The sequence below is a fragment of the Simochromis diagramma genome, unplaced genomic scaffold (genome assembly GCF_900408965.1).
Source record: "Simochromis diagramma unplaced genomic scaffold, fSimDia1.1 OVJJ01000343.1, whole genome shotgun sequence".
Taxonomy (NCBI): domain Eukaryota; kingdom Metazoa; phylum Chordata; class Actinopteri; order Cichliformes; family Cichlidae; genus Simochromis; species Simochromis diagramma.
The window spans coordinates 9,684,546-9,814,352 of record NW_024386831.1 but is presented as its reverse complement, the minus strand read 5'-3'; the positions used below and the strand labels follow the sequence as shown (position 1 = coordinate 9,814,352).

General features: G+C 40.3%; 3 protein-coding genes and 1 pseudogene across 5 annotated transcripts; 2 read left to right on the top strand and 2 right to left on the bottom strand.

Annotated features, from left to right (window-relative positions):
- Positions 1-40,772: 40,772 nt before the first annotated feature.
- On the bottom strand, positions 40,773-74,519 carry LOC120731279 (alsin-like). Of its 3 annotated transcripts, none has more exons than XM_040028241.1 (41): positions 74,314-74,519; positions 72,304-72,480; positions 69,916-70,076; positions 69,608-69,832; positions 68,966-69,156; positions 68,622-68,654; positions 68,337-68,537; positions 67,129-67,229; positions 66,844-67,037; positions 66,585-66,672; positions 66,263-66,444; positions 63,080-63,248; positions 62,740-62,836; positions 62,289-62,366; positions 61,899-62,120; positions 61,551-61,722; positions 61,267-61,462; positions 58,863-58,928; positions 58,518-58,677; positions 58,162-58,293; positions 57,285-57,413; positions 56,997-57,020; positions 54,094-54,164; positions 53,358-53,424; positions 53,076-53,245; positions 51,898-51,963; positions 51,590-51,688; positions 51,143-51,307; positions 50,808-50,919; positions 48,860-48,937; positions 48,561-48,697; positions 48,241-48,393; positions 47,393-47,507; positions 46,637-46,794; positions 46,076-46,174; positions 45,779-45,961; positions 45,628-45,673; positions 45,453-45,514; positions 44,418-44,567; positions 43,673-43,769; positions 40,773-43,274 (listed from the first exon to the last, which is right to left on the bottom strand). In XM_040028241.1, the coding sequence occupies exons 2-41, from the start codon at positions 72,321-72,323 to the stop codon at positions 43,236-43,238; spliced, it is 4,908 nt and encodes a 1,635-aa protein (XP_039884175.1). In that variant the 5' UTR covers positions 72,324-72,480; positions 74,314-74,519; the 3' UTR covers positions 40,773-43,235. The 3 variants fall into 3 exon arrangements, with proteins under 3 accessions (XP_039884175.1, XP_039884174.1, XP_039884176.1); XM_040028240.1 differs by having other exon boundaries at positions 48,241-48,396; positions 74,314-74,518; XM_040028242.1 differs by lacking the exon at positions 56,997-57,020 and having other exon boundaries at positions 48,241-48,396; positions 74,314-74,518.
- Positions 74,520-93,311: 18,792 nt separating this feature from the next.
- Positions 93,312-97,813, top strand: LOC120731282 (frizzled-7-A-like). The gene has a single exon (XM_040028248.1). It carries the CDS (start codon positions 93,808-93,810, stop codon positions 95,515-95,517), a length of 1,710 nt encoding a protein of 569 aa, XP_039884182.1. The 5' UTR covers positions 93,312-93,807; the 3' UTR covers positions 95,518-97,813.
- Positions 97,814-105,599: 7,786 nt separating this feature from the next.
- On the bottom strand, positions 105,600-106,536 carry LOC120731393 (olfactory receptor 10A6-like). The gene has a single exon (XM_040028402.1). It carries the CDS (start codon positions 106,521-106,523, stop codon positions 105,600-105,602), a length of 924 nt encoding a protein of 307 aa, XP_039884336.1. The 5' UTR covers positions 106,524-106,536.
- Positions 106,537-126,516: 19,980 nt separating this feature from the next.
- On the top strand, positions 126,517-127,309 carry LOC120731392 (annotated as a pseudogene).
- The last annotated feature ends 2,498 nt before the right edge of the window (positions 127,310-129,807 follow it).

Sequence of the window (129,807 nt, the reverse complement as noted above, 5' to 3'; positions counted from 1 at the left end):
CGGCGCCTATCCTGCCGTGAACTCTCCTCCTCCTCTGCTGAAGAAGACGACGCCGCGGCACTGTGTCCCACGCCAACTCCTTGCCTGCCTTCTTCTCCACCGGAAGCTCATGCTGCTGGGACCGCGCAGCCCTGTGCCGCCTAGCTGGGAGGCGCGTTTCCTCTTCCGACTCAGCCACCCACTTGTGGCCACCCTATGTCGCGCGGGGGTCCTCTTTAACCCTCTCCCGGACAACAAACTCAGGCGTAGTCGGTAAGGTCTTTTAGGGTGGATAATTTATTTAGCCGGCCCCTCCCCAGTGCACAGAAAATATTATGACAGCAAATAGAATTGACTTCGGTCAGTGTCAACCAAAACGTCTCGTTACCCGAACCAGCCTACAACGTTACCTCCTTGTAACAGCTCCACTGGGCTCTCTCCCCCACCCCGTAGACCTGTCTCTTATATCCCATAGCCCCTCCCTAGGCGATACAACTCTCCCATTCATTTCTTTATTATTACTTTAATCCCCACTGTACCCCCTCAGCTTCTTTCCCGCTGTAGTCTCACAACACACATATTATTTACAGACTCTTAGCCACTTCCATCAGCCTACAATGTTTCACAAAAACATTAAAACAATCCAAAACAAAGGATGCAGTTCACGTGACCGTCCCCCCACGTGAACCCATCATTTAAACCCCGGACACCCATACCATCGGCTTGCATCATCCCGCAATCATTGGAGATCACAGCGCGTCTCCTCGACGACTTATTAACAAACGGTAAGGGGAAATAAGTTGGCCACCCCTTATGCTGCTCCAAATCCCCCCTCACCCCCTTTTTATTTATTGGTGTCTGTTAGAACTAATGGTGGCGGTGCGTATATGCGCCCCGATCAGCTATCTGCGGCTGGGGCGATGTAACTCCGTCACACTACCACGCGAGAGGCAGCCCTGGGGTTCAGTTGTTATGTGTCTAACGTGTCCAGTGAACCTTTTAGGAAGAGATGACAGCGAAGCGGATAACAGTCTTGAGCACCTGCTGGTCTTTGAAGCTCTGGATTCTGGGACTGTTGGAAAAAGCACCCCCTTCCCCCTGGAGGACCTCCACCCCTGATTACCAACTTTTCAACAGTTTTGAACTGATCTTGTGCAGAATTATCAGAGCGAGCAGTCAGCATCCAGAGTTTCCTAGTGCTAGAAGAAAGAAGTTCCTGCAGCTAACGAGGCTAGCAGCCAGGCCACGCCCGACTCCACACCCGCTAACGAGGCTAGCAGCCAGGCCACGCCGACTCCACCACCAGCTAACGAGCTAGCAGCCCGGCCACGCCGGGCTCCACCACCAGCTAACGAGGCGAGCTGCCAGACCACGCCTAGCCACGCAGGGTACCAACACTAGCCAGCAAGGCTATCTGCCAGGCCACCGCTCCGGTATCAACAAAACAGCCAGCGAGGTTAATTGCCAGGAGGCGGCCGGGCTTCGGCCACTGTCTCAGGGTGCTTCGCAACCAGCGGGCCTTAACGCGTTAGATGCCGCCTTAGAAGAGCAACGTTAATGAGGAGAACTGAGGCATAAAGATCCCTAAACTTTATGTCTGAAGAAATAACAATTTCAAAACAACAAAACTGTACTCAATTTATGGATGATATTAAAGAACTAAGAAGGCAGAGCGAGGAAAAGACAAGAAGATTGCTATGCTTGAGGCGGGGTGTCAGATCTGGAACAATATTTAGAGTAAATGATGTGTGACAGGACTGGAAACCAAGCATCAGACCTAGCATCAGACGTAGTAGCATCAGAGAGGGGGAGCCCCCCGAGCACAGAGCTACGCTCTTTGGAAGAGCAGGTAATGGCCCTTCTTTAAAAGCAAAGGTATCGAATGGACAGTAAAATATTGAGGGTGCCATCCTCTTCCGGAAAAAACAAAATCAAATACCTGGTCTTGTTATCAGTGGAAATAAACCGATGCTGTACATGGAATCAAAATAATTCTTCTGTTATCTTTATTGATTTGGTTCAATAAGTCAATATTAAAGTCCCCACAAATAAACATTCTTTTCTGATTTATATTGTAAATAAGTCCTCATATTATCAAAATATCCTCCATATTATCAGAAAACAGAAGAAATACAGTCAAACTTTGACGTCAGACTGTAAAATATTCATTAAGTTAAATGGAACACCACGAGAGGCTAAGGTTCTTGTCATCAAAGGATGATGGAACTAGAAAAATATAACTGATAATGCAAAGCAGTGCTAAATTGATGGGACCGTCCAAGTGCCAACCAATGCCGATGTCTGACAATTTTCACTAACAAATCATAAAGATATTGAAAAACACATTGACAGCAACATAGATCTGATTGTAATTTCTTTAACATAAGACAAATGATTGCAATTATTATACAAATGAGCAACTTAAAAAGGAATTCAAGGTAGAACGGGTATAACAATGGTTCACTTTAATAGTCGAAGCTTATATGCAAACTTTCAACCATCAAAGACTACATAACACAGTTTGAACAGCCATTCAATGTGATAGCCTCTCGGAGACCTGGATAACTCCTGGAAAAGAGAAGACTTTAAAATAAATGGATTTGAATTCCTTATGTAGCAGGTCAACAAGAAAGGGGTGTGGGTGGCACTTTACATTGAAAAAACCTAAAGTACAAAAGAATGGGAAGAATGACACCTGTTATTGATGGAGTGATGGAATGTTATCAGTGGAAATAAGTATGGGAAAAAAGGAAAAACCTAATTGTCAGTTTGTTTATCTTATTTTCAATATATTTATTGAGTTGTATTGAAAATTGTCAGACATCTGCATTGGTTGTGCACTTGGACGGTCCCATCATATTTAGCACTGCTTTGCATTTATCAGTTATATTTTTCTAGTTCCATCATCTCTTTGATGACTAGAACCTTAGCCTGCTCTGGTGTTCCATTTAACTTAATGAATATTTTACAGTCTGACGTCAAAGTTGACTGTATTTTCTTCTGTTTTCTGATAATATGGAGGATTATTTTTGATAATATGGAGGACTTATTTACAAATATAAATCAGAAAAGAATGTTTATTTGTGGGGACTTTAATATTGACTTATTGAATCCAAATCATAATAAGAGTACAGAAGAATTTATTGATTCCATGTACAGCATCGGTTTATTTCCACTGATAACAAGACCAGGTATTTGATTTTTGTTTTTTCTCGGAAGAGGATGGCATCCCTCAATATTTTTACTGTCCATTTCGATACCTTTGCTTTTAAAGAAGGCCATTACCTGCTCTTCCAAAGAGCGTAGCTCTTGCTCGGGTGGCTCCCCTCTCTCTGATGCTACTACGTCTGATGCTAGGTCTGATGCTTGGTTTCCAGTCCTGTCACTATCACATCATTTACTCTTAAATATTGTTCCAGATCTGACACCCGTCCTTCCAGCATAGCAATCTTCTTGTCTTTTTCCTCGCTCTGCCTTCTTTAGTTCTTTAATATCATCCATTAAATTGAGTATCAGTTTTTGTTGTTTTGAAATTGTTATTTCTTCAGACATAAAGTTTAGGGATTTCTTTATGTCCTCCAGTTCCTCCTCATTAACGTTGCTCTTCTTAGGCGGCATCTTAACAGCGTTAAGGCCCCGCTGGTTGCGAAGCACCCTTGAGAGTTGCCGAAGCCCGGCCTCTCCTGGCAATTAACCTCGCTGGCTGTTTGTTGATACCAGGCGTGGCCTGGCAGATAGCCTTGCTGGCTAGTGTTGGTACCCTGCGTGGCCTAGCGTGGTCTGGCAGCTCGCCTCGTTAGCTGGTGGTGGAGCCCGGCGTGGCCTGGCTGCTAGCCTCGTTAGCTGGTGGTGGAGCCCGGCGTGGCCTGGCTGCTAGCCTCGTTAGCTGGTGGTGGAGTCTGGCGTGGCCTGGCTGCTAGCCTCGTTAGCTGCAGGAACTTCTTTCTTCTAGCACTATGAAACTCTGGATGCTGAGCTGCTCTCTGATAACTTCTGCACCAGATCAGTTCAAAACTGTTGAAAAGTTGGTAATCAGGGGGTGGAGGTCCTCCATGGGGAAGGGGGTCTTTTCCAACAGTCCCAGAATCCAGAGCTTCAAAGACCAGCAGGTGCTCAAGACTGTTATCCGCTTCGCTGTCATCTCTTCCTAAAAGGTTCACTGGACACGTTAGACACATAACAACTGAACCCCAGGGCTGCCTCTCGCGTGGTAGGATCTCTAATCCACACTGGTTTAGAGATTCTATGTTGATTTAGTTGACCACTTGCAGACTTTACATAAATTGTGCCACTTGAAGGGTCAACTCCTGACACATGATCTTTCAAGACTGTTTTATCTGCCCCTGAATCACACACAAATTGAATGGTTTTGCCTTGCACACTTAACGTGCGAACTGGTTTCACTTCTTTCCCTGATAAGTTTAACAATACTTCAGTTAAATGTATGGTCTGGAGCACAGGCTGTTGTTGATTCTGGCAACCTAAACAGTCATCTGTACATGTGTGGGTGTTGGCAGTGGTGACAGGTGCTAGTCAGTTATTGATGGGTTTTTGGGTTTGGGACGTCTATACTCTTCAGGCTGGGGCTCGGGGCAATTCTTAATATAGCGGCCCTTTCCTCCACACCCATAACACCTATCGAATTTCTTGTCCCGTTCCCCTTTTTAGAACCCAAATTTCCTCTGCCTCTCTTGCCTCCGCCTCTATTTTTTCCCCTTTCTAACCTGTCCCTAGAAAAAGATTTTATCTGCCAAGAAGGCGGCGGCAAAGCTTTGACTTGTATTTTTGATTACTTCCTGTGCAGGGCGGGCCCAGTTCATGCATTCAATGGACCTGTCAGTGTTATGATTAACAATTGATTTCCTAATGAAATCAGCAATGGGTGGATGAAAGCTGTTCATCAGAGCATGTTTTTAACTGCTACTGATATAGGCTATATTCTCTGTACTCTCTTCAAGGCCGCTGTATTCTTTGAAAACTTCCTCTAATCTTGCCCTGAACTCATGGACATCCTCCCTCTCTTTCTGCACACATTGTTGACTACAACAAAATCGCCCAGAGGCTTTAAAAGTGTTTCTAAGGCGTTCATAGACCCCGTCAACTTGACCTATTAAGTTTTCATACCCATTGGGCAGGATGGTGTTGCCATCCCTCCCCGTGTAGGTGCCTCTCACCCGAGGTGTCCGACACCTCCTAAAGGTGGCTTCTGTTTCCTGACCGTTTAAGTGATACGAGGAGCAGAGCTGTTGTGTCGAGTGATAAATGCATCAACATTGGTCAATGGGTCCCCTAAGCCTTTACATGCCTCTGCACATCCAGACTCAGTCCATGACTTGTAAACACAAATAACACGGCTTTGGTCCCCGCTGTCCTCCAGTTTTGGAGATGATTAAGCAGATATTGTTAATTTTATGACGATTGGTAGGTATAATGGAAGCTTGAAAAGATAAACGTTTGTTAAATTCTAAGCTACCATTTACTGTCTTTCCGCCAAGTCTCCGGCCTGAATACCTTGCCAGAAAGAGTCCTTTGTGTTGTGGAATTGGTTCTGTATCTTCTGTGCATGTGCACGCTTGCTTTTCGGATGGCGCGAGAGAGGTGGTTTCTGGCTGTTCTGAGAGCTGTTTTATGTAGGCCCCGCACATGTTGTGTAAACTTTGTCCAGGCAGTTCTCTCCTCTGGTTGGGAAGGTCCACGTGTTGATGGAATTTGGGGAGAACTGTCTTGAGGTTTGCGTGGTTGAAGTTGCCGGCTACGACAAAAAAGCCTTCCTTGTGCACAGTCTTGAGCTCGTTGATAGCATGAGACAGTTCTGCTAGTGCCAAGTTAGTATTATAATTTGGTGTGAGACACTGCTATAACAAGTATCAAGGAAAACTCTCTTGGTAGGTAGAACTGGCGAAACTTAACAATTTAAGTGAGCAGTGGCGGCTCACTTCAGCCGAATTGTTCACCCACAGTTTGTTGATGTAGATGCACAAACCACCGAACCGGCTCTAACCAGACAAGGAGGCTTTTCTGTCGGCTCGATAGCATGCTAGCCCAGTTAACTGGTTGCTGGAGCCACAGATAATCCATTGTACTGTCCAGGGAGTGAACATTGGAGAGCACGATGGATAGAAGTTCTGGTCGGAACGGCTTAGCCTTTAGGCTAGCACTAGCACTGGCAGGCTTTCCTCGCTTTTGTTTACATGCGCAGCGCTTTAGTTTTGGCCGGCTGCGCCTCGGTGGGGGGGGTTCTGTCGGCAGATTAGTCGTGGAAAAATTGTTTTTTTTTTTTTTTTTCCCTTTCCTGATTCTGAGCAGGAATTGTCTGTTGTAGGTAGGCGGTACCCATCGTACCTTGGTCGCCAAACAAAACGATGCACCGTAGAAAAAAATGAATTTTGCCAGAGCGCTATCAGCCGCTGCCTGCTCATGGTGCCGCCAGAAGTACCGTCATCTGTGGGTCATGGAGACGTAGAAGGGATTTGGGGAGGACACAAGGCTGGACAGGGTCTGGATATAAGTGGCAGAATTCCTCCATAACAGAGCAGTCCTGACCGGTGTGCATGCAAAAGATCTGTGAGAGGTTTTTAACTCAATCAGTGTGCTTTGTTTTAGCGAACTGCCACCAGTATGTGTCCAGATTTTGGGTACAGAACACTTGCTTTGTCCTTCACTGATGGACTGGTCAAGTGCCCTTTTCCTTGCTGCACTGGTGGTGCAGTCGATTGCGTGGCCCAGGACTCCTTGCACTTTCTGCACATTTGAGAGCATTATCCAGTAAGAATTGAACATCTATAGGTGATGTTCCCTTGTAGACACACTGCAGTGTCAATTTTGTACAGGAGAGCTGCCACATGTACACATTTCTCTGCCACACCAGCCATGCATGTGCAATGGGCACTCAACAATCCCATTAGATTTAAGGATAACCCAGGGCTGAAGAGGCTTTTGGCTGAGGCGCATGGAGTGATTTACCTGAAACTGTCAATACAGAAAAACATGTTTTAGAGGATACACTGTACAGTAGATCTGCAGTGATTTATAAATAGTGAATTGTCTTGACAATAATAATAAAAGTAAAACGCAATACTCTATGGTACATGGGGGAAAAAAATAAATACTTTTATTCTCAGAATTTATTTCAGATTTTTGTTTCATTGTAGTCCAGTACGATTAAAACGTACACTATTATTGTTACTGCTACGTTTTCTTTATTCGTACAAGAAATGTACTAATTAATTTCCATTGACCTTAGTACTTATTATTCCATGGTTTTCTAATGGGTATTTATGAAGACAATGTGTGAGACCGGTAAACTTGCCTTTGAGATGTTCTACTCGGAACATCTCAAAGGTAAGTTTATCAAAAGACCGTCGTCTGTACAAGGTCCTGTACCCATCCGCCAGTAAACTGGACCTGGGCTTGTTGCAGGGATCTGAAGTTACTAAACACTTCATGAGTGTATGAACTCACATTTAGGACCATATAATTATAAATATGAGCATTTTGTTTTTTTGCCTTTTCGTCAAGTCTGTCTTTGTACCGACCTGCTGTGTTCTCCTTCGTTTTATACATAACTTTTTTGGGCGGCAAATAAAATTCAAGTAGGGATTAAAACCGCAGAATGGATGGTTACCAGTGCTGGAAATGCTAAGACATCTAAATTAAAGTCTAATACACTGTGCTCAAAAACATTGATAAAATCACAAGCACACACACCCTGAGGTGCAGATGACCAGTTGCTAAAAAGGGGGTCTGGCTTTCCACTATCACACACAGCCTGTATTGTAGTTGCTTGTTTTTTGTCTTCTTCCTGTTCTATACGGCGTAAACATTCCAGAAATGTGATGGGCTCATCATCGTTTTCATCATGCAGAGGGGTCCTGTGCTGGCTGTGCAGATAAACATGTGTTAAAACATTATATATACAGTTTGCAATATGTCATTTGAAAACAGCATATACACGTGTTTGGTTTTTTGTTTTTTTTCCTTTGAGAAACGGTAAGTATAGTCAGTGTTATTCAGGTCATGTCGGTTCTCCACACGCCTTGGAGGTTTTTGTGGTCAGTTTATTAACCCTGTGCGCAAGTTGGAGAAAAGCACAGTTAATACATCATTAAAATAAATAAATAAAAAATAATAAACATGTATTTTAAACACTCTAATTCTGTACACACCTTGTGCTTGTTAGAGTTTCTCTAACAGGCCTTCTTTGACCTACGAAAGTGGGTGTTTCTGAGAAACAGAGACACGCGCTATGTTAATATATGAAATAAAATACGGCGAATGATTTCTCTAACATTAGGAAACAGCCATCCTCTGACACAAAATAGTATCTTTGTACTATCAGTATAGTTTAAAAGATGTCAAAAAAAAGGCCACCAACTTTCCACCTGTAAAACGTCTCCTGCGCCGTTCTCACACCTTCCTAAAAGTCAAGCTTTGTGTATTCATTTTCTTTTCTAAAACAATTTATCCATTCATGAAGTCCATGTTAAAAAAGACGATGTTAGCCTTGCTGATCAGTAGAATGCACTGATCCGCTGCAGGTACTGAGAAAAAGATATAGGAGAGGTAAACCATTATAACTCGAGGGTAGGTATTTCTATAAAAAAAAAAGCCTTCACTGTGTCTAGGTTGAGTGATGCCAGGGAAGTGCTAGAGTTGTCTGTCCACATAGAGCCGGTCCATAGCGATGACGGCGTGGGAGCCCTTTTAAATGAAGCTGCGTCGGACTGGGAACAGGACCCTGCATGGTTTCAGGATCTCTTTGAGGAACTGGTCATTTACACTGAAGTCTGACTTTTCACCTGCCTCCTTCTGTTTGAAATAGCCAGATTTGGCCACAATAGGACCTGATCTCCCACTCCCGATTTCTTATCACTTTCAATAGAGTCCATCGTATCAGGGCTGTTTTTCACTGTGTTGCTCCTCCTCCAGCTTCAAGTGGGTTTTAATGAAGCTTTTTCACCATTTGCGTCACATCCTCTCCAGCAGATTCTTGCGATATGAGAAAACACAAGGTTATCTCTCATGCTACGGCTTGCAGATCAATAGCAGTCCTTTTGTTTGTTTTGTTAAACTGTCAAGTCTCTTACCAAGAATGTGAGCCAGAGTCCCATAGCAGGCATTTTCAGCAGCGAGCGTTTCCAACTGCTGCTGGCTAAACTCCAGGGATTTTCTCAGGGATTTAAATTCCTGGTTTAAAATCTCCACCAGGGAAAACCTTGCATCAAAGCTGGACAATCGCTTATGGATTGACTCTAGGATGTCAGTAAAGTCTGTGCCGGGGAGTCTGCTGGGCGACTTCTTTTCGATGTGCACCTCCCCTTGTCTGCTGTTAATGTGGTGATGTTATGGGCTTTGCTCAGGGATGTGCCGGCCTTCTGTTTTTGTGTTGTGAGATTAGACAGAACTTTTCCACTGGAGAAGGAAGGTGACTGAAATCTTCAACCTGATTTGCTCTGCTTCTGTTTTTGTTAATTTGTTAATCCTTATAACAGTTCCTGTGGCTGTAGTGAGGTCCACTATAGGCAGCTGTTGTAGAGAAATTACAAAATTGAGTCGTTTGGCTAGCACTTTCTTTTCAGGTTCAGTGAGATTCTTGTCTGAAAAGTTCTCACAACCAAGGACAGTCAGGAAAAAAATTTATTTTAAAAAAAAAAAAAAAAAAAAACTGGAAAAGTACGGGTTTAGGGGAGTGGTTTTGGAATGGTTAAAAAGCTATGTAGGGAATAGGCAACAATATGTACAAATAAATGAATATAAATCTAATTTGATGGATATAGCTTGTGGAGTATCTCAAGGTTCAGTACTGGGTCCAAAAATGTTTATTATGTACTTAAATGATATCTGCAGAGTATCGGAGATTTTAAAGTTTGTAATATTTGCAGATGACACAAATATACTGTGTTCAGGTGTGGAATTGCCACAGGTTTTGGGGATGATCACACAGGAATTAACGATATTAAAGAAGTGGTTTGATATAAATTTATCACTGAATCTAGATAAAACCAAATTTATGTTGTTTGGAAACCAAAAGAAAAACATCGAAGTAGAAATATGTGTTGACAATGTACATTTAGAAAGAGTAAATGAAATAAAATTTCTTGGTGATCATTGACCACAAGCTCTGTTGGAAGCCACGCATTGCCGTCCTGGGGAAAGCAAAGCATATGTTGGATCAGAAAGCACTGCACGTTTTATACTGTGCTTTACTACTGCCATATATGAGCTACTGTGTAGAGGTCTGGGGAAACACATACAAAAGTAAACACACAACAATAACTATAATACAGAAAAGGGCCATTAGATTAATAAATAATGTGGGGTACAGGGACCATACAAATGAACTCTTTGTCAAAATGCAAGCTATTAAATTCCAAGACTTGGTGAAGCTTAAAACAGCGCAAATAATGTATAAAGTAAGAAATAAATTGCTTCCCAAAGAAATCTGTAAATTGTTCATAGAAAGGGAAGGTGGGTATAACTTAAGAGGGAAATCGAATTTAAAAATACAAAGTGCTAGAACAACTTTAAGAACAGTCTAACAGAAGAAATAAAAGACAGTAAAAACAAAACAGTTTAAAAATATAAAAACCTAATTTTAAATAAGTATAAGAATGAAGAAAACGGGGTTAACCCAGGACGGTAATGTTGCTGGTAATTGTGTTGGTGGTGACGATCAAAGCAGCCAAACGTGAGTACATGGACAGGGTGGAGCAACAGTTTGACAACCCTCGGAGTATGTGGCAGGGACTAAACACGATCGCAGACTTTAGAGGGAAAACCAGCACACCGCAGACCACGGCCTCTCTGTGTGAGGATCTAAACGTATTCTACGCTAGATTCGACACAGTGAACACCATGAGACCGGACAGTGTGCGCACCGCGGATGATGTCAGTGCGCACACTGTGTCTGAGGAGGATGTGCGGAAGTGCTTCAGGAAGGTGAATGCGCGCAAAGCTACTGGTCCGGACGGGATTCCCGGCCGCGTCCTCAAGTCATGCGCGGCTCAGCTGGCTGGAGTGTTCACACACATCTTCAACCTTTCCCTCTCTCTGTCTGTAGTCCCAGCCTGCTTCAAAATGGCCACCGTCGTCCCTGTACCCAAATCCTCCACCATCTCCTCATTGAACGACTGGCGACCTGTAGCCCTGACCCCAATCGTAAGCAAATGCTTCGAGAAGCTGGTCAGGGACTTCATCTGCTCTGCACTACCCGACTCACTGGACCCTCTACAGTTCGCATACCGCCACAACAGGTCCACTGATGATGCCATAGCCCTGACACTACACACTGCCCTGTCACACCTGGAGAAGAGAGACACGTATGTGAGAATGCGGTTTGTAGATTACAGCTCAGCATTCAATACCATCGTTCCCTCGAAGCTGGACAGGAAACTGCAGGATCTAGGACTGAGCAGCTCCCTCTGCAGCTGGATCCTTAGCTTCCTGTCTGACAGACGCCAAGTGGTCAGACTGGGCAGCATCACCTCATCCCCCATCACACTGAACACTGGTGCTCCACAGGGGTGTGTACTGAGCCCTCTCCTGTACTCACTCTACACCTACGACTGCACGGCCACTAACAACTCCAACATCATTGTGAAGTTTGTGGACGACACTACAGTGGTGGGTCTTATCACCAATGGTGATGAGACTGCTTACAGGGAGGAGGTCAGCGCCCTGACCCACTGGTGTCAAGACAACCATCTCACACTCAACGTCGCAAAGACAAAGGAGTTGATAGTGGACTTCCGGAGGTGCAGAGAAGTACACACCCCCATCACCATCAACGGCACTGCTGTGGAGAGAGTGAGCAGCTTCCGGTTCCTTGGGGTACATCTGGCTGAGGATCTTACGTGGTCAGTACACATAAACAAAACAGTGAAGAAGGCGCAACAGCGCCTCTTCTTTCTCAGGAGACTGAAAAGATTCGGCATGAGCCCCCGCATCCTCAGGACCTATCACTGTGCCATTGAGAGCATCCTCACTGGATGCATCACCACCTGGTATGGCAACAGCACCGCCTACAACCGCAAAGCTCTCTAGCGAGTAGTGCGGTGCTCTGAACGGATAATTGGAGGTGAGCTTCCCTCCCTCCAAGACATCTACAGGAAGCGGTGCCTGAGGAAAGCGGGGAGGATCATCAAGGACTCCAGTCACCCCAGCCATAAACTGTTCAGACTACTTCCCTCAGGAAGGAGGTTCTGCAGCATCCGGTCCCGAACCAGCAGACTGAGAGACAGCTTTTTCCATCAGGCCATCAGACTGCTGAACACTTCATAGACACCTCACCTTCACTACTGGAACTTAACATTATGCACTCCATACTGTACAGTAATGCCACTGTTTTGCACATGTCTCAACTCTGTATATTTTTATATATTTTATTGTTTACTCTATTTAATTTGTAAAATATGTGCACGCACACACACACACAAAACATTTAGTATACACATCCAGAAATGCATATACTATGATATATTTATTAGTTTCAGATTTAGCCATTCTTGTATTTTGCTTGTGAAGCTCACACACAAGAATTTCACTCACATGTACTGTACCAATGTACCTGCACATGTGATGTGACAATAAAAGTGATTTGAATTTGTTGCGGTTCTTTTTTGGTTTGTTTGTTTTTCCATAACTTGTGTATCTGCAAATATACACATTCTGTATTTTTCATATGAAAGAAACTATACTGTGGTGGGGCTTGCTAATTTCTTGTTTTTGATTTATGTATGTTTTGTTTTGCTTTACTTCATATGTTTCATATGTTGTTTGTTTAATTTAAGACAAAAAAAAAAATTAAATGAATGAGAGGTAAAACTTGAGGGGGTAGGGACAAATAAGTAAATACTTCAGCCTACTCCTTTTCAAACAAATAATGGAATGATATTTTGTAATGATTGTGAAAGCACATGTTTGAAATAAAAATGAACTGAAATATGATAAAAACTTGGAATTTCAATAATTCCAACATCCACTGGGATGACAGCTGCAGGAAAAGGAGAAAACTGCTGAAACAATGGTTCATCAGGACAGTGGGGATTTGCATTATTACTGAACACTTGACCTGTCATCCTCCAGACCAGAGCAAATAAACTGCAAGCTGCAGCTGAGGAAATGTTTACAACCAGCCATGATACACAGACACCAGAAGATTTGTTTACACTGATATTTTTAAGACTACGCCTGGGCCTGATGAGGCCTACATAGACAGAGTGATGAAATTAGGGCCACAGAATCACCATAAAAGCAATATACACTGATGGTGAAACAATGGCTGGATGCAGTGTGATCCTTTCTGAAACAGCACAACTCTTTAAAGGAAAAATGCCACGTTTCACTGACAAAGTAAAGCACGGCTGAGTGGACAGATTTAGAGTCTTTAGTGATGCAAGGTGACCACAGAGCGTGGCAGCAAGCTGGAGAGGGGTGGGAGACAGACATGCAACGCAGCAGCTTTCGTAAAAAGCTGGGATGGGTGACACAACACCACAAACACATTTAGAGGGGGGTGAGAATGACACATAAGAATGATATCTTGTAGATGTCACAGAACACCCGGAGCTTAAACAGGTCCCAGAGAAGCTCTGGTCTACGGGGAAGACTGATGTAGTGTTAATGACAACAGCAAGTCCGATGGTAATAAAGCCCAAAACCTCATATAGGCCAAGAGTGAAGCAATATCTGTTAAAGCCTGACGCAGAGGAAGGCATTAAACCAGTAATAGAGGACATGATAAGCAGGGATATTAGTTGAAGCGCCACATGCAGTATCTAACACCTATTTTCCCAGTCAGAAAGGCTGATTCACAGTCGTGGCGCATGATTTAAGACTTAAGAGCTGTAAATCAGGCAGTGGAGAGCATCGCTCCATGCATCAACACCCCAGAGTGAGTGCCTGACTCGTGATTTTAGTGATGTTTTTGAGTACAGCATATCGGATTTCAATTTAGTTCACATACCCACCACACCAGAGTGTATCAGAAATACCCATGAGTCACACAGATTTTGAAGAAAGCTGCATAACAGACTCAAATGTTGCAGGCTCGCCGCCTGCTGAACAGAGTCACTGCTTCAGTAGTTGATAAATTATGTTTGATTGAAGCTAAACTCAATTATCATCAACAAGCAGCACAGGGACACTTGCAAGAAATAGCTGGTGCTCTAACTAGGATCACCGAGGTAATAAACAAAATCTGCAGCGTATTAGATGTCATCTGCACCAGAATTTTAAATCCCTGACTTAAAATCCACATCATGGACCCTCCTAATAAATTATTTAAACACAATACGGTACCTCAACCTCACTCTGCTAGATTGTTTGACTTAGAGGCTTTTAACCAGTGGTCTGACCAAATAAACAAATGTGATATTCTGCATACAAGACCTCATAGGGCTTGTGCGACAACATATGATGCACATCCTTGTCTGTCTGTTCCTACTGCTGCTGGGGCTGTTGTTAATGATGGTGATTGTATAGCTGCTGCTGATCTTGCGTCCGATGCACATCCTTGTCTGTCGGCACTAGTGATGTGCGGATCGATCCTGAAATATCGATTCCTCCGATACCAATCATTTATGTTCTTGTTACGGCTGTGACCATGAGAAGACTGTGTGGGCTGTTTTCTGTCTGTTTCTGTACTGTGCTTAAGACTCTTTCCAGGTCCCTCCCCTAATGAAGAGTAGTGAGCGGCTGATTGGACCATGGAGCAGGTGACTACCTTCAAAAAGCCGCTCTGACAGATCGAGAGAGAGAGAGAGAGGAGCGAGTGAGTAGCTTGACAGCCGGCGCGGCCCTGACCCTGGTTTTCCCAGCCTGTATTTTTTATTGTGTATCTGTGTGAGCGTGAATTGTGAAAGCCGCTCCTAGTGCATTAGCTGAGAGCGTAGGCACTATTGGGCTGAAGCGGAAGGGGTGAGCCGCCTTTTCTTTTGGAACAGTTTTCTCCTGTTTTCCGGGTAGGGAGCGAGGGATAGCTCTGTCATTTGTTTGTTCTGTTTCTTTCCTAGGGTTTAGTTAGTTCTTCTCTGGTGGGACTTAGTTGGTTTTGTTTATTATTTTGGCCTGGGCTCACCCTGGAGCTATGCTTCTTTTCCTTAAATAAAATCACCTTTTTACTCACAATTGGTTTGGATGTTTGGCTTGGGAACCAGGGTGGGGATTTGTCTCTCTCTCCTCCAACCTTATGTGCATCCCTACCCGCCTAGACTAGGGGCGTAACAGTTCTAGAATCGATTCTCACATTAAAATATCGATATTTTAGTACTTTAAGGTAAATTTGTAGTTTGTCATTAACAGGAACACAGTGGAAAGAAACTACATCATTCGGATTGTCTACATTCAAAGGAACTACTTCCTCTTCCGCCTTCATACTTATGTGCGAAATACGCTGTATTAATGTCTGGCAGCCGCTGGCGCGCGAACTCACAACAATGGCTGAGCGTAATTGTGCGGACTTATTTTACCTCCACAAACAGCTGAGACGTGGTTTGCTATACATGTGGCAAAAAAGTGAGGTGTTGTGGCTATACTTGCCAACCTTGAGACCTCAGAATTAGGGAGATATTCAAAAGGGCTGTTGGGGTTGGGGGGGTGATAAATACATTTTACAGTGTTTATTTATCGGATAAAATACATTAAAGGTCACCGTTATTATTGGCCGGTGTTCTGGAAATCCATCCTACCTGGAAAAACATCCTACCCAATGTACCCGGCCTGAAAACAGCAAGGGTGTCCAAATTCAGAGGCTGCTTCCACCGGAGGACCCGGCCTTTCTAAAGAAAGCCGGGTAGTACGTCACGAGCTCCCTCGGTGGAGTGAAATGTTGCCGTCTTCTCTTTGCTATCTAAAATATAACCGGGCGCTGACTTAAACTCTCGACCGTCTCACACTTCTGTTTAATCAGTTTTCTGTTTGATGTTTATTCAGCTGTGTGAAAACCCCGGAGGAACCCACCCGATGGATTAATAAAATTAAATTTAATCTAATCACTTTAATCTCAGCCAAACCGATTTACTCATGAATAAATAAAACACTGAAAAAGCCAAACAATAACATTTTTAAGTTATCAAAGTGACTTAAATATCATGTTTAACCCGAGTAGCGAAAGACCGCGGGGGTTTGAAGACGATGTGTCGGTCGGCTCAGATATTTGAAGTTTACACAGCTACATTCTCACCTGAATGTATGTTAAAAGTTTTTTTGCGACCCAGAAAGAGAAATAAGAGTAACATTAAAACTAAGTAGCTGCCATCATTGTTGGAAACTGGAATTCGCTGGGGCGCACTATGAATTCTGCAATATGGTTTTTCAATTTTGTTGTCCTGGTGGAAAATCGGGAGAAATTCGAGAGAATGGTGGCTCCGGGAGATTTTCTGGAGGGGCACTGAAATTCGGGATTCTCCCGGAAAAATCGGGAGGGTTGACATGTATGGTTGTGGCAACATCACCAACCTTGTCACCTCAGAGTAAATCATATCACAGAATATGACAAGCGTATGTTGACATGAACTGAAGAGGAGGAGAGGGACAGGCATAGCTGGACTGGCCATCGGGCATACCGGGCATTTGCCCGGTGGGCCGCTGGCGATTTTTTTATTTTTTTTTAATTAATTTTTTTTTTTTTTTTTTTTTTTTTTAGGAAGGGTATAAATAATGAAAGGTGTTGGATTGGCCAATTGGTCATGATCGACTCTGGGCTGGACCAATTACAGCCGAGGAGGCCGGATGCACCCTCCCCCTTGTTTAGCAATCATGTGATTTTCGCGCATTGCATGCCGGGAACTCGTGGCAAAACAATCCAAGTACCGCATCAAATGCAAGCATTTGCAGCACCGCAAAACGTTCATTCTCCGATTCCAATACCTTCTTGTTTTTTCTTTGCCGCACAAAAAAGGAATGTACAAAACAAAAGGAGAACAATGCCGGTCCGTACAAAGACAGACTTGACGAAAAGACAAAGAAAAGATACGAGGAAAAAAAAAAAAATCAAAGGAGTGAAAGGGTCAGACCCTTACGTGCACACAGAGTGGACAAAAGACGTTAGCGTGCTCCCCAACTTTCACCACGCTCATATTTATAATTATACGGTTCTTGGAGTGAGTGCATACACTCATGAAGTTTAGTAACTTCAGGTCACTGCAACAAGCCCAGGTACAGTTTACGATGGGTGCAGGACCTTGAAATGCACCGTGTAGAACGAAAGACCATTGTATGAACAAAGGTAAGTTTACCAGTCTCACATATCGTCGTCATAAATACACATTCGTTAACCGTTTATTAATATAACCTTTGAGCTCAATGGTAATTAATTAGTAGTGGAAATAATTTCTGGTAGCATTACAGAAATGTAGCAGTGACAATAATATTGTATGTTGTAATCGCACTGGGCAATTAGTGATACAAAACAACTGTTTTATCCTGTGAATAAAAGTTTATGTTTTTGTCAATGTACCATGGTAATAACAAGCGAAACGCAATATTGTGTCAGGACAATTCACTATTTATGCACAATAAACAAAGGAGCATAGCGCGACAATTTCTGTTCAGCGCCAGACGTGCTTGTAACCTATATCACCAATTATGTTATGAAAATGACATGTTAACTACAACAGAAGACTGACCTTTGTGGGAATGCTTGGAGCAGACTAACCTGTGAGCTGGAATGTTCTGGGACGTTATATTTGGTATATCCAGACCATCCGTCGGCTCTTACTTCGGAAACATGGCTTAAAAAAAATTTCTCTTCAACGACGTAATCCGATAAAAAAAAAAAAAAAAAAGATCTCTTTACCCGTCGGCTTCCCGTGGCTGTCATGCGACCGGTGTTGTGCCAAAAAGTGATTGCCTGGCAAAAAGTGATTTCCAATGTTTCCGTGTATTTTTTATGTGTAATATCTTTATGTATGTTGGTAAATAGACTTCGGTGAACAGCGTTTACAAAGGGGTTATATATAGAATTAAAAGATTATCTGTTTTTTCAAGTATCTTTATAACTCTGTGTTATTGTACTCACATTATAACCAATCCGGTCCTTTTTCCCCACTTACAATATTTTTACAGAACTATTGTAATATTTGCTGCCATTTCTGCTGTCTTACTCTTACAAAAGACATTTTTAATGTTAATGAGATTTTTTTTTAACTGCATAAATAAAGGTTCTATAAAAGTCGCTGCCAAAAACTGATTGCGGCTTCTACCTTGTTATACGAATGTTGTTTGGGGCTCAATATGACTTTGTGTCATCCATGAGGGATGCATTTGACATATGTTTCACATATTATAGGCCAACAAGTTACTTATACCAGTTTAAATACAAGCAATCAGTTTTTGGCAAATACCGGAAATCAGTTTTTGGCAGACAATCGCTTTTTGGCACAACACCGGCTATTGCAGTTAATAATACAACAGCTTCTTGCCATTTTTTGTGTTTCTTTTTATCGCTGTGTAACTGAGTTCAATTGAAAGCCTGCGTGCGCTAGTACCTCTTGCCACAAGTTCCCAGAATCCTTTGCGGTTTTACCCCTGAATGACGTCACATTTTCAATCTTTATCCTGGTGGGCCGGTCTCTAGTCAAAATGCCCGGGCCGATTTTTTGTCCCAGTCCAGCCTTGGGGACAGGTGCTGCTAGGGCGAGACAGACGTCTCTCACAGAGTCCTTTAGTGCTGCAGGCAGGCAAGGTGGTCAAATAGCACAACTTCAGTTTTTTTTTTTATTTTTATTTTTATTTTTTTTTTTATTTCTATATGATGAACTCTGCATTGTTAAGTGATAAGAACAAGTAATCTGATGTCCTGTAATCATTATGATGCTATAATTTGAGATACAATAAATAAAATACGTTTTTGTACAAAGTATCGGTATCGGATCAGTATCGTCGATACCACCCTGAATATTACTTGGTATCGGATCGGAAAGGAAATCAGTGGTATCGCACATCACTAGTCGGCACGGCTGCTGGGGCTGTTTTTACTAATGCTTCTGTCACACCTGCTCAGGGGTGTGCACCTGGCACACAAAGGTGTCTGGGTGCTGCTGCTGCTACTGATGCACCACCACAAATGATCAGTATTTCTCCTCCACACAACACCTCAAGAAATTTGCAGTCCTTCACAATGTTTGTGTTAAACAGGTGCTGCAGTAGTTGAGCCCGTTGTTCAGTCTGGGTCTGGTAGACACAGTCAACCCTAGCATTAGAGAGATACCCAATTTTAATGCCCAAGAATTGTGTGAGCACCTTGATTTTAGGGACATAAGTCTTGATGATCCAGAACAAGTGCCGGCAAGGGTGAGAGACTGCTTAGCCAGCGTGATAGATAGGGCAGTGGTTGGATCTCAGCAGAGTTGTGTTCTAAATGTAGTTCTGCGAGGACCGTCGCTGGCTTCTGATGTTCAAGCCGTTTTAAATGCTGATGATTAGTACGATCCAGATCTGTTTCTCGATCAAATAGCTCAAGTTATGCAGAGTAATGATGAATCTATCAGTGACGATGAATTAGTTTGTCACGGTTGAGCAGAACAGTAGCAGTGGTGCTCGCCTAAGACTGGTTCACATCCCTTATGATGAGATTCTCTCAAAGAAAGGTAAACATCTGCACACACCAAACACACAACAATTTGTGCTTCTTCCTTTGCATAGCGCATTGATTAAACTCATTATCCCCTGATAATGATAAAATTGCTATGGCTAAACAGATGCATGCTGAAGTAGGCCTATGTGACACACAGCAAGTATCATTCTCTGATGTCAGCAAATTTGAGAACACTTAAAACATCAAGATTGTAATCTATTATCATGCTGCAGGGTGTAAACATCTGCTTAGTTTTTTCACACATGAGCCAAACCCAAACACTGTCATGATGTACCTGCACAATTAACACTATCACCTGATTGAAAAGCCAAAAACATAACAAAAACATAACTCAAACTGACCTGCCCAAATGAGAAACCGCTCCAGTTATATAGCAAATGAATAAACCATTATATACACCAAAGGTAAAACTAAAGAGATAACAGCTAACCATCATTCAAGAAGAACCCCATTCCCCCTGCATGATCACAATAGATGGTCCAGTCCACTTTATTGGCTTCTGCATTTAAACCAGCTCCAACCTCAGCCAAACCAGGAAGGACTGGAGCGGAGGGCAGGTAACTCAGAAAGAGCAGAAATATAATCAATATAACATACCTATATAAAATAACAAACAATGCAAAGCAAAGTCTATGCCCCCATTTGGGCTATAGCTTAGTGCTGTCATGCATTACAGGTAAACTCAAAATATCAAATTAGTTAACTTATGATCACAGAAGCTTTAGAGCATAACGTAAACATAAGACAAAAGACCAAATGAATATTACCCAAGTATCTCAGTTGTGTGGTTGCATGCATCCATCACACCGCCTCACAAAACCCCTTTGATTTTCAGGCTGAACTCAGGCGCTACTGTGTTAACGATGTTGATGTCTTGCGTAAAGCATGCAGTATATATCGTGACACTCTACTGGGTTGTACACACATTGATCCATTCATGTATACTACCTTAGCTGCATTCAGCATGTGTGTGTATAAAACACTGTTTCTGCCTAGAGACACGCTTGCTCTCACGTATGATGGTGCATACGTCGAGCAGAATAAGACGTTTTCTAACATCTCTATTGAATGGCTTCAATACGTGGCCCACACTACCAACACAGTGGTAAAACATGCTCTCAGAGGCGGCGAACAGCGGGTTGGTCCATATTTTGAGCCCACAAGTAATACGGCTTATGAATTTACTGGATGTTTTCACCACAGTTGTGTTAAATGCTACCGCGGGAGTGAAGTTAACCCTGTCAGCAGAGCATCCATTGGACTGCTGCATTGCATATTTTGTGATAAAGTGGATGCATTGAGATAACATAGTATGAGCATGGTTGTGATGTGGGAGTGCGAATGGGCTGCCTTGAAGCAGACAGACCCCACAGTTGTGGCTTTCATGCACACATACAGAAAGCCAGAACGCCTGAATCCACGAGATGCCCTCTTCGGTGGGCGCACAAATGCTCTAAAGCTGTACCACCAGACTACATGTGATGGAAAAAATATTACTACGACTTCACCAGTCTCTATCCCACAGTGCAGTCTTTTTAAAAAAAAATAAAAACACCTTTAGGACACCTGCAAATCATTTAAAACAACCTTGACAGGTTAGAAAATTATTTCGGCTTTGTACATAGCACTGATATACAGTATACTTGCCAACCTTGAGACCTCAGAATTAGGGAGATATTCAAAAGGGCTGTTGGGGTTGGGGGGGTGATAAATACATTTTACAGTGTTTATTTATCGGATAAAATACATTAAAGGTCACCGTTATTATTGGCCGGTGTTCTGGGAATCCATACCTGGAAAAACATCCTTATATTACTATTACTGCTGCTATAGTCTTATGCTGCATTAAAACAAAAACCCCTACCAACCACAACCTGGGACTACCTCAAGTAGACTAGTATACTATTTTCCAGGGAACACTGTTGGAACACTTTATTTTATTTATTTTTAGGTCTTGTCTATCCCTGTTACCTATTTAATATTACCTTATTGTTAGGGCTGTTTTTGTTGTGCATCTGCACTTTATTGTTGTCAGTGTCTACGCATGGGACAGTGTGAAACGTAATTTCAATTCCTTTTTATGGCAAGTACATTTGAAGAAATTGACAAATAAAGTTTTCTAATAGATTGGATCTATATAGCGCTTTTCAAGGCACCCAGATCCAAAGCGCTTTACAATGCCACTATTCATTCACTCTCACATTCACACACTGGTGGAGGTAAGCTACAGTTGTAGCCACAGCTGCCCTGGGGCAGACTGACAGAAGCGAGGCTGCCATATCGCACCATCAGCCCCTCTGGCCAACACCAGTAGGGTAAAATTATTATATTACATTATATCATCTTTCACATTAGAGCCACAACAGGACCCACTAGAACATGGGAACAAGTGAAATATAAGAATATTCTACAGAATGGTAATATTTATCACTTATATTGCTTTTAGTCCCTTCCCCCCATATTTTCCATTGAGAGACAAGTGCACAGTAGTATACAATGACAATACAATCTGTTCCCCTCACATTTTTTAGTTTCTTACATGAAGACACACACACACACACACACACACACACACACACACACACACTTGAAAAAAAACCAAACACAACCTAATAAGAAACCCAAACCACACAAAAAAAAAAAAAAAAAAAAAAAAAAAGGGGGGGGGAGATATGATATTAATCAGCTGGTAGAACGTTTAATGACTTGCAATAGTCTATGAAGGGGCCCCAGATACGATAAAATTCTCTGCATTTGCCCTTCACCACAAGGTCTACCTTTTGCAATTTAAGAAATGACATCACATCCCTAAACCAAAAAGAAACTGAAGGTGGCTTTTAAGATTTCCAAAGGAGTAAGATGCAACGTCTAGCCAAAAGTGATGCAAAGGCTAATATTTTGAAGTGTGTAGGGTCGGTTAGACCAGTGTTGACTGGAAGCCCAAAAACAGCTAGAAAAGGGTCCATGCAGATCTGGGTCCCAAGAGCCTTGGAAAGAACTGAATACTGACTCCAGAAGCCATGGAGTCTTGGGCACAGAAAGAACATATGGCCTAGGTCACATGGGGTGGCATGACATCTCTCACACTGATCCATCACTTGTGGGTAAATCTCAGACAGACGAGACTTTGAATAGTAAACCCTGTACAACACCTTGAACTGGATAAGTTGTAACCTGGCACAGGACGTACTATAAAACTGACATTGGATACTGCTTTCTCCCATTGCTGATCCGAAAAAAATTACTCCTAACTCCCGCTCCCAAGCCCCCCTAATTTTAGCAACTGAATGGACATTTAAATCCATAAGTTGTTTATATATTAAAGATATAATTAACTTCTTATTGGGTTTAAGGGATAAGAATTCCTCCCACGGTTGGACATTTGGAAGAAGAGGGTAGGAGGGGAAGAGAGCAGAAGTGAAATGCCGTGCCTGAAAATAACGGAATAGATTGGTAGCCAGAAGATTTGTTTCTGAACACAGGTCTGAAAAAGTGCCATCTTTATAGAGATCCTTAAACGTATTAATACCATGACGCTTCCACTGTACATAGGTACCATCAATGAGGCCAGGAGTAAACAGATTGTTCTGCGTGATGGGCATGTGTACTGACGCAGAGACGTACTTAAAATGGCTCCTGAATTGTGACCAGATCCTTAGACTAGACTGTACCACGGGATTTTTGGTGAAATGAGAAGGCTTAAGTGGTAGTGGAGAGAACAATAAAGCTTCTAAGGATGAGGAAGTGCACGACAGGCGCTCCAGTTTGCACCACAGCAGTTCTTGAGATTCAAGCCAATGGGTCAATTTGTGAACATGAGGACCAATAGTAAAATAAAAAAAGTTAGGCAAGACCACCATCAAATGTCAGTCTCTGTAATAATGATTTCCTCACCCTGGGGTGTTTCCCTCCCCACAAAAACGATGTAACTAGCTGGTCTAACTTTTTGAAAAAAAGCTTTAGGTAAAAATATAGGAATACTCTGAAACAGAAATAACCACCGAGGCAAAATGTTCATCTTTACAGCATTGATCCGACCAATTAGGGACGAAGGTAGCGATTTCCATCTCTGAAAATCAGATTGAATTTGAGTCATTAAAAGGGGAGAAATTTGAAGAGTATAGAGAAGACAAAGTACGAGTCACGTTAACTCCCAAATATTTAAAGCCAGCAGGGCTAAGTCTAAAAGGAATGTCAGATTGTTTAAGTGTTGCTTTTAGTCTCTTGAAAAGAGACCCTGAAATAATCTGTTTGTTTATAACAGCAACCAAGAAAAGGGCAGAGCAAAAAAAGACAGGTGGTGGTCCTGCACCCCCTCGTCAACAAGTTGGTTAAGTAAATAATACCCTCACGGGAAAATCGATATCTCTCTATGAGCACACTGTCACGCTGAGCTAAAGGATCCTGTCTATCCCGCAATATACGCTGAATTCTGAAAACTCTCCTTATCAATCTTGCACCTTCCGCAATGGGCTGCTCGCGTAAACGGACAGGACATGGCTGCGACAGACTTCCCAAATCCACCTTCACTTTTATAGCCGTGGTCTCTCATCTTGATTACACGAAGTAATTTACTATTACTACTCTAAAATATGAATTACATCTGAAATAATCAAATACATGAAATAGAATGATTAATAGTACATTTCCCTTTTTTAGGGAAATGACCTGTATGTATCTGTATGAAATCAATAAAAGAATCAAGTACTGCATTATCTTTAGTTACATTGATAATATTTATTTATGGAAAAACAGTGGAAAAATATCGCTGTTGCTTTTGTATAAATGAAGCGGACATACCCGAGTGGCCGCGATCTAATCCTGTTTACATAAAGTAAGCCTGCTCCCAAGCAGGTTTACGCTTACGGATCTGTTGCTATGACAGCAAGTCCCGGATGAGCTTCGGAGAACTGAACGATCTGAGATCACGGGAAATAGTCAACAATCAAATCCAGCTAACTTACTTAGCGAGGTATGAAGAACGGACCCCTGAAAGTTTAGAGCCAAGCCCCAAATATTTGTCCAACTGGCATTTTGATTAAAACAGAAGAGCTGAACTTCCTTACAGAAGCATGTCTCAGTCTGACTTACTTTTCGTCTTGAGAAACCAAGTAGTTTATGTTTTGGATAAACATGCTGGAAAATGTCCTCTTCCTGTAGACTTGTGCCTGTGAGTGCCACAGCAACTCAAACCGTTTCAATGCAGAGCCTCACATTCAGAGAGCCAAGGTCAACAAACACTGCTCCCAGTAGGTTTCTATGGTACCTCACTCATCCATGTATGGATTCAAACGCAGTCACATTTCTTCTTTGTTTGCAGGTGGGTGAATGACTCCTTGTGCAACCGGCTGGTGCTTGGCGGTGATGCCAACGCACAGTAGGGGAAACTGGGTCAGCACTTGGCAGGCCAAGGACATGAACCCACACATGCAGATCTAGACCTTTGAGAGTGCTTACTTCATTTACCCGAATGTTAACCTAAAATGCCGCACCCTCAAAGCCTTTTAGACAACAGAGGGGAGAGAGAGAGAAAGTCCAAAACGCCATTCTTATGAGTTTAGAGCTTATGTGCTTCATTCAGGAATATATGAGTGTACTAGTTTCAACACCAAGTACTACAATTATGAAGTTTACTGTAGTGCTAGTCTTCCTGCTGTCAAATAGCATAGCCCTTGATTGTACAATGAAATTGTGGATAAGTGAAACACCACGTGTCAGCACTAGCAACAGCATTGCTGTAGAAAATAGAACAGGGAGTGATGAGGCTGCTATTCCATTTTCCCCCTCCCCCCTAGATGGTGACATGTCAGAAACCTCAGACATGGGTGTGTTGATGTTGGTTAGTCAGTGAGAAGCCAGATGAAACAGTGCATCTTGATAGCGTCAGTGCCTGAAAGACTTCTCCTGCTGTTTCCCATGCCATGGAGGAACACAGCAAAGTTGATCCAGCGTCCAAGCTCTAAAGTCCAGCAGTTCTTATGACTTATTTGGCTTCAAGTGATTCAAGACTTGTTCATTAATATGAAACAAAACCCCAAACACACGCCCAACAAGGTAAATGTGTTTACCTTGTTCAAGACACTTTTGGCTTTTATGGAAAGTTTCCCCTCCTTTTATAGAGAAAGAGAAATCAAGTCTGGCATTTTTAAAAAGCCCATATTTTCATGACATAGCCAGATTTAAGCTGGGCTGGGTCTGTGCTTTAGTTTTGCTGGGAGGAAGTCTAGCATAGTCAGTTTAGCACCAGTCAGCTATGTGTTGCGCCCACACCAGCCACCTTCACCTTGTCTAAGTGGCAGTTTCTGGCTCAAAAACCCCAAACAGTGGTAATTTGAGTAGAGCAAGGATCAGGCTTCCAAAAAAAACAAAAACAAAAAAAAAACAAGGGCAACACTAAGGCTGCCAGGTTCACTTCTCATACATTTGTGAGTTCTGGGGAAAGGTAGGGCCTAGGGAATTTCTGCTAGGCAAGTGGGAGCTAGTTGGCTTAATACCTGGGAGTAACATGTTGATTAAGGGGGAGTTGAGCTGCTACATATTACAGAAAAACAGGATAGGGTTTCCTGGTTTTGGCGGAGGGGGGGGGTTATTAAAAACATTTCACATAAACCACCAGCTGCTCACCCAACCTTACACAACTGAGCAGCAGGGTGGAAGTGAAAGGTCTGCTGTATATAAAGAGGTCTTGATTATGGAACTGGCTGCAGCTGGTTGACTAACACACCTGTGGCCACTCCTGCAGATGAGCAGACAACCGCTGCAGAGAGGAAAGAGAAAAAAAAATCTCTCATAAAGTGGCAACAGGTCAACTTGACCCAGAATTGGTCGCTAAGTGAGTCACGACACTTGATAGAAATCACAAAGTCTGCTCCTTTTATGTAACCAGACCCAGACTTTTCATTAATTCTGCACTGTGATGCCTCAGCATGACAAGGGAGCTCGCAAATGTAATGAAATTAACTGTTGATATGAGTGCTTGTCATCTCACAGACTGAAATAAAAGTGAGACGCAGGGGATATAAATTTAGTAAAAACTTCTTCTGCTTCAGGCAAACTTTATGCCCGAGTGTACTGCTTCTGAGAAAATTGATGTTTTAAGTAAATGAAAAATTTATAAGCCATGCTGTGAGAGGAGATTTCTTGCTTCTTTGAAATCCTTTAATTAAGCTGCAAATTGCATCAAATCATAACTTTCAGTTAAGTTGTTCAAGAGTGCTTTATCTATGAATAATATTCTAATGGTTCTAAAATAATTAAATATGGTTTTGAATAATTTTTAAGCAAAAAGGAGTTAAAATACAAATCATACAAACAAAATTACTTTTATTTTGAATTTTTTCTTTTACTTCTACAAAACAAATCAGTTCAGTAGCACTATGAACAGAAAGTCCATATTGTTCAAATAAATGTGACAAATCTTTCTTTTTTTAAAAAAAAAAAAATGGAAATGGGAAGAGTAAAAAAAAAGAAAAGTAGTTTGACTTCATTTGGTCTCTTGAAGGTTAAATAAATTCAAATGTGACATATCACAGTCACAAACAGAAGGGAAGGGCAAAAAGGTTGATCAGCTTAAAATAACCAAAACAACAACAAAGGAATATTTATTTTGCAGACTGTTCTTCCTGACATTATTTATATTTCAGTGACGTGTTGCATCGCTTGCATGCCTCATAGGTAAAATAACACATGTGCGTCTGCAGTTACAGTACTGAAATGGAATCACATGGTGGAAATCTCTCCTTCATGTGATCCCAAACTGACTCACCGGCCTGTTCTCTTTTCTCTGTCAAATGTACCCTGCGTGGCAGCGTACCTCACTTTAAATTAATTAATATAACTGACATTTCCTTTGAAGAGCAGCCTCACTTTGTGCTTAAAACAGTACTTGTAATACTCAACAGTATATCCATGCAGTATGTACCTACATAATCAGATGCAGTGTGAAATGAAATGCGATGAAAACTACTTTTCTGTCCCGGTTCTTTGTTAGCTAAGGTTTAATTATCACTTCTCAAGAGTGATGGTGTAATGAGTAATCCAGCTGGCCGGCGCTCCTTTACCGTCAGCCTCATTCGTAACAGCAGCACCTCTGACGTAATATTTGGCTTTTCTATCTGTGTGTGTGTGTCATTGTATCTACAATGGGTAAGTGAAGAATTCCTCATAGGGATGTGTCGGACCTCCACCAGTGATGCAACTGTATGCTGTCTTGTGTGTTGGTTGAGGTGATGACTCTGCACAGGAATGTAAACTTCTCCTGTTGCCTCTTGCCTGGCTCAGGCCTCAGCTCGACACGGCGACTCATGTTTTTAATTAATTCACGAGTGCTTTCCGGATGTGTTACGCTTTCCTGGAAATACTCAGCTGTCTGTTTTCACTGAAATCAACTCAGTATTCCTAAGCAGAAATTTATCGACTGAACCTGCGATTGTGTATATAATCTCGGGTCCAGTCGATTTTTTAAAAAACGTTTTCCCCCAGGGTCAATATTTCATCTCTACAATATTCTTTAACCCTCCTACTTGAGTTTAAAGATGAGAGCTTCTTGTTTATCTCCATCGGCAGTCAATGCTTTTTCCTGTTTCCAAAGTTTTGATTTGGTTTTGGCAATAAAACTGGGTGGAGATGAGAAGGTTATCACAGGCATTTGTTGCCTGTTTCGTTTAAGGTTTGTAGTTAAGTGGCTTCAAACTTACCTTTTTTTTTTTTTAAAGCAAGTTAGGACTCTGTATAAAATGTAATAAACTTTATGTATTGTATTTCATTTAAAATAGCAGAAAGTTGACATAGAACAATTTTTTAAATTGTTTTTTAATTTTAATGTAATTGCTTATAACGTGTCCGCCATGCGGACATCTTTTTCAGGAAACATCTAATCTCAGCAAGAAAGAAAAATATGTGCACCTTCTGCACTTTTAACCCACTGAAATATAAAGTCGAGCAAAGTTGTTAAAGTGGCCTGTCACCCAGTGAAAACAGCTCTAGGATTATAAAACAACAACAACAACAAAAATACTCTTAAGAAAGCCTCAAACTGTTGAGTAGCTAAAATCATATGAGAAGGGATGGTATAATTATTTTCCCCAAAAAACTATAGCAATATATCCTGAGGGTAATACAATACCCCAGTAAACTTCCTATGTCTTGACATCTTTTAAATGTGTTCAAAATGTGCACTGCAGATGTCCCAGATTCCATGTAATGTTTTATTTATATTAGATTCAGCTAAATTTAGAGTTTAAATGATTTGCAAATCAAACTCTGTCCTTTTTTTTTTTACACAACATGCCAGCTTCTGTGGAAACTGGGCTGGAAGTTCGGAAAACACTACATTTAATTATTTCTAAGAACAGTGCCCAGGGACTGGAGCCTCCATTTCTCAGAAGAGGGTGACTCATCAGGCAGTTAGCTCTCAGTGGGAACACTGTGGCACACATCATCTCTGCACTCATTGCACAAACGTGGACAAAACAACTGTCTACCTAGTAGACTCACTCTTGCATTTCAGCTGACAATCTTTCGTTGAAATGTTACATCCCCAAAATTTTAGTTTATGATCATATTTTTGCAGCTAGCTGTTTTAAAGTCTTGGTCTTACATGTAATGTAAAGAGTGTGGCCTAGGTTAACGCTGCTGTTGGCCAATAGGGTGCCAATGAAAGCTATGGTACTGTTGGCTAAGAACAAAGGAAGATAAGAGGAGGGAAACGTGAGAGCACAAGATAATTTATCTGAATTTCAGTCTGCAGGACCACACCTCAAACACACCCCATCGATCCATTTCCTACACTGACACTATACTGTTTACACTAGACAGTGTAAAGTTGGAATTCAATTAATAAATCCAAGCACCCTCAGCTTAAATGCAAATTCACATCTGCTACCTCGATGTAACCTAAATCTGACCATCAGCAGCACCGCAGTCACTGTGTATGAGTCTAACTTTGCTGTGAATTCACCACAGTACTGCAAACTAACCTGTTTATTCTGGAAAACCCAAACCATACTTTCATGCAACATTTGAATAACAAAGCTAGAATAGCTTAGTTTGTTTTGCAAGACGTTTCACAAAATGAAAATACCTAATTTATTAAAACCCAACATATACAAATCCAATATGTGATTAAAATTATTACATGTAAGCTTTAAATTTGCAGTTCATCAGGCGTCACTGAGCAGTCCTTACCTTTAAATATAACTTCTCTTCTTCCTCTAGTGTCCTGTCTTTCGTGTCTTTCTCCATCTCTGAGTGAAGTTAGCTCTACCAAAAGCTAAACCAAAAGTAACAAGTTCGTTTTGAAAATGTACGAGGTAGAAAATAATAAAAGTAGTAAAAGTAAAAAGTTGTCAGAAAAAAGTACTCAAGTAAAGTACAGCTATCTGAAAATTCTACATACGTACAGTAACGAAGTATCTGTACTTCTTACTTTCAACCTCCGCTAACGAATGACGAGTGTGCTGAGAAGGCGGAAAGAATATTTTGAGGAATGGTGTTATGAAGGCCCTTCTTATTTGCAGCATTGATGATTAGAATGACAGATGAGGCCAGACAGGATACTCTGGATTTTGATGTTTGCAGACGACATTGTGATTTGTAGTGAGAGTAGGAAGTAGCTGGAAGGGAGTCTGAAGAGATGGAGGTAAGCTTCAGAGAGAGAGGATATCTATATCTATATGTGAGAGGGAGAGTGAAAGGTAAGGTTTACAAGCTCATAGCATGTAATAAGACCTGCTATGATGTATGGTTTGAGATGGTGGAACTGACAGGAGATAGAGTTAAAGATGTTGAGTTTCAGTGGGAGTGACCAGAATTGCTAGATCAACAACATTATTTTATTCTTCTTTTTTTTTTATTTTAAAAAATTACAGATTACTACAAGGACATTGTTTACAGAGATGTGCAGCATATGAACATGTTATCCTTAAATGTACAGGTAGTTGTCATTTGAGCAGTGCAAGTGATGCATTCAGATGGAACAAGAAAGTCAGAAGTTGCACGAATATGCATACAGGCACAGTTTAATGTAGCAACAGATTAAGTTGGTACGATTAACAATTCCAAGGTACTGAACAAGGACTTGCCATGGAAACTTAAAAGTTCACTTGAGATGGCTGATGGCTTCTATTGCACTGTTGTGTCTGCACTGTCTTGTGTCTGTATTGTTCTGTTCTGCCTGGTGTTGCACTGTCTTTGTTTTGTTTGCAATCTTTGCACATTGCACTTTATGTAGTCCTGTGTTGATCGTCTGTTATATGTAGCATCATGGTCTTGGTGGAGTGCTGTCTCGTTTCACTATGTACTGTACCACTGCACATGGTTGGAATGACAGTAAAGCCACTTGACTTGACCAAATTCAAAGAGCTCCGTACAGTTTATCTCATTGATTAGGTTTAATATATCTTGCTCTGAATTTTTTTCTTTCTTTGATGGTTTGCACAAAAGTCATTGTAGTGATATTAAATGCTGTTTTAACATGCCTAAATAAAAAATAGAAAGTGTCACACAGAAGTACAACAATCATTTTAGTGACTCCCGTAACAGTTCACAATAAGCAGCTGCATGGCTGTCAGATACACAAAAGGACATTACTGTGTTCTCATAAATAGATGCATGCACTTGGAAAAGTGGGTGTAAAATTCATGATACGTCAGTCTGCTGCCAACCTTTCCATACTGTCCTGTTTATTTTGTGCTCTGTGTAAATGAGCTTTCACCTGTGGGAAGGTTGGCAGCTCCTCCAGTCTGCACGCCAAGGTGTCCTTGAGCAAGGTACTAAATTGCCCCTGATGTATCCATCTGTGTGTGAGTGTCTGTAAAATGAATCAAAACAATTTAAAGTGCACAGTGTGAATGCTTCCAAATGTGACTTTACCGTGGAAAAGTGCATCAGGTACTCAAGAGTAAAGCACTTCATAAATACCAATTTTACCTTTCTGCTTTTATTTGAAGAAAAATACATGCTGTAGTTTACCTGTTTTCCACATTAAAGGTATAGTGAACTTAATTAAACTAGATGTGCAAAAGTTTAAGTTAACTTAGATACAATAAACTAGTGTTAAAGACAAAATAAAATTAACTGAGACCATGTTGTGGACTTAAAAAACTAACAATATGTGTGAGACAGACTAACTGGATTGTTAAATGGAATTATTGTGCTAAATCCGACATTGTCACGATAACAATAAACTAAACAAACTGAAATGCAAAGCACAAATAGCTATTTAAAAACACATGTTCGCTTTTCAAAATGCTGAGCGAGAGTCTAAAAAATGTGTCAACGCTCATGCTGAGTTTATCTTGTGTGAGATATTTAGCTGCTTCAGTTTCTCTTGGCAGACAAAGAGCTATTGTGGCTGCAGACTGTCATGTAGATGACACTTCTCACAAACACAACTATCCAATATCGCGTGCACACTTGGATGTACACGAGTCCTTGGGGAGTGAAACACAACACCCCGAGTGATCGCTGACTCCAGTAGCAATGAATACATAGCATGGGAACACCTAATTAACACACGGACCAGCTGACAAATGTCCTTCGCAGTGTGGCTTCTTTCTTTAAGCTGCCAGTGCATGAAAGGAGTACTGCAACAGAAACATTTGGACATGCCAAGGTTAATATTGATGAGTGTGCTTTCAAAGAAAAATTTGAAGGTGAACGGCTTGCGTGGCAGTAAAGCAACAAGGAGGCCAACACCATCTAAGAAATTCACCAAAGAGAAACCAGAAAGTTGGTGGGAGGCTGTGTTTATGGATGTATGAGATCAAAATAGAATTTTTTGCCTGAAATTGAGAAACACAGCATTTATAAGGGCTCATACGGGCACGCATAAGGGCTACCATGAACTTCCAACAATCAACAATGGAACGATGAATAAAACATTGTTCCAGGAAATATAACTGGAAATTAATAGCTAACTAAAGCCTATAACTTGAGTGCATGGATGTGGATTTTTCATTACAATCTTCAGTCTCAGTCTTTGTGTTTTATCTTACACTGTGGTTGGTTATTACTGAGATTTAATGGGTTCGGAGCAGACACCTGACACAGTAACAGACATCACAGTCATAGAAATAAGCAACAAAGCCTGCTGAGACTGGTTGGGCTGACAGCTTTGACCACATTCAAAGACTAAAACTGAAGATTTTTCCCACATAATGTTTTTTTCAGTTATATTTTTTTTACAAACGCTAGTTTTTAAATGTTTTTTTTTTGCACCTTGAGCACCGGCAACTCTGCCAAAGATTTACTTTTAAACAGTGAAGGTCAGATACTGATACCAAATACTGTGGAAGGACCTCAAGCAGTTCATTTGAGGATGCCCAGCAATACCAGAGCTGGGGTAATTTTATGAGAAGCAGGGCTGTGAATTTGAAGTTTTTCCTTAGGGCTGTGTTTGCTGTTCAAACTGTGCCTGGAACCAAAGTCAACAAAGTTTTTCCACCCAGATGGAGAAAGTTGCAAGAGGAGTCCTCAAAGCAGAAATCCTTCTATCTATGTGACCAAAACAAGTTCTGTATTTATGTTTATCATTACAACGCTGAAACTTCGTTGACATGTGTCGGTTTAGTAAATCTGACTCTGGCAGAGCTGTGTTATCTTAGTTGGCTGTGACTGACCCTTACGTCAAGAAAATATGGAACAACTACAGCAACTGGCCAGTAATCAAAATCACTGATTTATTTCTTACCTTAGTAATGTGAACCTAAAGAAAGTATTTCCAAATATTTGGACTCTGAAACATTTGGCCTCATTTGTAAACACAGTGCACAAATGAGTGATTTATGAATATTTTGAGGGTCTGGCTGTCTTAGAAACTCTTATTTATTATTTTAAACTTGAGCTACACTGTCTCTATTATTGCAATTTCGGTTTGAGCTTTCTTGATTTTTTTTTTTTTTTAATTAGTATTTATTAATTTTTTTCAAATAGTCATGTCTTCTGTGTTAGTAAAGCTGTGCATTTTCTGGCTTCCTCCTCAGACCCTACTATTTAGTTTTTTTCAGAGTTTCTCCTGCTTTTTTGCAGGCTTCTTTTAAATCACTGCTCTTTCTACATCACCTTGAGCTAAACATTTGCATATAACACGCATCCATTAACACATGCATGTTAGTGAGCTGCAGAACTGATTGGCGCACATGGGTTTTTTGTTTGTTGCAGGTTAATAACGTTTTCACACTTGGTGATAGAGGTCCAGTGTCTTCAAATAAAGGTGACTGTGCCTTCACAGCACCACAGGGATGGTGGATAAATTCAGCAGTTATTATTTCTCCTTTTAGCAGTTTAAAAACTGGTTTGTGCTTTGCATTATTGTCAGTTATCTTCCATGCAAAAATTTTTAAGCTACAAGATATTTGTTTTTTCTTGGAACAAACTATACCTACAAGAGGTTAGTAAGTTTTTCAAGTTTTCACTTTTACTGTGCTCTTCTAAGCAAGGTTGTACAACTAAATTTGCCTTTTGGCCTTTTTTTAATTCACACCAAGGAGGTTATGCTATTGCTAGGGTGTGTGAATGTGTGTATGTGTTATTTTCTTTGTAAACGTGACGGCTCAAAGTTTTGAATAAATTCTGTTAAAAATTTGCAGGGGTGTAGAGCTGCCTGGTTAGAAACATCCGCCTGGTCGGTCACTCGGGTTTGAGGAGGCTGGAGCCAATCCCAGCTGCCAGAGGGATATGCGTGAGTTTTGCCAGATGTGGGAGCGGCCCACCTTAGACTTTTAGGTTTGAAGTATTTACTGTTGCAACAGGGAGAAGAATCGGACATTCTGTGTCTAGCATCTTATCTAGTAATAGAAATGTACATGAAAATGAAACAGGCAGAATTGGGAGCCAGCGTCTTGATGATCTCTGGATTCACATCTGGATCCAATTTCTGGAAGCACTATGTACCACTGAGAGGATAGGAAACATCTCAACTTTGGTTGTCACTGTCTCAAACACTTTAACCTGGATCTCTATTTCCTCCTGGATCACGGGCTCCATACAGGTGGATGTGGAGGGATTTTTCAGCCTTGGCAGGTGTGTGCATTCTCAGTCTGCACATAAGACTTGGTGTCCTAATTTGCTGTGTGTCTGGGAGTGTGTCTGTACCACAATCAAAAGCAGGTCTGCTGACATAACTTCCTCCTGGCCAACAATACACAAAATCAGTGCAATATTTAAGAATGGAAAAAGGACCAAGAAAATCTGACAAAAAGTTCAGACTCATACTGAAGAATTTGAAAAACTGGTCAGTATGGTAAACCACATGGTACTTAACAACACTCTTTTACTCTAAAGCCATTCAGAGTCCCACTTATTCTACTTCAAAATTATGAGCTTTTAATCAAAGAGAGTTGCTGCATTCAAGAAAGAATCTGCACACACTGTATATGGGCATATCTGACCTTGCTGTCAGCTTTAGTGCACAAAATATTCAGGATCAATGCTTTAAAAACACAGATTTTCTCAGTACTTTTTTGATACGTGCAAGTTTAGCTTAAAGGAAAAGCTTTGCTTGTCCGCATGTGTGTTTATGGGTGAGTGAATAAATGCTGCTTCTAGCTGTCCTTATGCGCTGAAGGCCAGTCCAGGCCAGTGTGCCGGCTATGCCAGTATTTAGTCACGGCAGATAACTGGGTCAAGAGCCCATAATCCCTCCTGTGTCCTCCTTCAATGCTCCTTCATTTATTCCCTGTTACTGGATCAGTAGGACAGGACGAGGGACAGAAACAGCACAGGGACAAATTATCCCTTCTCGTGTATCAAATGGCTTTCAGCATCTCTATTTTTTTTCTTTGAAGTCTTTGCTGGTATAATTTGAATTCAGAAACATTTTGCAGCATATTAACCGGAGGAGCAGCTGTGTGGATGTGCATGTCAGACTTTTCCTCTCCTGGCTGTAAAAAACTAAATGCAATCAACCTTTTTCAGTCTGTTAGAAGGTTGTTTATGTGATGAAGCTGCACCATCATCAGAGAGGAGACACAAATAAGCAACAGAGGCTTCAGGAAATCACTGAAAGGAATTTTTATCCTTTAATGTTGACGTTATTTGAACTTATTTGAACTTATTTGAACTTTTGATTTTCAACATTAAAAGGGGACTTAGGCATTTGCATGATTTCTCATTTACCAGTTTTTTAACTACATAACAGTAATGAGGAGGTCTTAAGTCAGAGGTCACATAAACATCTAATGTGACTGTCTTGATGCCCTGAGGGTTAAGAGGGTTAACCTGACCAGGCTCTTTCCTAGCTCTTGGCTTGCTCTCTATCCTCACTTTCTTTCATCCTTTGCAGACACAAACACAGCTGAGATGCAGGCACACAATCAAAGTCTGTGTGTGTGTGTGTTTGTGTGTAGAAGCTCTGCCAATCCGAACCGTCTGACCTGCAGCTTTGTCGGGGCCTCGGCTCACCGCTCGCCCTGCAGATGGGCTGCACGTCAGCACTTACAGGAGGAACAATTATGAATGAGACCAGAACTGATCTGAATCAGCTGATCCAAAAAAAGTGTCTCATTTTACATCATCTGGGTCAAGATGAAAAGAATAACGGTCTTTGTCTCCCTCTCTCATGCAGACAAATGCTAGATTTCAAGCACACGATTACTGCATATCTATTAATGTAAACAAACTTCATGTAAAAGCTGTGGGTGATTGTTGATGCTTGATCCTGTTCATTATGACCTGCAGGCATTCGTAAATATTCTTTATTTGTGATGACATTCGGTCTCAGCGATCGTGTTAGCGTGCTGCTTTCAGTGCAGGTACTAAATTCATTCCAGGAAATCTGCTGACACGTGAGTCACACCGGCCCCGGGACCGTCTGCTGACTTAAATTTTGAGAGCAAAGTCGATCTGAAATTTAAGTTAATATGTTTAAGCAAACATAGCAGCCCATTTGGAATACACCACCCTGGAAAACAGTAAATAAATAATTGAATAAATGTGCCATTTCTTTTATGACGGGCACATTAAGACAAAAAATAGCACTTTTTTTTTCATTTATTGTTCATTTTGAGATTAAAGTTGAAATGTGGATCTCTGCCATGGCTCCTATAACCTCTCTGCATAATGCCTTATGTAGATGGGTAAGTGAAACAACTTGACCAGCTGACTCATTGTGTCTGGCGATACAACATATCCCCTCTTTACTGCACAAGGGTGCAGCCATCAACATCCTGGCCAACTCTTATGAGTTTGTGTGGGTTTTTAACTTCTGACCAGATACAGCGTCTCTTCAATCGCACTGGAACGTAGACAGTTTAACAGCCGTGGAAGACTTGAAACTGAACATTTAATCTCCACATTTTGAATTTATTTTGAAGATAAACAATAACTACTCGAAAAAAACCTGATCCGGGTGTTACATGTGGATCAATCGTATTTTTGGCCCCCACATGCCTCCTGACAACGGGGGATGCTTTAGGTGAGACGGTAGATGGTGTCCTATGGATCTCCTCCCACACATAGATCAATGACTTTAAGGTCTATCGGGCTATTTGGCAGCATCGGATGCACTGATGTATACCGTTCCGGATGTTCTGCCAGTCAGCCGTCCAGTCGTGCTGATGGAGGCTGCAGGAGGCGTAAAGTTCTCTTCCTCATATGTCACACGTACAGAGAATGGAGCTCACTGGTGGATCTGCTGGTTCCCTTGTTCTCTGGATAATGCCAGTCACGCTGCATGATGCTGGTCTGTGAGTACAGATCTCACTAAATGATGTCAGGGCGTTATGCCACCCTAATAGTCTGCTAAAAGTTTGGACAGAAACATGCACAAAACTCTCCTGCTGGAGGTCACTTTATCCAGCTCTGGACGCACTCCTCCGGCTCCTGACACAAAGGAGCAGTCCTGCTGCAGGGGCTGATGCCCTTCTAGTGGTCCTGTCCTGCTCACGTTTTGCGGTAACCCATCTCCTGGTATCTCCTCCACAGTCTATGCTGGGAGAATTGGCAAACCTTCTTTCAACAGCACAGTGAAAAGAACACTAGCTGCAGTAAAAACAGAGAAATCAGGGATGAAAGATAAGGAGAGTGGCTCTGGCTTACACTACATTATTTTGCATCCGGTAAAACATACGCACAATCATTTCTGCATTTTAACTAAACACACTGAGATTTCAGAGGTCTTTTTTTTATGACCAAGTGTTTTGTAATTCTGTAATTCAATTTGTAATCTCAGACTATCGGTTAAAAATTGGGTAACACTTTATAATACAGCCCACAGCTGAGACCTTAATTCACTTGTACTTTAATGGAATTTCAGGAAAGGACTGTCTCCGTTCCTATAAAATACCCGAAGTTATGCAATACTTTGAATTACTCACGCACTACCTAAAGTTACTTACACATTATTTAAATTTCCCGACAGTGTATTTATTTTTTGTTCTTGCGAAAACCCGATTATTACTCATTTATTCTATTCTTAGTCTACCTACCTGTAAGTATTTGCAACTCAATATAGTTACATTTTATTTTAAAATAAAATAATTGAAGTTCTATATTTAACACTGGAAATTATTTTATTTTAGGAAATAAAATTGTTTGCTAAGGGTTAATGGATGAATATGGATGGATGGTAGGAATTACAATTCCTGTAATCTTGACTTTAAAGACATGTATGCATCCTCTTGGCTTATGCAGATGAAACCTCTAAACATCCAGGCATCTTGTGTACATATACGTACGTGTGTGTGAGAGATCTGCAGAACAGCTCTTAAAGGTCAGGTATATACCTTTATATACCTGACCTTTAAGAGCTTCTTTTCAAGGTCCATTTAGCTCTTTCCAAAACAAAAGCCAGCAGTGTCCGATATTTTTAAAACACTCTGCGGTTCCTGTTTTTCTGACCCCTGGTTACAGGTCAGCGAGGCTGGGAGGAAGGAATATTTGTTATGTCGCTGTTCATCAGCTGTTATCCGACCGCTTTACTGAAAGGTAATGCAGTGAAGTTTCATCAATGGACCAGCCAGCACGTTTCAGCTGGACGGTCAAACATTAAAAACAGTCAAAACTAAACAGTTAAAGGAGGCTGGCTGACAGTTTAATAAGACAACTGGCTGCATGAAGATAAAATCACATGTTTTTAATCATGAGCACGTACTTTACAAGAGAGAGCAGCCCAGGGTGACTCACAGTCAGCTGCCTGAATAAAATGTTTTAGCTGGTATAATTAGTTTTTCTTTTCAGACAACAATGAGGATTTTACAGAGTTGGTGTCTAACTCTGTGTTTCCCTTTTTTATGTTTTTTGTTTCTTTTTAAAGTAGAAACTAATGACAAACTCCTGATGTAAAACTTGAAGCCACTGACCTTCAGCAGAGCAGACGAGAATGAGGCACAAATACTTTCTTTTTTTGTTAGAAATCCAGGTGATGTCAGGAAGAAACAATCATCCATCATTAATGAAACGGACACCTGAGCCTGCTCCAACACACAGGTGTTAACCTAAGATCACACTCCACAGGTAGCTGCGACATCAGGTTGAATCGAGTGTCAGAGAGTCAACATCTGATCCCTCACGGCCGCTCCTGGGCCTGAATATGAAATGGTCACAACGTGTTAGTGTTTAGGCATGGTTAAAGCTTGTGTACACGCCACAGACGGCCTAAAAGATGGACACTGCCAATGTGATGTGACCTACTGGTAAGTGAAAACCTCAAGTTTATTAATTTTGTGATTGCAATTATTTGTGGAGAGTGAAGAGTGGACTTGTCAAACTGGGAAAACCTCCTGTATTCTCCTGTAAAATAGTGCTTGAGACAATAAATTCAACAGGAAAGTGTTTGCCTGAGGTCCATGAGAAAAAGAGCTGAAAAGAGCTTTTCCCATTGACTCCTATTTGACCAGAACTCACTTTCTAACAACAAGGGTGCCCCCTGGTGGCCATTAAAAAGACCATCTTTTATACCCTCTATAGTTCTGGATCCCTTACATTTAGTGGATTATGGTTCTCTTTATGATCCTAAAGAGGCTGAATTAATCTATTATGTTTTTTTTTTTTACTGGTTGTGGAAACCACATCACTGTTTCCTATTGTTTTTTTTTTTAAATGCAAATACCTGCTTTGTATGGTTTCCTCTTATATATCTGCATGTGTAAAACAGTTATAATCAGTGTAGACTTCACTCTCACAACATTTTATAAATGTTTGTCCTCAGAATTGAACTACAACTAGGCTAAAAAAAAAAGAAAGGAAAAAAAAAAACTAAATATGAGCTACGCTTGTCCTGAAATCTGTCTTTTTCCAGTGCTTACATGTACTGGATATACTGTTTATAATGGGGCCCTGAGATGTATTACAATCCTTATGAATAGTCCTGGTCAGCTTTCTGCTCTGTACCACTGGTAAACCTTTTTACAGGGCTATTCTCTCAGTCTGCTCCTATGTTAAGAAAAGTGTGGGAGGTTACGGACTTCACTCAGATATTCTTCACATAGTCCTTATAATCGTTAAAATGCCTGCTGGCCTCTCAGTCGATCTTAATGACACTTTGACCCAGGAAAAAAAGGACTGCTTCGCATCTCTGTAGTTTCTTCATGTGCGTTAAAACTAACAGATATTTTGTATGTAAAACACTTTACTAGTCAATATTTCTCATATTATCAATAAATCAAATGACTGTAATGTGTGAGTTCCTCACTTAGAGCCTGCTGAATTATAGACTAAGCTTAATTTTAAACGCCTTTTATTGTCTTCAGTGTGTGTGTGTGTGTGTGTGTGTGTATGAAGTCTTCTCACTTCCATCAGAGACTAGTACTTATAAACAAACTCTCCGAAAAACCCTCCATCATCCTGCTCAGCTCTACACATCGCTTCCCTCTTGTGTCAGCCTCACAAACCTCAAAATCTGTTTCACCTACATGTGCAAAAGAACTAAATAACCCTCAGACCACACCTATTCCTTCAAATATTTGGAGCTGTTTCCAGGTGTCTGTAGCTCAGAAGTTAGAGCAGGTCATCTACTAACCTGGTTTGCTCCCGGGTTGCATGCCAAATATCTGTAGGCAAGATACTAACCCCAAGTTGCGCTCCGATGGAGTTTGAATGTTAGATAGAAAGCACTTGTATGAATAAGTGTGGGTATAAAGAGCTCTGGGAGAGTAGAAAGGTGCTGTATAAGAATCAGTCCGTTTGCAAACACTCTGCGCTTCGAAGGAGTGCTGATCATTTTTCAAACAGTCGTGATTTTAACAAAACGAGGAGACCTTTCCAGAGTTAAAATATATTTATTTTCTTTTTTTAAAATAAACATCTGAAATCAGTCTTTACTCAACATTCATCAATCATTTCCCCCCAAATCAACTCTTTCTACAAGGTTACAAAAATATACACCCAGTTAGAAAAAAATAATCACCTCAAAGATGCTTCCTAGTATGAAACATGTTTTACATGTTAGCTCATCAGTTTTAATTACTTTATTTTCCTCTAATGGTTTCTTCCATCTAGGCAGACACTGGCTTCTCTTTAGGAAATGCATGAAGCCGGAGCGCTGCTGTACAGTGCAATACGATTCTCAGAGATACTTTTCATTTATCTCAAATCAACAAAAATCAGTCTGAGAGCTGAAGACAGTGTTGATATTTGGCTGAGGCTCTCTCTCCTTGAACCTGATAGGTCCAAAGATTTAACCCTGTAACACAGACTGTATCATATTTGATACATACATAAGATACATGAGATCTGTACATAATCAGTGTGACTGACAATCACACAAATCATTTATAAACTGCTATTTAATTTTTTTTAAAGCAATAGATTCAATAAACACACCAGTTTCAAAAAGGGTCAATTATTTCACGGCTCAGGCTTTACACCATGAACTCTCAGCAACTCTCACTCCATTGCTTGTAGTATTTTTAAAAAAGTAAATCAGAACACAGGTTTAAGTGACTCTGCCAAAAATAAAAACATGGTGGAGGTGGCAGTGAATACAGTGCAGCTTTCAGTAACACTGAAATTACAAGTCGTCAGTCTCGATGATACAAAAGCATCACAGTCCTCAGCTCACTCAAATTTAGATGGATCCTGTGCAGGTTTGTGGTAAGTCTTCATAATTTATAATCAATATCATTAATTTAAACTGTATTGGAATCATAAATAAATAATAAAATCATTTTAAAGTGACAAAACTCCCTCATGTCTTAATTTTTTCCTTGAACATACATGGACACAACATTAAAAAAATATTATTCTGAGTCAGCTTCAAGGGATCAAAACAACCTAAAAGTTTCATTAACTAGCTGGACAAATGTGTTTTTAAAAAAATCTGGATCTGCATTAAAACACACACACAGTAACAATTATGACGTGCATGTGCGCACCATTTTCTCTGAACTGAGATGTTCATGAACTTTTCTGTCCAACTTTTTGGAAATGTTGCAAAGTTGCTTTTCTTAATAACATAAAACAAAATAAAACACACAAACAGAAACCCAAAAACAAAAGAAAAACCGTGAAATGTTCCTTTCATGCAGCTTGATACAAAAACATGACAAATGACAGATGCAGATTCCTTTTGCACACTTTCGCCGGCTGAACGTGGAAGTAAACTAAAGCCCAGAAAAACTCGGCGTTCCTGGATCTGAAGATGATATTCTTAAACATGAACACAGAATAAGAGAAGAAGCACTCAGATTAAAAGAATGAAAGTTTCCTTTATGCTGAGCTTGTTCATCCTGTTCAGCGAAGGACCAAAATCAGTAATCCTGCTGGTCACTTTATCCTGGTTAAAAATATCAGAGCTGTAGGAGATCAGAGTTATGTTTGTGTGTCAGAGTTACAGTTTTAGTTTGTTAATGTGCATCGGCATCGGCGGGATGCCCAGTTTGATCGAGCTCTGTCTCATTCGGCTGCTCAGTGAAAAGTGAGCGCGTCACTCACACTCAAAATAAAATTGAGCTAAAACGGAGAAAAATCTTTCAGCCTCACAAAGCAGCAGCAGCAGCAGCACATAATTCTGGTTTAGAGCCACACTTTAACTTTAACTGCAGCTGACACATGCTGCACGTTCAGTAATTACCTGCACTGTAGCCCACATTAGCCTTCAACAGTGTATTCATCCAAAATCTGCTACCAAGAACACACTCGTCATCTCTCTCCCTTGTTTTCCACTGCATTCAAATTCAGCTAAATAAAAACAACGATCGTAGCATTAACAGCCTTAAAGCTCCCTTTTGAAAACTCTTTCACACTTAGAAAAATATTTACATCGTTATTGCAGTTATTAGCACCGACTTTTCCCTTTAAAACACAGTCATGTTTATCATCTATGATGTAGTTAGCGCTCTTTGCATCCAGTTGATGCAAAGAGCAGATGAAATCGGTATAATATACACTGTATATTCAGCAGTCAGGGAAACACTGTAAAATAAAATTTTCATTAAATAGTTCTGAAACTCAAATGGAAGTTAAACTGACACGTATGACAAAGTGCATTTGAAAATGAAGGTGCAGTGTCGCAGCCTGTCCAGAAGAGGGCGCTACGCTCCCACTGTTTACAGACCTGCTGAGGTTGTTGGATAGAAAAAAGTGGAGTTAATGAGAGGGGTCAGACCTCCTCCTGCTCGGAGGTTTAGCTCCCACATTCCCTTTGCTGTGCACGTCTGCAGCCTCGATGCAGCTTCGGTTTGGTTATGGCACTTCCTGTCAGCGCGTGGCATCCTCCTGTCTCCTCCTACGTGTTCGTCTCCCGCTGGATCTGGATGTAACAGGCCTGTGGCAGAGACATGGTTTAAAATCCTGCACGCATGATGGACGAAGAATAACTGATTGGAGTCACAGCTGAAACAAAAACAGCAATTTGGAGATTTCCTGAAGTTTTACAAAGATTTTTTTGTTTCCTTTGAGGAACTATGGAGTCAGGAAAGTGCTTATAGACCTTTCTTATTGTAAACTGACACAAAACTAGGAATTTGTTGAAAAGGTTTTCTAATTACGCTGCTTCAGATCCAGAAGAAAACACAAAGGGTCCATAAAATTATGTTGAAACATAAAGAAATATCCAAATATTTTACAGATGATCCAGAATTACTGTAAAAACATGAGCATTTCACAGAGTTGGATACTTTTACACCTTTTATGTAAATGTGTCTGGGAGTCGGCTGCTCTCACCTTTAGTGTTGTGAACATCAGTCCCAGCTCTCCGTGCTGAATGTTGGGATCCATCAAATCTTCTATGAGGCTGATTTCAGCTCCCAGGTTTCGTATCCTGAGCAGCAGAATAATGTGTAATGGGTTAATTGGATGTTTATAAAACTACTTTCAAAGAGGTGGGATAGTACAAATAACAAGACTGCGAACTTGAAAACCATCAGGACTGGTTTGGTCCTCTTTGACTTGCTTAGTTTGGTTTTCACTTCTTGTACAGCTACTTAGACAACCTCCAACAAAACACAGTACTTTATAAAATACTCAAGAAAATAGCTCAGGATGGAAAATGCCCTTCATTCTCTTACAGATATAAATTCTGCCAGCTATCACTTATAAAATGTTCCGTTTTTTTAATCATTATAAATATCACATGTTTAAAAAACTTTGAGGCTATAGTTCCTACACCTGAATCTCTAAAGAGGGGACACTAATTTAACACTGTGAGGTCTAACTCACCGGCAGGGCTGACATCAACCCTGAATCCTACTCCTTTGTATTTGGAGACAAGCTAAAAGTACTTTTTGGGGAAAAATATAAGTATTTTTGAAAAATATCAGGTAGACTGATGACTGTTTTTGTTCCCTGATTGTCAAGACTTCAATAAAAGCATAAGGTTAGGGTAACCAACACAGACCTCAAATACCACCAATAAGGCAATACAGACACCTCTTACTACATGCAAATGAATGAATGTGTGATAGGATACCTGGCTCTGAGCACCACATAAAGGAAGAGTGGGAACAGATCATCCATGCACCAGAGGAAGTCACCATGCAGCAGAGGTTTCACCTCCAGGGTCAGCTCCTCAAACGACTTCTGGATCACCATCAGCTTGTCTGACGGAGTGAATCTGGTGCTGTGTAAATATGAAGGGTTGAATTTTAATACTCAACTCGTGAATTTACATTAGAAACTCATGACATTGTGACATTTTTATTAGTGCGTGGGTGTGTATCCCTTTACCAAAGTCTCAATAGTTTGTGATCAAGCATCACAACATCTATTAAAAAACCTGAGTGAAGGAGTCCCAGTGTGTGCTTGAATAATCAGCTGCTAACTGAGTGAAATGACCTGAAAGTATCTGTGTGGCAGTCTTCACAAGAACTGGGCAAATTCTCTAAATGCTTAGGAAAGGTGTTTAATGCTTCCTTTAGGAGAGGATATAGCTGAGCATCCTTGATGAAGGAAAAGGAGACAATAGCGACATCCCATTCAAGTGATCACCCATCCGACTATCCTTCTTTTTAACCGCTTACTCAGTTCACACAGAGAGCTGCTGGCTGCTCTGAGGTCAGCAGTAGAGTGCAAAATACTGAGCACCCTCGAGGAGACCCTCCATCGCAGTCAGGAAGCTCCGCCCACCAAAGAGCTGAACATCTGTGCGCTCAGGTTCAGGATGTGAAGGTGGACGTCAGGATCGACAAGCATCATCCGTCACTCTGAACTGAGCACAGCTCATCATTCAGGGTAGTGACGCTCTTCTTCATGGCTGAGAGGGTGAACCATGAACTTTATCCCGCTTTAATAAAATCTGCTTCTAAGGAGTTTCTTTTACTTGTGTGAAAAAACATTTACATTTTGAAAAGGTTGTGTGTTTGTAACCAGGACATCTGTAAATTCAGTTGCAAATGAATCACTCTTATAGATACACAAAACTCTAAACCATGAATAAGAGCTCCATTTTTCATTTTTAGTGTCTAGTCATCACTAATGACATTGTGCGTGATCACAGGGCAGCTACCTGATCTGCTGGAGTGTTTCTACAGCAGAAACAAAACAGGCGTCTTTGCTGCTGGACACAATCTGTAATGCATGCAAAGAGATCCAGTTACAGACAATGAAACGAGAGCTGCAGCTGTAAATAAAAGCTGCACATTTAGACTGAAAATTACAGAAAGAAAAAAAAACTGCCTCACCTGCTTTTTCTCCCCAAGAATTGACATCCACAGCGGCCAGAACTTCCTAAAGTGGAAAAATCCAAATGACACAAAACAAACAAACGAAATGTTTTTTTCTAAAGAAGAAAACCTTTTATAATTTTACTTATTTTGTGTGTTTTGTACTCACTCCTGCACTTCCAGGAAGCTGAGCAGCGATTGGTCAGGCTGTTTGTTGAGTCGGAGGATGCGCTCCCAGTACTCAGTTTCCTCCTGCTCCTCCTGCAGGGAGTACAGAGTAAAGAGAGGAGGATAGAGTCGAGGGAGCAGCAGAGGGAGGAGGAGAGAGGAGGAGCTCACCACCATAACACAGCTGGAGAATAACGTGGTGGAGGAAGAAGAGGAGAAAAACACAGATGAAGAGTCAGGAAAACTTCATGTGTCCTGTATGTGTGTGTGTGTGTGTGTGTGTGTGTGTGTCACTCACCCATGCCCTGTTGTGTAAGAGTTGCGTCTGCTCTTAGATGGAGAGGTGGGGGCATCTGGGAGGACGCTGCCATCGTCCGGTAATCCTGGGAATAAAAACCTGCAGACAGAATATTACACCCATATTTAGTCAGGTGACAGACATTATACCACATATACATATATAGTAAAATTTATTGTATACAAGAGTTTTATTTAAGTTGGTTTCACCTTCAGTTTCTAAATCTAAAAAGGGCTCAGTCCCTGTAAACCAAATCTTAAACCATAGTCCTGACTCCCACATGAAATTTTCAGATCCTCGACATAAAGTCGGTTAAATCTGACCTGGAAAATCTCTGCACAGGTCCATGGTGAAATCATATGCACAAGTGCAGGTGGTCAGAACAGGATTTCAAGGTAGTGACTGAAATGAAGCAATGGCACAGAAAGCTGCACTAAGATGACCTTAAACAGGGAAAAAGCAAAATGTCCTAATTTTCAGAGCACAGCCCTGAAGTTTCTCCAGTCTCAGACCCGTGTATAGAAACTCTTTCCTGAGGGCCCAGCAAACAGATGAATCTACCTGATGACGCCGTAGAAGTGCGTGAGGTAGGCCAGGACCTCTTGGACCGCCTGCCTGAGCAGCCTGCGGTTTGATCCCACACCGACGTACGTCATCCTGTACGCTGTCACCAACGTCTCCACCAGCCAGCCTAGAGGGTGGTGGGGGGTCTCACATGCCTGATGCACACACATACACAAACATCTATTAACAAAAACAAAACTACAAATAACCAAAACCAGAAGACTTTCTTGACTCAGGAAAACAACTCATGATAATCAAACCGCACCTAACTTAAACTTTGTAATATCCCCTCAAGATCTTCTTTGAGTCTGGACGGCTTCCAATGCGTTCAAACATCACGTGATGGATCATCGCGGCTGATCGGGGCTGGGTCTCCAGTTGCCACAGCTATTACAGTTTCTATTTTGGTTTATTTTATTTTGTTTTGAATTCAGATTAGTTTCAGCTGTTCAAAGAGTGAATTTCCCCATTTCTGTTTAGCTATTAGCTTTAGTCTTAAATTCCTAAAATATGTGTCAGTAGTGAGATTTAGAAGTTCATAATGAGCACTAAATACAAATGCAACGCTTTTTAAAGGCAGCTGATACGTAATCTTGGCAATTACGTATCGAGGTGTGACCAACGTGACAGATAAAATATAAGGAAACCACCTATATTTTATTATTTCCTTATATTTGAGTTAATTTAGCAAAGCGTTTCAGGTAGCTTTCCTTTTTTTCTTCTTCGAAAATGTGAGTTCTAATTTCACTATACCTTGGTGAGGTATCTTCGTATGTTGTCGTAGTTTGCTGCAGTGACAGGTTCTTCATACTGAGGAATAAACTCCAGACACTCCAGGACTTTGGTCTGAGACCTGCTGAGGTCTGGGCTACAAACATACAGCACACAGACACATCCACTTATTTAAGTTGACAACTGTATACATAAGACACGATGAATTATTATCACACTGTGCGGCCCATTAAGTAGTTTGGAAAGTTACATATTTCTTCTGCAGGAGCTTCAGCACATTTAGTTTAAAGTAAAATGATAAATACTGCATTAATGTCTCATCTTTAAAATGTGTAGGTTTACATCATTATAAAAACTGTGCGGCAGAGCTTTCACTTTAACAGATACAGTGTTTTATTAATGCCACTGTGGCAGTTACACTGTCAGCCAAACGTGCCGAAGCACGACAGAACCACCGCCGTGTTGGATGGATGAGGTGGTGCTTTAAGTCATCAGCTGTTTCCTGTCAGTTTTATAGAAGTCTAGGGGAAAATGACCCGACTTCTCACAGAATTTATGACGGCAGTAAACACCTTTCTGATGAATTTATGTTCTCAGTTTTAGATTTAAGTCTTAATATGATATTCATTTTCGTAATTATGGTGCTATTTGAGGTAAAATGTACAATAAAGAAGTTTATTATTGAAACCTGATTTAAAAAAAATCAGGCTACTGACTATTAAAATGTTGAAAGTGAGCCTTTAAAACTGGATTTCATCAACCAATGTGTGACCTCAACTTGGCGACATCAATCTTTTATTTGAAATCTGCAGTCTAAACTAACACAAATTAAATCTGAGGCTTTGATGTTGCGTCCTTTATGTGTCTACCTCTGCCGTCGTGCAGTTGTTATTGTAACAGCGATGTTCTCCCAGGCCGTCGTCCTCTCTCCTTTCCCAGCAGCGTCGCAGCCTAGCCGACTCCAACATTCATCAAACACACAGATCCACCTCTGATCTGCTGGCACGGCGTACTGACCCAGTCTGCTGCACATGTGCAACATTTTCAAAGTTTTAAATGACACGGCATTATACGATTATACCCTCGTAACAGACAAGAAGTTGACAAATAAAAGCCTGCACAAATCAGGAGCACATTTACATGCATTATTATTATAAAACCAGCTCACTAAAGTGCAATAAATACTCACCTCAGGCCGTTCTTCTCCTTGTTTGGAGGTTCAACAATGCCTGGCTTTGTGTACGTTCCAACCACCTTCAGCCCTGAGCTCCACTCTCCACTGAACTGGCCGTCCAGACTGTCACCATTAGGCATGGTTAAAATCCCCTGAAGGAGAAGAGGAGTGAAGAATGAAACTTGTTTTAGAGTATTATTAGTAACAACCGTGATAAAAAGGAAAAAAGGTAGATTAAAGTTTTGAAGACTATCAAAATAAATAAGACCTTTGCAGACACCAAGTCCTAAACAAAGAGCAGAAATCACTTCTACCTTCCCACTGATGGTCCAGTCGTCAGTGAACTCCCCATGAAAAACTGTGTCATCGTCTGAAATCAGCAAACCCGGACCCTGTCAGAAAGCACACAGCATCAAATGTGTCACCAATACGATTAAGATTCCATCCCCACATTATATTTATTTTCATTTCATCATCAGGTCAGATTTAAAGGCAGGCAGGACATTTTACTAGTTCAGAATTCAAAGGCGTGAGGTGCACAGGTGCACCAGTTCTACAACATGCACTACAAACTGCAGTCCAGTCACATGTCATGGATAAGATTAGAAATGTATCGATCCTGAGTGAAACCCTTGTGTCTTTTATGTGCTTTGTGCAATATAAACAGTTGCAAAACAAGAGACATCTATAGTTAAAATTTAAGTAAATACAAAGTTGTTGTTTTTTTGTTAAAATGTCTGACTCAAGCTAAGAACATCCCAGAAAACATTTTGCAGTTGAAAAACATCATTTTGATGTTTTTTGACAAACCCAACCTAATTAACAACAGTCTGCTGGACACTCTTCCTGTACTCTCTGGAAAGGGGATGTTTGTGTTTAGTAATTAATTTACAATATTATCTTATCAACTAGAGCATGATAAACTCATTTTATCGATCTGATTCACACACTGAGGTGTCTGTGTCATCCATCTGTTTCTCTTAAAGGGGAAAAAGGCAGGACATGGCCTCAGCAGGTTGGCAGGCTGCAGGGCTAACACAGAGGAATTCACACCTACGGGAAATTTAGAATCACCAATTAACCCAACATGCATGCCTTTAGACCAGGGGTGGGCAATTCCAGGCCCCGAGGGCCCGTATCCTGCAGGTTTTAGATCTCACCTTGGGTCAACACACCTAAATCACATTATTTGTTCGTTACCAGGCCTCTGGAGAACTGCAGGAGCTAATTTAGCCATTTAAATCAGCTGTGTTGGTTCAAGGACACATCTAAAACCTGCAGGGACACCGGCCCTCGAGGCCTGGAGTTGCCCACCCCTGCTTTAGACTGTGGAGAAAGAATGGAGTGCCTGGAGGAAACCCACAGAAGGAGAACATGCACACAGAGGGAGAACATGCACACAGAGGGAGAACATGCACACAGAGGGAGAACATGCACACAGAGGGCCTCTGACTGGCTGGTGGATTCAAACCCAGGACTCTCTTGCTGTGAGGCAACAGGGCTAACCACTGTAACGCTGATACTGGAGGGCAGAGAAGTGATAGGTGTGATCACCTCGCAACAACTGAGACAGAATTTACATCTACATAACCATAAAAGGATTAAAATGACCATGTATTTTAAAAAAGCATACTTGGGTAATACTGGGGTTTGTATATGTTGTTTGGCTGAGATGAGCCTGACGTCCTTTGCTGGCATGTTTAGAGTCTACTAATGGGAGCAGCAGTGGGGTTAGCATATTTTAAATTCTGCTGTTTGAAGAAGGAAAAGCATGAGCTCTGAGCGCTCTGCACCCCTCTCCGCCAGCCCAGGACCCCTCTGGTATGTGCTTCAGTGACATCAAAGAGAATCCTTTTTGATGATAAGCAGGATAAGTTATTTAATTATTACCTGCCGCATGTAGGATGCATTGTGTAAAATGCATTTGGTATTTTATCAACACACCACAGGCCTGCAGCTACTACCTGTCAGCACCAACAATTCAAGCCTTGTTACACTGCATGTCTCCCAACTTATCTGTTATTTCAGGTGCAGGGGTTTGTATATGCTTATTATAAACTAAAAGCTTTTTTAGAACTAACACATAGGATGAATAAAAACAAAAATGCATTTGTAAATGTTCAAACTAGTTTTTTTCTTTCTGCACATGTATTTAAATAAACCAGCAAAAAACCACTTATTAAAATGTACTCAAACTCACTCATCAGCGAACAAATTTGTAAGCACATATGTAAGCAGATACATATTTCAGGGTGTACTTACGCCCATTTTGTTCTCTCTGAAAGCTCCTTCAAAGTACACACTGTGCTGCGTGATGACGACCGCACTACCATGCCGCTGGTCATCCAGCCACATGCCCATGTACTTCTCACCTCTGGGGGGAAAATGAGATCAGGGACTGCTGACTTGATGCATGTCTTTGATACAAAATTCATTCAATGATAGGCCATCTCTAGAAACCAGGACCGATATCGACTACTGTGAACCGACCATTAGACGAAACCTTGCTCCGTCCTACCTAAGGAGATGCGTTTCACATTTAACACTTCTGAGTTTCCATATTTCTAAAATAGCAGTTTTCTTGGGGTTATTCAGACCTTGTGATGTCATCGTAGACGCCATATCCTGTCTTCTTGTCGTGGACCCACTGCCCGATGAAAACACTGGAGGAATTCCTCGCCAGTTTCCCAGAGCTCAGCATGCCGTAACCGTGCCGCTGCCCATCGCAGAAACAGCCCTCGTACACCTCGCCACTTGCATACCTGAGTATGACACATATACAGCAGCCTTCTGTGTTAGTGTGCAGAGCCCACAGCTGTGGCCACTTCAAAAAAAAAAAAAACACTGTGGAGACATGATGTTTTATTTTAGTTCCACATTTGCTGACCCAAGACATTTGTTAATAAGAGCCGATGTCTTTAAAACTTAAAAAGCTTTTATATCTGTATATGGACGTCCAGCGCTGCTACTTAACACCTGACTAAGGCAACACGTACAATTTGTGCCATCTCACACCAGAAAGTTGGTAGAAAATGTGTACTGACTTGTACTTGCCAAAACCATGGATCTTGCCCTCTCTCCACTGTCCTTGGTAGGTGTCGGTTTTATTCAGTAGTTTATTAGGAAGCACACAATCTCCATAGCTGGGAAAAAAAAGTAACAGTTAGCAAAGATCAGAATCTGTGACGTGGATATTTAAAACATGCCGGAGGTGAAGTGTAGGGCAATTACATCACTATTTCTGTTTCTTTTTTATCACATGACCAAAGGCAGGAAGAGCAGAGGTTTCTTACTGGAAATGAACAACATATCCAGTAACCACCTCTGTATAAGACCAGGTTACTGTACTGACCCATCCTCCAGTCCATTCTTGAAGTTCCCCTTGTACAGTCGCCCATCCGGCCACTTCATGGTTCCTCTGTGAAGGAAAATATAGCTTCTGCTTAAACCATTTAGCCAGCGTCATCAATTAAGCTCCCCACACAAAGAAGGAATTTACACAAGAAGGCTGGAAACAGTCTTTTCTTCATTCATGCTGACTTCACTTATTGGTTTCTAGTGATTTGATTCCTGATTCATGCACATTGCTCCTCTTTGACCTAAAAACATAATGACTTCAAACCTGCGTATTGAAGAAGTGGCTCTGCTTTTTAAATATATATAAACATATTTTACATTAATCATTGTTTCTAAGAGATTCCAAAGACATAAAGTTAGATTATTTGTGTTGTACAGTGGTCCCTTGCTATAACGCAGTTTGTGGCCTCGCTGTTTCGCTGATTTTTTATGTCCAATTTTGCATGTTTTTCTTTTCTTACAACGCATTGTGTTCTGCACCCTGATTGGCTGTAGACAACTGTCAATCAATCTCGTGCCGTGTCTCCTGTACACTACAGAATGCGTTCAGCTTGTCAAATTTACACAAATCTTCAATCGCTAACAGTGTGACACTGAAGTGCTGTACTGTATGTTTGTAAGTTTTCTCCCCGACAAACACAACAACGTCGACGAGGCGTTTTGCACTGTCAAAGGCAACAGCGGGTGCTTTTGGTTTCATTCTATAATACTGGACTTTTTTTTTTTCTTTGAAGTTTTTAACTTTGAGAGTGTTTAAACAAGAGAGAAGTGTGAAAATGTTCATGCCTGTCTGAGAAAAGTGTATAAAGTGTGTAGTAAGGGGTTTTACAGCCTTAAAACATCTATAATAATTGTAAAAAATAAAGTTGGATACTTCGCGGATTACACCTATCGTGGGTTATTTTTAGAACATAACTCCCGCGATAAACGAGGGACCACTGTATTGCTAACTGGCTGTTTTTTTGGTATTCAAGTTGTATTGGAAACCTATTGAGTTGGGCACATTGTTTTATGCATTTATGCGTGACAAAATAATACAGTTCCATTAAATCCTGTTATTATTGTTTGATTTTACAGGTGTATTAAATGAGGAACATTTTTAATGTTCTCCTAAATGATGCCTTCAGGGGCCCTTAAAGAGAATGCCAAAAACATACAAACATGTTTTCTAACCTGCCATGAACGCGTCCTGCCAACCAGCTCCCGGTGTACTGAGCATCTTTGAACCGTTCGTCTGCCGTGAACGTGTAGGAGGCCGTGCGAGTCATTGCTGGTGACGACCCCTGACCTCCGCCGCCCAGTATCTGATCCACTGCCTGGTTAAGAGATCGTAACCACTTGTTCTGCAGAGAAAGAAGCACAGAACCGAAGCAGACGCTTTAAGACGGAATTCGATCTCAAAAAAACTGATTTTGAAAAACTGAGCAACAGTAATGGTTTAAACCATAAATGTACCTTTTCCTGCGGTGTTGAGGCCACCAGGGTGAAACTCTCCTCTGGACATGTTATTTTGAGTGCATGACTGAAAATATGCAGCACAAGAGCAATAATTAACTTAATTGGTACATAAAAACAAGGAGGTGGATCTTTTAAATATTGTATTACAAATGACAACCAACTTCCACTCCCTAAACGCTTTGTAGGCTGGAGGTCCAACTTAAAAATATTTCTAGAATTAGATCACTCTTGTCTCCTGCTGATTTTCATAAGGTCATGCAATGCTCTGCAAGCTGGAATAAGTCAGAGCTCACTCCACTGATCCCAGCTGCTCAGATTTTAAAATCTGACTCATAAATAAAAAGCATAAATGACATCCTTATAAGTACATGAAGTACTTATTACCATCTTATTAGTCTGGGGGTTGAATGGGACTCTACTGGCTATTCTGGGGTCTTGGCTAGGAAAAACAAAAGTGACAAATGTACCAGTACTTTTAAAAGTAGATGATTTAAAGAGCAGTAGGTTTCAAGGAAAGTTAACCATAACCATGGCTTAATGTTTTGCTGCTTGTTGCCTATCCAATAAATACAAAGTAAATTAAAAGATTAAAAAAGATCCCCGCATGGATCTCACTGCTCCCATGTTGCTGTTGAGGCTATAGTGTTGCATAAATGTTTTTATCAGAGCGACTAACATTCCTTTACTTCACATTAGTCAGCATGTAGATTGATTTCTACAACAACAAACTCACAGTCCGCTGCCGTTTTCAGTGACCGGTTTCACCCACAAACAGGTCAGAGGGTAGACGTGATGAGTGGAGAACTGCACACAAAGAGGGAGAGCAGCACTTTTTCTGTAATTCTCACATATTAGGTAACAACGCGCTGTCTGAGATTACAAAACTTTAGAAACGATCAAATCTTACTCTGTGTGTGTGTGTGTATGTTAGAGAGAGAGGGAGGGAAAAGGATAGATGACCAAAAGATATGCCTTTATAACTGTCTGTGGTTTCCTGACTGTGTGCTGGTAAATTGGGGAAGTCCAACATCTTTTGAGTTCAGCTACACTACCCTACATTAATAAGGCAGTTTCCTCTATAAACTTATGACCTTTTATGATATTTCAGTTGTTTTCAACATGACTTGTGTTTTAATATTCAAAGTAATTGACTGTTTTAAATTCCTTTTTATATCAATTACAGTTAAAGGTCCATAAAAGCTTGTTTTTTTTAACTACATGAGATGTAACCATTAAGTTGTGTGACTCCTACAATATAACCCTGATTTAAATTTGGATGACTTCTCCTTCAAGGTCCTCTCCTTATGCACCTCTGTGCTGCTTCCAGCACTTCTGCTGCTTTTAGGTCTATCTGTAGAAGTCTTGTTCTGACCATTTGAACATGTGAGCTGAAAACAGAAGCATAGAAATGACAACCATGCTGGACGTGGACACACAGAAGTGAGTGTTGGACCTGTCAGGGTTTCACCCTCGTCTTTGATCCATGAACAGGATTTTAAGGGATAAGCAGGGGTCCATTTTTTGACCCTCGGAATAGCATTTCTGCTTTTTGCAGATGTAGTTCTGTTGGCTTTAGCGGAGCGTGACCTTCAATTTTGTAGCCAAGTGTGAAATGGCTTTGATGACAATCAGCAGCTCAAAGTCTGAGCGCTGTAAAACAGTGGAGTGCTCCCTCTGGATCTGGGAAGAGACGCTGGCCCAAGTGAAGAACTCCCATCATCTTCTTTGCCAGTACTGAGAAGACAGAGGTAGACCAGCAGAGTGGTGCAGCGTGTGACTGGATTGTCATGACAAATTTGTTTTCTCTTGAATGACTGAATGGTAAAGCGAGAGTTCCAACTCTCACCTATGGTAAGGAGATCTAAAAACCAAACAAGTAAAATCACCTGAAGATCTTCTGGGCTAATTCTTAGGGAAACTCAGACATCCAGAAGGAATTTGAAGCCTTTGCGCCTTTGTGTGAAAAAAGAAGCTAGCAGAGATGGTTCAAGCATCTGCTCATGGATGACTCATGAATGGAGGGTTTTGGAGCACATCTAACATCTAAGAGCGAAAGATCCAGAACTCACTGAGAGATTTTATATCTCATTGGGCCTGGGAATTCCTCACGATCACTCAGGAGGAACAGGAAAGAGATGCTGGGGAGAAAGATATCTAGAGTATTCTGCATAACCTGATGGCAGATAAGCAGAATTGAGTTGGTGGATGGCCGGATGGGTAGACGGACAGACAGACGGATGGATGGATAAGGTGAAGACCTTGAAAGGGAACTGACCAGCTTTAATTTTTGATTGTCATGGGCAGAATTAACATTTCTTAGTGCACATTGCATACTAACCACATTTTACAATTATAAGACTTATTTATGATGCACAAAATGACTTTTAGTACATCAACGGTTGCTCAAAGTTTTAACTCACAACACGTGACATGAGCCCAAAACTCTAGTAACACACCACACCACATCAAACAGGAAACAGAGTCTCAGGAAGAAACTGCTCTAAAACCAAAAAAAAGTAGCCAGAGAGGACAAGCTGACAGTAAGTGTAAGAATAAAGAAGCCATCATCTGGAAGAAATCAGTGACAGTCTCCTTGTTTAAAGCTAGACCACAGCAGTGAGAGATGCATCCTTTCACCATCACCCTTCCAAGCTCTGAACTACTGCAGCTATGACCTCATCTACTTTCACCACTAACTAATGTTGGAAAATCTTCTAAACACAAATGAATCCACACACAGCAGCCTGCTGAGCAGCAGCTGGACAGAATCAGCCATCAGGACCACATGCACAGAATAAATGTTAACACAGGACATCTGTAATGCTGGAATATTACAAAGGCCAATGATCACTGTTTGTTTTAGCCTCATTCATGTTAACTGAGTGGACAAAATATTAAAAACAGAGTATTAGGGAACATAATGGCCAGCAATTCTGACATCAAAGGAAAAATTAATTTATGAACAACGCAAGCCATCGTTCATCATTATACAAACAGACAACGAATTCTTAGTTTAGTTGTAGATCAGTCGATAGTTTGTTCTGTCTTTTCATTTACTATCAAAGGGCTGACCAGTTGCCATAGATGTGATCCCACCAGTGAGACTCTTGTCTCTCAGGTGGACCAACTTCAACTCCACCATCTTATTCTGCTGTGAAGATTTGGTGCAAGCTGGAGGGCTACTCCAACTAGAGGTGAATAGGTTTGTGTGCTGCCAACCCAAGCTCAACAAGGCTGCAAAGCAGAGCATAGACTAGTGTCGCCAAGTGCTACTCAAGAAGATGGAGCTGGAGCATGTCCACAGGATGAGAGACTCACTGGTGAGCCAGTTAATTATTCGGCCTATATGATATTTGCAGAGCTCTTATTTCTGCAGGGGAAAAAAATCACCTCAGATCTTTGAACTAACAGAAGAACTTGCTTCTGAAAGTATATAAAGCCCCAGATCTTTAAGCACCTGTAATACCTGTCCTGTATTAACATTTATATAGCTGCATTCAAATCCTAGTTGATCCTGTCGGAGTGGAAGCACTGAACAGATGCCGGCCCACCTACAGTATGCTGCTGCAGCTCAAGCTCAAGCTCAGTTACAGTTATGTCTGTTATTGGAGGTAAACTGGTGGAAGGGATACTCACGAAGCTCTGAGAGGGAATTGTACCCTGAATAAAAGACACAATGTTCATATTTAAGCTTCAGCTGTAAATCAATGCAGATGACCAGAAATCACTGTCAGCAGAGATCCTTTGGGTTTTCTCTGGTGTACAGTGAGTGTTGTTGTTAACAAAAAAAATGAAATAACGACAATTTTAAAAGACTTAAAGGCTCCTTTATGCACTGCTTCCCCCAACATGAATTTATGCTACTAACATAAAAAAGAAAAGCACTTTAATATATCTGATTTCATACTGACTTATTCTGAGTACCTGTGTGTGCACCAGGGCGTCATTGAACAATATGAACCAGTGATTTGAGAACCGCCCGGCGTTCTGCAGAGTCAGAGATCGGTTGCTGCTTTCACAGACCACACGACGCCTGGGAAGACGCAGGCACTCCTGAAGAACAAAATCACACACATAAATTTCCTTAATAAAACCCGGGGTACTCTGGTAGCTCATAAGCTGCAACACATGTCTCATAACTTAATGTGTTTTCACACAGGGTGTGGAAGAGGCCGCACTCTGAAAACCATTACTTTCAATAGACTGTACTGCACAATGATGGGTTGCTGCTTTGCAGAGCAGCGTGCAGTTCAGATGCTCTTGCAGACACCTTGATCGAAGTGCAACAAATTTAAATATAAGGTGATTTATATTTGTCTGGGAATTTGATGAATTTACAAGAGGAAACCCTTGGAAACAGGTTTCTGTGCAAGCAGACACCTCAGGTGTGTGTTTTTACACACCAGTTGCTCTACAGATCTATTATAGTTCTTTAACAACTGAAGAAAGGAGGTGCAGAAAAGAGACTGACATCCAACTGAAAGTATTCAAAACTGTACCTATTTGTTTTGTCTTTGAACAGCATGCTACACCCATCAGTGAGAACTACCCTATTACTTTAGCCAATGAAATGCAGGGCAGGGCTGTTCAGGGCAAGTTAATACTCTGGGAATCAGCTCAGTTTGAAAAGGAGCACTTAGAGAGTGCTGCCAGGAAGGCTAGTGGCTCTAGGGAGTGAAATAAAATTTAGAAGCACACTTGTTGTCATGGGTTAAAACCTCAAAGGAAAGCATAGTGACTAATGTGTATAGACTAGAAAAAAATTACAGGATGCAGGCACATAAAACAGAGTTGTGCTCACAGTAGTTTTGCCAGAGTGGGTCTTCCAGAACAGGAAGGTGGTTTCGGCCTCCTTCTTCCTTCTTAGCAGTGATGAAGACAGGGACTCGCAATCTTTATGACCCTGATCAAGGGACTTATACTCCACAGTTAACTGGGGAGAAAAGGAAAGACAGCACGACAGAGAATTTTGTACACCTGAACATATAAAAGACTTGAAGTCAATATAGTGACATTAACAACCACTTGTTCTAATGTTGCTCAGTCATGGGAACGAAACAGAAAGTGAGGGAACGGAGCAAGGGAAAGAGAGAAGAAAAAGAAGAGGGAAGGTCAAAAAAGTGCTTGAGACAAAAAGAGAGAAGAGGATTTTCTCACCACATCATAGCAGGCCGCCAGTTTGAGCAGGGCTCGGCTGTACTGGTGGAGCTGCTGCAGAGGCCAGTACAACATTGAAACCAGATCAACATCACCACTGGCTGACTGATCTGATACGGACAGCTGAGTGAGCAAAGTCTGCCGAAAGCCTAAACTCTCACTGGGCAGGAACAGAGACAGGCAGAGACAGATGCACTCTTAGAATAACACGTCTGTCAAGTGACTGGGATAAGTTTTATGCTTTTAGTTTAGTCACAAAAGAAGAAAACATACAAGAACATGTATTTGCAAATGAAGAGAGCTGCACTCCTACAGTGAGCACTTAAGAAAAATAAAAGTGCTTACAGCGAGAGTTTGTGAAGTGGTTGGAATCCGCCCATTACTTGGAAATCACCAAGTGAAGAAAAATACCTAGAGTCAGACAGAGTGATTTTAACTTAGATTTTACCCCTCAGTGACACACAAGATACAGCTTTACAAAGTCAAGTGAACTTGCAAGAGCTTAAAGCCTCCATCTCAAATTAGAGGCGTTTGTACTATTAAAGATCATTTGAAATAGGTTTGTCTTCCTGGCTTGTTTCTTTTAACTATATATAAGCTTAAATAAGATGTGATGGAACCTAACCTGATCAGAGCACAAGTACAGGGAGTGCAGAATTATTAGGCAAATGAGTATTTTGTCCACTTCATCCTCTTCATGCATGTTGTCTTACTCCAAGCTGTATAGGCTCGAAAGCCTACTACCAATTAAGCATATTAGGTGATGTGCATCTCTGTAATGAGAAGGGGTGTGGTCTAATGACATCAACACCCTATATCAGGTGTGCATAATTATTAGGCAACTTCCTTTCCTTTGGCAAAATGGGTCAAAAGAAGGACTTGACAGGCTCAGAAAAGTCAAAAATAGTGAGATACCTTGCAGAGGGATGCAGCAGTCTCAAAATTGCAAAGCTTCTGAAGCGTGATCATCGAACAATCAAGCGTTTCATTCAAAATAGTCAACAGGGTCGCAAGAGGCGTGTGGAAAAACCAAGGCGCAAAATAACTGCCCATGAACTGAGAAAAGTCAAGCGTGCAGCTGCCAAGATGCCACTTGCCACCAGTTTGGCCATATTTCAGAGCTGCAACATCACTGGAGTGCCCAAAAGCACAAGGTGTGCAATACTCAGAGACATGGCCAAGGTAAGAAAGGCTGAAAGACGACCACCACTGAACAAGACACACAAGCTGAAACGTCAAGACTGGGCCAAGAAATATCTCAAGACTGGTTTTTCTAAGGTTTTATGGACTGATGAAATGAGAGTGAGTCTTGATGGGCCAGATGGATGGGCCCGTGGCTGGATTGGTAAAGGGCAGAGAGCTCCAGTCCGACTCAGACGCCAGCAAGGTGGAGGTGGAGTACTGGTTTGGGCTGGTATCATCAAAGATGAGCTTGTGGGGCCTTTTTGGGTTGAGGATGGAGTCAAGCTCAACTCCCAGTCCTACTGCCAGTTTCTGGAAGACACCTTCTTCAAGCAGTGGTACAGGAAGAAGTCTGCATCCTTCAAGAAAAACATGATTTTCATGCAGGACAATGCTCCATCACACGCGTCCAAGTACTCCACAGCGTGGCTGGCAAGAAAGGGTATAAAAGAAGAAAAACTAATGACATGGCCTCCTTGTTCACCTGATCTGAACCCCATTGAGAACCTGTGGTCCATCATCAAATGTGAGATTTACAAGGATGGAAAACAGTACACCTCTCTGAACAGTGTCTGGGAGGCTGTGGTTGCTGCTGCACGCAATGTTGATGGTGAACAGATCAAAACACTGACAGAATCCATGGATGGCAGGCTTTTGAGTGTCCTTGCAAAGAAAGGTGGCTATATTGGTCGCTGATTTGTTTTTGTTTTGTTTTTGAATGTCAGAAATGTATATTTGTGAACGTGGAGATGTTATATTGGTTTCACTGGTAAAAATAAATAATTGAAATGGGTATAGTATAGTGTTAATTGTTTTATTCTTTTATTCTTTTATGTAAAGCACTTTGGCATGCCCTTGGCTTTTAAATGTGCTCTATAAATAAAGATTGTTGTTGTTGTTGTTGTTGTTGTTGTTGATATATTTGTTTTTTGTTAAGTTGCCTAATAATTATGCACAGTAATAGTCACCTGCACACACAGATATCCCCCTAAAATAGTTAAAACTAAAAACAAACTAAAAACTACTTCCAAAAACATTCAGCTTTGATATTAATGAGTTTTTTGGGTTCATTGAGAACATGGTTGTTGTTCAATAATAAAATTATTCCTCAAAAATACAACTTGCCTAATAATTCTGCACTCACTGTATGTGTGATCCCGAATTTCAGGAGGGTTTGCTTGTATGTAAAGGAATTCTACCAACAGCACTATAACTGCTTTGTAATGCATGAATAAACAAAGCATCATGAATGTGCAGCTGACAAATCAGCAACAACTGTGTGATGCGATCATGACAACATGGATCAAAATCTCTGAGATATTTTTCCAGCATCTTGTTGAATCTATGCCACAAATAATTAAGGCAGTTCTGAAGGCAACCTGCTACAAGTAAGGTAACTAATACAGTCACCAGTGAGTGTAAAAACTGGAAAAAAAAAATGGAGAAAAGGGGATAAAAAGGCATCACAGGGATTACTGACATAAACATGAGTATGTCTGTTCATGTTTTCTTTGAGGGAATCACATGATGGGACTTTTGTTTGGTGAGACAAAAAAACCCAACTCACCTTTTGTATGAGTCAATGAAATACTCTGTGTGTGTCAGCAGGGGAAGGGTAGTGACATCACAGCACTGCACGTTATGCAGGAAGTAGGTGAGTGCTGTGGCATGTCGGCCAATCAGGGTGCTCAGCTGAACAAAACTCTCACAGAGAGAGAAGAAGAGATGAGTGCACTGCTCACCCAACACTGGACACAAACTTTCTGCAGATGAGAAAACACACACACACACAAACACTAATTTTAATAAATGTTTTAATAAGGCAGAACGAGGCAGTAGATGCTCTCTGACCTCTTTTACGCAGAGGGGTGAGGAGGATCTTCCTGACGCTGCTGCACCAACAGTACAAGTGCCTCTCTCTGGAGGCCAGCTCGTGGATAGCCGAAATAAAACCCATGACATTGTGGTCTGCCAGCACCGCACAGCTCTGACCTCCACTGCACACACTGCTAACGTAACCCATCTACACACACACAGCAAAAACAAGAGGGTAACATTTAGGTTACAATTACAGATAGAGTTAGGCTGGTGTGAGTAAGAACTTCCATCTCATAAATATGCTCGTGCTTTAGCGGAAAAAATGCTCCACCCATCATTTTCCTTACTGTCTGTGTTAAGTTGCGCTTTGGACCTACAAACCTCAATGCAGAAGGGCAGCAGGGTGGGCATGACTGTATAACGCTCCACTCTGTTGGGTGACCTCTTGCTTGAGCTTTCACTCTGGTTTAGCCTCTCAGTTTGCACTGGCTCCTTCTGTTGGCCGCAGTACAACAGGACTGGCTGCACACAGTCTCCATCAGCCAGGAGCAGGGTGTGGCTCTGACCGGCTGACAAGTCCCAAACACGAAGGCCATCAGACAGCTATGGTGGTCCACCCACAACAAAACAGAGTAATATTAGGAAATGGATGGTGTTGCTATGTTTTCCTACATTAGCGAAAATAATAATCTATGTGAATGACTAAATCTTTGGCTAGAAGTGTGAAATGTGTGAATTAAATTTTAAAAAAATGGGATGAGATTTCTGTACCTTCGCCTGCTGAGGGACAGTGACGGGGCTGTTCACGTGGCCGAGTTGTCCACACATGTTGCTGCCCCATGAGTACACCTACAGCACAGAAGAGATGAAATAGGGGGTGAGCATGCACTTACATACAAGTAATGCTTGAAACTTGAGACCTTGAAAAATAACATGATTAAAGTATCATAAGACAGTTAATTACATCTTATTTTTAAGATTGAGTCACAAATGTTGATGTTTAATTAGGATGTCTATTAGCTTTTTGTTAAAGCATAACCCATCTTTCTGGACTTCTCATTAAAACATACAGAAATGTTAAGCTCATCTCAGCATGCAAGTACAAGTAGCAATATTTAGTAGGGTAAGGTCTCCAGAGCTTGGGAGCATTTAATGTCAAAGGGAGTCCTCAGATATAGCACCTGTTTGTCTAATCATGCTAATTGTGTGCCGTTTTTGTTACCTGGCACTGAGCAGTGAGAGCCAGTGAATGGTGCGAGCCTGCAGCAACTTTGATCACTTCTTCACCTGTTAAAGACTTGATGCATAGAGGCTGGAGTCTGGACACACAAACACAGTTCAGTCGAATCTTGTGGTTATAATTTCTTTCTTTACACATTTCCAACTAATTCAATTGAGCATTTCATCCCAAAAGGTTGTATCTAATTGTCTTTTAATGTAATTCTGTTCAATTCACCTTTAAATAATAATTATGCTTATTACATCATCATAGACATATCGTAAACACAATATAGACATTTTAATTTTAAATATCACTGTTACACTTTATTTTTGGTCCCCACCTGGCGAGCTGATCTCCATGACCAAGTTGTCCCTCAGAGCCACGGCCCCAGCTCCAAATCTCTGTCTCCAGAAATGGCAGGCCATCTTCTGCCTCCTCTGGTGCTCCAGCCGGAGCCCCACCAGCTGAGGACGGCCTGCAAGCACAAGGGTGTCGCCTCCGAGGAGACCCTAACAGAAAAATACACGAGCAGAGTAGAGTAAAACTTCAATGTCCCTGTGGGGGAACCTGCTTTGCAGAGAGTAGTCCAATGTAATATATACATGTATAAAAGATGCTTGGGATTCAATATGATGGTTTGTCGTTACATTAAGACTACCACACCAGCAAATCACAGAATAAGAAAGCATTGACTGAATAAAAGAAAAAATGCACTAGGTGAGGACATTCAAATAACTGAATCCTCACATAATTGTCATATTTGAGCATTTATCTATATTGTAAATTGAGTTTTTCATTAAAATTACATAACTCTAGTACAAAATGTTTTTTGTCAATGTTTCAGAATGATCTTGAAATCCTAAAAAAGCCTAGATGGACTTGAGCAATCTTTGAGTAATATGAATGTTATTGCTACAGAATACAATCTGCAGTGTTTCCCACAATCAGCTGAATCAACATAGCTTCAGGATGATCCATTGAAAATGAATTCAGACTGGCCAAGGGGCGACTCAACAGATAAAGACGCCAGTATCTCCCAATATTTTGAGCATAAACTAAGGAAGGGGATCGTTATTGCTTGTGAAAACAAACTTTCGTGGCTCTTCTGAGATTTTAAGAGATGTCATTAATTCAGAAAATTCAGTGTTTATGTCTTCTCTGCAAACAAACTGCATCAGAGTTCAGTGCAGTGTTATTGACCATACTACATGAGCAAACGCAAACAAACCGCACCCACAAGGGTTTGCATGAACACACCCTAACGACTCGCAGAGCTTCACTACTTCACTGGAATCAACATGTGCCACCTTGTACCTACAAAATACTTAAACTAACCGGGAGCTGAGTCAAGCTGTTGAACCAGGATAAGCAGGCACAGAGCAGAAAGTCACAACATAAATGAAAACATTCTGCTATTCAATATATCTAATAATTTTTTTTTTTAAACAAGGCTTTTCAGCAAAAACCTAAAATGTCAACGTGGTTTTCATTTCTGCGTCGGCTGGCGAGACACTTTCATTTTTACGCTCCTGAAACTCCTGGAAAACCAGAAACTGAGAGTCTGCCGGCCCTTGTATGGCACAATCAATGTATTTCATACAACCCTTATTAAGTAAAGTTATTTGAAATCATTAGCACAGTCATCAGAAATTACCAGTACTAGTATTGGGATAGAGTTATATAGAGAGAGTATAAGGTGTTTGCTAAAATGGGAAAACTGTGTAAACTTGAATCCTAAAAAAAATGAAGAACTCTAGGTCTAATTCCACTGAAAATGCAACATGAAAAAGTGAACTGAAATAAACCCATTGCGGGTTTACTTCTTATTCTATCAGGTAGTGAAATTGGAGAAGCAAAAGTATGTGGCACAATAATCCATTCATCTCGATTGTGTTGTTTTAATAGAGGCTAGAAGGTAACGTTTTAATTAAAATCTGATAAAATGCCTGTTAAAATATTCTTATCATATTCCAAAACAGCTTTCCTAAGATCCTCTGATCCAAACAAAACAAAGGAGGTAATTTATTACAGGACACCAAATGTAAAATTAGATGTCCAGCAAGCTTTACAACATTTCATCACTTATTACGATAAAATTCTCACAAAGTTCTTTCAAGAGTTGAGGGCTAAGACTTGGTTGAATTAGGTTACGCGAGAGTGTGGCACTTACTAGTGATGATTAAACTTAAAGGTAATATTAAAAGTAAGATGATTAGTAATGCATTATTATATCTTCACAAAGACAGCCAAACAAAATTAGAAATTGTGTGGGTGCTGCTCATTGAATGTATGTGATAAACTGATCATCAGCAGCTGTCACCACCTCCACAAATGCAGAAGTTTTGGCAATTTTCTTGTCTGGAGCATTCAGCTGTGTGTTAACACAATCCCACAATCTTCCCATGAGTGGACGTCCCAAGGAATTCACCCAAAGGTCAGACCATGCAATGCTCAGATAAGTTAGGCCTCAGTTAGCATGTTAAAATATTGCGTTCATGAAGAGACACCGTAAAGAAGAGCGGGCCAAAATTCCTCCACAATGATGTGAGAGACTGATCCAGTCATACAGAAAATAGTTACTTCAAGTTATTGCTCCTAAAGGAGGTTTTACAAGCTACTGAATCGTGAAGTGCCCTTAATTTTTAAGATGGCTGCAAACAGTCCTGTGAAAACTTTCTTTGCCCCTCCTCCCCGTACACAGAGTGGATCAGGCAGAGGGCCACTTGTAAATGAAAGTGACCCAAAGTATGAGAACGGATAACCCAAATAATCTCATACTCGGCAAAGCACTTACACATGTCCCCAGTAATGCAAGGGCCAACACTGACTGGACTGGACAAGCAGTTGTCAAGATAAGCACAAAACAGGTAGATGTACAGAGAAATTTCTCAACTTATTAGTGAGACCAAATTACGTTTTCAGGCTACTTGAATGTCATTTTTTATAGAGATTGAGAAATGCTTTAATAATGAAAAAAGATATATTCAGAAAGCAAGAATAACCTTGATTGACTTATCAGTTTATTGAACACATAAGCTCAAGTTTTAAAAGATATGTTGGTCTTAAATGCGTCAAAGTGAAATGCAAACACAGGCAGGAACTGCGCTGTGTGTTCTGTTGCAGGTAATCGACAAAAGTGCCAGAAAGCGTATAAACGTGTTCAGTCCATACTGCTGTATTTCACTAATTACTAATGTAAAAAGTTAAAATTCATAATCAAACATAATCCTAACAGCACTTCCTGTAGTTCCAAAGCTAGAACTACAGGAATTACCTCTTGTTTGTTCATTTCAAATACAAGTACAGATGCAAAAAACTAACAGCTGTGGTTTTACACAGAATCAAATGCTGTGTCTGTTTTTTTGTTAATAGCTTCTCAGTGTCTTGATGAAAAGCTATGCTAACAGTCTCCTGGCTCCATATTTTGAGTTTGGGGAATCTTCTCATCTCACTCTTGAAAGTAAAGTAAATAAGCTCATTTCCCAAATGTACAGTTAAGCTGTTCACACCCTATCATTCCTACCGTGGGTGGGTGTTCCAGGAAGCGAGCTTCTCCTGCTCGTTGCCGTTTTCCCCTTCTGGTGTATGTTTGTGAGACTAGAGCTCTTCAGTCCCTGCAGGGACGGCTTTTCCTTCTCCAGACAGAGTCGAACTTCATTCAGACACACTGGGGAAGAGGAGTGTGACCCAGACAGTCCACTGTTACTGTGGAACAGAAGGTCAAAGGTTAAGCTGCTAATACCCTGAAGATAACAGACATCCTGGTAGGGCGTGTATCTGCATTAGTCGACGATTATTATTCATGTTTTGCAGTTCTGGGACACGGTTTTGAAACACAGTCTTACTTGTGCATTTGTCTCTTTGTATTTAAGTCATCTTTGTAACTGGAAGTCAGCAGGTCAGAGGAAGGAGTTGAGGAAATGCAGCTGTCGTCTGGATAGAACAGATGAGAGAAGAGAAAACATTACAGAAAGCAGCAAAAAACAGCAATTGAAAACAAAGGAATGTGTGAAGGATGAATCAAGAAGAGAAAAACAGTCAATTATATTAAGTGTTACATTAAATGATAAATTTCAAAACATCGAAGAGACGAATATCACAAACCTGAGGTGTGGCTGCTCAGTGAGTCAGTGTCTTGTTTATCTAATGACTGATCAGAGAGTTCCTCAAGGAGATTTTGCAACTCCAGGTCTTCAGAGAAGTTCTTGTTGGTTCTCCAGCCTGACAGCAAGTGCACTTTTGGGCTGCCGTCAGTCTCTGTTACACTGTCAGTTTGACCCTGAGATTCAAGGGTTGGGCTAAAGTTTTCCAGTGGAGGAAAGGCAAGGAAAGACAACTATGAGAGTTAGGAATTATTTTTAAAATTAAGTGAGTTATGTAGTAACGTACTGTTTAGTGTTAGATTTGCTGTCATCAGAACCAGGACTGCTGCTTGCTGATGCTGCTCCAGCCCGGAGCCTTCGTCTGGGTCCTCGAACTTGGAAAGACGTCTGTGAACACAAAATGACAAGGGGTATCACACATTGTTGAGAAAGCTATGGTTCCTGATTATGTAAATTACTTGTTTTTAGTCAATTTTCAACAATTACACACCTGTAAAATGTTGGAACTGGACATTATTCAGATTAACAGGATGTTGAGGCTTTATATACACTCACTAATGCGATAAAACATCATGATTGCACCACCTAACACACTGTTGGTCATTTACATGTCACCAATAGCGACCAACAGTGTGTTAGGTGGTGACACATTCAGTAGTGACCCATTCAAATAACTCTGCTGCAAGGGAGGGAGGGAGGAAGTGGCCTTTTTATGACCGGTCAGTTTCCTTGACACTTCCTGACTGGCAGCTCTGATTAGCTGTGCCGTACCTTTTTTTTTAAAGCTACATTTTTATTATTTTTTTTTTTTACATTTTTTTTACAAAAAATAAAAAAATAAAATTCAAGAAATTACCTACAACCATATCCTTTTTGGCCTCATTACACAAGTAAAACTGAACATCAGTATACTTGTGGAATGTATGCCAGAATAACTCTCACTGTTTTATTCCATGCCTCCCACTTGACCTGGTCAAAATTAGCGGATTTGGACACAGAAAGAATCACAGATAGAAGATGAGCCTCAAATTAAAATGTAGTTATAAAGAAGAGCTTTCATATGCTAGAACTTGTTTTGACCACCCATGCCACATGATGGTGTGACTCTTTAAAGTTCACCCCGTGTATTATCAGAATTTAAACATACAGGGCACTGATGCTTGTTTCTTTTTCTCTACATTTTTCTACAGAAACTGTGATGTATCCTTTAATATTGATGCTACAAGACAGTTATAGAAAAAAGCTGAACAAAAATCATATTTTGGCTTGAGATTGTGATAATTGTAAAGTGCTCACATTTGTTTTTAAAGACTTCAAAATGTGTTTCTCCTGTACTTAAAACTCCTATATGGAATTAATAGCTGCATTCATCTTATTCTAGAGTATTCACAATAATTTGCTCTACTGTTGTAAGTACTGGCAGTTATTTTACAATTTGTGTAGTCCCCTTTCATTATTGTTCTTTTACTTATTCCTGTTTGTATTTTTATTTACCTCTCCTTTCATCACTTCAGTTAACTCCACTCCGAGTGGGCAGTAATGAGAATCCTCAACTGCTGAGAGCTCCTCCCTCTCTGTCACCGAGTAGTGGGGTGACTGGCCTCGCTCTTTCTTCTTAGGGGCATGCTGGGTATTATAGTCCTGAGGAGGTAACCTGCGGACAAGAGCCAGGCTGTGGTATGCACCGCAGGCCACCTGCAGGAATAAATACAGCCAGTAAAGCTAAAACAGAACATCACAGCTTTGGAGGTTTAACATGGCAATGAAATTAGATTTTACCTGAATCACATGTCTGCCTGCCAAGTGTTCCACCTTTGGACACAGAGGATAAAGAACACAAGAGTAAATGAACCATTTCATAAATTAACTAATACTTTAAAATGTCTAATATTATTAACATGTACTGAGAAAACTGTTTAACCATTTACACTCGAGCTCCTATTTTCCTGTTTTGTGATATTTGTATGAGCTGTATAAATAAATTAGTAGTGACACTTGTTTAACTATTGCTACAGCAGTACTTCATGTCATTTAATTCATTAACAACTTACAACTATATTTAACAGGGAAGGTTTTTTAAATCTTCATTCATATCTATAACAGGAAAATAGTTGTAGTATTACCTTCTGTGGTTTCCCCACAGGGAAGGTGTTGGTGACCAGGCCGAGTTGGCAGCCACTACCCCACGCCCACAGCTCGTTCTGAGCTGACAGAGCCAGGCTGTGTTCCCGTCCACAGGCAAGGTCCACAATTCGAACCACCACTGGAGGAACGACCTCACCGTCCACCACGCTGACAGGACAAGGCTCTGGAACTGTGGGGTAATTTTCTGTTTCATTTAAATCATATTAAGCCTGACATAGCAGTAAATAAATGCCTCTTTTTAACTGTTTCATCTAATTTAACAAGTTTTTATTTGTCAACCTCATATCTACTATCACCATTGGTGCTTTAAAAATCAGTTTTAAGGCCTCATAAACACGTAGCTGGTAAATTAATATCATTATTTATAAAGAACAAAAATAAAAAAATAAACCATGTTGCAAAAAATGGGAGGAAGCACTGACAGAAAATGGAAGTTTCACAACAATGGATAAAAGTAATGAGAAAAGAAAGTGTTGAATCTCTGACAAAGAACAGAAGTAAAAGATAAGCGAGAAAGAAGCTGACGGAGGTAGTGAGGAAGGAGGGAAGTTACAATGGAGAGCAGAGGCTGAACACAAGGGTAAAAGTTAGGAACATTCAGAAGAAAGGTGTTAACTAACCGGTGATGTTTGTGACTGTACCCTTCTCTGTTTGCCCACACTGTCCTGCAGTATTCTCCCCCCACATGTAGACGCTACCCTGCTCGCTCAGTGCACCGCAGTGGAAGCCGCCAGCAGCCACACGGACCACCGTCTTTCCCAGCAGAGAGACCTCTGGCACCGGAGCAGACACGGGGACGCTCAGATCCCTCCATAAAAGCTCTCCAAATGAATACACCTGACCACCTGAAAGACAGTAACATCTGAGAAGAAATGCAGTGATGAAGCATAAATGAAAGTGGGGCCTTCTTTACTACAAACAGACTTACCCTGTGCGAGCAGGAGGCCGTGGTGTTCCCCCAGGGAGACCTGCAGCACGGGCCTGGACAGCAGCACCCTATCTGGACAGAGCTGCCTGCTGTGGCCCGCTGAATGCCAAACATGGAGGAGTCCTCGGTCTGGAGATGTGGGAGCCTGCTCATCTGCGAGGCTGCAATGAAGCGTGAAAGATTAAATAAGTAAGTCTTAATAAGTCTGTGCATTCAGATGTGATCAACCTGAACAGATTCTCCAAATTCTGCACCTAGAAACCACCAACTGCAGAGATTAGATGTGGTTTAGTGACACAACTTTGAGTGACAGATGGATTATATTCCATCACATCCATTTGTCAAACAATAATTATTTGCTCAATGTCTGCCGGCCCTGACACGCAATTTAGTTTTGAAGTAGACGAACAAGTCTGTGCAGTTTACACAGCCCTCATACTGAACTAGACACAAATATAGGACAGGATTGGGACTAAAAATTAGCTTAGGGTATAGAACTTGTGGCATGTGGCACATGTTTATGATATATACACATGTTCCTGTACCAATAAACAATAAATAAACAACTGAGTATAGGCACACCTAGTAAGGTTCTGATATTCCTGTTTGTATGTAATCAAAGCTGAAAATGTTACAGATACAGGATTTCTGAGTATGTTACAATAGAATTTATTGTTTCTCTGCACTTTAATGGGGAACATAATTCACAAAATAGACATCATGTAGTATTCAATAACAGTGGAATTTACTGACTGAAACTCTAAATTAATCAAGATTGTATTTACTGAGGGCACGGTCAAGGGAGCACAGACAAAGGTATCTCCCCCTGCTCACCATCAGCTTTAAGGCACTTCAGCACTGGCATTACTTTTCAGACCTAGAAGCTCTGTCTATTCTTTTTATACAGTACAAAACCAAACCGAAACTCTCACATTATTAAAAAATGTACTTCTGGTATTGTGTATTTTCTGTGTGATTATGAAATGCACACACCACTGTGGGAAACTTTTGAATAACCCCTCATTTCTTCATATTTTGCTTTCAATGAGTCAGACTTCTACATTTTTTAAAGTAGTCTTAAGCAATAGTTCTTCAAGCTTTCTGGAGATCTCTGAATTCTTTTTCTTTGGTCATTCCAGTCCCCGTATCCGGCCATTTTAAGATTAATGCTTATTTGGTTTGGTTGTTAAACTTACCCTATGAATCACTAAAGTATTAAAAAGGCACCTAACTCAAGAGATGAACCATGGTTAGGGTAAACACATAACAGACAACTTGCCAAAGAAGCAATTCTTAAATTTCTATCTTTATATACTCTATTACAAGCAGCCTGGCACAAAACACATCATTTGTTCCAGTTTCTTTATTTGACTCTACAAAAACATTGGAGGAATCACTAGCTACACTCCATGAGACAGGAAGAGGAAATGATGGATGGAAATTACTGGTGTGGTTTACAGGGTGGAAAAGCAGGGCTTTGAGGAGCTGGTTAAAAACATCCCAGGTAAAAAATATTGTTTAGTCTGTAACAATAGTGTGCAGCTTCTGAAAAAGTTACAAGGTTAAGTTAATTTATTTTTTCATTTCTACATTTTAATTTAGGTAGTCTGTAATAATAGACAGCATCAGAAAACAAGGATGCCCATCATTTACTTACAGTTATGAATGTTGATGCCTGTAATCATCAGTAAAATCTTGTTCAGAGCTTGTTTTCCTCTATTATCAGAAATATCAGAATCAGATGAGAAAATTGAAGAGCAATTCTCTCAGTTCAAAAGAAGACACAGTCACTCAATAAAATGTAATTTAATTAATATAAAGAAATGAGGAATGACTCAAGACTTTTGCACAGTACTGTAGTTATAACCATTAGCATAAAAGTTTCGCTTGAGCTGTAGTGGAAATGAAATTATAGAAGAACTAATGTTTACTGGAATACTTATTTACTGAACAGAAAAGGTTCAATAAGTAAGGTTTAATTAAACTTTAATTGTTATTGTTTTTGAGTCCACCAACAATGATTTTTTTCTTATGTTCTCTTCTATGACTTTCAATATCCCTATGAGAAGAGCATGCTTGTTTAGATTTCTGTATTTGTGAATGTCGATATATGCCCATTTGTGAATATACGGAGCTAATGAGAGCTTAATAAAACACACAAAAAAACTTGTAAGTTGCAAAGCAGTTTCTCTTAGATTAATGGTATGAACTTTGTGTTTTAATGTACATAAATAAAAGCTTAACACACTGCTTGAGAGATTGTCCAAGATTAAATGAAGGCTAAAGGTATAAAGGATCTTGCTTTTATGTTCAAGATGTTTCCACTTAAAACAAGTTTCTCAGAGATTATAAAGCCAAGGTCTGCTGAAAGCGCTCCTATGTGCTTACCTTGCCTCTGGAATCTCCATCACTTCAGGCTCCCCATTCCTCAGCACACTTATGACACTTGTACGTTCATTTCTTCAAAGCTCTTCTTTGTTTTCCCTCTGAATGACTCAGCTGATAGGAACAAAGTGAATCCTCTGTCCTGCTGCAGTGCCTCGTTGGTTTATCAGGCTCCAGGGGCTTATTTGGTACAACGACAACAAAGACACATTCAGTTTATCACTTGATGTAAGTCTGGTATGTACCAAAAACACTTAAGTCATTATGTCAGTTGGTTTTCTCTGGTTTAGATGTGATAACATGCAATAACATTTGTCCCAATGTTTGCATATGACTGAAATGTGGTCAAGAGCTGTTTTCCAAGGCATTTATTTACAATTGTCCACTATTCAGGTGTAAGTTTTTAATTTATTTTTTGTTTATGGCCCTTTATGTGGCTGCACATAAAGGGACAATAACCAAATCTGTAACACAGAACAGGGTAAAATATATTAGAAAACATTAACACTGATTTTCAGCCTCTTGTGCAACACCCTGTACCCTAATACATCACTTTATTACATGAAAAGTGACATGGTGAAGGAAGCGATATTTACATAGATCATGTATCACATAAATCGTATTCTTTGGTTTACAGGAGATAAAGTCTTTGATGTAAACATAGTTTCCATTGATCAGGTTGTTAACAGACTTGATGTTTTTGATGTAATCACAGTTTATCCAGGTTCCTTTACTGTGGTCTCAGAGTACTGACATGCTTAAAGTATCCTGTCCTTGACACTTTGTCTTTAAAAGTTAACTTGTAAATATTAATCATTGTAGCCTCAAAGAAAGAAGGTCCTTGGTTTGAATCCACTGAATGAATCCAGAGTAAAGAGAAAGGCACCTGTTTCATTAGGCCTCATTAGGCCAGCCAAGATTTGCTGACTGAGTCTATGTGGTAGCCATGAGAAGGTTGTACCCCTATGACAATGGGGACTCCAGCCCCCCCACAGCCACAAACTGGATAAGCATAAAAAGATTGATGGGCAAACAGAACATGCCCTATATTCATCCTATTTATTATGTTCTATCATCATTGCCATTTTCTAGATAATAAAGTCCTAAAGAAAACTACCTGAGCTGGCTGCTTTGCACCTTTATGGGTATATCTGGTATCTGGTAATATGGCTCTATCACTATGGACTCTCGGGAGTGAAGCTCAAGCTAACATACAATGACCCGTGCTTTGAGTCCCTAAAATAGTTGGATGCCTGATCTCTGACAGAACTTGTGGAGGTCTGTAAAAAGCACAGTTTGGCAGGTAGAGCAATGATATTATATTTACAGCTTCTGATATCCAGAGGACATAATATTCTTTAAAACAGTCCAGATCAGGTGAATGGTATTACAGTTATTAATGCCTATTATGGACAAACACATTTTCATCCAAATTCTGCGCGAAAGCCCCCACTTTTATATTAAAAGAGAGAGCCTCTTAATATTATATTTAAAAAAATGTGACGGTGACTTATGAACATAAGTAACTCTGCTTTTAACATTAACTTTAGCTCGACTTCTTAGTAATTTCTTTCTCAAAATTTGCCAAACATTTCACCTTTGGTTCTTCACGGCGATTAAATCACTTATATACGATATACAAACACATTACAATATTGTAATGTGATCATCGTTAACTAAAATCGATGCTTTTACATTAAAGGTCAGTTTAATATGACTACGTGTTTGTTTGTTTGTTTGTTTTTTAGCTCTATTTACAAAACAGTGGCGGCAACAAAATCCATATCTAATCTGTCTAATAGCTATCTAATCTCGGAAGCTGTTTACTTTCACAGACTGACAGCCATGCTTCTTCTGTCACCGAGTGAAGACAGAAACAACTGTGATCATCTTCATTTTTTTTTATATTCCTCTGACAGAATTTCCTACACTATCTAAGAATACGAGAGAAAAGCAAATAAAGAAGTTGGCTAGCTCGATGCTACAGCTGCTAAAGAAGCTAACTAAACTCACCGAGCGCCCGTTTGAAGTCGGCGGAAGGCTGCGGAGATTTGTGCTGCGGTCACTGTGAATAAATCCGGAACTGTGTCCAGGTGTCACAGGAGGGGCACCGAGCTACGGCATTTCTTTTTTGTTTTTTATTTATTCAAATCAGTGCAGCGCAGTGAAAGCAGAAGTGGTGTGGTTGTTGTTGTTGGGAGGAAACTCTGCGATGGCATCCGTGCAGGGACAAACTTTACAGCGGCGACTCACCTGTTGCTGCAGCACGCGAAAGAAGCTCTAGTATACAGAAAGAAAAATAGGGTCTACTGTAGCTCTGTTTCCAGAATACAGTCTGAATGGCGTATCATCTTTTTCAAATCCAGTTATCTGTTTTATGTGGAGACTCATGAGTGCCAAAATGAATTATAGAAATACAGATTAAATAATTAATTAAACGTGACATCAATTCATTGAAATGTTAAATAAGTAAACAAGTATTTTATTAAATCTTTTAAATTAAATGAATAGCTATTTAATTAATTATTTAATTAATTCTTTAATTCATTTTGGCACTCTGGGCCCTCCACTATTGAGTTGCCTAGCCATGTCTAGAGTCTGGGCTTGGGTTGCTACTGGTCCCACCTGATGTATATCCAGTTCTCTTAACTGGAAGCATTTATATTGAATTTTCAGGTATTTGCACTTTATTTGAGTATTTGTTTTTTCTGACAAGCTTTTACTTTTACTGCTTACATTTTCAAACAGGCTAGGGATGGATGGTAATTCGTTAATGCACTAAATTCAGTAATTACATTAGAGTTATGTTATAACTTGTGTTAACAAAAAAGTCTTCAGTTATTTGCATGCTGGATGGATAGAAATGAAAAAGCTCCCATCAAACACCTTTTTTTTTCCTTCCTGTGTACTTCATTGATAATCAAATGACATGCTAAGTAACTAAAGCTTTAAGATAATAGAATAAGGGCCAGAGTTGCTAAACAGAATAAAATAGCATGTGAGCATGATCCCCAAATAGTTCCAATAGGTGTGGTTAGTTTTACGGGTGTTTCACAAAAACTGTACTATTTTCTTATCGCAGGTATAATATCAAGTTCAGGTAGGACATGCTTTTTTCAGCATTAATATTAGGACAATTAGCAGTAAGTTGCTTGTTGCTGATATTAGTAAACCAGTTTGTGCTCTTGATTTAAATATTTTCCTTCTTATATTTTGCACTTTGAGGCAGTGAAACTCAACTTTGCAACAGGGTCAGTCACAAACATCTCTGTGATCTTACACACAATCTTGTCACTTCGCTCTCTTTAAAAATAGTACTTTTTTGCACTAAAATCCAGTTTGTTCTGGTGCAGTGCATTAGTAAATCTACCTCTAACTCTATTATGTGTATATGATATAATGCTAGGTTACACAGGGAAGTCTGTGTGGAGTCTCCCTGTGTTTGCATGGGTTCTCTCTGCCCACAGTCCAAAGACATGCATGTTAGCTTAGTTGGTGATTTCAAAATTGCCTTTAGATGTAAATGGTTAAATAGATGTCTGTTTCTCATTGTTGCCCCTGTTGGTAGACTGAAAATCTGTCCAGGATGTACTTCTCCTCTTGAGACAACAACTGGATAGGTGTGAGGCTTCCTAAGACCCTGAACTGGGTGAGTGAATAAGAAAAGGATTTGATGTATTATAGATACCAGGAGTGTATAAGCAATTATAATCATATCAGGTGCAAAATAATACACAATAATGAATCAATACTTATAGTCTCATGATATATAATATAGATGACTCTGGAGAACGTATGATTTTACTTTAGGAATAGTTTGATGCTAGTTTTTTTTTTTCTATTATTAGGCTACTCAAGAGTGTAAATATTTCTTTCACCACTTTGTAAAACAGCTATTCCATATAATTTTTAAACTCTTGTGTTGTGTAGTATTTCTACTCTGCTTTTTAATGTCTGGTTACATTTTTCTGGTTTCCTGTGGGTTTTCCCCTGCCTTGTTTTTGCCATGCCATCCCAAATTAAAGAATCCTGGAAATGCTCTTGTCCCCTTTAGATCGTTTCCTGGAATAAACACTGGAAAAATATAGAACACGGATATGATGGCAATTAGTGCCATTATAGGTTAAAAACATGAACACCAACCATGAAAGCAGTTTTGCAAGGGGAAGCGGTACTATTGAAAGAATGCAAACACAGGATGTCTAGATTAAAGTGGCAAATTTATCAAAGAAAAATACAACATTTGATTATAAAGCACATCAGGCACATTTAGGTGCGACACATCACCTAAACATACAACAGAATAAGTTCTAGCCATCTAACTGCATGAAGAGGCTGTTGGAAAACAATTAATGTTCAGGTCTGATGACGCGATTCCAAAAACGGATCAAAAAGAGAACTATAAGTTGTTCCTCGGGTGAATTTAATATAATTAAATAGCAAGACTAATGCATATGGATGTAAGTGCAGGCCTCAGTGCTCTGTGTTGCTCCTCATGTGGGCTTTCAAAAAACAGAGGTCTTTGAGCTGCAAACACATCAACCTCTCAACTGGAGGTACAACTTTACTGCAAGCTGCATATTTACAATCACCTGGAATAACCCCATGCTTTAGCTAAATTAAAATTACACATTTGTTTTGGTAAGTGGTCATTTGTTACACAGTATCTGTTTGTATTGTACCTCAATCCTGTTTGAAGCAGTGCCCTCCAGAGGAGGCTTTTTTGAGCCTTTCCTTCAGTTCATCTAAAACCCCTCATACAGTATTTATGACAAATATGTTGCTTCACAACTGTGGTTCCTCACGAGTCATTCTGTAACAAATCCTTAACTTAACTGTGGTGTTTTGTGTTTGTCTTTTAAAACTTTCATCTTGTAGGCTATGTAACAGCATGCCTCCCTTTCTCACTTACACTCACAGGCAACAGTGTTGCCAGCGTGTTACTTTAAAACACCGTGACGCATACGAGTGACCTAATCGCTTAATTGTGGCTTTTCCCTTCCCTTTCCTTCCTTTCATTTCCTTTGCTTTCCTTTCCTTTCCACGGGGATCTTCACAGCTACGTTTTTTTTTAATCCTAGCATGATGAGTCATAAGAAGTCTGTTACGAATACTCAAAACAGTGCTCAATCATTTTTAGCTGTAGACACTTTTTTTTATAAACAATTTAAGTAGCATAATACCCTTTCCTTTCCTTTCCTTTCCTTTCCTTTCCTTCCTTCCTTTCCTTTCAGCCATGTTCGTGATCAGCTCTCGTTTGCCTTTTTAGTGTTTTCTATATAAAAGCATCCAGCAGGTTTTGGCTCAGACTTTTACAGCCTCTCATAAAACAGGGGGAAGAAAGAAAGAAAGAGCAGTGAATTCAGAGGGAGAAAATCTAATATTTTGCCTTCTTGGAGCTGAACATGAGACATTAAAGGATCACAGCTGCTGGCAGTAGCTTCTGATGTGCGCTTTTTGTTGGCAGTCTAATTTTCAGTTTCCATCACACAAACGTCTCACTGCTGTGAAATCTAGCTCATCTAAGGAGACACATTGCTCAAGTCGCTGCTGTTCTCATGATTTCATATGCACGTCAAGTCATCACCATGGGACTGGATTACTTCAAGTTCATGCGTAGCCGAATAATAGTATAGCTCTTTTTCTCATCAATATTTGCCTAAAAATAATTTTTTAAAAGTCTGGATTTCACATAGCTAAGCTAAGTGCTTAATAAATGGCAAAAAAAGTGCTTTAAGGACACAATTTGCTAACATTCATCTTTAAAGTTAATGAATGAGCCTCTTACCATTAAGGTAAATCTTGAATCTTGTTAAATTAAAATGGCTTCTGTTTGGAAATCGCTGTTTTTCATGACATCAAACTTTTAAAATCAATGTCTTTTCCAATGTTAATCTAAAACGGTGTGACAAAATTACTGCAATCTTTTCCTGAACAAGTTTACATTGTTGTAATTCTCAAACTCTGAACAAAGTAGAAGAATCTCTGGTTGAGCAGAAGAAAAGGGAAACGTGGCAAGCTAACTCGTGAAAGCAAGGATGCAGTACTTTTAGTATAAATGGAGGCTGCACTATCACACTAGAAAATACTGAGGACGGCAAAGGCGCTTGCAAGTACAGTCACCAGACATAAATATGCAATCAGCCAACCAAATGGTAGCAGCTTAGTAGATTTAGGAACACAGACATGGTGACGAATTGGTAAGAACGATGATTTAAGTGACTTTGAATGTGGCATGGTTGTTGATGCCAGGCAGGCTGGATCTTATTATTACAGAAACTGCTGATCTGCTGGGTTTCACCCACACAACCATCTCTAGGGTTTCCATAGAATGGTCTGAAAAAGAGAAAGTATCCACTGAGCGGCAGTTCCTTGAGAGAAACCACATAATATGCTGAACCTTGAAGCTAATGGGCTACAGCAGCAGAAGACCACACTGGGTGCCACTCCTGTCAGCTAAGAACAGGAAACTGTGGCTTCAATTTGCACAGGCTCACCAGAATTGGGCAAAAGTTTGTGAAAATGTTACTTGATCTGATGAGCCTCAACTTCTGCTGCAACATTCAGATGGTAGGTTCAGAATTTGTTGTAAAAAACATGAAAGCATGGATTCATCCTGGCTTGTATCACTGGTTTCTTTGCACACAACCACCTTAACAACTTATTTATGCTGCCATGTCAATATGGATCAAAATCTGTGAGGAATGGTTCCAGCACCTTTTTGAACCTGTGCCATCAAGAATAAAGGCAGTTGTGAAGGGAAGAGTGTTTACACCCACATCCTAGCAAGGTGTACCTAATAAAATGTCTGGTTGTAGTTCATGTAAATCTATGTAACCTGTAATTTCAAACACAAAATCAGTTCACATCACTGACAAACAGTCGGTAACCTGATTTCGTGACCCGAGCAGCCTGTAATTCCCTCACCAAACCCTCATAAAATATTACTGCTGCTGGAAACAACACAACCTGGGTTTACAAGACTGCAGAAGCTGTATGTGTGTGCGTTTGTATGTGTTTGTGCACGTGTGTGTGTGTGTATGTGGGTAAAACCATGCAGGGTTGCAGCCAGGCCACAGAAACACAGCAAGAAAGGCGGGTTTTACTGACCGCAATGTCGTGAGGAGTAAGTAACACACACACACACACACACACACACACACACACACACACACACACACACACACACACACACACAGCAGTCTTAGGGAAAATCAGGTAACACCGGTCATGTTTAATGTAAATTGTAAACATATTATAAAAAGCGTTCTTTCACATTTATTCTCTGTTTATTCTCTCTTTGATACTTTGATAAATTAATATCAATATAAAATAGCTCTTCTAATATTTTTTCATTTGGAACTCCCGGGTTGAAATGATCTTAACACTGTAGTTTGTTTTTTAGAGGATCTTTTTCAGAAAGTAAAATGTAAATCTAGTTGACATCTAGTATTAAAATGCAGATTTTAGGTTGAAATGATTTGACTGCTGCTCTGGTGTTTCCTCAACAGGTGAATCTCCTAAAGTTAAGTTGTGTAAATGTTTTTTTTCAAGGATAAATTGAACTTTTTTTCAGAGACAACATGGGAGGGGTTTCATTTTAACTATCTGGCACTGGAAGTGCTGTGCGTGTGTGTGTTTGTAGGCAGTATATTTAAAGAACATTGAAAACACATGTCTGGAGCTTGATAAAGAATATTTTAGGCAGTGGGTAATTTGGCATGATCTGTACACACACAGACACACACAAACACACACATACAAGTTTACCGACGGGCTGGCTTGGATGGAAGAAGTTTGACCTTGTGAAAAATAACATATAAAATATCTTCATCAGATACGCTGTGAAGATCTTCAGTATAACATGCACTAGATCAATTTAAACATGTTCTCATATAGAAAAATACAGACCTGTTACTGTGACTTCATGTTAACTGTAACTGTGGGAACCTGGTGAACTTTATGATTAAGAAAATAAAAACTAAACAAAGACCTTCACACATCTAAAAAGAAGATAATATAGCCGTTTCCCTCTCTGTCTTAATTTGGAGTACTAAAAGCATTAAAATGTGAGAATATAGTAACATTAACTGTTTTGATGAGTACTTTGTTTACCTTAGATCAATATCAGTTGATTCCTAGAGTAATCTGAATGCTACACCTTGTGAATGTCCTTTGAAAAACTAAGCACACACCATGATTCAGTAACTGTAGCTCATAGAGCCGCCTCTATCAGCATTAACTTGGAGTAATCATTTTCTCTACGACTTTAAAAGTCTCTTACATCATTGTGGAAGAATTTTGGCCCACTCTTCTTTGCAGTGTCATTTAGGTTCATTGAGGTTTGCAGGTCTTCTTATACACACAGCTCTCTTAAGGTCACACCATTGCAGTGTGGTTGATCTGAACTTTGAGTGGGTCAGCACTTTGATTCCTTTCTTTTTCAGCCACGTGTTGTAGATATGCTGCTTTTGAATCATTGTTCTGTTGCATGACCAAGCTTTATCTGTCAGATGGCTTCACATGTGATTTTAGAACTTCCTGTTAAAAGGGAGTTTTTCCTTCCCGCTTTCGCCACAATGCTTGCTCATAGGAGGTCATATGATTGTTGGGTTTTTTTGTCTGTATGGATTATTATAGGGTCTACCTTACAATATAAAGCACCTTGAGTTGACTGTTGTTGTGATTTAATGCTGGATAAATAAAACTGTAAATTTAATTGAAGGAAACTGCCGAAATGTCAGATTTTACAATTTCCATTACAATTGAGAGTTGATTATGCAGTCTCTTAGACTTAAAAATGTAAAGCAATTGTCCAAAATAGTCTGGAGCCTATGCATCCACCACTAATATGCATTTTGCCTACTGCCTGACTGAAAATCCTTGGATAAAGGACACAAAATTATTTATAAAAAATGCAAAATGATGATTGTTTGACTTGATTTGAAAATATGAATGGAAACATTTTTTCTTGCAGCCAGAGCTGTAAGGTCAGTGGGAGGAACGAGGAGACAGCAGAGGGAGACAGCGTCAAACACCATACAGATCTATACAATCTCACCCTGAAGAGATGTCAGATTAAGTGATAATCAGAGCTCATGAGCTAAAATTTTACACAATCATTTTTAGAAACAACATAAAATAAAGTAAACGAACCCCTGCAGTGATCACAGGCTTTATACAAAGAATGTTTTGAAAAAGCATTGGAAGAATCCGTTTTTAAAGTTTCACAGTAAAAAATGTATTATGTAATTTTAAAGCTGAGCAAATTTAAGTAAATAGGTTTAATTATCCCTCAGTGTGTTTGTTGCCAACAAAAATAATAATATGAATTAATTTGAATGCCTTTAATCTGTCATGCACTCTTTCGCTGCTGGATACATCTGCATGGACCGACACAGTGTGAGCCCAGCCAAACAAAAACTGATGCCAAGGCCAAAAACCTGTCATCAGCATGTCACGTTAAAATTGCCAAAGGGTTAACGCATGAAAGTCATAGACACCTGGCAGATAACTTTTCTTTCTATAGAAGAAGAAGTTTTGCTCGTAACATTACGTAGTATCAGTTCTCAAACCTGCTGCTTCTCAAAAGACACCAAACTGGCTCCAACTGGCAGCACAATGGTGGAAAATATTTGAGTGCATGAGTGAAAAAAGCCCCCAAACTGCGATACAATTACTTATAATTATAATTAAATCAAATGGTATAATTATGAAATTTTGAGCAAAATGCTAAAATAAAATATCTTACTTTGTTTCAGAACCCAGACATAATATTGTTACTTGCAGTTAGAGTTTGTATTCTCTGGTTGTTAAATCCCTGGGTTTCACAATGAGCATGTTATTTATAGATCCTTAATTTGGCCTTGTTTAATTGTTTCACACTATAATGCAAGACTAGTGGTATAAAAAGCCTCCACTCTGGAACGTCTATTGACAACACTCCCGTTTTTTTTGGTGTGAAAAACGTTGGTTTAGTGTGGACATGACAGAAAAAGAGAGCAATAAAAAGAGAGAGCGGTGACCATCTGGCTCAGGTCAAACTCCCACTGAGTGATGACCACAGCAGTGTGTGCATGTGTGTGTGTGTTCCTCGCAGAGCAAGGTGATGAACACAGCTGGGTGTCAGGACCTCAAACCCACAGGAGGCCTCCCCCGTCTTAATCCTGTTACTCTACCAAGTACCCGTCTTCCTCTTTCAGCTCCTATAATTTCCCCCTTTTCCTCTAATTTTGGTTTATTTCTCTTCATCAGCCAAAAACACACTTTTAGAGCACAGAACTTCAGTAATACAAGCCACACAAGCTGGAAAAGAGCTCTGTGTGAAGCTTAGTGGGGCAACCATTGTGATTCACCTCCTCCATTACTTTGCATCAATTAGCACGTCACCTCCAAGACTTTTGTGTGCGTGTGTGTGTGTGTGTGTGTGTGTGTGTGTGTGTGTGTTCTGTGGGGGAGGGTAAGTAAAGAGCCAGGACAATTGTGTATACTCACTTAAATAACAGAGATCTAACAGGCTACTTAATTTAATCTCAACCCAGTATAACACAGCTGTCAGGGAGACATGTACTGTTGCTGTGACGCTTAATTTAATGTTGCTGTCTGTTTCCATGTATGCTTCACTTAAAGCTGTCTGTAGTCTGGGTATATTTTCTCAGTGTTGTTGCATGGCTTTTGTGTGGATTTATTGACCTTTGTGGTATTTTGTCGACAATGCGATCAGTATTAAGTGCACTGACAACAAGTTAGAAAAAGTGAGTGCAGCATTGCATAACCTGGATTTGCTCAACTGCTGTTTTTGCACCTAGACTGCTTCGACAGAACTCTGCTACATGCTTAACTCATGACGTGGTTCTTATCCTAAGTTCTCAAGGCTTTACTTTACTTCACTTGCTTAAAGTGCAGCTCTGTTGTAGTTTACATTCAACCACGAGCAGAAAGAGCTAACATAATGGACTGTGATGGTATCAGTGCTTTGGGAATGCACATGCTGAGGCAGCTTTCAAATTCAACGGGGCCAGTATTTAACATACCTATTCAAGGTGAACACACACTGGACCACTGCTATGCAAGTTTCTCCCACTGTGCCTTTTGAAGGGCTGATTGTGTCTCCATTTTTGCGGTTCAAACTAGTTAAACCAGTTCAAATGTCTGTCGGTGGAGTGATCATACTATCAGATGCCACTGTTTTGACATACAGATTGACAGATTTGTCAGATCTCTTGATGGCAAAATGTAAAAGTGATTCTATTCTAGGGTAGAATCCCCAGCCAACTGCAATGAACTGATTTATGCAGTTTTGGGCTGTGTTCACATCTGATCCCTAGACAATGTGAGGATAGTAAAGTAAGGATAATTTTCCACAGCTGCTCTTTCTCACATCTAGCACACAGTAGGAAATAGCCCACTTCAGACACCACTGAAAATACTATATTTGATTTAGACACGAGTGCTGTCTAAGCGGAGTAAGCGGGAGGCCTCACACTGCACGCATTCTGGCTCAGGGTGAATTCATCGCACATGCTCCTATCTGCAGGAGTGCAATGTGACATCACACAGACTTTGTACTACAGAGACAGCAGGGGAAGAGGAAGCTCACCCCAAATGTAATGGTTTTGAGTGGTACATTTGAAATACTCTGCAGAATTATCCTTTCCAAAAATGATGACCGCTGGTGAGAGGATTATTTTAGTGACAGCGTGACAGGTTGTAAAACTTAATGGCATACTCTCTCAGCTTAGCTGTAAGGTTGGCTAGCTGAATGCTTATTTTGGTTGGTGGATGTTCAACACCAACAACAATCTAACTACAAACAGAATGCAATGATTTGCAAATCTCATAAATCCATATTTTAATGATTACAACATTCAAAAACTTAACATCTGGTTAAAATGAGAAAATGCACCATTTTAAGAAAAAAAAAAAAAAAAACGAGGTCATTTTGAAGTTGATTGGAGCAACATATCTCGAAGAAGTTGTGACACAGCAATGTTTATCACTGTGTAGCGTCCCTTCTTTTAACAACGCTCCATAAATGTCTGGGAGCTGATGAGATCAGCTGCTGGACTTTTGGCAGAGGAATGTTGTCCCATTCTTGTCTGATAGAGGATTCTCGCTGCTTTTGTACTGCAGATGACGAGATATTTAAAGTCTTCACAATTTAATGTTGAGGAACATTATTCTGAAATAGTTTCAAAATTTGTATTTTGCAGACTGGTGAACCTCTCCCCATTTTTACCTCTCAGGAAATCTGTCTCTCTAGGATGGTCTTTTTTCGCTGGTCAGTCATGTTACTGACCAGCAGCCAGTTAATCTAATTAGTTGGAAAATGTTCCTCCAGCTGTTTTTCTTTAGTACTACTTTCTTTTCCAGGCTTTTGTTGTCTCTGTGTCATCAAATTCAAAATAAGCTAGTTTAAATGTTTTTGGTAAAATCTCTTAGTTTAAACATTTGATATATTTTTGCCGTTAATAAAATATGGGGTGATGATTTGCAAAATATATATATATTTTTAATTTATTCTTCTGTCACCATCTTGCCAGGTTTAATCATTAAAATTATTTTGTTGTCTTCAGGAAAAATGTATGACTTTGGGTTAAAACGCGACCCTTTACACTGTTAACTATTTTGACTTTCTTTTACAAGCTAAACGGTGGGTCTTTCTAATCACATAGCTTTGTTAACGAAACCTAACTAAACTGAGACTGAACAATGAAGTAAGGAGTCTATTTTTGTTTTGCTTTTCCTCACAGACATTCATACAGTACTTTATTGTATTCATTTTAAGCTCTTTATCTGTCTGTCCACACCTACATCCAGCTTAAAATCACCAGTTAACCTAACATGCATGTCTTTGTATTGGAAGCTCAGGGCGTTAGTGCATTTGTGAAAACAGCTCTGAAGTCACAGGCTTCGGGCTTTGCACCTCGCCTTGCACCTGGATCTTTGACTTCCTGAAGGAAAAAGGGCTTGAGTGCTGAGAAAAAAACCCAACCCCACCTCCTCACCACTGACAGTGAGTGATGTGGACTTAAGACTGTTTTCCAAGGGCCAGTGAGTAGGTGTAATGACAACAAAACCCCCCAACTCAACATCAACAAGACCAAAGAGATGATAGTGGACTACAGGAAGCTGCAGGAGACACCACATCCCTGCTGGGAGGGTTAGAAGTTTGACTATCTCTGGTGTCCTGACGGGACTGTTCACGCAGACATGGTTAAAATGCTTCTTTTAAAGACAAAGTGTTGCATGTACCCAGCTATGCTCCAAAATCTTTTAACTCCTGATTTGGCAACACTGTGCTCACAACCACAAGACTCTCCAGAACAGTAGAGCAAACCACTGGCAGAGAGCACCCTGTCATTTTTGACACCACATTCGTTGTCAGAGTGGAAGGCCCATATGATGATCTATGCCACCCAATGAACAAACTGTTTACCCCTCTGCCATCTGGCAGACGGTGTCAGTGTCATATCTCAAACCTGCAGGCTCAATGACATTTTCCTATCTCCAGGCTCCATGAAGACTTGCACTGGGTCACTTAGACTCATCTGACATTGATTACTGAAGTGCCCCTGTGACTTCATCAGCCAAATCATACATAATATTGATGATTAAATGTGCTCTTATATGTTTAATCATCAGATTTGTTTTCAACATGTGTTTAGTGTGGTGGTCCATTACTATGGTCCAGTCTAAAATATCCCAACATGCAGTAGAAGGATTACGAGTGAATATTTTACAAACAGTCTTAACTGACAGATGAAGAATCCTGCTGACTGTGGGGAGCTCCACATTTTCCTCTGGCACCATCATGAAGCTGACATTTGTGGCTTTAAGTGCCAAGTCTCAACAACTGTTGGATGGATTACCGTGAATTTTTGTACACACATTTAAGCCCCTGCAACACGAATAAGAATAACTTTGGTGACCCCGCCCTGTAGTTTGTCCAGTATTTAAATGTATCACCAAATACCTGCAAAACCAATGACGTCCCCAGCATATTTAAATAAAGACACATATTTACAAGTTGGTAAATGAGAGTGTCATTGTGATTTATAGGACAAAAAAAGGTGACTAATAATGGTTTAAAGCTGAACAATAAACATTTGAAGCCGAACCCCATTGTTTTCATTCAAATCAGAGTTCAGATTTCCAAACCCAAACACTGAAGAAGAAAGCTGTCACTGTCTTAATGCTTTTTAACTGCGCTGTACAGTATGTTTGTGTTCCCAGCCGTTTAGAGTAATGGCAAGAGTGACGCTATATAAACAAGACCTGCCCAGGGTTTATAACTTATAGTACGTTTTTTACACCGAACCATTCTCACACTGACTGTATTTCATTTGACCGAATTTCACTCTTATTTCTATACATGTGAATGGCTCCGATTTTTATGGCCACATAATCTGTAGTTTTTGTCCGAGTAGTAGTTGAGATGTCAGCCAGTGAGCTTCCTGCTGCCTACCACGGTCCGAGCACACACTCTGTTGGTCCAAATAAATCGTTCTTTCATCACAGTGTGTGTGTATGTGTGTGTATGTGCGTGTGTGTAGTCCAGTACTGTAGGCCCTCTGTGTTGCATTGACAGACACAAACCAGCTGCCCGCATTCCTCTCTCCCCCCCACCCTCGCTCTCTCTCTCTCTGCTGACTTCTTATGGTTGATCTCCCCTCCCCCCGCTCAGATGAGTCTCCACACATACTTTTCTCATGCTATATATACTCAGCCATAACATAGAAACGAGGCAAGAGACACCTCGGACGATAAAAGTAAAATAAATCGTCTAGAACAGAACATAATTTGTTCCTTTTTACACCTTAAGAGCTGCTTTCTGAACTCGTCCTCATCTCACGAGTTTGAGGTACAATAGCTCCACCTTCTCAGCCAATCAGATCTTTTTCCACTATGTCTTTAGAAACTTGCCTTCACTTGTTTGGTTTAATTCTGCTTTGCTCTGTTGTTGTTAACATTGGTATAGACTCTGCTTGGGGGTTGTGTGTGTGTGTTTATTTTGAGGTTAAAACCTCACTAACAGATTTTTTCCCCTCTTTAGTGTTGTGGAAACTGCAAGAGCTGTAAACACATTAATACATTATCACCCTTTAAGTTAAGAGGGAAAATTTGTCAACAGATGGATGCCTATTTACACATCCAGCAGTCATGTAGTAGTGTCATTATTCATTTGGAGTTGTGTTTCTGTCCACCAGATGACTGTGAATCCAACATACGCTGTCCTGTTAGCTCTGTCTTGCTCTCTACTAATTCCTAAGGGAAGTATTGGGTTGTGGTTGCTAAATGCTTCACTATGTTCACAAGCTGGATACTCTGAACTTTGACCGACTGTTGTTCAGCGCATGGGTTTCACCGAATAGAGCTAACTACTACAAGTAAAGACAACATGAATCAAAAAGATGAAGTTAAACTGGTGAAATTAAAACAAGAAGCAAAAGCTGAATTGCCGTCAGATGAGAATTTTCCATTTATAATTGCGAGCAACACGTTTCACATAAAAGTAGTTGCAATCACTTATAATTAAATTTTAATTGCAGTTTTAATGATAATTACTTTCATTTTAATCACATTATCAAGAGGTTAAGAAAAACGGTCAAAGTAAGCAGGCTAAGTCTTAGCAGTTTCAAGGTGACATAAACATGGTAGGATCAGCAAACAAAAACTTTTCTGTTCTCTCTCTCTGTATATGTTACTGCATACGAAAACAGAAATAAAACTGAGCAAATCAAACTTTTTGACCGTGTTCATCCACGTGTGAGCTCTTTTATTCTTTCAGTAAATGTTTGAAAGAAAACATGAATGGGAATGAATAATTTCAAGATTTTTGGCAACTATAATGAGTGTACCTACAATTTAAAAAACACTTAAATATACAACTTTTACAACTATTTCACAATGACTCACACGGTAATTGCCCATGGTCTAATATATAGACTCCTCAGAAACACTTAACATGCTGGTTAGACCAATTTGGTCAGCCAACATTTCATTTAAGTTGTCCTCAGATTAGAAAACCTCCTCAAACCAAACCTAACTGTGTTTGTGCACCTCAGCTGAACATCTAAATAGTTGCTCAGTGTTGGGTTTCACGTGGTGGCACAAATACTTTGCATTACAGCCACTAGAACGGAGCAAACACAGCGCAAACCATCCAAATCATTTTTGGATCATTAACTCTCACCTTACTCTACTGTAAATGTACTTTTTGTTTGTCTAGCCCACTTTTCTACCACTGTTTTGCTTTTCTCCCTTCTCTCTTTTTCTTCTTCTTTTTTTCTTCTCCAGGAAATGTCCAGCTGCAGCAGACCGCTGTCTAAACAGTGACTGGCTGTCTGGAAACCCGCTGGACTGCCCACATCTGTTTGACCACTGCAGACACTATCCACAAACATACGCACACACACAAACAGCTACAGTTAGACATGATGAAGTGTGTGGTGTGGCTACTAACTGCTGTGTTTTACACCTCAGACAGAGCCACTGTGTGAGGGAGGGGCAGGAAGAACTCATTTAAAATACAACTATCATCTTACTGGGTACAAATTTATATAAAGCTTATGTTTTTACATGTTTATATCTGTCTGCAGACTTGAATGGCATTTTAGACGTTCTATGGCCTGTATAGTCTAAGAGCTGTTATCATTAAACTAAAGCAAGTTATCTGTGTCCTTTAAGCCTGTCTTAAGTCAATCAAAATGATCAGATTCCTGAATAAAGTCAGCTATCCTTTTGGATTTTTCTCCCCTTGTGTTTAAAAAAAGAGCTTGGATAGGGCAGTGTAGTAATATCCTATATTATTCCCTTATGCAATACTTGGTAGTATAAATAAATGTAAAGACCAGCAACATTACAAAACAACATTGTAATTATTACATTTAAACTTTAAAAATGTTGATACATTTGATAAGAATGCAACACCATAGCTACATTACAAAAAAAAAATTGAGCTAAATTAAAATAAGTAAATAAATAAATAAATAAATAAATAAATAAAATAAGGACAAGAATGAGGAGAATGTACATATTAGTATGTGGAGTGAATCTGCAAAATATTCTGGATGGGGATTTGTAAAAAATGTACAAATATAAATCAGTTTAAAAGCATGGTTATGGAAATGGTCAACATTATCTTTTTGTTTTTTCCAGTGAATATGATGAATATGATGGCCTTCGGTGGTTTGACTTATTTATTTATCATGTACTTCTATAAATTTTATTTTAATTTTTTTTGACCATGGTACAACTTTGTAAAAATTATGACCAATTGCAATGTTGGCGTTAGGTAATGTTCTTGGAGTACCACACTGATATTAATACTCACAGACCTGCCACTAATAACATTTTGTTTTCTGTTTGTTTGTTTTTTTCCACTAATATCGCATATGTGCAACTCTGGGAGCATCCTGTAGAGTCTAGCACTTGGACATTGGGAGAAGATGCTTTGTGTCCTGTGGTTTGCTGTGTAGGAGGGCCTACATGGATTAAGTGTCTACTGATGGATCCCACAAGGCCTAGATCAGAGTGGGATCAGTTTAGAGCCTGGGTCAAAACCTTGTATTTTTTATGTTTTCCTTGAGTACACCTGGATAGTTTTTGTGGTGTGGCACATTGCCAGCTGGGAGGAAGATACTGTTGTCAGGGAGTTTTATGTGGGGGTGTTCCAGTTACGTGTGTTTACTTTACTCAAATTTGTAATTATATAGCAAAGGAAAAATGTGAAAGAGACACTTTCATAAATAAATTGCATTTTAAGATGCTGCTGCCCATCAATGTCAAATTTAGTCACCGTTATTTAATGTAAGAACTCGACTTTCTTTGTCAAAAAAGGTCAGTGTTTAATGTGTCTTTGTTTATCAATTATCTTTTTAACTGGTGTTTCCCATTTGACTCTTTGGAACCAAAGTGATTCAGCTGAATTGGTTTTGCTGTTTTTGTTGACTGAAGTCTGTCTTTCTATCATTTTGCCTCAAGCTGGACTAAACCTCTCACATGTCAGGGAGTGAGGTTGGAGTTTCAGAGAGAGGTGAAAGTGCACTGATGTAAAGGAAAGACAAAACAAGAGCACCGCAGCGAAAAGGAATGCAGCAAATTAACTGTTTTATCTCCATGACCTTTTTTCTTTCATAATTGTAATTGAATTTCAAATTACAATTTTTGCAATGGAAAAGCCTTTTATGTTACTTTTTCATGTGGGTTTTTAGGCAGTGTTTTAATTTGAATTATATACATATGCCAGATTAAACTAGTTAAATGGTTTTTGTTATACTTCATTAGAGTCCAGATGCCCCGATGACCATTGTGTGATCGTGATGGATTGATTTATTGCTTCAGTCCATTTATTCATTCACTCTAGTGTATAACATCACCGTGTCTGTAACACTAATCAGATGCTGTCTGATAAACTACACTCCTGAGAAATCAAAGTTTACTTTCAAAATCAATAGCTTTAATAGCTGGAGTTTTTGATTATTACACCTCTGCATTAGTGAAACTAGCTTTCCTGCTGGAAACACTGATTGGGCTGTCCTTTAATAACCCTATTAGCCTACATATCTCACACTTTAATGTAATTGCTTATTTCTAACATTATGCAAACAATGAGTGACCCTTGCCAAATCATATTAATGTCTTTTTTTGAGTATCCTGGTAAATTTTGCAGTTTAGTTTTTCCCCCTCCTCCTCTTGTACCATCAATAAAACCTGCTTTTTCAGTAATCAGTGTATTGCCTGCTAAGATAACATTAGGGTCAGTGTGTATTGATTAGATCAGAAACAAAGGCAGCACATTATCAACAAGGTTTTAAACTGATTTTTATCAACAAAACCATAACATTCCTCAATCTGTCTGCCTTTTACAACTTTTTAAAGATGTTACTGAATCCACTTTGGGGAAGGATTGAATAGGTTCTGCTGCTGAATTTTATTGCTTTTTTGTTGTTTTTGTTTGAGCTGTCTTTCATTTGTAACTTAATCAAATACGCAGATGGGAACGACATGCAGAAACATAAGTGACATGTGGGGACGTATCACCAGCCAGATTTAATCTGTGGACAGTGGTGAAAATAAAAATATGGACACTCAAGAGTAAATCATTTTCTCACTTCCCGTTGTAAGGAATGTGTAATCCAGCCAAGTATATTCTGTCCCAGAGAGGTGGGCTACACCCTGATCACGGGCCTTTTAGGTAGACAGATAACGATTCAGGCAAAAATAAACTTGCCTTGGCATGCCAGTGGGCAGCTTTGATTGTTAAATGCAGAGTAACAGTTGTAGCACATGCATGCACAGAAGGCAACTGAAAATGCACAACATGTGAAAAATAGAAAGGGTTATAAAAGAACTTTAAAGAAGTAGATAAAACTGAGATTCAGCACAAACTAAAAAAAAAAAAACACATAAGACTGAACCTGGTCTCATCCACCTGGTTCATTTTTCTTCGTCTTTGTTATGACAATAGCTGTAGCGTTCTGGACGAACTGAGGATGACTGTTTGGGGGAGATTACAACTGTCTAGCAAGCAATGAGCTGAGCCTTTGGGAAAGAACTTGGTTGGTAAATGTGAAAAAGTAGCTCCTTCCCTTGAGGACTAAAACACTTTTTCAGTCTTTTTTGTAGTATTATGGTCAACTGTATCACATGAAGCACAAGCACGCTTGAGAACTTGGTGCTGAATCTCTTTGTGTGGTCAGTCAGAAATCTATACTGAGTTTTCTTTGCAGATTACAGCACAGAGCTCTAAACCTTTTCCTTTTGGTTCAGCTTCTCTTCCTTCTCTGTCTCCTTTTCCTTCTCCCCCTGCCCTCTTCGACCTTCTCTCTTCTTCCTGTCCCTTCCCCCACTGCAAGCCTACCCCCACCCTCTTTTATCCCACTCAGGGTAGAAAGACACCAAATGCAGCAAGGCCCCCAGGAACCGCCTGCACCTCCCACACTGCCTTTGAGCAGATCGATCATGCTGCCAGTTCAAATTACTCTTCCTTTGGCTGTTGTTCCTCCATACAATACTGAATATCAGCTCAAGAGCTGCATCTGAGTGCTTGCCATAAAACCCTTAAACAGCAACAGGTACTTTCTGTGGTTGAGTGGTTAAGACTAGTTTTTTTCGTGAATTTTTTCTCTTTTTTTTCATGGTTTGCTCACTGTGCTGCAGAGTGTTTACATGTCCTGCACACATTGAGTGGCTGTGTGTAGTGACTGTGTGGGGCGATGGGGAGAACTCAGTTTTAAAGCTGCACACTGAACAGAGAAAACTGCATTAAAAGGTGTGTTTGATAAAACACGAAAAAGAAAAATCAAGTCCTTTAGTACACAGTTAGAGCTGAACAGTTGTCATACACAAAAGTGGGCAACTGGACTTCATTTCTGTTTTGTTTTGTTTTTTTAGATTTTTGCTTATTGTATTATATCTAGATTTTTATTAATACAAATCATTTGTATTTTGCTTCACTTTTGTGCTCCTGCCTTTTTACTGCATTGAGCTAATGCATTTATTTTACTGTGCTGATCTAAATTCTTTAAGCTTTTTTATTGATGTGCTTAAAGTTATGGCTGCTGAAACAAAGTAATTTCACAACTTTTTGGGACAAATAAAAATGCATATCTCATTTTTCTTATTCTGCTTTACAGCCCAGTAAAGAAACAATACGTATGTGTGTGTATCTACAAAAAGAGAATATGAGGTATTTCTTATGTTTAGGATTAACCTACATACTTGTTTTGTTTTTCAGAACTAAACCCAAACTTGGACCATTAATTCCAAGTGTTACAAACACACAATTATTGGCGAAATCGTATGATACAGAAAAAAATGATTAATTGGGTATTATTTGTTAAAATCTCTGGTGTAATGTAATTACTGTAACATATTTTCCTGTGGTGGGGGTCCAACGGCCAATCAGGAACGATTGCTGTAGGAAAACAAACACGGTGATTGGCCGAGACACTGCGGCGGTTTCAAGGCGCCTCGCGCTCGGCCGGAGGGGAGGGGGTCCAGCGAATGGAATGGGCGCCTGGAAACCGGTGGAATCTGCACAGAGTGAGGAGCGCGAGCCTCCGGACTTCCAACCGCCCAGCATGTGAAGCGACTCGCTGAGCGAACTAAAGTCGACAAACAGTGGAAATACTAGGCATTTACGCCTTTATCTTACATCGTTTAGCGCTAAAGTAAGTAGTTGTAAAAGTTAAGTAAGCTGGACTAAGGTGAAATTGCATTGTTTGGAGAAAACGGGACTTTTGAACGGACCGGGAGTCAGAGTGGACTGCTTGGAGTCACTTACAAAGACCATTAAGGAGTCATGACATGACGAGTGTTTCTCTTGGATTTATCTTCATTACACACGGGAGAAAAGTCGATTACAATCATTTTAACTGAAATTACTTGGACTTCTAGTTAAGTATTGGGACGTTTATTGAAAAATTCTTTCCATTTTCCACCATTTTTGAGTCGCACTACTTGGATCAAAGTTTTTCCTTCCCTCCCCCCTCCTCCTCAACTATGGCGGCGGCCAGGTTCACCACTGGCTCCGTGTTTCTGCGGATCATGTGGCTGCTGTGCGGGCTCTCCTTTTTCTCACCCGCTTCTGCCCAGCATTACAACAGTGAGAGTGGAATATCCATCCCGGAACACGGCTTCTGTCAGCCCATCTCCATCCCGCTCTGCACCGACATCGCCTACAACCAGACCATCATGCCGAACCTCCTGGGCCACACGAACCAGGAGGACGCCGGACTTGAGGTGCACCAGTTCTACCCGCTCGTTAAGGTCCAATGCTCTGCGGATCTGAAGTTTTTCCTCTGCTCAATGTATGCTCCCGTGTGCACCGTGCTGGAGCAGGCCATCCCCCCGTGTCGGTCCCTATGTGAGCGGGCACGGCAGGGATGTGAAGCCCTGATGAATAAATTCGGCTTCCAGTGGCCGGAACGGCTGCGCTGCGAGGCTTTCCCCGTCCACGGAGCCGGGGAGATCTGCGTCGGCCAGAATACGTCGGAACCGGGCACCCCGCCCTCCTCTTCTTCTCCCTTTGCACCGGACCCAATTACTCCCCCTCCCAAAATGGCAAGACCGAACCAGCACCCTTCACAACCAAACCAGTACCACCAGTTCTCCTGCCCGCTGCAGCTGGAAGTGCCCTCCTACCTGGGCTACAGATTCATGGGGGTCAAAGACTGCGGAGCCCCCTGCGAACCTACCAAACCAACCGGGATCATGTACTTCCGAGAGGATGAGGTAAAGTTCGGCCGGCTTTGGGTCGGGATCTGGTCCATCCTATGCTGTGTGAGTACCTTGTTCACGGTGCTCACCTATCTAGTGGACATGAGACGGTTCCGATACCCCGAGCGGCCCATCATCTTTCTGTCTGGCTGTTATTTTATGGTGGCGGTAGCCTATGCTGCCGGGTTTTTCCTAGAAGACCAAGTAGTCTGCGTGGATAAATTCAAGCCGGACGGCTACAGGACAGTGGCTCAGGGGACCAAAAAGGAGGGCTGCACAATCCTTTTCATGGTGTTATACTTTTTCGGCATGGCCAGCTCCATCTGGTGGGTGATTTTGTCTCTGACTTGGTTTCTTTCTGCCGGGATGAAATGGGGCCACGAAGCGATTGAAGCCAACTCCCAGTACTTCCACCTAGCCGCGTGGGCTGTCCCGGCCATCAAAACCATCACCATCCTCGCCATGGGCCAGGTGGACGGGGATGTCCTTACGGGGGTGTGTTTCGTGGGGATCTTCAACGTGGACGCCCTCCGCGGTTTTGTCCTGGCCCCCCTTTTCGTCTACCTGTTCATCGGCACGTCCTTCCTCCTGGCCGGCTTCGTATCTCTATTCCGGATCCGCACCATCATGAAGCACGACGGCACCAAGACAGAGAAGTTGGAGAAGCTGATGGTGCGGATTGGCGTCTTCAGCGTCCTCTACACGGTACCGGCCACCATCGTGATCGCCTGTTACTTCTATGAGCAAGCCTTCAGGGAGCACTGGGAGCGCACCTGGCACATGCAGACCTGCAAGCGCTTCGCCGTGCCGTGCCCGGTGCACAACTTCGCCCCCATGACCCCGGACTTCACCGTGTTCATGATCAAATACCTGATGACCATGATAGTCGGGATCACCTCCGGTTTCTGGGTCTGGTCCGGGAAAACGCTTCAGTCGTGGCGGCGGTTCTACAAGCGGCTCAGTAACGGCAGCCACGGAGAGACGACGGTGTGAAGTTTGGAGCTCCCGTTACCTGAGAATGAGGTCGAATAGCTTTCATTTTACCACACTTATGGATGTATTTTTTGATCAGTTTTTTTCTGTTACAAGGTTGTGGCGCCAATACAGGCCTTTGAACACAACCAAAACTTTTAACAGGTGCCACAAAAGCTGGCTTAAATTTCATTATACTTCTCTCTTTTTTCTGCCCACAATCTTTGCTTTTGCATTTTTAAAAAAAGTTGGATTTTAGCCTAAATGATCATAATGATTACTGGACTGTAATGCCAGACTTGTTATGAAACTTCCCACATATTATCCATTATATCCTTGTATTACTATTTGAATGTACTTCCTCTCAGCTCTTTTAAGAATTTGTCACAAAAAAGACTGCAAACTGCAAGAAAAGGTCAAAGTTCAGATCCCTCCAACAGCCACACCCCCTCTGACTGTGAATTCAATACTTGGGGCGTTTTAAGTTACTCTGCTTTTAGCTAAAGACTGAAAAGCTTTAATACACATGTTAGATTTTGCAGAGTACAATCTGTTTGTTTTTGTTTTATACACCAGCTCTGCCATTATGTGCCAAGTGGCTGCCCACAAATCAAAACTTTTGCTTCCTTTTTTTTTCTTAAATATTTTTTCCTGTATTGAATGTTCACTCCGAAGGTGAATGAAGTTTTTATGTATTTGTTTGCACATCTATCCTAAGTGTTAAAAAAAATATGATTTACACCACAGATTGACCTGGATCTAACACTTAGAGAGACCACACACACACATACACCTCCACTCTCTGTAATTAAGACACACCAACTCATTGTTTGTCTCTGTGTGTGGTCTCCTATCTAAAAGACTTCTTTTTTTTTTTTGTTTGTTTGATCCTTTAAGACATCCAAAGCACCATTTCAACCCATCCAGATTTAATTCGAATGGCTGCTATGGGTTTTTGTTTCATCCTGCATTAAGATGACTGTACACACTCATGCCGGTTTTCTTGTAATTTCACTTGAAGTGTTTAAAGGCTTCTCTTTTTCCCAAGTAGACTGAACATGTTGGAACTTTTGTTAAATTGTTATGATTTTAGTGTCTATGCTGCCTCACGAAACTCCTCAAAACACAGAGAAACTTGAGGTTTTTATCTGGAAGGTAGCAGAGAGTCAAAAGGTCAAAGCCAGGTGGGAGTTCAGCAGTGTTGAATCTAAGGGCAGTAAAACAAGTTAATATATATATATATATTTTAAAATAACTTGCAGTCTTTTCATACAATAGTAGGGAAACTTAATTACTGTTGAAATAAAACATTTTCAGGACAGAGCATTTTATAGTGTTGAAATGTAAAGCCTTTTAGTAAGTGGTGCCAGTAGAACTCAGATCACACCGCACAGGTTTAATAAAAAAGAAAACGTTATTTCTGTGTGACATTAACACCAATTACCAGGTTTCACATCACATAAATGCTGATGCAGCTAAGATGAGAGACAGACGCTGCAGTTCTCTGAATTGTATTTGCAAGATAGTGAAAGGATTACAGCTGCTGGCGCCTCTGTAATTGGTGACAATAGCAATAAAGTTATCAGTGATTTGTTCTGCTTCGCAGGCCGCTATTCCTCGCAGAGCATTGGTCAAATGAGAAAATGACCTCTCAGACTTGAGTAATGAAATCAGTTGGAGTCATTGTGGGGAAGCAGAAAAACATGTTTTCACCCTGAGTCAGCCGTTAGGCAGCAGACGAGTGCCTGAAGCTTTTGTTTCTTTCCATGCAGTACATTTTCTCTGCATAGGTCACACACATGCATACACATAAGTAATGAACGGGAACGCTCCAGCAATGAGGGATGACTCGTATTACAGAGCTGTTATTGGTACTGTGTCCTGAATCCTTGTGTTATTATAATAATACTAAAACTGCGTACTTTGTACCAGTCTTCATATTATATGTTAAAGCAGTGTGTATATAGGAAATGCCAATGTTCCCATGTGAATTTACCACATACCTCAAAGCCTGGGTACAATTTGTTTGTAGGACTGAGTTAGGAAACGTTTCACTTCACTCATCACCTAACAATGCAGAGCAGGTCTGTGTTACCAGGCTGACTGCACTGTTTGTGTTTTCAGAAGGAATAAGAGTGTTTTTATCACAACATATGCAAGGTACCAAGTAAACAGACTGATTTTTTTAAAAGCATAATGTATTTATGGGGGGTACTCATATTTGTGTCTTCTTTTTTTTTTTTTTAACTTGTTTTTTAAAATGAGATAAGCCTTATGTATGTGTACAGTTTGAATAAAAAGCGATAAAGTTTGTAATCTGTTGACCTCTGTGATTTGTTCTTGCCACTCGTATTTTTAATGAATCTGTCTTATTGGCAATGCTTCAAGCATTAAATCCAGAGATACGGCAGGTGATCCAAACTTACACCTCAGCTCGAGTCATTGCTGACTTATCATTCTAACGCCAGCATGTCACAAAAATCACAGGCCAAATCTGTATTACCATGCGACCTGCATAAAAACAAACATAACTAACAAAAATCTGTTTTCCACTAGAACCTTTATGAAATTAATGATGGCTTTCAACCTGAAATAAATAGGTAATAAAAGTTATAAATGGAGACATTGTCTGGTATCAAAGATTTCCTATAGCTGCCCTTGTGGCAGGAGAGCCGAATCAGTTTGTTAAAGAAGGCCCAAAAATAAAAGGAAAATGCACAGATGTCTGTAAAGTGTGGTAAAAAAAGACTCAATCTTTAATTATTTGTGGAAGTCATGCTTCTGTGTGTATTCAACTATCAAAATCCTGCATACTTGTCCTAAACTACAAATTGTGTCTATAGTCTTAACCTTCAAGTGACTGAGTCGTGTTTTCATGACATCTGCTTTATGTGTCTCTGCTTTGGAGATAAAATTTGTTATTTCTTATTCTGATGTGATGAATCCAAATTGGACCCTTAAAGAAGCTGATTAGCAACTTCTTCCAATATATTTTCTTTTTTTCTTTTTACATGTTACAGCTATGTAAACATATTAGATAGATTTTAATCACACATCGTGAGCTTAAATTTTGTAATTTATTTCATGGTTTTTAGTGATAGTTCACCTTTTGTCATCATGTAACAATTTTAGAATCAGAAAAATAGTCTATAAAGAGGTCTTTCATTTAGAGACAGATATCAGTATAGGTGGGATGTGGAGTTTTATCAGTTATTTATCAGAATTTTACCACATTTGCAAAAGTCTTAAGCCATCGCTCATTTCTTCATTTTTCTTCCAAGAAGCCAGACTTTTTTTTTTGTCATTTTTTAAAGTGCATTTGGGTGGTTTTAATTCTCCAGGTTTTGTGAAGTTTTTCTTTGGACATTGTCTGTGTTTTCACTCATTTTTCAGAGCAATGTGCTTTCAGTTTGTTTAGCCATTTAAAACAATGAATCACTCAAAAAAGACGCCTAACTCAAGGGTCGAACCAGTGATGTGTTTACCCATAACAAGAAAACTTGCCAGAGAATCGACATTTAATTGTATCGTCAGACACTTTGTTACTAGGATCCTGTCATAAAAGCACATCATTTGTTTCCACCTCTTTAGTTGAATATACAAATATAATGCCAAAGCTGATTCAGCTACTGTTTTCTAAAGGCTCATTAAATGGTCTCTGTGAAAAGATGGTTGTCAAGAAGCCACTCTTTAGAAACAGAAGCAGGGAGAAAAAACTGAAATGTGGCACATTACACAAGAGCTGGACTGAAAATAAGCAGCGATGGTAGTTATGGAGTGATGATTTGAACCCAAAATTTCAAATTTGGGTTTATCACTCTGTATGTGCAGAGGAGTTCAGTAAAGAGGGATGACAGTGAGTGTCTGCAGCCATCTTATTAAAGACGGTGGAGGCTCTGTCACAGTTTGGGGCTGCATTTCAGCTTCATGCCAAAACTGATGGAACAAGAACATTTAAAGAGCGCAACTCTCCAGAAGGCAAGGACTATAGTAAAACTGATGTTTCATGATGCTTTTATTATAACATGCTGACTTCAGCCTGTTTTTATTACAATGTGATGACATAAGCTTGTTATAGCATCACTGTGATGTCATAGGGCATCGCATTGAAAAAAATAAAAATTGTGTGGTACAGCTATCTCAGTGCCCTTTTGTTTAATATACTACTCAATATGGTTTCTTTAAATCTTTTTACTAAGAACTTTGAGTCCTTCAAGAAGCCTGGAGAACTATTATTAAAGACTACTTAAAGAATTTACATGTAAGAATTCCTAAAAGAGTTCTGGCCACAACCAAACCTGTTAAAATATTTAACACTGTAGGGTACCAGGATCTTTGCATTGCACATTTCTTGCTGCTAAAAGAGTCAAAATGTATTTTATTCATTTCTGGTTTAAATTAAAAACTTGTGGTATTAGAACTGACCTAATAGCATATCATGAAAAATAGAGCCAACTAACAATTTTGTCATTTTCACTTTCAGTGACTCAAACCTAGTGAAGTTTGTTTGCATCAGAAGAATTCCTATCATGAATTTTTCATAGTTTTTTTTTCTTACAGGACTTGGCCACTGTTGTTGGAATAATGAAACCCCTTTTTTTTATAGCATTTGCAGTCACTGCATTGTAGTGTTTAACTCTGAACCATGGCTACCCCACACTGGAGAAGCAGGATTTACTGCTGCACAGGCCTCGAGGCAGACACTTCCCCAAAATGGTGATGTAAAATATATTCAATATCTCACATCTACAAACAGAAAGTTTATTTAGTGTAAAATAAAAGTACAGCACTGCAATCTGTGACTTCAAAGCGATTCATAAGTCAAAGGTCTTTAAGTGAACAAACAAATTACATTTTATTCTGTCTTGTTATTATTATAATGAGAAAAGAACATATATAATCCGCGAGGTGTCTGTTAAAGTCCCCAGAAATATTTTGATGTACTGAATGAAATGTTTGTTTAATAATTTTGGTGTTTATAAGTCAGCGGCCTTTGTTTCTGAAGCTTGGGAAAGATCTCAGGTTGGATTATTTGTTCAGTATTTGTAAGTTATGGTGCTAGTCTGGCTCTGGTTTTATGTTGCTGTAAGCCTTTTCAGGCTGGACGTATTGTGTATGCATGACACAATAATATACTTAAATCAGTCAATGTTCATAACATGTTATGACAACATATTTTACCAAATAAGGGCATGTAGTAGCTCTTACAGTCTTTGACCCTGGAAATCAGTCAAAGTTGGGCTTGAGTTTGGGTTGTTTTGTCAAACTGTGAGTCACGTGTATTGTTAAACAAATGTCAGCAGCACAAGTAGAAGGTTTTCACACTTTATGTGGATATTTTTAAGTCATTTTTGATCCCCCCCCAGCCAAGGTATGCCTTCACTAACTTAAATACTAAAGCGCCACAATAAAGTTAGCTGTATGGGCATTAGTTTATGTAGATTAGGAAACATATACATGAGGAATCTGGTGAACTAGTGGGCAACAAAAGTTACAAAGATTGATGATAATTAAAAAAATATCCTAAATACAGCACTGAGGTAGAGTTAGCTGCTTTAATCATACAAGAGAAAGTTATTCTAATTGAGTGTGCTTACACTCAATTTTTGTTGAACTTGGTGCATGAATTGTTTGTATGTGCATGGCAACAGTCCAGACTCTCAAACAGAACAACAGAACTTTCTGACCAAATATAAATATTCTTACATCCTGAATTTCTAAACAATCTGTATTAATTTGTGTTTACTCTTCATGCAAACAAACAGAAGGACACAATGGTTCATTCTCAGGCAAGACGGGGAGAGATATCTGCTGATATCAGTAAGGTTGTAATGGGAATCATGTCTCCCAGTCATCTCGAAACCCTTTCAGGGACAGAAAGCATTATATTAGTCAGTGGTTCTCAAATGAGAAGGCTAAGTGTTGGGTCTTAGGGTTTGTGGAAAGCATATATTATATACTGCATCAGGTCATTCATTCACTGCATCAGTAGTCTCAGCCCAGGAGTGTCATATAATGGGAAAAGCTGGCTGATGCTAACATAATGATCTGCAGACTAAATAAACACTGGGAAGGCAAGTATCAACATCGAGAGAAACATGCTCTTCATATGAAAAAATGCATCTAAACTTGATGCAGCAGAACTGTTTGCTGGTCTGTTTGAAAGTGACTGAAGACGCAATAAAGCAAGGTACAGTTCTCAACATATTTATCAGACCACCTGTTATAAAAGCAAAAAAAGACAAATATTTTTAGAAATCTGTTAAAAACTTGTTTATACCTAAAACTTATATTGTTAGACAAATACCAAACAAAATTCATGCTTGATACTCAGATTTGAGCCTTGAACTGGACTTCACACTGGAGTCAGAAATGAATTAAACATAAAATTCAGCCACTAAAAATTATCTTTTGGAACTATTTTTACTCTTTATATTGCTGCAGAAACACAAAACTTCCCTTGTGTGGTGAAATGGCAAATGGTGATTTTGGTGTTTGTATCCCAGCTATCACAGAATTAAAAACAAAAACAAAAAAAACAACCAAACAAACAAACAAGAAAAAAAAATTAGAAAGAAATTATTAGAATTATGCTGTGTTGGTTCCTTTTGCCATTATTTTTTTTTAAATAAATCATAAAATTCCCGAAAGAGGCCTTTAGTGCATGGTTCTTACTTTCAGAACATTATCAAACATAAACAGTTAATATGTGAAGCTATTAAGCAGGACTTTAAAGATCCAGACTTGTAATAATATACAGGGTGGGCCATTTATATGGATACACCATAATAAAATGGGAATGGTTGGTGATATTAAAGTCCTGTTTAAAGTTAAGTTGAAACCAAGCACACCATTGTTTTTCTTGTGACATTACCAATAAGTTTGATGTGTCACATGGCCCTCTTCCTATTGGAAAAACACAAGTTGTATCCAAGATGGCTGACTTCTAAATGGCCACCATGGTCACCACCCATCTTGAGGAGTTTGCCCCTAATGTGGTACAAACAGGACTTTAATATCACCAACCATTCCCATTTTATTATGGTGTATCCATATAAATGGCCCACCCTGTATATTAAAAATTCAACAAGAACAAACACTGTCCTATGCGATGCAGTGATTTACTCCCTATTTCAGCAATCCTTAAACTGCCCAGCAGCCAGCTCAGCTTTTATTACATTCACTTATCATGTAGACACTTAGGCCTGACAGTGAAAATACTTTTCTTGCATGGGCATAACTTTACAAACACTAACAAAGATGTACAGGCAACACTGTGATGCCATTAAGCAGAAAATGAATGGTCGACTCTTGTATATTAAAAATGCCACAGTACTGCAAATGTTGTGAGTACAGTTTGATTTACCTCCTGAGGAGCCGTTCTCAAACTATCCAGCAGGCATCTCAGAGGAACTACCTCTATCCCAGCACTCAGGTTTCCAATGCCAGGTGTAGTACTGACCTCTGGTGGCCACAGCTGCTGAATGCATCTATGAGTAGTCAGTAGAATTATACATGCAGTTTGTTGACATGTTTTATTTTAAAGGTACAGTCAGTAATTTTTGATTTTTTTTTTCCAGAGAAAAAGGACACTGTACTCATAAATATAGACGCAGTAATGTGTAAGTACACCTTCCAGAAAACAAAGGCATTCTCAAAACTTATAATTCTTAAAAATACATAAGAGTGAGTTTGCGGTTTGTGGAGGTGGTCACTGGGCCAATTTTTTGTCCCAGTCCAGCCCTGCCAGTGACATATGTAGCATGCCGAAGGAGGAGGAGAAGTTGTTTGCTTTATTTAAATTGGTGCCTGCACTTTCAGACTCAAGATATGAAAGATCATATATTTGTTTTATCATCAGCAAAGTGGTCATCGTCAACAGAGAAATGAAAGAGACTGGCATTTGGCATCTTAATAACACACTGCCTTCTTCCTTCTCACATCAAGCTTCACCTCCTGAACTTAAATCAGGGCTCTGACACACGAAAACATGCAAAAACATGTTGATTTATCGTCAGCTGATCACACATGCAACCCTCCTGTCTCTGGACAGCTGACAAGAGCTGGCTAAATAGCAACAGCTGGTCATAAACCAACATTGTCACAGCTAATCTTGGCTTGAGTGTCCCCCAAAAATCACATTTTTCCTCTGATAAACAGTTCGATTACATTCCTGGGCCTGCCTTTGGCCCACGCTCCTGCAGCAATCACTCACCTGTGGATTGTTATCCTGGTACTCCACATATGTGGACATCACATTTTGGGTTATTTAGGCCAAAATACTCAATTTTGCTCTACAAGGGCCTGATATCTACTTACAAGGACACTATATTGCTACTGTTCTATCAAAATTTTAAACAAATGTCGTCATATGTGGCTCTTATTTTTCTTAAAAACAAAAATAAGGTAAAAAAACCCTCACATTTGTGTAGCCCCAGCTCTAACCTTCTCTCGTGTTTTCCTTTGATTTCCTGGTTCTGATCTCATCGTCTGTTTATTGTGTATAGATTTCTTGGACCTATCCTTGTTTCTCTCCCCTGGATTCCTGAGTGTGAGTGTTTGGCAGAGTGGCGTGGCGTGTCAGAAGTGGAGCTTGTGCTGTGGCTGAAGTGGAGCGTGGTGTGTGGATCGACGGTCAAGTGTGATGTCCCTCTACCCCCCTTTCTGTGGATCCCTGGAACCCCGGACTCCCCCACATTTGTATATAACTCACTTGGTGTTTGTAAATAAACCTTCAATGCATTTTCTCCCTTAGTCCACACCTGAGTCCGTTCAGTCTGCCTTAACAGGTATAAACAGGAAAGAATAATTTGGGAGTCTCATAAGTTATATAATAATGACTCGTGTTTTACAGATACCTTTACTTTAGACCATAGGTGTCAAACTCTGGCCCGCGGGCCAAATTTGGCCCGCAGCCTAATTACATTTGGCCCGCGAAGCCATACCAAATTACTATTAGAGCTGGCCTACTGGTATCATACAGCTAATATATATATTGTTTAGTATTAAGCTTTGCTTGTTCCATATTCAGTTTTTCAGCAAAACGTGTTTGAGTCCATAAGAAAAGATTCATTCTTATATCTGGAGGAATAAATATATTTCAATAAATATTAACGTTAGCCCGCGACTTTGTTCCAGTTTTGAATTTTGGCCCACCGTGTATTTGAGTTTGGCACCCCTGCTTTAGACCCTAGTTTTAGCCTCAGACCTTTTTGACTGATGCCAACAAATACTAATTCTAGCCTTTAATTTAGGTTGATAAAGGGAAAACTGCTAGTTACCAGCATAGACTAGTTTGCTGGTTAACAGACTACAGTGATAAGATTATTGAAAGGTCAATTTCACCTAAGCACATTTACTATTATGTCTATGTTGTAGCACACATACATATTTAGTTAATACTTGCAGACATACATCTTATGCGTTTGTATAACTGTGGCTTCACTATAACCTTTGTTGCTGACCTGGTCATTTAAAGGATGCAACATATTTTTGTGTTGAGCTGATGTGATTAAATCCCAAGTATATCACGATTCAAGTCTAATAAAGTGCAGTGTTAGTGTTTAGAGCTGTTATTACAATATATAAGCTGTGTCCCCATAAGACATATGTCTATATCAACCTTACAATAAGCAGAAATATTTTTATGTAGTTATTCAACATTCATAACCTTAGAGATTAATTGTAAAGAGGATCAAAAGCTATTCCCAAATGAAAAAACCCTGCAAAAGAAAAATGTTCATTATCTTAATTGTCAAGGGTAACGGTATAGAACAGAGGGTTAAGCTGTGAAATTAGTCTGATGGTTTATTCTAAATAAATTCTTCTTAAGAAAAAAATCACTGTAATTATACCCATGTGTTTAATACATTGTTTTGTTTGTGAGCATCACACACATCCCAGGAGCAAAGTGGAAAGTGTCCCCCCTCCCCAAAAGAGAAAAAAAAAAAAACCCCATCACATGCACTAAATGACACTGGCCTATTGTAAATAAATATCACATCAAAAGATGTTCTTTTCTTTATGTTTACAGACTATAAGATGATTGTGGATAGTTTCCCAAAGAGCGGAGATTCCCTAGAAAAGTCTCCTGGTGAACAAAGCTATTGTTTTTTCTTAAACAAAAGCTTTTTACATGATTGCCTTATCTTGGGCAAATTAAATCCATAGAGAAATGGAGTCAGCATTGGTTGACAGATGAAAAGATATATAGATAAAATTATACGGACTGGTAGATGAGCAACTATAACGCTGGAATCGATACACTGAAAAATTGAGCCAACAAACAGGTTTGACACAGAGACGATCTGAGGGACGCACGTAGTCACGGCTTTCTGCTTGTTTTCTGTGGATGTTTTTCGACAAACTGCCAAAATCTTCACATAAGACACTGAAATGAGAGTGAATGGTATGAAAAAGCTCACAAAGAGAAAGAATATATCAGATAAAAAGCTATGTACTGAAACGAAACATGAAAGTCTAAGTATTAATCTGTGGTTACAATACACATTTTCAATAATAGTTCCACAAAACTTCAAACTGAAGATAAATGAGAATGATAGTATTACACTAAGGAATGAATATATCCACATGAAGAGAATCATGAAAAACACTCTCTCTGTGTTCATAATGACATTATAGCGTAATGGATGACAGATTGAGATATATCTGTCATAGGCCATGGCTGCTAAACTGCAAAACTCAGCAGGCCCACTTATGTACATGGAAGACATGTGCAGAAAACACCACGGCAGGGTCACTTCATGGCTGTCTGAAAACATCTGTGAGAGCAAAAGAGGATATAGCGATGTGCTGACATTTATCTGGTTCACACATAAGTTACAAAGCAGTATATACATTGGCTCATGCAGCTGTATGTCCACACGTATGACCACAATAAGGACTGTGTTGGCTACACATATAGAGAGGTACCAGAACAATATTATTACAAAGTACAGGTACTTTAACTCCCCAACATTTCCATAAGCAGCCAGCACAAATGACACAATCTCACTGGAGTTTTCCATTTTCCACACAATATCCCACAGTGAAAAAGACAATTCAATAATAATGTTATGGATGATCCTTTTCGATATGAAAAAGAGTATTTGACCAGATTAAAGAAATTTCAGTTCTTTAAATACTGTTTTACAAATACATGTTACCTCATTGTGACATATTCTTTCTCAGCCACCTGTTAATAAATGAGCAGATTAATCAAGGAACAAACAGCAAGCACTTTTATACAATATTCAAACTTTCATTAGATGTTAATAAATTACACATAACATTTTACTCAGCTGCTTTCCTCTCAGCTGAACGAGATGATCTGTAAATATTTATAGCTGCAGCATAAAGGAGGAGACATGAAGTGGAGTGGGGCTGAACTTGAGCTTTAGGTTAGGGACAATGAAATTCTCTCCTTTGACAAACATGTCTGACTTTTTTTTGTTTATTTATGTATGCTTGATTCAGAAATTACAACATTTCTTAACTGTTTCAGAACTGAATTTGATTTTATTGATACTCAGTTTTGGAGTGGCAAACTGTTGAACACAGCAGAATTGTTGGCAAAATATATTTCAGCCCTCTTTGGACACTGTAAAATGTAAATAAAAACAGAGTGCAATGATTTGCAGATCTCACAAACTCATATGATGTTCACATTAGACTAGTGTTTCCCAAACTGTGGTACACGTACCACTAGTGGTACTTGGGCTCTCTCTGGTGGTACGCAGGAAATCTCCAATTTTTTTAAAAGATTAAATAATATACCATTGTGGAGGTATGCAAAGACAACATGAGAGATCCCGAGGCTCTTCTGGGAGCCGGAGTAAAATAGAAAACGTGTGTCCGAGCGTGAGTCCGGACACACGTAGCCTTTCCTTATCGTCAACGGTCGCGGCCGCTATGGAGCACTGGCGGGCTCATTTCCCTGCAAAGGCGGCACGGCGCTGTCACGCTGATGGTAAAAACACAGCCCTTTTACATGGTGCCACCGTGCCGCGATCCCAGCCACCATGGATGAATTGGAGGCCCCCGGGAGAAACAGTGGGGGCGCGGGAGATGCCGTTGATGATCGGGAACTATCGCCTGGATGCCGAAGCTCCTGGTAGCCAGGAGAATGCGATCCGCTTCTTCTGCAAGTGAGCGTTAATTCTTCGTGTCCAACAGCGGGGAGTTGGCAAGGCCAGCTCGCACCGGCAACTGTCAGGGGAAGAGGAATCTGCCATCATGTGTTCCTAGCAAGGACAGCGTGCTCTCAATGACCTCGCGAGCGGTACCATCACCCAGACCCGAGAGAGAGAGGAGTTTCTTGAGAGCGGTGCATTTCCTTTGGGTGGGGGGATCCCGGAGGAGAGTCATCACATGGCGAGTGGACAACGGATCCAACAAGGCCACCACATGATGGTATTTTGTTTCGTCATCTGAAACGCCACGAAGAGCAAACTGAGCTTCGATGTGCACAAAGGAGGGTCGTGATGCCAAAAATCCTGCAGCTTAACTGCCACAGCAAAAATAAAAACGTACAACTCTGCTATTACTTCAGACAAAAATGAAGACAGAAAACTAAACAGCAGTGGCATTTGTTGCTGTGTGGTGGCTAGCTACACAGCTATGGTTAGCATAATATAAACACTGTGACGCTGGAGGATGGACGCTAACTTTTTTCCACTCAATGAGGGTTACCGATGGTTAGGGACAAATGTAATCACATGGCAGGATGCTGTTAACGGGCCAAACTTCAGTCAGGAGAACAACTGCAGTATAAGGTTAGTCATTAATATACTGCTGCATGGGCTGGGCTGTAGTTACATTGTCAGGTTTTAAAATCCGAGCTTTAAAATGAATAGTGATGATAAAAACTGAGAGGCCGACAGCGATCACTGACCTTTTTAGGGGCTTGTTCAGATTAAATAGAACAAAATACAAAGCATTAAAACATGTTAAAAACACAACGGCCTTAATAAATGCCGAGTAGTTTGGACCCAGAAGCAGGTTTCAACAGGTCATCGCTTAAAGATTGGATATCTAACCTGCTGTGAATGTTTTAATGCAGTACAATAAACAACATTCATATAAGAAATAAAATTGTCTGTGTAAACTGTATGTGGTGTTTAATAGGCCTATACTACTGTACTTTAATGTCGGTCACAAGGGTGGTACTTCAAGAGCCATATAATTTATGAGGTGGTACTTACTGTGAAAAGTTTGAGAACCAGTGTACTAAGGTATAGACAGAAAAGAATAATTTGGGACTCTAATTAGTTTTATAATAACAACTTGTCTTTTATAGATACCTTTACTTTTAATCTTCGTTTTAACCTCAGACCTTTTTGACTAATGCTGAAAAATATTAATATTAGCCTCTGATTGAGGTTGCTAAAGGCAAGAGCACTCGTTAGCTAACAAGCATAGACTAATTTTCTAGTTAACAAACTACAGTGGTAAAGTTACTGAAAGGCCAATTTCACATAGGGGAGACCGGGGATAGTTGTAACATTTTTGACATTTCTGTCTGTAAATTGAAGCTCTTTTAAGGTAGTGGATTCAAAATGTAATGCAAAGTATTTACATGTCTCTGCTATTAAATAGTGCAGCTATTTTCTCTGCAGCACAATTACCCATTGCATGGTATGGTCTCAAACACGAAGAGTGAAATGTTACAATTAACCCCATAGTCTGGGTTAGTTGTAACATATCCTGGGGTAAAATGTAACACAATGAAATAAGGGTACTAACAAAACATTAACATGTAATCTTTGTTTATTCAACACATGAATGCACTTACATCCATTTATGTAGCTATGTGTGTGTGTGTGTGTGACAGAATGCAGAAATCTAGCTTTTTTTTTTTCTTTTCTCAAATCTCTTTATTTGGTTTTCCAGTGTTCTTTATCATAAAGGCAACTAAGATTCAAATATAAATGATTACATATATACAATAGAAATTAAACAAAGTAAAAAGAAAAAAAAAAAAAGAAAAAAAAAAGGCAACAACAAACAACGTTGGACAGAGGATGCTATTTATCGAACTAACAATGAGGCTCAGTGACCATTTATATCTGTACAGTATTGAAGAAATCTATAAAAGGTTGCCAGGTTGAATGGAATTCCTCCAACCTCCCCTTTAGTAGGAGTTTAATTCTTCCCAGCTGCAAGTGTCTCAATACATCTTGTATTAACGCTGATGTGGTAGGAGGCACCTTTTGTTTCCAATTTAGTAGAATCAAACGGCGTGCCAGCAGCGTCACAAAACGTATCACATTATTTTGGGTGGCTGATAGGCCTACAACAACCGGCTTCACTCCAAATAAAGCACAGATTGGGTCTGGCTTAAGTGTTTTTTTTTTTAGAATTTTAGACAAGATATGAAAGACATTATTCCAATATGTTGTTATACAGGGACAATTCCAAAACATATGCGCCAGTGAAGCAGGTTGCTGTTTACATCTTTCGCAGGACGAGTTTACATTGGGGAACATTTTTGACAGTTTCAACTTTGATAAATGGAGTCTATGTAGCACTTTAAACTGTAAGAGTCCATGACGAATGCAAACACAGGAAGAGTGTACATTTTCCTGGGCTTTTGTCCATTGATTGTGTGTAATTCTCGTACCAAGGTCACACTGCCAGGCCTCTTTCAGATAGTCAAGTGTGACAGTTCCATCCAGTTGTGACAAAGCGTTGTGAATTTTTGTTATTAGTCCTTTCTTGAGTGGATCAAACTGAAATAAGTTATCTAAGGCAGAGTCTGGGGGCCGACCTGGAAAAGATGGAAAAAGCTTCCTTACAAAGCTTCTGACCTGTAAGTATTTGAAAAAGTCATTACTGTGCAAGTCAAATTTTTCTTGCAGTTGCCGGAATGTGGGAAAAACCTTGTTGATGAATAAATCCTTTATTGAGTGCAGCCCCTTGTGGTTCCATTGGAGAAATGAAATGTTTGAAAGTGATGGTGTGAATGATGCGTTATTCATGAGTGGAGTTAGTATGGAAGCTTCCTTCCACCTGAAATGTTTCCTTATCTGTGTCCAGATTTTAATTGTATGAGAGACTACAGGATTTTTAAAGTCATGTTTAGGGATAGGGAGAGCTGAATAGATCATAGCTTCTAATGAGGAGGGGTAGCAGCTTTCATTCTCCATCGTTGTCCAGTCGGCCCCCTTAGTCCGCAACCAAAACGACATGGAACGGACATTACATGTCCAATAATACAGACGGAAGCATGGTAACCCCATCCCTCCCTGACATGTCGGTCTCTGTAGGTAGCTTTTCTTGATTCTTGGATTCTTTCTGTTCCATATGAAATAGGATATTAAGGAGTCTAATTTATTAAAAAATGCTTTATTAATCACAATAGGGATACACTGAAATAAAAATAAGAATTTGGGAAGAATATTCATTCTAACAATGTTTATCCTCCCTGCTAGTGAAATTGGTAGATTAATCCATTTGTCTATGTTATTTTTGGTTTCATCATATAGTTTAGAGAGATTGTGTTTAAATAAACCATAATAATCCTGAGTGATATTTATTCCAAGATATTGGAACTGATTAGAGACCCGAAATGGCAAGGTATTGAAACAACTTGGGTTACCTATTGCTTTAGAGTTGACTGGGAATAGCACACTTTTAGATAAATTCAATTTGTATCCTGACACTTCTCCAAAATTCTGCAAAATTTCCATGATGACTGGAACTGATTTTGCAGGGTTAGAAATATACAGTAGTAAATCATCTGCATAAAGCGAGACTTTATGTTCTGCTTTTCCCCTTCTGATCCCTGTATATTCGTCTGTTGAGCGCAGTAGAAGAGCTAAAGGTTCAATAGCCAACACAAAAAGCAGAGGTGAAAGAGGACAGCCTTGTCTTGTTGAACGATTCAGATCGAAATAGTCGGAGTGGACATTATTTGTTTGTACCGACACTTTTGGTTGGATGTATAGTAGTTTAACCAGAGAAATAAATTTAGGGCCAAATCCGAACCTCGACAGGGTCAAGAAGAGATAATCCCACTCGACCCTGTCGAAGGCCTTCTCCGTGTCCAAAGAAAGCAAAATTTCAGGATTAGGATTATGCTTGTCTTGCGTATAGATAATGTTTAAAAGTCTTCTAATATTAAAAAACAGCTGCCTGTCTTTAATGAATCCTGTTTGGTCCCGAGATATAATTGTTGGCAGAACAGTTTCCAGGCGTGTTGCCAAAATCTTTGCAAGTATCTTATTATCTACATTAATTAAGCTGATCGGTCTACATGAAGCCGGGTCTAAAGGATCTTTTTCTTTTTTATAGATCAAAGAGATGCTTGCCTGATATAAAGTCGGCGGTAGGGCTTTTTTGTCCAGCGCCTCATTATATACTTCTAGTAACAGGGGTGAGATATGGTCTTTAAAGGCCTTGTAAAATTCCGAAGTATAACCGTCTGGACCTGGAGCTTTAGAGTTCTGTAAATTATCTATTGCTTGCTGTATCTCTTGTATAGTTATGGATTTTTCGAGTTGTTCTACTTTGTCTGGGTTGATCACAGGTACACTAAACTTGTTAAAGAACATCTCAAATAGTGCGGGGTTCTTTTTTGATTCTGAGGCGTATAAGTCTACATAGAAACTTCTGAATATACTATTTATCTCCTTTGGGTCCCTCGTTATTTGTCCCGTAATGGTGCGAATTTCTGTGATCAATCTTGTTGCTGCTTGTCTCTTGATTTGTTGTGCTAGAACTTTACCCATCCTTTCCCCCTGTTCATAATATTTATATTTTGCCCTGGTTAGAAGCTTGACTGTTCTTGTTGGTATACATCAATTCTAAATCAGCTTGCAGGGACAGTTTCTTCTTGTGCAAGACTGTTGAGGGCCGCGCTGTGTGTTGTCTATCTACTTCCTGTATCTTGTCTTTTATACGTCTCTCTTCTTCTCTTCGTTGTTTATTCATTAGACTCTTCCGCGAAATTAACTGCCCCCGAATGTACGCTTTTAGTGCTTCCCACAAGGTAGACTTGGTAATATCTGGAGTGTTGTTAATTGACAGGTAGAAATCAATTTGGTTCTTAATGTCTTCTATCCCCTGTTTATTTGATAATAAACTATTATCAAATCTCCATATCTTTGTTGTGTGATTGAACCCGAGGGCTAGTTGCAAAAGGAGGGGGCTGTGATCCGACAACATTATTGTGCCATATTCACAGTGCTTTACTGACGGTAGAAATTTAGAGTCGATTAAAAAAAAGTCTATCCTGGTATATGTCTGGTGGACCGGAGAATAGAATGAATATTGTCGCACATTAGGATTCTGAACTCTCCACGGATCAATTATTCCATAGTTTCCCATAAATTCCTGGATGGCCTTTGCCGATTTAGATATTTTGGCAGGTTTACTCGATGATCTATCAAGGTTAGTATTTAACACAAAGTTAAAATCACCTCCTATAATTAATTGATGAGTATCGATATCCGGAAGCTTTGATATTATCGACCGTATAAATTGCTCATCATCCTCATTCGGAGCGTAAATATTCACTAACATATCTAAATGACCATAAAGTTTGCCAGTTACAATAACATACCTACCCTGAGTGTCTGGCAGTATTTTTGCTGCTGTAAATGGTACTGATTTTTTGATCAGTATGGCTGTGCCTCTGCTTCCAGCATTAAACGTAGAGTGAAATATTTGTTCTATCCATTTGCATCGTAATCTGTTGTGATCTTGTACTTTTAGATGCGTTTCTTGCAAAAAGATTATATCCGCGTTTACTTTTTTTAAGTGAGCTAAAATGTTTCCTCGTTTCACTGGTCCCCTGAGACCCTTACAGTTCCATGTTACAAAGTTGACAAGATTTTGTGGTGCTCTCTCAGAAGAGGTACCAATAGTTATTAACTGTTACTGAGTGGTTGATGGATCTTACTCTGAGCTTTCTAAAAGTGATCCTCTGAAATTCACAACTTTCTTGAACCAAACTAAAGAACAACCTCATGAACTCAAACCGGAACCCTTTCTTCATTTGCAAAGAAAAGAAAAGAAAAGAAAAACAATTTTTGTCCAGCTTTTTACAGGCTGTAGACATCAGACTCACCACTAAACTCCTTAAGATTGTCTATTATTATATGCTATTCCCTCCTGGGTCATGTTTGTAAAGATGTGGCTAAGCGGTAGATGTGGCTGGGCTCTGGACGTGGGTACTGACGAACTTCTCTGCTTCGCGTGGATCTGTGAATGAGTGCTTAGCGTTGTTCACCGTTATAGTCAGCTTCGCGGGGTAGTACAGACTGTACGGGACGCCAGCATTCCGTAGTTTCCCTTTCACGGGGTTGAATGACGCTCGAAGTTTGCTGACCTCAGGATTCATGTCCGGGAAGATGTGTACAGGTGATCCTTTGTAGAAGAGGCGGCCTTTTTACCTGGACAATCGTAAAATCTTCTCTCTGTCGGTGTAGTAGTGCAGGCGGACTATCATGGCTCTTGGGCGCTCCCCTGTCCGTGGTTTCGGGGCGAGGGTTCTGTGGGCTCGGTCTATCATGATAAGCGAATCATCATTTTCTTTCCCGAGCACTTCTGAGAAAAATTCTGCCATGAAACGGCTGGGGTTTCCCCCCTCTGCGTCCTCATTAATGCCCACTGTTATGTATTTAGTAAAATCAGTTTATAGTTTGTGGTACTACTTTCTGTTACAAAGTAGAGAACACAAAGTGTGGTGTATGTGCGCAATGATATGCCTGCGCCTTTCCTTAGACTGGTTATTAAAGTAAATTACTACAACTGAAGAAGGCGTCGTTACTTACCAGTTAAGTTATAAGAGAGGATATAACAGACTGGCGACGAGGATTAAAACGGATCCCCGATGTGCATTGGACGACAGAGAGGGGGAAATCCTTGTGAAAGTGGCCAAAAAGACACGAAAAAGGTTAGGGCCAAAACAACTAACCCTCTGTGTGGATGCTAGCTCACCTGCCTGGCTAAAGAGAGGACGTGAGTAACATCAATTCTTTTAAGTGAAGGACGCTTATAAAAATACCGAGAAAATGTCAGGAGGCGTTGGACAAATGGACGTTTTTGATAGTGGCACAGAGGATTGGACAATATGTGGAGAGAGTTGAACAGTATTGTCGGGCTAACAAAGTAGAGGATGAGAGGAAAGTTGCTGTGTTACTGAGTGTGATGGGAGCGAAAACATACAACTTGTTGCGCAGCCTCATCACACCGACCAAACCAGCTGACAAAAGTTTCAAGGAGATCACAGAAGTGCTCCAAAAACATTTCCAACCGAAGCCAGTGGTTATAGCCGAACTGTTCCGATTTCATAAACGAAATCAACTAAAGAATGAGTCCACATCGGAGTACATCGCGGAACTCCGGCGGCTGTCGGAACACTGTCAGTTCGGGGAGGGGCTGTCAGATGCGCTGAGAGACCGTTTTGTCTGCGGCATGAACAATGAAGGCACACAGAAACGACTTCTCACAGAGGATAACCTCACTTTGCACCGTGCATTAGAGATAGCGATATCGATGGAGACAGCAGCAAAAGATGCCGGAGAGCTTCAGGGAAAAGGCACGGAGCCGTGTTCTGTAAATAAAATACATCCGCAGCGCAATAACAAATTACCGATGTGCTTCAGATGCGGCAAAAAGTCACATGACGCTGCTAATTGCTGGTTTAAAGAGAAAGAATGCCTGCAATGTAACAAAAAGGGGCATATACAGAAAATGTGTAAATCAAAGCAGTATGATAAAAAGAAAAACAAAATGTGGAAAAGAGACAGAAAGCTGCATGAAGTAAACGAGTCAGAGCCAACTGATTCTGAGGAGGATTTGGCATGCCTGGAACTGTACACAATGCAAGAGAAAGATAATGATGCAATATGGCTCACACCTAAAATACAAGGGATTGAGTTACAGATGGAACTGGACACTGGGTCTGCTCTCTCCCTGATTTCATATGAAGATTACAGGAACAAATTCCCCAATCTGAAACTGAAGCACACCTCAGTGAAACTGAAAACGTACACAGGTGAAAGAATAACTCCTCTGGGAAAACTAAAAGTGAAAGTGGAATATGAGAAAAATAAATGCAACCTGGAACTTTATGTTCTGAAAAATGGAGGTGTGCCATTATTTGGGCGTGACTGGTTGAAACACATCCACCTCAACTGGAAAGAAATAAAGTCAATGAGACTAGAACGAGGCCTGAGTGCAAATTCTGTAGATGAAAGACTGAAACAGATCCTTAATAACCATGCCCAGGTGTTCAAAGATGGAATCGGCACCCTGAAAAATATTAAAGCACAGATCATACTAGAGGACAATGCAAAACCAAGATTCCACAAGGCACGCCCTGTACCTTATGCTTTACGCCCTAAAGTTGAAGCAGAGCTCCAACGCTTGGAAGAGCAAGGAATACTCACCAAGGTGGAATGGTCAGATTGGGCTACACCAATAGTATCAGTAAGCAAGAAAGCAAGTGACAGTGTGCGGATCTGTGGTGATTTTAAGGTTTCAGTGAACCCAGTTCTCCGCATAGATCAGTACCCACTTCCACGGATAGAAGACATATTCACAGCAGTAGCAGGTGGCAAACACTTTTCAAAAATTGACCTTGCCCAGGCTTATCTCCAGATGGAAGTAGAAGAGACATCCAGGAAATATCTGGTAATAAACACTCACAAAGGCCTATATCAGTACAACAGACTGGTATTTGGTATCGCCAGTGCCCCAGCAGTATGGCAACGTGCCATGGATCAGGTCCTACAAGGCATTCCAGGAACACAGTGTTTTCTGGATGACATAATCGTCACTGGTGTTGATGAGGAGACTCATCTGGCTAACCTAACAGCAGTCCTGGCCAGGCTAGAAAAATATGGACTGAGAGCAAACAAAAACAAATGTGAGTTCTTTAAGGATGCCATTGAGTATTGTGGACACAAGATCGACAGACATGGGCTCCACAAAACCAAGGACAAAGTTGAAGCAGTCCTGAAGGCACCAGAACCTAAAAATGTGAGTCAGCTGCGCTCTTTCTTGGGCTTAATTAATTATTACCACAAGTTTCTACCAAACCTTTCAACAGTCCTGCACTCTCTGAACTCTCTGCTGCAACAAAATGTCAAATGGAAATGGACAAAAAACTGTGAAGAGGTTCTGACACACTTTGACTCCAATCTACCACTTCGCCTCGCCTGTGATGCCTCACCATATGGCATTGGTGCTGTGCTATCTCACAAAATGCCTGATGGATCGGAACGCCCAGTTGCCTTTGCTTCAAGGTCCCTAAATGCAGCCGAACGCAACTATGCACAGATAGACAGAGAAGCACTCAGTCTAGTGTGGGGCGTGAAGAAGTTTAATCAGTATTTATATGGTCGACACTTCACCCTGATCACAGACCACCGACCGCTGGTGTCCATCTTTAACCCTCAGAAAGGTATTCCAACCATGGCTGCGGCACGCTTGCAGCGATGGGCTTTGTTCCTAGGTGCACACACCTACACCATTGAGTTCAAAGGGACAAAGTTACATGGAAATGCAGATGGACTTTCACGTCTTCCACACATGCAACCCACTGAAGAACTGACTGATCCAGCTACTGTGTTTCACGTTACACAAATGGAACCCCTACCTGTCACAAGTGCTCAGGTGAAAAGAGAAACGAGCCGAGACACAATCTTGTCCAAAGTATACAATTTTACTGTGAATGGTTGGCCGTCCTGCACTGACACTCAGTTCTCTGCGTACTCCACCCGCAAAGACCAACTATCCGTTTGCCAAGGATGTGTTATGTGGGGAACTCGTGTCATTCTGCCACCCAAACTACGTACAACGGTACTGGACTCACTGCACAATGGACATTTAGGTGTGGTTAAGATGAAATCTCTTGCTAGAAGCTATGTTTGGTGGCCAGGCCTTGACTGTGAAATAGAGAACATGGCAAAATCCTGCACTGGTTGTCAGCAGACGCTGCGTCAACCTCAAACAGCACCTGTACACGCGTGGGAGTGGCCATCCGCTCCATGGCAACGCATCCATATAGACTATGCTGGCCCATTTATGGACCAAATGTTCCTAGTTGTGGTTGATGCTCACTCAAAATGGCCAGAAATCTTCCCCGTAAAGCAAGCAACAGCTGCCAGCACAATCAATAGCCTTCGGTCACTGTTTGCACGCACAGGTCTGCCACAACAGCTCGTAAGTGACAATGGTCGTCAGTTTACTGGAGAGGAGTTCCAGTGTTTCCTTCGGAGTAACGGCATACGACATATCACTTCAGCTCCCCATCATCCTGCAACAAATGGACAAGCCGAACGGTTCATCCAGTCCTTCAAGCGGTCAATGAAAGCCAGTCGCACAGAGGGGAAGCCGCTACAACAGAAAATAGACAATTTCTTACTGGCTTACAGGAACGCCACTCATGCAACAACTGGACACACACCTGCAATGCTCTTCATGGGACGGAATCTGAGATCATGTCTAGATTTGCTGAAACCAGACATTCGCAAGAATGTCCAAGACAAACAGTCTTCCATGGTGGAAGCAACAAGAAACAAAACTAGATTCTTCAATGTTGGACAAAAAGTTCTCGCCAGGGACTACAGAGACCCAAGTCAGAAATGGCAGCCTGGCACGATTCTGTCACGGACCGGACCACTGACATACACTGTAAATGTTGGAGCCAACTTAGTCTGGCGTAGACATGTTGATCAGATTGTAGATGCGGAAAGTCACATGGTTCCACAGCAACCTGAGAGCACATCTACACCTCAAGATTCAGAAGAGTTTGCCCTCGCTTCACCACCTGAGGTTCAGGATTTACGTGAAACTACCAATGCTCAAACACCTGAACTTCCCACACAGAGCACTATGGAGTCTGACCAAACAGGCAGACGGTACCCTGAGAGAAATCGCAGAGCACCTCAGAGACTGAACTTATAGGTTTCAAGTTAATTTTGTAGGAAAGCAGTTCAAATGTTTAAGAGGAAACAACCTACCTCCATGTTGTAAATCACTGAGTAGGTGTCATATTTCAGTTCAAGTTAAATTATTGGTTTACAGCATTTATCTGAAAATATTTTGATTGTTTGGTACCTATTGTGTTCATCAAAGTTGGATGGGAGGAACTGTTATGTATTTAGTAAAATCAGTTTATAGTTTGTGGTACTACTTTCTGTTACAAAGTAGAGAACACAAAGTGTGGTGTATGTGCGCATTGATATGCCTGCGCCTTTCCTTAGACTGGTTATTAAAGTAAATTACTACAACTAAAGAAGGCGTCGTTACTTACCAGTTAAGTTATAAGAGAGGATATAACACCCACCACACGCAGATTGTTTCTGCGGCTTCTATTTTCCAAATCCAGGCATTTGTCGTGTAGCTTGTTGTAATCTTTCTTTAGGGTTTCGTGATCTTTCTCCAAGGCTGTTAACCTGTCTGTAGTGTCGCAGAGGGCCCGCTCCATGTCCTTCTGTATACTTGTTGTTTCTGCATGAGTTTCGTGCAGTGCCTCTATTTTCTGTGATAGCTCATGTCGAAGCTTATTGGTGTCTGCTTTAGCTTCTTCCCTTAGCGAGGAAATGTCCTCACGTAAGTTTTCATGCATATTATCTATCTGCGTCTTAATATCGTTCATCATACCGTCTCGGTAGGCTTGCAATTCGCTCCGAAGGATCCTCACGGAGATTGGCGAATTCTCGTCCGCCATGTCGTGTTGTGGCTCTTTGCCGCCAGATGTAGCAGAAGCTGACGACAAAGTTTTTTGCGTGTATTTCCGACTACTCTTCATGACTCGCTTTGGTCAGGAGGAGTTTGTACAGTTGAATCTTGGTCCAAATCAAAGTCAATATGTGTCCCAGGAGGTTTGGATAATCAAAAATCTTAGCGGAGCTGCCTTTCGCTGCTACTTACTCCATCGGCCGGAAGCGGAAGCCACTCTTTTGTTTAATACTAACAATTATATTGGCGTTTTGTGGGGAAAAAAGAAAAATTAAAAGAAGAAATTCATGGTCTTTGGTTAGATTAAAAGTCTTTGACAGTCAAAATTATCATACACTTACAAGAGACAGTTTGTTGTAGATGTATCTATCTGATAGATACATCAGAGAGAAGAACCAGAGAATCTTCCTCGTCTTCCTCACTTTTCTCATGGTCAAGTTTGATTTGGCTCCGCCATTATAATGCCCCAAACCGAGAGCTCTCTGCACAGTACACTACCATTTCATGTTTTTGTTACAGAGCACAGTGGTGTTTTTGTGTAGCTCATCTGTGTAGCCAATTAAAACAAACAAACAAACATAGATAACGTTTTATTTCATAGTGTAATCTTCAAGGCTTTTTCTGTAGCACAGTCTCCTTTGATTCATCTGCTAATTATATTCACAACATTCATTCATTTTGTCTATAGGATTCACTAGCAGTATGGCTTCTTCACCTGTCCCTCTTGTACTTTCCTGCTCAGTGTGTCAGATGCTTTGCTACTCCTTGACTTCCTTTAGTAATAACAATACTTGTGATAAATATAACCTGTTTGCAGCTCTGCAGGCCAGGATCACTGATTTGGAGTCCTGGCTTCACAGCCTTGAAATACCTGTAGCTCACCAGGCTCCTGTAGTCTGTGCAGTTGAAGGTAGCATAGCAACCATTAGATCTCCCACAGCAGGGTGACAGTGAGGAGGAAGCATGGTCTAAACAGAAACCACCGGAACACCACCATCCCGTCTATTGCTCTACAAATTTTACCCCACTCTGCTACACACCCACAAACAGCCAAAATAGGCTACACTGAGGGCAACCTAACACTACTGGCTAAGGGTAAACATAACTTCCATAAAATTAAAATTCACATCAGCAGTAATGACACCTGGTTACAACAATCACTAAAAATTAATATTGAATCCTGTGTAATTTTGCCAAAACAATGTCGGACTTGGTTGGTTTTCCTGGTCCCCTTCCCAGAGTGACATGCTTGGCCGCATGGTCTCCTTAAATTGCTGGCTGTCTGAGTGGTGTCCAGAAAACAACGTGGGCTTTATAGATAATTGGCAAACTTTCTGGAGGAAACGTGGTCTTGTTAGGAGAGACAGTATCCGTCCCACTCTGGGTGCAGCAGCTCTCTAAAACAGTAAAATGGGATTATCAAACATTAGGTCTCCCTCTTCTAAGTGTCTGTTAGTACATGAATTAATAAGTAATTAACAAAGTGATTTACTCTGCCTGACAGAAACCTGGGTACAGCAGGATAATTATGTTAGCTTAAATGAATCAATACCCCTGAGTCATACTAATTCTCAGAATCCTCGAAGTGCAGGCCGAGGAGGGGGTGTGGCAGCAATCTTCCACTCTAAGATATTAATCAACCACGAGACCCAGACAGAGTTTAAATTTATTTGAAAGCCTGACACCCAGCCTTGACCACTCTATCTGGAAAACTCAAAAGTCTGATTTCTTCTTTGGAACCAGCTTCCAGTTTGAAATCAGGAGACAGACACCATCTCTACTTTTAAGATTAGGCTCAAAACCTTCCTTTTTGATAAAGCATATAGTTAGGGCTGGATCAGGTGACCCTGAATCCTCCCTTAATTACGCTGTAATAGGTCTATGCTGCTGGGGGATTCCCATGATGTGTGAAATGTTTCTTCTTCAGTCACCTTTTTCACTCAGTATGTGTTTATACACCTCTGCATTTAATTATTAGTTATTATAAATCTGTGGCTCTCTTCCTCAGCATGTCTTTGTCCAAGTCTTCCTCCCCTCACCCCCAACTGGTCACGGCACATGACCGCACCTCCCTGAGCCTGGTTCTGCTGGAGGTTTCTTCCTGTTAAAAGGGAGTTTTTCCTTCCTCCTGTCGCCAAAACACTTGCTCACGTCGGGGTCATATGATTGTTGGGGTTTTCTCTGTTTTCTTTGACTTATTGTAGGGTCTTTATATTGTGATATAAAGCACGTTGAGGCAACGTTTGTTGTGATTTGGCACTGTACATTTGAAACTGAATTGAAAAGTAATATTTTCTAGTGTTTGTTTGTTTTTCTAAGTTGGAAAAAGGGACACAGTCCAAATCATATTTTTTAGAAATGTAGAGGAAATTGATTAGTGTAACATTCTTGATGCACACCAATACAGCCCATAACACAAAAATAAAAACACATTACACAATATAACCTGTTCCCGTACAATTACAGTGTATTTACAACATAAGAGGGAGAATTTCTGTTTGTTGTTGTTGTTTCCACTGAAACCTGAAATTAATTAATAAATTATTTAAACACTACTTAAAAATTACTCAGTCCCTACATAAAATGACTAATAGTATAATTTCGGTTTGCTTTCCTGTAAAATACTCAGAAGTTACGTACTACTTAAAATTGCTTATTCACTCCTTCTAATGGACAGAACACAGAGAGTCAGGATTATACAGTATAAGTAATTATTAGCCCCTATTTTCAGTGTATAAACCACTAAGTTTTTCTAGGTACAAACAAGTACATTGTAGTTTCAAGTAAAATACATGGAAATTCCACTTGATTCTAGGGAAATTAAACCCTTTGTCATTGAGCGTATTATAAAGTGTTACCTTACCCACCACCTGTCAGAGGTGGAGCAACACCTGAAAGACGAGGGCTTCAGTGTCAGAGGCGAGACCTGAAACTTAAAGCGAGAGCTGCTGGTCAGCAAATCTGTTTCTCCTCAAAGGAACCTTAAACTGAGCTCATCCAGCCTTTCTGAGCAGCACAGCAGAGCTTCTGTCCAGCACTGGTGAGTACAGATATCATGATCACGCTGTTTAAAACTTAAACTCTCTCTGTGTCAGGAACAATAACTGTAACACTGCTGCAGCTGGTGTGTTTCACATTTTTTCTAAATGATGAAATAAGACTTGATTTAAAAGCAGCACTGATCAGATTACATTTGTTGGACAGAGAAAAGACGTTTACAGTTAAAATCTCTAATTTCAGGGTCTGATAAGCTCCCCACTTTGTGCCTGACACACCTGCAGGGAGAGGCAGAGATTCAACTGAGTCTATCAGATTTTCCTCAACAACACAGCAGAGTCTCTACAAACAGCAGTGAGTATAGCTGATCACATTCAACACTCTATTCATTTCATGCTGACTCGTCACAGTCACACTGGTTCCAATAGAAACGTGATCATTCATCTACGGATCGACTGTGCAAACATTTAGCTCTGTCACTTCTTTGGACTTTGGAAGTGAATTACATTTGGACTTCAGTCTGCCTGCTTTATTACTGCTTACTCATCACTTCCTGTACTCATTGTTTCTATTTGCTTTAGCTGTTTTGCAATAAAAGCAAAGCAGCGGATTCATTTTATTGTGAAGAAGTGAGAGGAAGTACAGTGTGTACAGTAGCTCTGCATGACTCACAGTTTAAAATGACCCTTTATTTGATCTGGGCTTAAATTTGTAATGTCATATTTTTGAGATGTGGAAACAGCACCATGGCAAAAAAAAAAAAAAAAAAAAAGAAACAGCATCACACCACATGCCAAACCCTAACGATGATCAGATTATAGTCCCCAAACACTAACCTGACCCTAACCTTAAAGCCCAAAAAAGGCTTTTTATTTAACCCCCAAACAAATGTGGTTAAATCGAGGGCGTAGATTTGGTTTTGGCATTGGTGGGGACGGATGATTCAACCACCGAACCCTGCCCTGTTTCTTTTTTTTTTTTTTCCTTTTTGTCTTTGTTTCTTGATAAAAAAGGAGAAATATACTTCCCTGCATATGCTATTCTACATGCTTTTCAACCGTTTAAACTTAAAATTCATAGTTTTGTTAAATTTGTTAAATTACTATTAAACAAATGACTAAGTATTTTAGATTTATGTTTACTTCAGCCATATTCCATATAAATCAGGTATCATACAAAAATAAAAATAGCTTCAAATACAGTCATGACAATAAAAGAATATGACTTTAAGGACTTAACAGCATTACTTCAGTTATAGTACACCAACATCTCTTATATACATTAGCACTAAGGGAACACTGAATGATCAGGTGGTTTTTGTCCATCTAAGATGACCACAAAGTAAAGGACCTCTCGGCAAAATTATGCAACATTTTAGGTGCACTATTGCCCCGATCAAGTCAGTGAGCTGGGATGTTTTATTCTAAACATGAACTACTGTTACAGCAACAGACATGGACTACATGTCCCACACAACAACTCAATGTCCACTATGTGAAGGGGCCAAACACATGCCTTCTCCTCTCGTTAACTGAGATAAACTGCTGGCATATTGGTTTTACATCTATACTGTCCAGTCTCTCCTGGTGGACATACAGCAGCATTGTTTAATCTCATTTGAGTCATTGTTAACCTTAGCCATGTTTTTAGTTTTGTGAGAGCACTGAAGCTTCTTTTAGCCTCAGCCGAGGAAACGGATGATGGGATGATGATAATAAATACTAATTAATCTATAGCACCAAATCATCAGTCAGTCACCTGTGACCTCGCCTCTTCACCTCTGTCCGAGCGACAACATGGCAGAGCTGCCTCTGTCACCTGATAAATAACAGTGAGACATTCCAAATACATGCAGCCACACACGTGCTTCAAATACAGTCATGAACCAACAAGTCATCATCCAATTTCACCTATGATGATCTCGTATCACCTTTGCTCTCTGAGCTCTGTGTTGGTTCTTCTGTCACCTGACAAATAGGACATACATGACAATAAGAATAAAATGTGTAGCTGCTTCAGTGTTTCTGTCAATTTGTGCAGATCTTGACTCATCAGTAATGTTTGTAGGCTGAGTGCATTTTAAAAACAATTTGTGCAAACTGCACTACAAGGTGGAATATTTGCACAATCATGACTACCTCAGGATATTTTGTCTCAAAAATTAACCCTATGAATATGTCAGTACCATTAGGATGAAATTATTGTGTCACCAACATTTTGACATTAGACATATAATATTAACAGCCTCTGTAAACTAATATCCTGGCTTGCCCGAGGCTGCCGTTTTCTGACAGTTTCAATCAAAATTAGAAATGCTGCTCTGGGAGACTGAGATAACTAATAGTGCTGCCTGTGTGCAGTTAGTTTTCAAAACACGTTATTCATGGTTACATAAAATTTTAGACTGATGTGGGCCAAAGCCTCGCAAAGCCTGTAACGTTATTATGACGGACACATTTTATGAGTTAACTTGGCTTTAAGTGACTTACAGGCAGTGTTGGTCAAGTTACTTGAAAAACGTAATCAGTAATTAATTACCGATTACTTCCCCAAAAAAGTAATCCCGTTACTTTACTGATTACTTATTTTCAAAAGTAATTAATTACTTAGTTACTTAGTACTTTTTAAAAACAAGATTTACAACCTGAAGAGGTGATAAAGCGATATATCTTTCAGCCCAATTCTACTTTTTCTACATAATCCATCATACAAAATGTAATCAAATGGAAAGGTCTCTTTTTAACTTGTTTTATCAGTTTTAATCTTTTAACTTTATGCATCAAGCAAAAATTTAATTATATGCAACATTCTCTGACTTGAATAAATTAGTTTAACATTTAAACCTATTTTCTGCACATTCCAGCACATAAAATAAAACTTTTTTTGTGTTTACACTCACTCTTTCAAATAGATGCAAGTAAAACACAGCAGAACATATATAAAGTCAAAGACTAGCGGTCCTGTTGCTCTGTTTTCACCTGTAAAGCAGGACTGAGGTAGGCGGAGGTTTACCCTGGTGCAGGTGTGCCGCGGTCAGTTGAAGAATCCGCGACTTTCTCTGTGAGTTTCCCATTACGTCGTAGCGCACTCGGTGCTTGTTTGGAAGTTTAGGGGTTTTTTTTCGCTGTAAAAAGAAGTTTTCTTCCCACGCACGATGGACACTAATGTTTTTGTCACTTTTTATGGAATCAAACTCAAAGTAAGGTCAGTACTTCCACGCTTTAAACGCTGCACCTCATACTCTCTCCCACAATCGATATGTGATCCATTGTTGATCTGCACACAGCTGTTGTCACTAACGGCGCACTCGCTTACGTCACTGTCGTGAGACATTCTCGCAAAAAATCACGGTTTTAGTAACGCAGTAACGCAGCGTTTCTACGGGAAAGTAACGGTAATCTAATTACCGTTTTTGCAATAGTAATCCCTTACTTTACTCGTTACTCGAAAAAAGTAATCAGATTACAGTAACTGCCCATCTCTGCTTACAGGTTTCTTTCTTATATCCAGGTTCTTCCTTTTTGCTGCCATCCTCCTCTCCTTGCAGCGCAGGCTTGCCGCTGCTAAAACTAAACAGAGCTCCCTGAAATGCACAGCCAATCACATTGGCCATATTTGTCACATGAGGTAGGACTCCAGTAGAGGACGTAATTTAACTCTTTCTGCACCGCTGGGCGAATGAGACGCTGACAGATCTTTTTTTTTTCTTTCTGTCGGGTTTGTTTTTCTTTACTCAACGAGATCAAATTATTGGTGGGGACAGTTCAATAATCGCTGGATATTAGTGGGGACATGTCCCTTCCGTCCATGCCAAATCTACGCCCTTGGGTTAAATTATACAGCAAAATCTAAATCTTGGGCCAAAGTAACAGAACACTATTCAAAAGCTGACAACAAACAATTCTACTAGCTCAATACCTAAACAAAACTTAAATAGTGCACACACAAAAAGAGGTAGAACACACAAAACCTTATTGAAACGAACATAACAAATTGATCCAGAGTTGTGGTATCACCCAATTTGCAGGTCTCCATATATGCTTGCTCCGCCCCTATTCCACCTCTTAGCTCATCAACCAAGGGTCTGGGAGCAACTGCCACTAAGGTAACTCAGAAAACACAGAAAGATTAAATCATAAATATAACAGTAAAAACTAAAATGTGCAAACTTATTTTAGAATACAGTATTATGTGATTGTATGAATTAATTAATTCTAAACCAAATGCCTGTAAATCCTATATTTAAAGAAAGAAAAATATAAGTGTAGTGTTATGTGAATTAATAAATTTAAAAATGAACGAATTTTCTTTTCTTTCTCACTCAGAGACATGTCTGCTGCCAGCTGTCTTCTATCTGAAGATCAGTTTCTGTGCTCCATCTGTCTGGATGTCTTCACTGATCCAGTCTCCCACACCATGTGGACACAACTTCTGCAAAAACTGCATCAGTCAACACTGGGATATCAGTGAGAGGTGTCAGTGTCCCATGTGTAAAAAGGTGTTTGAGACCAGACCTGAACTGCATATCAAGACTTTCATCTCTGAGATGGTTTCTCAGTTCAGACGTGAAGCTCAGCAGAAAGTCAGCAGCAGCAGCTCAGAGCAACAAGCTGCCAAACCAGAAGAAGTTCCCTGTGACATCTGCACTGGAACCAAACTGAAGGCTCTGAAGTCCTGCCTGGTGTGTCTGGTCTCCTACTGTCAGACTCACCTGGAGCCTCATCTGACAATGAAAGGTCTGAAAAGACATCAACTGATCGATCCTGAGGAGAACCTGGAAAGCAGGATGTGTATGAAGCACGATAAACCTCTGGAGCTGTTCTGTAAGAACGATCAGACATGTGTCTGCATGCTCTGCAGTGTTTTTGACCACAAGACTCATGAGTTTGTTCCTCTGAGAGAAGAATGTAAAGTAAAGAAGGCAGAGCTGGGGAAGACTGAGACTGAAATTCAACAGATGATCCAGAAAAGACGACTGAAGATTCAGGAGATCAAAGAGTCAGTGAAGATGAGCAAGATGCTGCAGACAGAGAGAAAGCAGAAGGTTGTTCAGGTCTTCACTGCTCTGAAGGAGTCTGTTGACAGACGTCTGAACGAGCTCATAAAGGAGATCGAAGGATAAACAGGAAACAACAAAGAAACAGGCTGAAGGTTCATCAAAGATCTGGAACAGGAAATCTCTGAGCTGATGAAGAGAAGCTCTGAGGTGGAGCAGCTCTCACGCTCTAAAGATCACCTCCACCTCCTCCAAGCTCCTCATCCCTGAAAGCTGCTCCAACCACCAAGGACTGGACAGAGGTCAGTATCCATCCACCATCATATGAGGGGACTGTGGTGAGAGCTGTGGTGAGAGCTGTGGATCAGCTGAAGGAGATATTCAGTAAGACATGAAGAAGTTGTTTGATGCTGAGCTGAAGAGGGTCCAGCAGTATGCAGTGGATGTGACTCTTGATCCTGATACAGCACATCCTATCTCATCCTGTCTGATGATGGAAAGCAAGTACACTGCGGTGAAGAGGAGAATGATTTTCCAGAGAACCCAAAGAGATTTTCTGAAGAGCTCGTAGTTTTAGGAAAGCAGAGTCTCTCGTCAGGCAGATTTTATTTTGAAGTTTCAGGTTAAAGAAAAGACTGAATGGGCTTTAGGAGTAGTCAGAGAATCAGTCAACAGGAAACAAGAAATCATACCGAGTCCTGAGAAAGGTTACTGGACTGTAGGAGTATATGAAAACATTTGTGTGGCTCTTGAGGATCCTGAAGTCCATCTCCTGCTTCAGTCTTATCCTGACAAGGTCGGGGTGTTTGTGGATTATGAGGAGGGTCTGGTCACCTTTTATGATGTAGATCGTGCAGTTCTTGTCTACTCCTTTACTGGCTGCTCCTTCACCGGGAAACTCTACCCATTCTTCTGTCCCGGGGTCAATGATGATGATGATGATAACTCTGCACCTCTGATCATATGTCCTGTCAATCAGTCAGTCAAATCTTTTTCCATGGGGAATGTGGATCAATCAAAGTTTAAGCCAAGCCAGAGAAGAAGTCCTAATAACAGAACCCAGCAAAATGCACCTGATGAAGACCACAAGATTCGGTCCAGAATCGCTGCAGAACAAGCTGTAGCTTTAGTTGATTCCTGCTTTTAACTGTTCCGACGTTTAAGAAAATTATCTTTTTTTGTTTGTTTGTTTTGGTTTTTTGGAGGCAGATTGAGATAATTGATCAGAAGCTAATGACATCCTACTAACACCTTCAACTCGTCCTTTTTCCTTCTCATCCCTGTGACTCGTTCATGATGCACATGTAAAGTTTTTGTTTGGGGTACTTAAGTTTTGATTCATTATTTTCATTATTTTTCCTCTCTGATGTTCAGCCTGCATTAAGACAGCTGTAAATGTAAATACAGCACTTTGAGTGAAAATCCAACAGAGGGAGCTCTGAGCCCAGGGCAGCTACTGTCTCTGCTGCTGTGCTTTATTTGAACCATTTAAACCTCGGTGTGTGTGTGTGGTTTGATTAGTGAATTATTCAGCTCAATCAGAGCTGCTTCAGTGGTTTCACTCTGAGAGTTTATTTCAACCTTCATGTGCAGCACTGTTGGCTATAGAATTTGGAATTATTTTCTTGCGCACATTTTCTCATCTTTAAATAAAATCCCCATGTTGCGGTTGTGAGGCAACTGTGGAGCTCAGTCGCTCTTTCTCCCACATGTAGGAGTCCAGGGATTAATCCCTGAGGATCCTCCAGTTCTGGTTTGAGACTTTCACTTCTTGTTAGCTCTTGGATGTTAGGGACGACAGCGTCAGATCGCTGATATCAGTGATAATTCACCTTCGGTTGTTCTACCTGGTTTCATTATGAGTTTGGAAGTTGTGTGAAGCATATCTTGGTTCTACAGGAGTGTGAGTTTCCATGTAGCTCCTCTGTTTCCGTAAGGTGTTGTAAAATTGACCCGGCAGGATCCTTCGTTTGCAGTCCAGCAAACCCACCTCCCTCATGGTGTCAAAGCTTCTCCAATCTCTAATTTAACTCGATTTAGTGTTGTTTTCAGATTCAATAGTTTTTTTAATCTAAGTTAACTTCAGGTGCTGCTGAAGATTTTTCTTTATGGCGTGCTTTACACAGTTTGAATCGTGTTCTTCCAGCTCCAATAACCCCTGCAGAACTTTAAACAGTCCAAATTCAATGAGGGCCTACCTCATTTTGCTGGTTTTCTACCTTTTAGCTAACACTTCAAGGCTTCAGTTGTTGTTTTTAGACTGAGTCTGCTTTTAAAGCTCACAGGAACAATGAAACTGTTTGGCAAATATATTCTTCACAGCCAGACGAAATAAAACCAAACAGAAATAATTCTTGCTTCCCCTTATGGATCTTTATCTTACCTTATTGCTGCTCATTTTAGTAGGAAGATCAGCGGACACTCAAATCCATCCAAATATTTCAATGAAATCGATTTCTGTTCCCTTTTGGAGTGGGCAACTGTTGGGCGGTTATTTAGATATTTCTAGATGTCGATGCGCAGTTGGATCATGAAGGACATAAAAATATGTTGTTATGTCAAAAAATGCGTAAACAAACCCTGTAATGCAGCAGACTCCAGATGTTGTTGTGTAAACACGTGAG

Coding starts and splice junctions, on each gene's coding strand:
- LOC120731279 (XM_040028240.1), bottom strand. CDS start 72,323: ATGGAGATTCCAGAGGCAAG. Junction 44,568..45,452: donor GAAACACTCCAGCAGATCAG/GTAGCTGCCCTG, acceptor ATATTTACACAG/CACCAGATTCACTCCGTCAG. Junction 43,275..43,672: donor TGATGTTCACAACACTAAAG/GTGAGAGCAGCC, acceptor TCTCTGCCACAG/GCCTGTTACATCCAGATCCA.
- LOC120731282 (XM_040028248.1), top strand. CDS start 93,808: ATGGCGGCGGCCAGGTTCACCACTGGCTCCGTGTTTCTGCGGATCATG.
- LOC120731393 (XM_040028402.1), bottom strand. CDS start 106,523: ATGGAAAACTCCAGTGAGATTGTGTCATTTGTGCTGGCTGCTTATGGA.